Genomic DNA, 111,870 nt, shown 5'->3' on the forward strand with positions numbered 1-111,870 from the left:
CTTTCAGTGGTTAATAATGCTTGTCCACTGGTTATGTACAGAATGTGCTTCATGCATAAATGCAGACTCGTGGGACTTTCATCTTTCAGATCGTCTTTGATGGTCATACTGATGTGTCTTTCCATCGGGAAAACAAACCAAACGCAAATTTTTCATCACTATATTCTACATGTCCTATTTAAAGATGATTTTTAAATAAAAAGGTTGCTCTAACCAGGTTCAGTTTTTAAAAAAAAAACACTGAAGCTTCTGTGATCCTTCTTGCACCTGGGAGGCCATGATTGACTCAGCTGTGACCAACAGTCACTCGATACAAATTCAGAGCGCTTTACTTTGAGTTTTTTTCTGTACTTGTAGTCATGGTTGTGCTCCAAAGAGGAGAAGGACTATATGTTGCAAAGATAAACCCATGGGAGGAAAAATATTGAAAGAGCAAAAAAATAAGCCCACAAGCTGCTTGGAGTATTTTTCTATTCAGAACTGCACTAAATATGCACATACTTCACTTTTGTCACAGTTGGAGTTTTTCATAATGTTCACTACTGGAAAAAACAAAGCAGTGAGCGAAAAGATGCCATGATACTCTGTCGGGCTCAGGTTTGTCACTGTGGACGAAATCTTTCACATTAAACATTTGTTGTAGAAGGAAAGTGGGGGGGTGGGGGTGGGGGGTGGGGGTGGAGGATTTTGACAGTAAGAAAGACCACCAGACTCCTTTGAATAAAGTAAAATAAAATTGCACAAGCAGGACAGGTTGTGTTATGACAGCTATTATTGCACACACACAGCCAACAACGACATTGAAAACAGGGTGATGAACATTTTGACAATGCAACAGTGATTACATAAAAAAAGATCTTGTGCCACAGATACAGTGAACCCTATTAACCACATGGTGTAGGAAAAAAATAAAAATGCACTCTGGATGCATCGACATACCATATCTATATAAAAAAAGGGAAATGTAAGAAAAACAGAAAAAAGAACAAAGTAAAATGAATTTGAAAAAGTCTTGTGGATCATGTAGTTAGTGTCTCTATGTGCTTCTTTCACATTCCCTTAATCGTTGGATGACAGACTGATTTTAAGCACAATAAAAAGCATCAACAGCGCAACAAGCTAACTTTGCTAACGAAAAACTCTACATGACATAGAATGCGTAATGTCAGAGAAAGAAGCAACATGACAAGAGTCTGTAAACAGCAAGGAAGTCATCATTAACAGAATCATTCAGTTCCAATGACCTTTACTTAATATCACAGTCTATTCATAGTTTTAAAGTATACAATAAGTTAAATTCATATGGCTTCATATAGTATCTATATTATATCTCCTATGATTAATAGCCCCAGCACACACACCACACATTCGTAATAATCTACTGTACCATCTGTGTGCATTATGTCTTTGCTTTTAAAAGCCTTTTTTTTAAGCTAAAACATTTTGTACAAAAATCTACATGGGAAATCAACCAGCAAAACTAGGTTGTACTAATTTGAGTAGCACAAACCAAAACTGAAAATGTTCTATGATAATAATTTAAAGTGAGGAATTTTTCCTTTTTTTATTCTCCATCAATACCATTATCTGGGCTTGCTTGTGCAAAGAAAAACCACAAATATTTCAACTGCTGTTCACATGTGCCATATTACTGGAAATTAAAGGTACCCTGTGGAGTTTTAGACTACTGTTCAAGCTATGGAGCAATTTCATTGTACTGCTATTAGTTTCACGCCATTCACTAATTGGATGTTCTAGATGATGCACAAAGAAATGTAACTAGCAAACAGGAAACTCTAGGAGGAGCATTGCTACCATAGACTGTCTATAAATGATGGACATAGCCTCAGAGGTATGCTAAATCTGCATTGTTTCTGACAGCCAGCAGGAGACAATTCTTCTGGTTAGAAAAAGAAATCTATTTGTATAGATGAGAAAATGACCCTAGTTCTGATTTGTTACCTCCAAAAACATTTTCTGTGGCCTTAATTGCTAGTTTTAAGTCTTCTTCAATACAATAAGGTGTCAATGTGGTAAAGGATAGTCCCATTTAGAGGAAAAAAGATGATAAACCAGGGTATGTTAAAGGGTGGAGCAACTTTGACCATGTCAGTGACAGCAGTGTCCTCAAAAAGAAAAACTATTTGGCGATGACTAAATTCTAAATGTAAGGCTTCAAAATGGTAATCCACAAACTAACGGCTGACCATATAGTGGCTATATTCATCTGTTATATACAATTATGACCTGTCACGTGACAGATAAACGTGGTCACAGCTGTCAAAATCCTCCACAGGGCTGCTTTAAAATAACTTCACGTAAGGCACTGGGCTGACAGGCTTTATTTAGTGACAAAAAAGCTGATGAAGCTGAAGTGTCACTGACGATGTGCGGCATAAGTCTTAAAGTCATAAGTCTTTCCTTTTACGTTGCTGATATACTTGCTTTTAAATACATGTTCACACATGCATACCACACTGGGCGAGCTGGGTGAACAGGTCTTCATTAACAAATGTGTTTGTGAGATAGCACTCAACATATGACTGTCGGGACAGATCTAGATCACACCAACAATGATGGAACGTTTTGAAGATAAAGTCATAAAGCATTATCTATCTGAAGGCCAAATCTGTTTGTGTAAATGTCTGAAACTACTGAAGTTCCCAGGACTCAATACAGATTCTATCCAGACAAAACTCAAAATCTGAGGCAGCTTGGTCTCTCTGCACATTAGGGATGCCGACTGCACATCTACTGATAAACTAAACAGGAGTTGAGTCTGACTCAAGGCCAAATCTAAACGGAGTCAAATTTGAGCTGAGGTTGAGTCCAAAAGGATTAAAGTCTTGGTCAAGGCTATGTCATGACTGAGTCCAACAACATTTGAATCCTAGTCACGGCAAGTCTACAAGGAGTGAAGGCAAGTCCGAAAGGAGTCGAGGCTGACTCTAGGCCAAATCTGAAAGGTTTCAAGGCTAGGTAAAAGTAGACTCAAGACTATCTTGTAGTACCTTGAGCGCAAAAGGATTTAAATTAAAGTCAAGGCCAAGTTCAAAAGGAGTCAAGGTTACATCTGAAAGTATCTGAATCTGAATCAAGGCCAAATTTAAAGGAGTCAAGTTTGAGTTAAGGCAGAGTACAAAAGTAGGAAATACAAGTCATGCTCAAGCTCAAAAGGTATCAAAGCTGAGTCCAAAAGGACTTAAATGAGTCAAGGTGAAGTCCCAAACGAGTCGAGGTTGAGTCAAGGTCAAGTCCAAAAGGAGTCAAAGTCAAGTTCTAAAAGTGTTGAGACTGAGTCAAGGCTAAGTCTGAAGCAACCAAGTCAAAGATGAGGCAAACAAACACTGAATCAAAAAAAGAAAAAAGAAAGAAAGAAAACCAGGTTCCTTTCAGTCTGAGAAAAGCTAAAATTGTAGTACAAATAACATTTTCTTTCATAAGCTAACCATGACACATACAAGGTTTTGAAGGACACTAGTGATCTGAATTAGGCCTGACATCCTCAACTTAAATATATCAGTTAAGACCTGAAGTTTAAAAGTGCCGATGGGAGGCTGAGACCAAGTCAAAGCGTCCAAGTGTTTGTCATGTTTTTCAGTCTAGCACTACAATAAATATTAAAGGAGCTCTTCTTTTTACTGTCAAGCGATTACAAGAACATTGCGTTGTGGCACAACAAAACCAGATGGTAGTCTATGTACAAGTATCCACTGGAGGCAGTAAAAATATTGTGATCCGCACGATGATTTTTAAAAATATTGTCCAAATTCTTTGGATTGTTAGGCATGATTAAGTGCAAACCTGCCCCCGAGTGAATATACTTTTACACTCCAACACAAAGTATGCAAGTATGTGAACAATGATGACCGTTTAAGAATTTGAAATGGTAAAAAGCAAGTATATCAGTAACCTGAGCACCGTTACATAATGGAGAGACTTATATAATCAATGAGCTGACTTTACCAATGAAACTAAACTGTCACTAGCGTTATGGTTCAGATCCTGGAGTGTTTTTGGAAAATGTACTGATGAAGCGTCTCCCTCGTCCTTCTGAGAGAAATTGATAGACAGTTCAGTGCAACAACACTCCGTCTGTCTATCGATGCCTCTGGACTGACATGGCCAGCCTGCTGTGACTGGTCACCACCACACATCTGGTTTGCAAACCTACAAACCACATCAGTGTCTGATCTGATCCTGGGTGTGTGTTTGAGCCTGCAGTTGCCTCTTTTCCCTCAGCAGCTTCTGGACTCGACTTTGGAAAGGATCCCAGAGGTTTTGCAGGATGTTATAATCCTGCTGCTGCTCCTGGTTCTGATTGTGTTTCTCATGACTCTTGGAGTGATGGATGTGGTGGTTAAAGGGCCTCTGTTGTTGCTCATTCTGGTTGTTGCGGCGCTGGAGAGTAAATGACTTGTGGTAGGTTGCGGCTGCGAAGACAGATGGAAAAGAGAGTTTGAAGTAAAAACATTTTAAAACAATGTGCAGCCTTGTAATTGAGTCATTCCATTAACAATCAACCAGTGCCACCCTGTCCCCCTCAGAATCAGCTATTTTTTTAGTATTCTAACTGAAGCCATGCAAAATTTTACCTTCATACTGTGACTACTTTTAGAGTTACAGATCTATAAGTGCATAGGGGAGGGTCAAGATGTTTAATTTGCGTTACTTTTTCCAGCATTTCTGAGCCTCATAAGTTCACAAGTACAGGAGATAGACACATGACATTTGAGCTCTGTTCAAATCTACAACCAAATCAATCAGCCTATATATATGTATGTACACATTCAGTTACAGTAATCCTCATTATGAAGAGGCCTAGTTATGAAAGATAGGTTCATTGCTACCACAGAATGTTAATAGATACTATTTAATTTATATTAGTTCCAACTATATGTTATTAGTGTATTAATTATTCATAATTAGTATTGACCCAGAAAAAACACATCAGTTCATCAGTAGTTTTCACCCCACCAAAGAATGTGGTGGAGCTATGTGACAATCACCATTGGTTTGTCTGTCTGCCTGTCTGTTAGTAACATTACTGAAAAACGATTGATGGATTTACATGAAATTTTCAGGGAAGATCAGAAATGACACAAGGACCAACTGATTAGATTTTGGCAGTGATACGGCTTATAATCTGGATCCACGAATTTGTTAAGTATTTCTGTATCATTGTGAGATCTCTCCACAGCGTCACTGTAACTATGACAACAAGTGAACACTACGTCAGCTGCCTGCTGACGATCACATGATTGCAATCGTACTACAAAACTGTTTTCTGCTATAGCTGTATTTTAATCCTCATAATTGTAGCTTGTAGTTGGGAAATGAAGGAGCAAGATCAGTGTTCATATATTTTATATAAGAATTTGGACATATCTAACATTCAGTGCTTGTGTAAGAGTCTTGCAGATTCTACTCTGACAGTGATAGGCTCTTGTTCAGTTTGTTCTTTTAATGTTTTGTATTATTGTTACTGTACATTAGTTTTTCACCACTGAATGACCCAGAGCAGAGCTCCAGTGCCCTTATGTGGACACTCACGGCTGGTGCAGGTGACTTTGGGCATGTCCCATTGGCCATTGGATCGGCAGCGTATAGTCGGAGCATGTCTCTGGATGAAGCCCTGTTTACAGTGATAGCGGAGCAGCGAGTTGATCTCATAGCGAGGCTTCATGGGCCCAAACACTCGAGCATCCTTCACCACAGGGGGCTGGCCACATGACACTAGACAGTAAGAAACAGCATTTAAATATTTGATTTATGGTTCATTGTTTATCCAGTTGGTGGGTAGGGCAACAACATGTGAACACAACACACACATGTAAGCACCTGTGCAGCAACATGATCATTCACTTTGGTTAATGTTTGATGAATCTTAATCCAATCTTTGTTTTTCTTTTATCTCCATTTTTGGTCTCCACCACCTGATGAGGAAAATATCTCATTCTTAAATTGCTAAATGTTCCATTTTGTTCATCAGTTATTCTGCAGCTGTTGTTTGATATTGAGCAGGTGGTGTTTAAAAGCTTCACCAGAACTTTTTAGGTGAAAACCAAAGCTAAACTGAAATACGTGCATGTTACAGGTTGGTATAATGGTATCGTTCATTCCATTCGGTTTATTTACTTTAGAAAACAATCAAGATACAGACATAGATGTGTTGCATTAATGTAAAAACTGGCAGTGAAAGCAGTTATCTGATGAAGGACACCATGAAATCGCATTGTTTCTAAAACAGTCTCTTTAATATTAAGAGCAGATACACAACATAAACGATATGACATGAACCTTGTGTTTTAATATATGAAAATAAATCTCACCAACAACATGCTTACTATTTAAATGTCTGTAAATTGACTGGTGCCAAGTACTAAAATTAAGTGGAAACATAAAAGTTGCCAGAAATACAAGAACCTAACATGCACTTTGGTAAAAAATTGGCAGTGATATACCATACATGTGATTTATAGTTTACATTCTGAAAAAGAGTCATAATCATTGGTGACCCCTTAAAAGAGAACTCCAACTTTTACTTAAAATGCATGGTTACTGTCTTAAACTGAAGAAGATTCTTATAATTCTGATAAGCTGCACGTGTTTGACACAGACACTAGTTTTGGTCAATGAGCAGCTTATTCCGTGTGAAAAAGTGTAGACGTCGGCTACCACACACTAGAAAAAGGGGGTTAATTAATCATTTTATTAACCAGGATAAGACTTTTTTCTCTCTGTGTTCTCTAATGTAAAGAATTTTGTTGGTGGCGATAGTTTTGAAATACCTGGCTTTTATTGCTCACACAATCGCTCATGTAATTAAATTGTGTACATACCTGTTCCCTTCTTGCAGGTGAAGGTCAGGTGATAGTTGCAGGGCACATCGTTCCACTGTCCTCCCTCATGCCAAATCATCACCACACAGTCCTCTCCTGACTCGAAGAAGCTGTCGGGCTGGTTTGGCCTCCAGTGGTCGTATTGCTGTCAAAACACATAGTTTCATTTCTGACTTTGAAACATTCAGCCACCACTGAACGAACATGGAGTTATTACTTCATATCTACTAAGGACAGTACAGAAATCGGACTGCAACCCAACTGACCCAACTCTTCTCCCCACATTTCCTGTCTCTCACTCCACTGTCCTACATAACAAAGGCCAAGAAAGAAGAGGTGATATAGTCGAGTGAGAGAGGAAAACTTTATTAGACTGAGGTGTTTTTTTATACAGTAAACAGAAACAATTCATGGCTTTTTCTTCATTCTCACACAGTACTGTACATGTGTGAATAAGGACTATGAGTGATAAGGACACCAGTTTTCCTTTCAAGGAAACACTTCTTACTCATCACATGTGGCTGGATGTAATTCACAGAGAAACCAGACAGTGGAGCTGCTGAGACAACCAGCGCCACAGGCCTGAACAACAGCTTTCTGCAGCTTGTATGCAAGAAGAAATGCACAAATAAGATCCTTTAGTTTACTTTAAAATCACAAAACCTGCACTGATCATGCTGTGCGTACATACTGAGGCTGTGCACAGATTAGTCAGGGTGTGTCTGTATTCTCAGTAATAACACTTTACAACTAGAAAAGCACTCAGAGTGCAGACCTCCGCCAAGGATAGAGAGGAAAACAGGAAACCCATGCAGTAAAGGATCATGAGCTGGAATCAAACCTGCGTCTCTGACAGAGTTCTGTTTACGAATCACCTTCTTAGCCAGTTGAGCTATCTGGACACCTTGCTCCAATTTGTTGGACGACATACTAACCTATGATGTTTTAGTCATATTTTGGACAACATACTAAAACATACTAAAAAATTCAAAGTGATCCAGAATCCAGGATCCTTTCCAGATTGCCACCAAAATTAAATCAGCTCTTCCTCTTACCATAGTCTACATCCCCTCAAAATTTCATGTGAATCTGCCCAGGCGTTTTTGAGTTATCTTGCTAACAGACAAACAGACAGACAGACAGACAGACACACAAACGCCGGGTGTCACATAACCTCCTTGGCGGAGGTAACAATAGCAGCGTACTCCCTCCAGTATCACATTTCAGGATTTCTCTCTGCTGTCATCAGGCCGAGTTAATTCAGCTCACATGCTGCAACAGCAGACGCACAATGTGTGACGGGGTGTCATCACAACTGAGAGGCACAAACGAGCTGCGTCACTGCATTCAGCTGGAGGCATGTCATGAAACATTCGAAAGTTCACGTTTTTGGCACTGGTGTGACACAGTGATGCACAGTGACGTGTTTTATGTATTTTGTGTTTTAGTTGAGTTTCTGCTCTGCTTGTAGGAGTCACAGAACAGACTCTTTCAGTTTTATTTTTAGCGCTGTAACATGCAGAAAATCCACTGATTCAATTACAATTTACAATTTTCTTACAATTTCATTTTGCAGATGTTTTTATCCAAAGCGACTACATTTGAAAGTAGATACAACACAACTAAATTCAGTAAGATTAGTTGTAGTCATTTTGTGTCTTTTTGAGGTTATTCTGTGGTCGTTTTCTGTCTTTTGTGCTTATTTTGTCTTTATGTGAGGATTTTGGGATTGGGTTAGTTTTGCATTTTAAGAGAGCTTTATAACTTTTAAATAAGAAACAATAACGGTCACTTCATGCATATAATGTTTTTGTTGCATAGTCATTCAATGAAACAATTATTTCCCCAAATTTACAAGTCTTGATTATTCATGGAAAGTCAAAACATTATAATAAATCAGAACACACATCTTCAGATGTCTTCGTCAGTTCAACCAACAGCTGACAAGATTTTAAACACAGTCAGTTTCTGATATTTCTATTACAATGTGCTTTTGTGTGTAAAAGATAGCTTCCACTTTGTGTGCCTATTGAATAAATTAAATGATTGATGATTTCTTTGTGACATTCAGTCTTTGGGTCATTAGCTCTTTGTTTCAGACTTGCTGTGATGGGAATAAGTCCAGGACATTGTTACTCCGCCAAAGAACTCGGCAGCGTGATGTGACGATCAGCGTTGGTTTGTCTGTCTGTTGACAACATTACTCAAAAATGGACAAACAGATTTGGATTAAATTTTCAGGGAAGGTCAGAAATGACACAAGGACCAATTATTTAGATTTTGGCAGTGACGTGTTTTATCCATGGATTTGTTAAAGATTTCTCTATCATTGTGAGATAGCGGCACGGCGTCACTGTAACTATGACAACAAGTGAACACTATGTCAGCTGCCTGCTGATAATCAAGTGATTGAGATCCTACTACAAATCCACCACTGCAGACTTATCGAGACTTGTACGTCACAAATGAGACAAGGAACAATTGATTAAATTGTGGGAGTGTTTCCGAGTACTCATCATTTCCTGCCGCCCACTACAGATTTACGTCACACAGTTCACAATTATGTACACACGTTAAACACACGCTTGTGCTCAACGCAAGGTCATTTTGTTTGTGGGTCATATAGAGGAATGAACAGCCTAAGCGGAGTACTGTGCTCTCCGAGTCCTTTTTTACTTGTGTTATGTGTCAGTGAGTGCTGGTCTTACCATAGGTCTGCCATCGGTCCACCTGAAGTCCCTCTCAAACATCTTGTCACTGAGGCCGATCCACTGGTAGTCACTGCCCAGACCTGCAGAAGAAAAAAAACATGCAGAGTCTGAGTTCACTCATGGATGAAGGGAGGCAGCTGATGAGGATTATCACACTGCAGAGGGTTTAGGAGAGGAGTGAGGAAAGACTGAATTCAGGTCTGTTTCATCCGTCAGCAGCTTCACCAATAAACTCAGAGACATTTCGCACAAACGCTCAGTTTGATGTTCTGTGGAAACACCCTTTCTATCTTCCTGACTATCTTCATTGGACTCAGAGTGCACAGATCCACACATCATGCGTTCATCCTGCTTTATTAATAAACAGAAAGTCGTTTGTTGATGTTATCACTGCTGAGGGGAACAAACATGTCTCCATATTTAAAAGAAAACAATCACTTTTCCAGCTGTGAGTTAACCAAAAGGTCTGTTAGAGTCAGCTGACCTGTACACTTGCGTGTTCGAAGCACTGTAGGTGGTGTATTTAGTCAAAGTAAAGGAATATATCAGTTACATGACATGTAACAGATGTTTCCGACTGTCTGGGTACTTAATTTTACTGTAATTTAACCATATCAACATATCTATTTCTCAAACACTGCAATTGATAATGATAACAGATACGTTTCCACTGCAGGCACAAGGTCATCTCACATGTTTTTCTGGTCTTTTGTTGTGTCTTTTGGTCATTTTCAAGCTACTTTGTGGTCACTTTGAATAACTTTCTGGTCCCTGTTAATCATGTTGTGGTCTTTTTGTTTGCCTTTGGGGTCATTTTGAGTCACTCTGTGGCCATTTAGTCTTTTCATGGTTGTTTTGTAGCTTTTGAGATCATTTTGTGTCACTGTTGTCATATTTTGTGTTTATTTACGGTCATTTTGAATGTACTTTTTGATTGTTTTGTGTCTCTTTGTGGTCATTCTGCTGCTTTGTAGCCATCTTGGTTTCTTGAAGCCAGATGTAGTGAGTAAAGGGAAGCTGATGTCTCAATCCTAGGTTAGCCACACCCAATTTCATCTGTTTTCCTCTGTGTGGGATCATAATTTATAAAACAAACACCATGTACTTTGTAAGGAGACTTACATGAAAAAAGCACATGAAAAAGTAACAAATCAAGTGAGGTGTACTCTAACTTTCTTAGCTATATGTTCAAATTTCTTTTTGCAACCAGAAGAGTCGCCCCCTGCTGGCTACATCCAATATTTTTATATATTCTGTGGCTGACACCCAAACAGCATTGGAGTATTGGACCCACATCTCCCAGCAGAGCTCTGGAACAATATTCGGCATGACTTTTGGTTACATAGTGAAGACAACTTACGATTGACAAAGAGCTGTTCCTCATGTGACAGGATGCTGGCCAGGTGAGCTCCATGCAGCCGACACTCCCTCTCTGCAGCATCCCAGGTGCGACGGTGTGTGAAGTACTTGTAGCAGTGTGACTGAAACTTCTGCCAACCAAATCCACACACCTCTGTATCTGCACAGAGGGAAAAACATCAGATATTAAAGAACCATAAATACGCTGAGTACACTTTGTCTTCACTATTTGTATCAGGGTGAGAATTGTTTTGAACAAATTTTTGAACAGAATTACACATTCAAATATAGTGAACATTCACTGAGCACTTTCTGTGGAACACCTGCTTATTTATGCAATCATCCAATCAACCAGCTGTGTGGCAGCAGAGGTCAGGAGTTTTAGTTGATATTTACATCCAACATGAGGATGAGGGAAAATGTGATCTCGGTGACTATGGCATGATTGTTGGCAGCAGATTGTTGGTTTGAGATTCACAACACCAAAGTTGAGGAGGATGGGCTCCAACAGCAGTTTCAGCAGAGGTAAATCTTATTTCACTCAAAGCCAAATTCTGGTCTCACAGCTGTCTAATGAGCTGAAGTGGTGAGTCTCTGTGAACAGCCTCTACTGATGCATGTGAGGCATTTATGGAACATGAGCAAATGAACAGCAGACCAGCAGTCAGGATGTGTGGCATTTAGAGAATAACTGAGATCTGTAGCATCTACTGATACACATGAGACATTGAGGGGAACATCTGTAAATTGCATTTCTCAATGTGTGAGAGGCATTTAGGAGTACTAGTGATTTGTAGCGTGTCTCTACAGTCTGCAAATAATTGCCACTAGGGCAAATCAGTAAATTTTAGCGTTTTATAATGTGTGTGGCATTAAGGAAACGTTAGTGAATTATAGCATTTGCCAAAGCACATGAAGTGTTTAGGGAACATCAATAAATTGTAGTGTCTACTGATGTAAGCAAGGTATTTAGGGGACCATGTTAAATTGTAGCATCTAACGATGAACGGGAACATCTGCAAAATGCTAAGTCTTTCAGTGTGTGAGGCGTTTAGAGAACATTGGTAAATTGTCCACTAAAGGTCTGCATTTTTAGGGAGAATCGGTAAAAGTTAGCATCTACCCATGCATGTGTGGTGTTAAGGGAACATCGGTAAACAGTAGTGTCCACCAGTGCATGTGAGGCATTAATAGAACACCAATTTTCTTAACTGATGGTCGGCCATGTTATCAATCAATATTCAATTAATTCTTATGACCAGTGAAGTACAGTAGACATTTTTTCCATAAGCTGACAAATTTTTACATCTTCAACCACAAACACATAACATTTGCTGTAAAATCAGACAAGGAACGCTGTCTTGGGGAACCAACTCTTATATAAATTGGGACATCTATCAGTGTCTACCAATCTTTGTGTGATGCATTTAGGGGACATCTCTAAATTTTAGCTTTAGAATACAGTGTGTTTTACACCCTTTGCATTTACACTGCCTGAGTCTCTGCATTCACATCTGTCACGTTGTGCCACCCAACACCATAAGTCAATTCTCAGCCAATGGAAAACACTAAGATATGATCAAACAGCCAACGTGACGCATTTTTTCCTTAGAGTGAGGTCCAAGCATGGCTTTAGCTGTCGGAGCATCAAATTTAAAAAGCACAAGCACCTAAAATGTATTATTTGGTGCCAAAAGACAGGGTCAAACGACACTGAATGAAAACGTTAACGTGAAGTTTAGACCTTTCTAGTTGCTAACTCGTTTTGATGCACTCTAACTTTTCAGGTGTAACAGCTGACTAATCAAATCACAGTTTCTTTTCTCAGATCAGTCATGCTGCTCCACAATCAAAGTCCAGCTTTGCAATCTCTGATTTACTTTCAGGAAGAAGGTTTTTAACTTGATTATATGCATGAAGTTGCCCACAGCCAGTCGATTTGGACTCGTGCTGCTGCAACAATGAAGCAGCTCTGGTTTGTTTATTTCTCATCAGACTCTGTTGTTCTGCAGAGAGAGAGACTCAGAGGTCCAGCTGGGGAGTAAATCCCCCCGCTGAGTGAGTTCAGTAACACACAGTTGGGCTTCATTAACCCTCACAAATATCCAGTTGTCTGCAGGTCAAACACAGACACACACAAACACACACATTTAGCTTGATATACAACAACTTAATCAGCCCTCTGCTTTGTCGGCCTCAGTGAACAATGGCTGTTTTGTGTCAGTGGCTTGAGAATCATTTCGGTGCCAATAAAGTCGCGATGGAAAGTTGCTGTCGAGGCTTCAGGGCATAAGCCTTATATCCTAATAACTGCACTGAGCGACCACCTGCAGGGTCAGGTGAGGACTGTAATGAAGGCAGAGCTGCTGGATGGTCAGCTGGGTGAATGCAGCCTCATGCAGTACATGAAGGGCAGCCTGCTTCAGTTCGGGGCAGGACTTATTCAATGCCACACAGCTGCAAAAGCTTTCTGGCAAAATAGTGGAGCAATTATCTGTTTTTCTCCTTCTTTCCACTGGCAGAGAGCTGCGAGAGGACAGCTGTGTCTCTGAGTCGCTGTCTACTAAATTCTGCATGCATCAGGCAGGACAACTACAATGGATAGTCCAGAATTTACATCTAAGTTTGCATTCATCCTTCACATGGATACGCCCTGCAAAAGGGGAATTTTCCACTTTCTATTCCCCCACTTTCTCTGGACAAAGAACTGACAATGTGAAAAGAAGCAGTGCTTTTCTTTGCCATGTTTCAAATTTATTTTCTTCAAGGTCAAGTCATTACGCTTAAGTTGTCCTTCTACACTGAATATACATCATTGTGCTTTGGTGTGCTCTCAAGAGTCACTTCACGCACTTCAAATAATGGCAGCTAAAGCAGTGCAGATCATGTTGGAACTGGAGCTGATGAATGCTGGACAAAAGTTACTTTTACCAAAACGACTGCAGCACATAAAAGACAGAAAAGCCGAATCAGATACAGTTACAGCCTGTTGTATAGTATATTTTGTTTCAAAGAAGTATTATCTTTGCGCAAATTGATATACAAAGCAAATCAATTGCAGTTGTGCACAAGGATGCTGAAAAGATTTAATGCAAAACTATAAATCAGACTTTAGCCAGCAAATTAATGTTGTGCAGAGTCCTTGATTTAATATGATAAAATATATACATTTCACACTGCTTGTAACATACTGTTGGTATGTGTTGGTGTCAGTGTAGTTTGAACGTATTCTGCTGATGATGTATCATATGTGGTAGTTCCTCTAAATTACCATTAACTTTATTAGTCATATTAACTTTATTAGTATTTTGACAGTGGTGCGGCTTATAGTCTGGATCCACGGATTTGTTAAAGATTTCTGTGTCTCACGAGACAGCGTCATGGCATCACTGTAACAATGACTACAAGTGAACACTACATCAGCTGCCTGTTGACGATCGCATGATTGTGATCTAGCTACACAGAAGAAAAGAGAAACTGAGAGGAAAATAAAACATACTGGACATACAGATAAACAAATGCAGCATGAACAGAGAAGCAGGTTGTTGGATGGCATGTTAAAACGTCTTTCTACAGACAAAATACATCCAGAAAGTGATTGGAGGTCAGACAGTTAAATCTCATTTAATAACTGATGCCCTTGTTTAATGTTATGACTATACTATACATATACAACATAATTTTTATTTTGAAGCCCGAAACTGGATTTTCTTCATATGAATCATTTGTTTAGCATATTGACATACAGAAACAAAAATCTAAAGTTTCAAGAATGATTTCAGAATAAAGAATTTCACAAAAGAAAACAGCACCTGCCAAACACAAAGTCACAACAGTCAATACCGAGTATGGCCTCCATTTGCTTCCATGCAGGCAGCAATCCGTCGGCGCATGCTTTGGACCAGGCTTCTGATTGTGGGTTGGGAACAGCCCATACGCCTGGCTACATCACTGTAGCTCAAACCGGCCTCCACCATACCCAGTGCCCGGAGACATTGTTCATGTGATAGACGCAGCATGATGCTGTTCACTGGACTAACAATGGTGGCCTTTTTTGGGCCTTTATATAGGCCTTCAAAACCCATTCTCAAATTGTGCAGATACTCACTGAGTATTGCTTGGTGTGTATTTGGTTCACTTTTGCAAAGTGACCAACCCATGTGCAATGAATCATGACAAAATGACAATTCATCATTATCTCAACTACCAGGGCACTAGATCATCAGTAAATCCACAATGAATAATTACAACCCCCCTACAAGTAGAATTCTGCGTACATTTCTACCTCAAACTTTCTATTGACTGTCAGTATATATAAAAGAATGTGGTCTTGAAACTTGCTTCTGCTTCCACAACAACAGAACAACCATCTTAAACTTTCATCAGTGAACTCTGGTGCATGGTCATGGAAAACATTAATCCCTGGAGAGCTTTTGAGAGCCTGAATCTCGACTCGCTGCTGAGTAATGACAGAAATATTGGGCGAGAGGCTGGAACTAATCTGCTGAAGAGCCGACGCCCAGAGCTGGAGGACAGCTAAGGACCAAACGCTCGGTTTGTACACTTTATTTACCTGTTTGAATGTAGGTCAGTCTGTGTAGATCGCATATATATGAATGATAATCCCACGTTGTTGTGGCTTAAGGCTTGTTTTTGTAACATGGGGCATCATTTCCTTTAATAAAACGGATTATAGGACCATTCCGTGAAAAATCCATCAGTGCCTCCCACCTGACCCCCTCAGAATCAGCTGATTTTTGTGTACGGTAACTTAAGTAGCAGAGTTACTTGCCTTGAGTACACACAAGCAAAACAAAATTTCACTCCTGTGTTTTCCAGCCACTTTCATGTGTCTATCTCCTGTACTTATGAAGGACTCAGAAATGAGGGAGAAAATAATACAAACTAGAAAAGCACTCAGAGAGCGCAGACCTCCGCCAGGCCATCTGTCTGTCTGTCTGTCTGTCTGTCTGTTAACAGCATAACTCAAAAAGCCATGGACGGATTTTCACCAAATTTTTACAGAATGCCCGGAAGAGCAAAAGTAACAATCGATTAGATTTTGGAGGTGATCCGGATCACCGTCTGGCCGCCATCTCTCAATTGTACAGAGTCCTTCAAAAAAATCCTGGATCCAGACGGTGATCCGGATCACCTCCAAAATCTAATCGATTGTTACTTTTGCTCTTCCGGACATTCTGTAAAAATTTGGTGAAAATCCGTCCATGACTTTTTAAGTTATGCTGTTAACAGACAAACAGACAGACAGACAGACAAACAAACAAACTCTGATGATTACATAACCTCCTGGCAGAGGTAATGAAAAAGCGCAAAATTTCGACCCAACTCTGTGTACTTGAAGTGCTTTTAACTGAAACTATTCATTATGTGAAGGTAAAGTTTTAAAGAGCTTCATTAAATATATTGAAGGTATTATAGATTTTTAAAAAGTCAGCTTATTCTGGGGGTTCGAGTTGAACTTTCCTCAGATTTGGTTGATTATTACACTGCAAAGGAACGTGGTGAAGCAATGTGACACATATGTTTGTCCGTCTGTTTGTCTGTTAGCAACATCACTTAAAAATGGAATAACGGATTTGGATGAAATTTTCAGGGAACGTCAGCAATGACACAAAGACCAAGTGATAAGATTTTGGCAGTGATGCATCTTATTGTCTGGATATGTGGATTTGTTAAAGATTTCTTTATCATTGCAAGTCAATCAAACATAAAGATGAGGTGCAGTGAAGTTACTGATATTCACCACAGATTGCAGACCTAATTCATTTGTTTCATGTCTAGATAAAGGCTGTAATCACTGATTCTAACCTTGTTCACAGAGCTCTCCGGCGTAGCTGGGCAGGCAGAGGCAGGTGTAGGAGTTGACCCCATCCAGACAGGTGGCTCCATTCAGACACGGGTTGGACTGGCACTCATCGACATCTGCAACACAAGCCATCATTATTCCACGTCCTCGGTCTGTCAGTGCGGGGTCAGCGTGGTCGGCTGTGTGTGCTGCTGTACCTGTTTCACACCGCTGCCCAATGTATCCAGGTGCACAGACGCAGATGTTCTGGACTCCTCTTTTGTAGCAGGAGCCTCCATTCAGACACACACTGGTGGAACATGGCAGGAGATCTGCACAGTGAATACAACACTGTTAAAACGACATCCGCATCAAGAGCAGCATTGTCTCATGTGATCAATCTGTGCCTCTGCTCTGAATTTGTGATTCTTTGTTGGCATTTTGCAGCTTTGCGGTCATTTCGTGTTGGTTTGTGGTCACTTGTTTCACATAAAATGCCCTCTGTTTTAGTAACCTAAAAGACAATTTCAGTTGCTTATTGCTAAAGTTCTGAGGATTACCAAAACCTGAATGACTAAAAATCTACACAAAAGTCATGATATTAAAATTAGATGTGTTTTCTTTCCCTGACAGAAGAAATCTGACATTTCTGACAGTTAATGGTAGAATATAGGTGTCTTTATGCTTTGAAATCTGCTGGATGGTATTGGGTTCAGAGGTTTGATTTTATCTCACTTTGCTTCCAGATGTTTTAGCGATATATCTCACTGAACCAGGAGTGACATACCATCTCTTAGACCACTGAGTCAATTGCTCTGAGAAGCTCAGAATATTTTGTCTTAGAATTTTGGCCAATTTTTAAATAGGTGTGTAGGATAAAGGGATTTTCATGAAATATCACAATTTTAAGCTCAGATTTATTAGTGATTTTTCCACAATGGAACTGCATGTCACAGATGAGTAACTTGAGGCTATCGAAAAGCTGAAGTCTGAAGATTCTTTTTGTTTTAATGTGGAAATTTTGGCAATTTCAGCACATTTATGTCCATTGCTGTCTATATGGATGTTCAATAATGTGCACCGCCCCTATCGAATAAAGAAATAAAATAAAAATGTACCTCTGACGTTTACAGTGCTGGCCTCCACAGAATAAGCCAAGTCGGTGCCGGTCTCTGGTTCCTCTGTTGCCTCGGTCTCCTCAGGTCTCTGTGGGAGGGCCTCCACCTGGCCAGGGGCGATCTCTTTGTCGTAGTCCACAAACTCCTCATCTGGCAGAGCGGTGGCGTCCGGGTCGGGGATCAGAGCCCAGTCAGGAACTGAGCGGGTGATTTGGTCAAAGGTATACAGGGGAGATGTAGTGGAGAGCGTGGTCGGCCTGACGTCCTGTGTGGAGGTTGTAGTGGACGGATCGGTGTGTTCCCTGTAAAGTACAGTGCGGTCATCTGACGTTGTGTTTGGAGGCTCTGTGGTGACTGCTGGATGTTTCTTAGCATCTGTAGCAGCAAGGGAGGGACGTGTGGAGGGTGCTAGTGTGGTACTTTCTACAGTTGTGTGCTTTACGTCTGTGGTTTGGTCTCCCGAAGTCACAGCTGCCACTGTTGGTGAAACCGTGACCTCCTCTGACATCTCCCCATCCCCAGACAGCTGATCCACACCTGAGCCAGTTTCTGTTAGAGCATCTTCTGTGATTTCACTGTCAGCTGCAGGTGGGAGCTGCGTGGTGTGGAGGGCGGAGTGAATCGGTGGCAGTGTGCTGGTGACTGTGGGTGTTTCTGGTGGGTAAATGTCCTGCCCTGAGGCCTCGTCTTCTCCTGAGGCAGAGCCCTCTAAGTCCTCTGTCTGCACTGGTGTGGTGGTTTCCTCTGACTTTGTGTCGGGCATAAAAGTTGGAGACTCTGTCCCTCCAATTTCTGTCTCGTCTGTCATCACACCCGGCTGGCCGCCTGCAGCCGGCGTGGTCGAAGCACCGGAACTCTGAAGTGTAGCGCCAGGTACATCATCGGTGGGGTGGCTTGCAGAGCCTTCCATGTCATCATAGGTGGAGACTCCTGAGCCTGATGGTGTGGTGGACATCGGTAGTGAAACAGGTGGAGTAAATATGGTGGTCGTCGCTGTTTTATTTTGAGTTCTGAGTCCAAAGTTGGTGAACACATCAGGAAATGTGTCAGCTTCCACACTAGAGACTGAACCTCCATCTAGGTATGCATCTGTAGGATGAGAGACCTGGTCACTGCTTTCCTCAGTAGGTGTCTCCTCGGTGTGTATTTCTATGACACCATAGTCGAAGGGAGTCACTCTGGAGTCCTCCTCCCTCTCCTCCACCTCCACCTCCTCCACACGAATAGGGGTGGCCGTCTCAAACTGATCACCTCGGGCTTCCTCTGGCTGTTCTGGTGCCAGCGTCACCTGGATGCATCAGGACAGCGCATAAATTAAAAACAAAGGTTTGTAAAGCATCATGTTGTCATTTAATTCTAACTTGGGTCTCTGCTTTGGTGGGTTTGGCCATCTTACCTTTCAGCGTTAATTTCATTAGCAACAAAAGAAGGGTTTTAGCAGCTTGGAGATTAAAACGAAATTTTGCATTTGAGTCATTCCAACCAAATATAGAAAACGTTTCCACCTCACCTCCTCAGCATCAGCTGATTTTTTTTATCTACAATAACTTAAGTATATTTAATGATGCCATGCAAGATTTCACCTTCATACTATGAGTTACAGGACCTTCAGGTACAGAGGAGTGATTTTAATGCGATGTCATAATTCTAAGCACAGATTTGGTCACTTTTACTGACAGAATCTCATTTGTGTTAAAAATCTGAAGATTCTTTATGTTTTTACAGTTTCTTGTTGATGAAGCATGTCTTTTTGGCTGTTGTTTAAAAACAGCACATGGCTTTCAAAGCTGCTGTTGAGTTTTGGGGTTTAGAGGCTTAACAGTAGAAATCTGAGCCAAAACTACAAAAATCTAACTCGTGCTGGAAATCATCTGTCAGTTAAACACTCCAGTGAATAGATGGTACCTCATGTTTTCCGTTGACAAAGCTGACCATTGGCGGTAGGTTGATGGGAGATGGATCAAGGGAGTCGGCGTCCCCACTGCCTTGGATGGCTTGACTGGTCAGCTGAGTGAGGTCGGTGATCTGGGGGAAAATGGAGGCCTTCCCAGGCTGGTTTAGGATGTCCAGGACGCGGTCAACTGTAGACACATGAGAAAACCACGTTCACAAATCAGGTGAGAAAAAAAGAGACAGCAAAGCAACAGTGCCTGAATTTAATGTTTTCAAATATGAAATTGTTAAAATGTTAAAACAGATATGTGCTATGGAAAGACACCACATGCTAATTTAAAGAGTTTACTGCCACAAACAGAAGACACAAAAGCGGTTGGTGAATAATATTAAATCAGAAATCTCGAGGAAAGGAAATATTTGAGTGAAATACACAATGTCTCAGAGTCTTACTGCATTACACCTGGTTTTCCTTCACATAAATAATGCTTCCACCATAAATCACAAAAATTGCTGCATAAAATGCTGGAATTTATGGGTTTGACACCCAGACCCACCTATGTTCATGTTCTGCACCCAAGCTGTTCCTTAATATTTCGTTGGTGGTCAGGAACCATGTTGTAAGGCTCTAAGAGTGCACGTGTTTGAGACAAGCTGACCTCCATTAGGTCAGAATTCCTGTATCTCAGCATATATTATGTGCCCATTGACTAAACAACAGTATAAGCGCAGAACAAATGTCCACTGCACTTAAATTATGTTGTTAATTAATACCTTATTGATTCCTGAAGTCATTAATTATTGATTTAGATAATTAATCAGTATTTGCATCCCTAGCATCCTGCCACAACCAGGAAAACCACAAAAAAATATTGAAGTCCTCTTTCAGTCCGCTATCAATATAGCCTAGCCGCGCTAGACAACCCACGGCAATGAATTTAATTCTCTGCCAGGGTGGGTCTAGTTACCCTCGGTAAGCCTCGAGGTTGGATGCTCCTAAAACTGGCCAACGAATCACCATGAAGTGTAGAGTCAGAAGGCGGGCGTAACTAAGTGACGACAGAGGCGTGGCGATTCTGACAGAAACAACCGGAAACAACTAGCCTAGCTGCGCTAGACAACCCACGGCAACAAATTTAATTCTCTGCCAGGGTCGACAACAAAAACGACAACAGTCGTTGAGCTCCATTAGCACAGACTCTGAATAATCTTTCTGTTAAAATGTCTTTAATATACTTGAGCTTCACCCATTGACTGTATAAATAAGGCTTCACCGAACTACCGCATCCTCTGATTTCCGGCGCTCTAGGAACTACGTCAGCCTATTTGTTGTACTGATTGGTTGTATACCTATCCAATTGCTGCAGAGTGATTTGAAAGACAACCTTTTAGCCCGCCTCCCTCCCTGTCGAGAGTTCCTAGACCCTTGTGTCTTCAGACCTGGGTCTAGCGCGGCTAGGCTACCTTCAATAAGCAAATTATCCAAACTCCCTCTTTTACTCACTTAAAATCGGTATCAGCCCCAAAAAGTGTCAGTCAGGCTCTTTCTGTTTTGTGTACAGACTACAATTGGGTTCCATGCAAATGTATTGTTTTTATTTTTTCATTTTAGAGGAGGTAAGGTATTTCTTACTGTGCTGAAATTATGTAGCAACTGTAATTTCTTCACAGTTTACATTGAAAAATGTAATGAGCTTGTTTTAAAAGTTTAAAGCAGTGGTCTTCAACTTATCTGACTTGTAAAAGAAAGCCTATAAGTTGTTTGCAGTTGTACCAAACAGACATTTCGCCTCTAAACTCCTCACATGGTTTCATTTAAAGTACTGTGCAAAACCCAAAAAGGAAGAAAAATCCAAGGAAAACTAATCCAGATTTGTGAATCAGAACCTTTAATCATCTCAGCTGCAACCTCCGGGGCGGGAAATTTTATTTTTCCAAAAAATTGCAGTCCATTGTATGTCCACTTGAGGCTCCCAAAGAGCATGAATCATCATGTTAGAAGTTCCAAATTTACAGCAGAAATAAACATGTTTACAGTCTGGGATAGAAACATGTCTTGTCTCTATAGCCAGGAGTCTAATGCTACTTGTACCAGAGCACTTCTTTTATGCACTGTGACTCGTTTCTACGGTTATGTTGCTGCTAATCTTATGGTGATAAGTTTATACACATCAGACAACTCTAACTGAGCACATGATAAAATGTTAGACTGACTTCATAAATAGTTCATAACGTCACCATGTTGGAGCTCTACTACGCTGGTTAGCTTCCAGTTCAGCACTTAAAATAAACTTAACTTCCAGTGCTGAGCAACTAATTCCCAAATTTGTTCCATGTTTTCATGACGTAAAACCATTTTGACCATTTTAGGCAAACTCTTTATGCATTTGAGATAGAGAGATAGAGTTAGGGTTAGTCCAGTCTAGTCCAATCTGGTCTAGATTGTCCTTCATAGGCTCCTCGAGGATGATGAACCTGTCAATCCTCACTCAGAGCCTTGACTTTGATACATTTACTGGCATTTGACCATTTTGAGTCATTTTGAGCAATTGTTGAGCCATTTTGGACAAGTTTTTGGTAATTTAGAACAATTTCCTATTGATTTTATAGACGTTTCAAGTCTCCACTTTTAACTATGGTTGTGGTGTTTCTATAGAAGTGCAGGACTTTATACTGCAGTGAAAAATGAGCCCACAGTGGGAGAAAAAATTGTCACAGGATCATGAGAGAGTTAACCGATAACATTGCTCTACATTCTCTGCAGGTCTTTAGTGTTAACATAGTACTTCTTCAGTTGCTGCTTCAGTAAAGGATCAGACTAATGGTTGGAGATCTTACAGCAGCTCATTTCTGATATTGATTAAAATGAGCCAAACAGCCTATCTGGATGGGTAACAGTCGGGGGTCTGTGTTGCTTATGATTAAGGTCAGTTGGTGCCAGCGGCTGCTCTCAAACGATGCACGCTTGTGTGACTTCATTAGGACTTTATGGTGCACATGGAAGCTGCATCGTGGGAGTGAAATTACAACAAAAAGCTAAGTTTGGTAAATTTATGTGAGGATGAACAAAGAAACACATCACGGCTTGGCTAATCCAACTCTGTCAACGTCTAAAAAAGCCTCTGTGTGACTCAGGAAAACCTTTCATCGTGACACTTGATGCTTCAATTTTCCTGATTTCAGTGGAAACAGTGAGTCGGTGCCACTCGTGCAAACCAGCAGCTGCTTTCTGTGATGATATATTACAGATCCAACAGGACATAATGTTTCCATAATAAACACACTCCTGGAAGATGGCACCACTCTGCTGAGAGGAACAAACTCTGTAATTTGGGTGAGTGTGCAGAGGTGTGTGTGTGATTCAGGGGCCACAGGCAAATCCAGAAATGGACCCTTTATCTTTTGCAGATTACTATTAACCCTTTCCACATGTAAGATTTATGCTCCTTCATGACAAACACTGAAAAAACTGCAAGTCTCTGGAAACAATCTATCATGTAAGAAGCTGTGGACTTACTTGCTTCATTCTAAGGACTTGGTGCAGTACCTGTCAGGATAGCTTGTACTGAGACCGCATATCTGTATTCCTGGTTTTGTTCTTTGAATTATAATTACTTCCATTATTGTATTATGTTGTAACAGGACTGAGATGTTATCTGTTATTAAAACATTTTCTGTCCTTCTCTGTCCAGCTCTTTGTCTTTTTGATGAGTCAGCAGCTGGACAGGAAGTGATTACAAACACACGTGAAAGAATCATGGCTGTAAAGCAATGCAAAACTATGGCAGATACAGAACTACAAAGAGACACAAGATAACAAATGTCTGTAAAGAGACAGAAAATGATCCCAAGAAGATGCAAAACAACTGCAAAGAAATAGAAAACAGCTTGAAAGGGATGCAAAACAAATATGAAGACATGCAAAATGAGCAAAGTTATTTAGCAGATCTGTGGCTCCTTGGAAGAGGTGTAGGACCTTTAACAGGTCTCCTCATTGTCTCATAATCAAACATTAATCAGAAGATAGAGAATAACTGAAAGAAAAAAAATCATGACATCTCCACTTCTGAGCAAGTATTTGGACTTTTCCAAGAAATGTTAGTAACAAACCAGAGGCTCTGGCTGGGGGCCCTCTGAGCACTCGGGCCCCTGGGCCTGTTCTTAGTAAGTCTGTTCAGTGTAATCCATCCTTGGTAACACAACCACCACAGATGAATGTAAGTAAAGACACTGAGAAGTTGTTAGTTTCAGGCTGCTCCCTGGAGAAAAGTTAATTAAGGTCAGCTATTTGTGGTTTGTTGCCGACTCTTTCGACAGATATTCAGACGTCTGTAGACATGCCTGCTGAAGACAACAGAGACTAATCAGTCGTTCAGACCACCACTGTGTGTTTGTGTGTGAGAAACAGAAAGAAAGGCAAAGGAAAGGACTATTCATGAGGCTCTGCTGTTTTCCCAAACGAGACGCTGTGATGTGTTTACGGTATGTTTAGCTGCAAAACTGGACGCACAGAGATCACTGACTTCATCATTTCCACATCTGGCTCTGTAAATACTGAGTGTGTTTGTGTGTGAGAATCTGTCAGCATACAACACAAAGGTAACAAACCAATAGCCGTTTCCCACTGAGACAACAAACAATAGTAAATCACCTGCAACAGATTATTGTACAGTCCCTGACAGTATACCGCAACACACACGAGGTCACTCTGGAACATAAATGTTCTCACTGAAAGACCTAAACTTTGTGTCCCAAAATACTAAAAGCTTGCAAAAGACGCAGGGGGAGTTACAACTTACAGTATACAGGACAAGGGAGTACATTCCTGTGTAATATCAGTTAAATGTCCAATGATTCAAAACAGTATCACATCACACTGCATTACTTCTAAGAATCTTCTCTGATGATCTAACGGTTTGATTCACTATGCTAAACTAGAGGCTCCAAAGTAGGAACTCCATGCAAGAAAAGTCATACATTACTGAAATCCACATCTATTTTATTTTAATACCTCATTTGTCCGCTTTTATTTTTGATCACAGACTCAATTCTCCTCAGCATGGAGGAAACCAAATTTCTGGAGTCAATTGAAGCAACACACTTGTCCAGGTCATAGTTTTCACTTTGCTCTTCAAAACCCTTGTGTAATTTTGCTGATTAAATCGCTATCACGCTGGAAGATTTCTCTTGTGCCAAGTTTCTACAGACAGGGAGTCATCTTGTCTGCAAGTGTATTGGGATATCCACAGGAACTCATTGATAAATGTTATCCCCCAAACACCTTATGAACTCATTTAGCTCCATATCATCACATTTCCACCCTGTGTTTCAATGTCAGGACCATGCATTCATTAATGCATTGCATCATGGTGTCCATTGCTATATAGTTTGCCAACATGATCTGCCCTTATTCCAAGTGACTGCCTCCTTGGGTGGCTATAGCAGAAAACAATAGGAGGCTCCACCACAACCAGGTACAGCAGCTGATCTAAAATGCATTTTCTGACATGCATATAGAGAGTACAAGTTTTCACCGTATTTTGGAGCTGGTGGAGCAAAGGTACACCGTACTCTCTAACACTACATTTCAGACAAGGCCCTACCAGAGCTTTACAACAAGGTTTGTTACCTCATCCATACCATAAAAGAATACTTTGGATGCAGAAGTTCAGATGTTTCTCTAAATTAATTTCAGTTGACTTCAAGTGTGCATTATCTAGATGTTAAATTAGGACTCAGCACGAGCAGATACTAAACAATAAATGACTCAGATGGGATCAAGGGGAAAAATAGACTTGATTGAGATATCCCTAATTGTGTGTTTTTATCAGTCATAAAATCAGGAAGGTGGGGCAGAGTAAGGAGGAGTCTGAGTGTCCTCCTGGAAATTTCACTTAATTTAATGTATTCTGGTGAATTTTATGCACTAGTTTGTTCCTTTTCTGCATCAGTATATGGTTGAAATGTCATAATGTGTGTCAAGGAAAACACAAATTGATTAAAAAATATCATGAAACATAATACCGTTAATCATAATTAATTTGATGCACAACCTGGGTCAAAGGTGATCCAAATTTTGCGGAAAATGGGTATCTCCTGACCCACACTGCGCATCAAAGGGTTAACAGTGTGGCGTCTTTTAAATGGCGTATAACACTCTAGCAGTAAAATTCTAAATGATAAATGACTATGATCAGATGGGGACAAATAAACTTGATTAGGACAAACCTAGTCAACATCAACTCTGCTCCAGCTTCAACTCACCTGACTGATTTTGGCTGTGCACGTTGACGAGGATGACGTGGAACGGAGATTTGCCTGATGACTCTCCACCTGAAGACATGCCCAGAGACTCAAGGTCAAACGCTGGTGGAGCCCCGGGGGTGACGTCCTCTTTGAAAACCACGGCAGGTTGTTGCCCATCCTCTGTGGCCCCAGCTGGCTCTGGTGTGACAGTCAGTGGAATAACTGCAGTGATCTCCGTAGGGCTTAGGGTGACTTCCAGTGATGAGGTTTCCAGGCCTGCGGTGACCTCTGGAAGCCAGCTTGGTCTCAACGTGGGTCCTGGGGTCACTGCTCCCGAGCTGTCATCGCTGCTGCCTCCCTCCCCACTGCCACTGCTCTCACCCTGGCCTGATCCTGCCTGGCCTCCCTCCTGCCCCATGTGGGAGATGTCGAGGTGTTCGGGCTGCGAGCGGGAGGTGGGTAATGGAGGGAGCTGCATGGGGATCAAAGTGTCTCCTCTGATGGGGACCGACTCTACCTTGTGTAAGTTACTGAAATCTTGAACGTCAAAGTCATTGAAGGTGGTAGAGGGGATCGCTGAGGTTGAGGTGTGTGGGGAGGTGATGTCTGCCAGCGGGCTCTCTGTTGGTGAATATGCGACAGGCTCCGGTCCTGCTGTTTGGATTTCAGCTTTTTCAGGGTGTGAGGGTGCTGGAGTGTGAGGAGCAGCTGTGGGGTTGGACGCAGCTGTACTCGCCTGGGAACTCGCAGTGGTCGGTTCTGGTAGCTTAGCTGTGAGAGAGGGGAAGAGGAGAGAAGATTTAGAAAACAGACAACAATGGAACTACTAACACTGATGACCATACCATATGCTTATAGCAGGGGTGTCAAACACGTGGCCCACGGCTCAAAACTGGGTCCAATCTGGCCCGTGGGACGATTTTGTAAAGTGCAAAAATTACAGAGAACACATTTAATTGCAAATTTTTAATTTGTAAAACTATAAATTTAAAACTGTTTTTTGTCTTTTTTCTTGTTTCTGTTGTTTTGTGTTTCCATTTTGTCTCGCTTGTATTTTTTGTCTTATTTTTGTCATTGTTTGTTTTGCCTTATTCATTGTTTGTCTATTTCTTTGCTGTTTTGTTTCTCACTTTTGTCATTTTTTTGTCTCGTCTGTGTCATTTGTGAAATTTTTTTGTCTTGTTTTTGTCATTTGTCCATTTTTTTGTTGCATTATAACTTTTTTGTCTAATTTTTCGTTTCTTTTTTGTTATATTTCGTGTCATTTATCTAATTTTTTGTCATTTTGTGTCTCATTTTTGTAATCTTTTGTCTTGTTTTTGTTATTTTTTTGTCAGATTTTTGTCATTTTGGTCATAAAGTAAAATTCTATATTGTTCAGTACTGTTTTGTGCCTTTGTAGATACATTGTGATCTGTAAGTTGTAACATGCAAATGATAAACTCAGGCATAATATTGTTGAAAGTGAATTTATTTTTCTTAAGAAATTTCGGGTTGTTCATGATGTTTAGTAAAAAGATAATTACTTAAATGTAAACATTTTCAGACTGTAGTTTTTTTCCCTAAAACAAAGGAAACATTTGAAGTTGTGGTTATTTGTGTTTTTATGCAGTGGGATGAAATTGGGCTGAATTTGGCCCCTGAACTAAAATGAGTGTGACACCTCTGGCTTAAAGTATCATTCAATCAGCAGCTCTCATTAAGAAACAGGGACAGTGTTTGTCGCATCTTTCCTCACAGGTTGAGAAGACTGGTCAGCTTTGAAAAAATGTTCCGCAGCCTTATAAATTCAGCAAAATTTGTCATCAGCGGGCGAAAACGTGCAGAACGATGAGGCTGGTCATCCAGTGGTCAAGAGAATGACAGTTACATCCAAGAAAAACAGTTTACAGAATGAAATCAGTGCTGCCATGAGTCATTAAAAAGAAAACGTTGCTATCTGGAAAATGCTAATCATGCAACCGCCATGCTGCTGTTAGCCTGAAGAAGGCTATAAAAGGAAATGTAGCAGCTTTTACTTTTAAAACATAAAGTCACCTGTCAGGAATGAGCCTGACAGCCTGGAGACTGCTGTCAGAGAACAACAGTCACTACTGAAGGCCTCACTGGTGCCACAAAACACATTCAGAATCTTAAGACTTTTTAAAAATAAAATTAGTTGCACAAAACACCCTCAAGTCTTTTACTGAAAAGTTCAATGTGCAAAGCTCAGCACTACTCGATATCAAAAGAACAGCAGCTTCTCAGATCAAAACAGAAACAGAAAGAAAACTCTGAAAAGAGCATTTTGGCTAAACTCTTTAAGCTCATATCACCATGTATGGTAGATGGTTGGTCAAAACAAGCTCTAGCAGATGAAAGGGCTCATTTGTACCTACATTTTAATACCAGGTTCATCTTCTAGCCATGATTCCTTCTGTGCCAAAACAATACACACATAAATTTGCAATATAACCAAAATGGATTTGCCTTTTATATTGTGAAATCTGGAGTGGATGTAAAAAGAATTTGTTTTTTCAACAATAAAAATGTATCTATCTCCTGTACTTATGAAGTTGTGAGGCAAAGAAATCCTGAAAAGAGCGATGCAAATTAAAAAGTGTGAAATTTCAACCCACCTCTATGTACCTCAAGGGCCTGTAACTCTGAATATTTTCCTAGTGTAAAGGTAAGAATATGTATGGCTTCATTAAATATACTGAAGTTACTGTGCATAAAAAAAATCAGCTGATTCTGAAGCAGTCAGGTGGGAACTTTTCCAGATGTGGCTGATTATACGGAATGACCCGGCTGAAAAGGGGGACACTATTTAATGCTGACTTTTGCCCCAATGTTGACCCTTAAGGGTTTATGTGCAGCACCTTTAGGTCAGTCCCTAAAGTGTCTAAAGTGTCAAAAACTTAAGAAGAGAACTTGAGGTGTTTTTGGGATGCATTACCTCATCGTTTTGGGAAATTATTGCAAATCTGAGCATAGCGGTTTCTGTGAGCTAACTCTGTTCTTTTATTTGAGTTGCCTTTGCAGTGAACTGGTTTCTCTTTTTTCCTCTAAGCACACTGTGTACAACTCTGAAAACACCATGAGGCTTTTGTTGTAAAGACCTCTTCAAAACAGGCTGTGATGCTTGCTAAGATTTATATCTCATTATGATGGAACACATACCATATGAGAAAAGAGGGGAAATATGACTCCTAAACATGCATACAATGCTCTCCTTTGTGTACGGCCTATTGCTGAGTTCATATAGTTAGTGTCCTGGGAGTACGCTGCAAGCTTTGAACGTCACTGACATAATGCTTTAATAAACGGGATGTAATTGACTCTCCTCCATCCCTCCCTGCTGGCTGTCAGGGTAACGTATGGATGGATGGGAGGGGTGGCTGTTTCTCCCGTTTACTTTTCCACTCTTCCTCCCAGACCCTCCTCTTCACACTCCCCTCAAGCTCATACTCAGTGCTAACTAGAAGTACACTGCTCAAAAAAATTAAGGGAACACTTTTTAATCCAAGTATTGCATCAAATTAGTGAAACGTGTGGGATACTGATCTGGTCAAGTAAGTAACTGAGGGGCTTTTTAGTCAGTTTCAGCTGCTTTGGTGTTCATGAAATTAACAACAGATGCACTAGAGGGGTAACAATGAGACAACCCCCAAAACAAGAATGAGTTTACAGGTGAACGCCACTGACATTTATTTCCTTCCTAATATTGTCTGATTGTTTTTCACTAGTTTTGCATTTGGCTAGGGTAAGTGTCACTTCTGGTAGCATGAGGCGACATTGGACCATTTTTTTGGCGATACCTGGACCCTACAGAGGTTCCACAGACAGTCCAACTCCTCCAGGATGGCACATCAATGCGTGCCATTGCCAGAAGGTTTGCTGTGTCTCCCAGCACATGCTCAAGCGCATGGAGGAGATTCCAGGAGACAGGCAGTTAGTCTGGGAGAGCTTGACAGGGCTGTCGAAGGTCCTCAACCCATCAGCAGGACAGCTATCTGCTCCTTTGTTCAAGGAGGAACAGGATGAGCATTGCAATAGCTCTACAAAATGACCTCCAGCAGACCACTGGTGTGAATGTCTCTGATCAAACAATCAGAAAGAGAATCACCAGCTAACCTCAGCATGTTTTTGGACTGTGGGAGGAAGCCAGAGTACCCAGAGAAAACCCACACATACACAAGGAGAACATGCAAACTCCATGCAGAAAGATCCCAGGCCCAGGCCGGGATGTGAACCGGGGATTTTCTAGCAGCAAGGTGGACATGCTAACCACCAACCCACTGTGCAGCCCCAGCTTGCACATGTTTAAATACATTTTTCTGCTTAAACTTCCCTTTTAAATGAGGACTACAGCATTTCAGACGGTTTTATTGATACTCCAGCTGAAGGTGTTTACTGCCTGCAGACTGGAGGCTTTACGCTGCGGTCAGCTCTGGTGCTTCGCGCCATGAAGGAGACCCTGACTGTGTGTTCGGCCCCGCCCAGATATGATGTCATATGTTTGGCGAGTTGCAGCTGTCTGGCGGGGCCGGGGGCCAGGAGCCGGGGCCCGTCCTCATGCTGTCACTTTACTGCATGTTAACTCTCCTGCAGTTCTGCCACCTCTCTGAAGGCTTGGCAGGACACCCAGCAGAAAGTCCCGCTGCGCTGCCAGACATGTGAGCGATCACAGCTATATCAGTGTAAATCAGGGTGATGCTGCTGCTGCTGCACAGGCCCAGCTGACCTCTCCGTTTTTAAATGATGATGTTACTGAAGAGAGAGCTCCCCTTCTTTTCCACCTCCTACTCCCTCAGTCTGTCTGTCTGTCTGTCGGGGTGAGTTTGGCAGCTCCAGCTGTGAAGCATTAGGGACCTGTCCTGTTTCTGCTCTATCTGTGTTAGAGTGCATATGTTGGGTTTTCCCCTTGTAAAAAGCGTGCCCCACCATAAATGGGGCAGTGGGAGTTTATTCTTCTCCTGTTTGGGTTGGTTCTTTCTGCTTCGTCTCTGTTGCCACATCTTGACGCTTTGCTGCTTTTAAGCGGCTGCAGATTGCGGCTCGTTTGCGCTGCGACACACCTCAGAGTTTATGTAGTGAGCTACAACTTTCTGCTGATTTGGATGTTTAGGAGAAGCTCAGCAAAAAGGTGCAGTCCTGACCTCATCAGAGTTTTTTGGATAGTTTTCTGCCCTCCACTTCTCTATGAATAAACATTATTATTATAAATTTGCTGATGCTGACAGATCCCCAGCTGCATCTTAACAAACCGCTATCCTTGATAGCATTCCTCATTAAATTATTGCGATATAAGATGCAATAACTGCCTCTGTAGAACCTCTTTCAGGGTTGTTGTCAGGGCAGGAAAAAAAATTCTCCTCCTGAGTAGAAACTTCTGAGAGGAGCTGGAGATCTTCTGTTTGGTTCAATTTAGAAAGGACAACTTGAGCAATTTTTCTGCCCTCTCAATGTCATTGTCATCAATTAAGAACGTAAGACACTGTGCTGTGTTTCCTTACATCTTCTATTTCTATGTTTTGTTTATTTATTTTTATATTTTACTACAAAGGATCTCTTTGACCACCTATTATCCTGAGGTAGGTGTCTAGCAGAGGGACGAGTATTCCAAAAAGAGTCAAACAGACTCTCACGCACTGTTCTTGCAAAAATATATTTATTAGCAATGCAAGTGTATTACATTTTAAAAATATGTTTTAAATATTTATCTGATGCTTATTTGTATTTCTCAAGTATTTTATTTTTAAACCATTTATTTATTTTCTCATGTATTTGAATGTTTGTTTTAAAAACATTATCATTTATATTTTTTTAGATATTCAATTTATGAAATGATTATTATTTATTTGTCTAATGTTTGAATCTATATTTTTCTGACACTTTTATTTCTTCACCTTTGAATGTTTATGAAACTGTTAATAACATAGAAAAACCTAAATAAAACGTATGAAAACAAATTCTGAAAATTGAAAATACAACTGTTTGAAAAAATTTTATTTTTGAAAAAAATAAATTAAATAAACAGCCACAAAGTATGAATTAAATGTCAGAAAAATAATGATATGAGTCCTACAAAATGATATATCTAATAAATAAATAAATAAACAAAATATCAGGAAAATATTAATACTTGAATTTTTTCTGAATATAATATGAATAAAAACTCTGAACATTATTAACAAAATATCAGAAAATTGTCTTAAAATGTCACTTAAAATATGAATAAAATCCAGAGAGATTGTGGTGTCCTGGATGGAGATCTGGACAACTCCCAGGTGAAGTGGATGACAAACGTTCAGAGGAGTGTTCAGTGTGTATAGGTGTGTTGTGTTCCCATCTTACCCTTATAGCAGAACGCTCCATAGCGCTCACTGCGATCTGGGTATCCAGTTTGGTTTTCGTACTTGTAGAATGTGCGGACGCCCAGCAGGCCTCCTCCACACTGCGGCAGGGGGACGGTGATGGGGTAACGGGCGCTGCCGTCAGACAGCCAGCTGTAGTCGCAACGGTTCAGTCCTGCCCTCCAGGCTGCAAACAGCTGGCCGGGCGACGCCAACACAGCATCGTGCTTCTCACACTCCTCATTTGCCTGCTGCCAGGTGACCTTGTCTTTGAGGGATGGGGGGTAGAAGACATCACCTACGCACGGAGGACAAACATGTTCAAAGTCAACAAAAGGTAGCAGAGCCGTGGTCCTTTTATGTGATGTCTTAGTTGTATTTACCGTTCAGTTTGTCTACGTAGCAGTACACGTCATACGTCTCTGCAGGGTCGCGGAGACCGTACGTTCTCACACCTGGTCGACTCAGCAGATTACCCGCACAGCCTGGACGGGGCACTGTGATTGGATACCTGAAAACAATAATAAAGAACTCCTAATTTCATCAATAGCATACTTTTCAAAGTGTTTCACAGAGGGAAAACACAGAAACCCTGAAATCAATTAATCAATCTGAGATCATTAGGTCCACCCGCCCTGTCTTTGTGCGTCACAGAAAAGGTGAACAGATGGTCTCTACATTCACAGTTCCCACTGTGAAGCATGGAAGAGGCGGTATGATGGTGTGGGGGTGCTTTGCTACATGTGTAGAAAGGATATTTTAACCTCTTTCCAATGGAAATCTATTTTATTGAAGTAGTCCCTAGAAAAAAACTGTCACCATCATTAATAAAGCAGGCTAAATGAAGTGATTTTAGAAAATATCGGTGTACTTATTCTTACTGCATTGACAGCTTTTTATCACTTATTTTAAGAAACTTCCACTGCAAGAAGTTGAAGGCAAATAAAAATGGTGATTTTGTCGTAAACATAGCAGAAACATTGTGTGAATTTACCTGACTGACTGGTCGGCAAGCCAGCCGGCATCACATTGGTCGAAGCCGTCCTCGAAGGCAGCCTCCAGCTGTTCGGGGGTGGCGATGGAGGCGTCGATGGAGCGACACGCCTCCACAGCTGCAGGGAAATCTAAAGTGTAGCGGCTGGAATTTGCTCTGTAGTGGAAGACAACACCTGCAGAGAGAAAACCAGCAGTCAGTTAAACAGCAGCAACTTTTGGTAGGATTTTATTGAACCAGAATCTATTCAGAGCACAGCTTTCATCAGCTAAAGTTAGAAATAACTGCAGGTCAGAGATCCAGTTCAGGTTTGTAATCGGCCGTTTGTTGGCAAGAAGGCACAAATATCACACTCCTGTTATTGCAGATAATGAATCACATTACCAATAATGACACCTACTGAATGCTGATAAATTACGACTTTAACCTGAACATGAGCCAAACAATAGAAATGTCTAAAAATGTCAATAAAATGTCTGAAAAATATAAATAAAATGAAGGGTAAATATAATTAAAATGCCTGCAAGTATTTTATGTGTTTGACAAAAAATAAATACAATATCTACAAAAATAAATAAAATGTCTGCAAAAAATCACGTATATGAATAAAAATATAAATATAAATGTCTGGGGAAAGAAAATTAAGAAAATGTAACAAAATGTAGAAAAAATACTCAAAATCTTTAAAACAAATGTCTCAAAATATTTTTAAAAACATCTCAAAACATTATCAAAATGTGTGGAAAAAAATAACAAATATAGATAGAAAATAAAAAAAGCATAAAAAGAAAAATGTCAGAAATTTGTCAAGAAAACAAAACATTCAGAAACTATTTTTTCTTGTTTTTTTTTTGTCTGCATATCCGCTCACAAATGACACCAACCACCCATGGTGTCATTGCTTAAGCTTCATGCAATTTTTTTCTTATTTGTGACTGTGACCATCACCTGCCCTCATGGCAAAATTTACTTTTCATGTTTTTTTAAACTGTTTCCTACATTATGCCATTGAGGGCTGTGCACACCCAAGTGAAACATAAAGTAAACTCTGCTGGCGAAAACCCTGTCCTCCCGATACAACTGATGCAATATGTATCAATTTTGATCATCGTACGTATCTGCCTCCCTACTTGATCTGCTGACCTGTAACTCCACAACTGAGTAGGGGACCTTAGACTGATCTTCAGTGCCAAGTTTGATTATCCTGACTTCAGCGGTTGCAGAGATATCGGACCGGACATAGCCACATACATACATACATACATACATACATACATACATACTTACCCAGCCACTATCTATTATATAGCCTAGTCATAAAGTATTATACCATGAAAAAATATATTAATAAGCAAAATTGTATCATTTTTTATGTACCAATATAAACTCATCCTATCCCATCTGAAAAAGGAAAAATATTAGAAAAATAAAATTTCGGAAAAATATGGACGATCCCATATTGAAAATGTCACAATCCTACTAATAAAATATCAAAAAATCTAACTAAAATGTGCAAAAAGTCTAACTAACATGTGAGAAATTTGTTAATAAAACATTCAAAAATACAGACATCTTGAGTTAATTTTCAAAAAACAGAGGTCCTGATTCACCGCTCTGAGCTCTTACACTTCTTCCAGCATTACAATTGATACTACAAAGGAAAACCGTACATTTCATCAACCTGTTGACGTTACAGTTCAGTGAGATTACAATATCAGATTACAGTGCAGATCCTCTGCTGACAGAAACTGGATCGCTGCACAGATAAACGATAGCATAGAGAAACAGAAACCGGTGAATAATTACAGCTGTCATCCTCAGACTATACGTTGCTGTTGTTTTGTGTCATTAGCTCAGTTTTTTGGAGCTGGATCATCGCTCATCTGCGAGGATATCCTGGCAGAGCTACAGGACGACGTGAAAGGAGGTCTGAGCTGTTAAATGGAGAGTTGTGTGTCACTCATAGGGAGAGTCTTTGTGTGGAGCTGCTCAACAAAGAGTGCTGTTCAGGATTAATGTGGAATCTGTGGAAATGTCTGGGAAAGAGGCGAGGCGAGGTGATCGACGGATCCCAAAAGTCCTCAAGTTTTCTACAGACTTTCATATAGGAGAAAACGAGGCTGCTGCTGTGTAGCTTTATCTTATCCGGCAACATTGAACTGGAGCAAAGGCAGTTTCTAGATTCTCTGATTAGACAAACAACGAAAAATTGATCTGATAATTGTTGATATTTTTTGGCCAAAAGTCGAATGTTCTTCAGCTCCAGCTGCTCAGTGGTGAGTATTTGCTTGTTAATCTGTGAAGGAACGCAGCAGTTATGTGACAGTCTGCAATGGTTTGTCTGTCTGTCTGTCTGTCTGTTAGCAACATTACTCAAAAACGGACAGATTTGGATGAAATTTTCAGGGAAGGTCAGAAATGACAACAGGATCAACTGATTAGATTTTAGCAGTGAAGTGGGTAATAGTCTGGATCCATGGATTTGTTAAACATTTCTGTATCATTGCGAGATAGTGGCATGGCGTCACTGTAACTATGACAACAAGTGAGCACGACATCAGCTGCCTGCTGACAATCACATGATTGAGATTCTACTACAAATCGACTGCTGCAGACATATCAAGACTTATCCTATAGAAATCATACAATGAACAACTGATTAAGTTGTAATGGTGCTTCATCAATTTCCGCCGCCCGCTACATATTTTGGTCACGTGTTTTGGTATGCGTACATAGCGTAAACATGCATAACACACAAATGTGCTCAGTGCAAGGTCATTTTGTTTGTGGGTACATCTATATTAAATGGCCATATTCTATGTTACCGTGATTTCTGATCATCGATAACTAATAAACAAATGCTGTATTTCTAAAAACAAAACACAAAGCTGCATTTCTGACAGTGCCATATGGGGGAATGCACAGCCTTGATATAGTATTTTGCTCTCTGAGTGCTTTTCTGTTTCTGAATGCTTCTATGAAAGTAAACTGAACAAAGTTGTTTGGTGCTTTTCTGTGTTTCTAATTTAAAAATATTTTCATTCAACATAACTCAGCACAGAAACACAGGACCCTCCTGGACAATGTAACACTGTTCCTTTATATTATCAGCACCAGGTTCAATTATTTATTATCAAGCTAATATTCTCTTCATGAATTGTGTCATAGCTGTTTTTAATGTGACTGGTTAGTAGCAGTTCAATTAGTCTTAACCTATTAAGAATATTTGAACCATCAAAGTAGAAAATGACGGACACACAGTATCTGGTTCATCCACCAGGTGGAGCCTCTTAGTGTTTAATAATAGAGTTACTGGTGTGTTTGCTGACCAGCTGGATCCACAAAACAAGCGCACCTCCTTGCTGTCTAACTGCTAACTGTAGCAGTCCTGTTGGTTATGTCTGCAGCATCAAGTTGTCAAAAGGGGTCTGGTGGCTGTTTGCTTTTTACTAGCTGCCTAAGGTTCATGCTAAAGATGCTAAGCTACGAAGCAGAGAAGCTAACGTGGGACTGGAGCTGAGTCTAGCAGAGATGCTGCTAAACTATAAGAGCAGCACAACTCTGAATAAAAACTTTCAGCAACATTCAGACAAAATAGATGAAGTGTATCTGTGACACTCTGAGTATAAATACATTTTCAAGGTGATAGTAAATACTGATAACCTTGCCAGCAAGTTGATTTCTCGCGATATTTGTGAGTTCACAAATCTCTCAAGAAATGATCTTGCTCCGCTCCCGCCTTCACTTTTCGTACAGCACCAAGTTGGTTCGGGCCAATCACGCAGCAGTATTTGTGTCTGGGGCGGGATAATGGGCGGGATATCCAGGTGTGACGACAACACCAAGCGCCAGTAGATCAAAACAAACATGGCAACAGAGGACAACGATCATGTAGATGCTGCTATTAAGTCAGTTTTAGCTGAATCTCCTATCACTTCTTTGAAGGAAGAACAACGAGAGGCGCTTTGCGCTTTTCTGGATGGTAAAGATGTTTGTGCTTTTTTACCTACGGGTTTTGGTAAGAGTTTAATCTACCAATTGGCTCCGCTCGTTGTGAAGATTACGCGATTGGCTAAAAACAAACTTGTCAGAGGTGGGACATACTGTTGCATTGTCCAATCCGTGCCTCTTTCCTCCGAACGGATTTACATGGAGCGGTCCCAGATTGATATTGTGGAGTACTATCAAGTACTACACAATTATTAATCTGGCTATTGCCAGGTTAAAATACTGACAGATTTCCTGGCCTGATAAAGCTGCTGTGACAGTTTTTGTGGACATGTGTTCCAGTTGAGCTGCTGGACTAACTACCGTGAACAAGTCATTCTATTATATGGATCAGCTCTGTTTACTGGGGATTTTGTTGAGCCAGTTGTTAAACAGATATTTTAAATGAAGTCATTGGCTGTATTCAGAACCACCTACTAAGTATTACTGACAAATGTACTACGTACTGCATATTACGTTCCATAATAATATGTAGTATGAAACTGTCAAATCATCTTGTATTGCAGTATGCTACGGCAGGCTTAGAAAATTTCTGAATCTGAAAAGTGAAAGCAAACAACAGCACAGTGTATTGTTTTGAAACTTTTATTGCTTTGAAACTCTTTTTATGATATTTCTAAAGATGGATGTCACAAACTATGAACTACAACTGGAAAGAATCAGGTTTTTGGGCATTTTGTTGTGCTTTTATTCGTACCATAGCCTAAGTCAGTGTGGTAAGAAGAGCATTCCAGTTAAAATGTAATTGAGTTCATTTCACAAAAAAATAAGTATAGTCTGACCGGTCTGATTCCTACTGGGCATTTTTTGCACATCATCAAATCATCTTGACGACTAATTATTTTGAACACACTGCGGATTTAAACTACTTTTTTTGTACAAACAAACAAAAAATGACCCACTATATTACATTCATTGCAACAACTAATCAACTACAAATTGTTAACGTGACCATGGAGCTACAGTCTTTAAAGAAGGACAGTGAACGGCTGTTGTAATCCATTTTCCATTCATGTAGAGTCAGGAAAACATAGTTAGAGCACCATCGATATGTTGAACGCTGCATCACGCATTGTTTCTTTATTTCACAGACATAAGCTACATTTGTGAATGTTAAAATATGACTATACTAGAAGAAAATTTTGAGACAGAAGAAATCATGGCTAGAAGATGATCCTGGTATCAAAATGTGACCATCAGATTTGTCTTTAGATTGTGATAGAGTGGATGTAAGATCGATTCAGTTTGTTTTTAGCAGAGTTCAAGTGTTTCTCATCATCTGAAAATGCCATACATTTGTCTCCTGTACTTATGAGGGCTCAGATCCTGGAAACAGGAATGCACAATAAAACACACTGAGGGCAGGTAGGAACTATTTTCAGATTTGGTTGATTGCTGCTTAGAAATCCTTTACCTCATAAAAACTTGAATGTAAGGGAATGCAAATGTATTTCATGTCAACAGCTGAACTACAGGATAGAAGATGTTTGTGCATCTTTCAGGTTTCCTCTTCACCCTCATGAAAACTGCTCTTGGACTGCAACTGAGATTTTAGAGGAGCTCAGAGAAACTTCCAGAAGAAGAATTAAAAAACAGACAGTAACAACGACCACAACAGACTTCTGAGAGGAAATGACTTTAGAGAAAACAGCTTGACTTAATACTTTTGGCGGCACCTTCAGCTTTGAAGTGTCTGCCAGGTGAAGACATCTGGATGCAGTCACTGATGGAGTTTGTAGACTCCTGATACACACTGTTAATGTGACTGTAAAGTGCTGGGACCTGCCCACTTCTCTCTCTGCTGATAATGATGCAAAACTACCACATAACCATCCAAGACAACCACAAAGCTATCCAAAACTAATACACAAAGATCCAAAATGACTATAAAGCAATACAAGATTACAACATAAAGATACAAATTGACTGTAAAGAGATACAAAACTACCACATAAAAATGCACAACAATCACAAAAGATATGAAACAATCACAAAGAGATGTGAAACTACCACAAAAGATGCTACTACATTAAGATAAAAATAACTCAAAATGTGCTTAATTACTACATAAACATATGAAACCACCACAAAAGATGCAAGACTACTACAAAAACATGGACAACAAGAAAATCACTCAGAGAGTGCAGTACTCCACCAAAGCTGCTCAGTCACTGTATGATTTCTAGTGGATGAAATCTTTCAAAAATATTTGTGGTCCGCAGCAGTCGGTTTGTAGTAGGATCACAATCGTGTGATCGTCAGCAGGCAGCTGACGTAGTGTTCACTTGTTGTCATGGTAACGGTGACAACGCGATGCTATCTCACAGAGATACAGAAATCTCTAACAAATCTGTGGATACAGACTATAAGCCGCATCACTGCCAAAATCTAATCACTTGGTCATTGTGTCATTTCTGACCTTCCCTGAAAATTTCATCCAAATCTGTTCTATTTTTGAGCAATGTTGAAAACAGACAGACGAACAGACGGACAGAGAGACAAACCAAAGCAAATCATCACATAACTTCGCTGTGTTCCTTGGCAGAGTAATAAAGTTGCAAAACTACCATAAAAAGATGAATAATATCTGCAAAAAGACACTAAATCACCTCCAAAAGATGAAAAACTACCATATAAGGATTTAAAACTACTGTATAAAGTTGGAAAATTGCTACATGACACAAAATGTTCACAGAATTTTTAAAAAAATGTCCATAAAAACAAATAAACCTTCCACAAAAATATGCAGAACAGCCACTTAAAGATGCAAAACTGCCACAAAAACATGCAAAACTACTACACAGACACAAAAAAGAAAATTACCCCATTGAAATGCAAAAGCAACTAAAAAGAAATGCAAAATAACTACCAAAGACATAACGCTACTCCATAGTCATATAATCACAAAAGCACAAAAAAAGATCCAAAACTACCACAAAAGATGCAAAACTACTACGAAAACATGGAGAATAAAGCTGCAAAATTACCACAAGCCAATGGAAAATCACCATAAAAAGATGAAAAATAACTCTGGAAAGACACAAAATGACCTCCAAAAGATGCAAAACTACCACATAAGGAAATAAAACTACTGCATGAAACTGAAAAATTGTCACAGCGTCACAAAATGTTGACAAAATGATTAAAAAATGACTACAAAAAAAATTATGTAATATGTACAGCAGCCACAAAAACAGGCAAACTACCACATGGGGACACAAAAAATAACAAAAAAAGGTGCAAAAACACCACAAAAACATGCAAAATGATCATCAAAATATGCAGCATTACCACACAAAGATGCAAAATAGGCACAAAAAGATGCACAAAAACTCCACAAAGATGTAAGTGGGTGTGTTCTGCTCACCAGTGACACTGAGGCTGACGGTGTCCTGAGTGTCCTCCATCCCGTGCATCACCTCACAGCGGTATAGCCCGGCGTCGCTGGCCCTGAGCTTCACCATCATCAGCGAGGCATCCCCGACCGACAGCGGGCGGCTCGGCACCGACACCCTGCTGAGGAACCCCTGCCCCACCTTCACCACCCCTCCCTGAGCCACCAGCACCACCTTCTCGTCCGGCCCGTCCAGCTTCACCCATTTGATCCGGAGCTGCTCGTCAGGACTCGGGCTGGGAGGTGGTGCAGATGTGGGGGCATGTGTGGTCGTGGTGGGAGAAGCTGGAATTATGGAGAAGTGACAAGGAAGCACCACCTCGCCGGCCAGAGATCCAGCTGCAGGAGAGTTCTTCTCCATCGTCATCATCGTGCGTGGAGATGCTGGAAAGAGCAAATACTCGACTGAAATTTGATCATTTAAAGGTAGATATATACCCATATTGTGCCCAACTTTGTCTATGATTTAATGTTATTCGTGGCCATCAAAGATAAATGATCTGTCCAACATCAAACTGACTTTTCTTGATTTGTCTTGGTAGTTGTGTTCCCACGGAAACCTTTGAAATATCACATCATTTTTAAAAAAAAGCATCAAAACAAAATGTGATTTAGGCTTGCCTTCAAAGCAAATAACCTCGACTGCCGAGTGTTGTCAGAAGGTGGCGCTGTGAGCTACATGGCTGTCGTAAACAGAGTAGAAGAAAACAGAACCAGCTGTCTGACAGCTACTAGAAAACACCAAGAGGAAGAAGGCAAAAACTCTGCATCTCCAAGAGAAAAATGGAGAAAAGTCTTCAGGAACAGTTTACAATTGGAAAGGTTGTAATTATTCTTTGATGCCAGCTGCTAACAGACATGTTTCAAGCTGTGCAGAGACGAAACAGATCATCAGTCATGTGTGTTAAATTTTCTGTTGTTAGCAGGTTTCCAACAGTTTCAACAAACTGTTAGCAGAAAACAAGTTTCCGCATCATCTGTACAGCAGCTCCTCTTCTCAAGAGCTTTTGGTGACATCATTTCAAGAGAGAAAGCTCAATGTGATGTGCCTTTCTCTAGTCTTAATTCATCCTCCTTATCCGTCCATCATCCAAACACTCATAATGAAAAGTGCAGAAGTATTATACATAGTCTTTCTTTTTACATTACATCAGAACCAAATCTGGTACTGGTTCTGTCATTTGAGAAATGTAATGTGATATTGTATTCTAGAGCCCACAGCACTGAAGAACAAACCCTCAGCAGGATCATCCAGTTGTATTTCCCTAATAATGGGGAATACTGCTCCGCTACAAGTCCCCTGAGTTTCTGTGGGAGCTTCTAGCTGTTGCAAAAGTTGGAAGAAACTGCACATGTGAGCATCTAACTGGAGTAAAAGGCACTTTCCACTCTGTCAGACTTGGACCTGCAAGTCTGGCACTCTTGTTATTACATCAGAGTTTGGATTTAAGCTGCAATCACATCATTCCTGCTGGACTCGACTCACCTGGTTGAGCCGAACACAGACACACAAACCAGAGCAGGTGTGTGAGGATGTGTCCAATCATCTCGGCAATCTGAAAACACAAAGAGACTGAAAATCAGAGATGAACTTCACAAAAAAAAGATGACAAACGACAAGCTTTATTCTGTATTCTATGTATGCTGTAATGTGCCGTTAGCTTCAAACAGCAGTGTAAACTGCCTTGTGAAGGCAGAGGGCAGCAAACAGAGCAGCTGACAGACAATCTAAACTGTAATACACAGAAAAAGGCTGTAAAATTTTAATGTCATGTATTTTAGGCTGAATATTTTACCCCATTAAACCGGCGTCATAGAAACCTCGCAACAGTTAAAAACTGCAGACAGTGCACTCCGCCTTTAGATAATCCTCTGCTGCATCAACCAACAAAATGTAGCTTTCTCATCCATATTGTTTTAGAAAATTCACTTTAGTTTGATTATTGGCCACCCATAGCTTATAGGAATCATGACAAATCTACACATTACATTAAGCAATAGTTTAATATTGCTTAATGTAATGTGGTTAATGCATTTTAACCACCAAATCATCTAAAATTCTCTGGAGTCAAACAATGTGATGGCAGCTACTGAGATCTACTAAGCTAGCTACCGTTAGCAGGAGTTTATCTGTTTGTTCTCTTTACAACAAACTAAGTTAATCAGTGTCTCATGTAGATAAACAAATTTAGCATCCACCCGATTTATGAACTTTAAGTTTATGCTAACTTTAGCCACAGACAGCGCCGCACATAGTTTTAGGCAAGGCAAGGCAAGGCAAATTTATTTATATAGCACATTTCAACAACGAGGCGATTCAAAGTGCTTTACAAAGACATTAAGAACAGAGGATGATGATTATTAAAAGACAAACAAAAGAAAACATTTATGAAATCATTTTTTAAAAAATTGTTCAAATATTCCTACATACTAGCAGCTGCACAGCTTGATTATCATCAAAAACCATTACAAATCGTAGCAGCAAATTATTAGCTTAGACAGCTAGAGCCATTCAGTTTTAGTTTTATTTTTCATTTGCATACAACACCCAGGAGGAAAAAAATTAAATAACAACTAAAGTTAGCTTTAGCTTGTGCTAATGCCAAACACAGCTATTTCAGCAGCTAGCCTTCAGCTGAAATCAAAAAAATTTTAAATTATCAGTGATATCAAACTAAAGCAGAAAATCTTCACACTTTAAAAGTTGGACACATTTTCCTATTTACATATAAAAATTACATAAAACTAATTTTAAAAGTAAAATTAGCTTCAGTTTTAGCTTAAGCTACTAGCCACTAGCTTTCTTTTGATATCTTTAATTACATTTGCATTTTTTACTTTAGTACAAACACATGAAAGTGAGTAAATCTACTTAGTTAAAGATTTTGCAGTATTACTTGAATAACAGAAGAAGAATCATTCTGGAGGAAGTTGACAAACATTTTCCTGTTGATTGGCAAGAGACTCACTGTAAATCACAGCTTCCACCAGTGCATTCAGGCTTATTTACCCACTGTGTCTGCATGGAAATCAACTTATTATCTATACAACCGTACTGCTTCCATCTTTCTTTGCACTCATGGACTGTCTGTAACTTTAACTGTGATAATCCAGTGACAAAATCCCTACCTGACATTAGAAATAGGCATTTTGTCTTATTTTAACAATGAGTAAAACCAGTTTTGTTCATTAGTAGTTGAAGCAAAGGATATTTTTGGAATTATTACTACCTAGACTATGTATAAAGTTAACATGAGCATCTATCATTGTGGTATTTCAAAGTAATCTGGCAGCAAAGCCACATTCTGTAATTCACAAAAGCCTTTTTTTCTCTTATTGAGCAAATATGAATAACTTTTACTGTGGTAGTTTACAGCAGCAAGGTTGTATTCTCCTGAGATTAAAATACGCCTTTTATCTCATTTTGTTTTTAATTAATAAAAATCATCCTCCAAAGGAAAGTTAAGTCGCTCACTTTTTGGCAGCACTACTACCAACTATGTGCACAATCAAGATGACCAAGTTTTAATGAAGCATTTTAAGGTTTAAAGCCACCTCCATATTATTTTCTGCAACTGTCATGACAAATAAAGGTAATATTTAGACACTGCCTGCTAATTGCTGTGATTTTGCTGCAGTTTCTTTAAATTGTGGGATGTTTTAGCACTGAAAATACTGTTTTAATGCTGTTCATTTTCCATCCTCCATCGGTGCCAGTGAGCGCGAGCGCACGGCAGAGCAGATGTGCGCTAACAGCTGTGTGATAAGGCTTATCCAGTGATCAGTGCATGGAAACGGACCTAACTGGTCCCGAGAGTCACTTTTATCAATGAGTCTCTAATCACTGTGATTTATCAGTGTGGGAACATTCCTGGCCACCCATAAAGCTGCAGCTTCTCCGCTGCAGAGCGCAACATTGTGCGGAGAATTACGCTCGAACTGAACATTATCGTACCACATTTAACCGAGTCTGTCCAACACTTACAGCCGGGAAATAATATGTCATACCTTGCAAATGCGTAAAAAGTCCAAAAATCCACTTGTTTTGTGTCACTTAAAAGTTTCCAAACTGAAGTCCCGCAAGTCCCAAACCGACGTCGGCGTCTGGATGCGCGTATCTGTGCGGTTCCTTTACAACAGATGTCCTCCTCCAGCTCTCAGCTCTGGCTGCAAGTTCAAATCCACTTTACACCCGCTATTATCCGCATATTAGGAAGAGGAGGAGCGCTCAGGACCGATCATACACCGCCCAGTGCCCAGAGAGGGAGGAAGGGGAGGCGAAGAGATGGTTAGAGTGAAGGAGGTGGAGGGTGGGGAAGCCTGAATGGGAGAGAGAGGGGAGACATTTAGGGGACGCTGGTTTATATCGCTGTTGTTAAGTTAAAGAGGTCTGGTGAGGGAGGGAGGGATGTGTAAAAGGGGGATGGAACTCTGAGCAGCAGAAACTGAAATGTGATGATGAAGAATCAAAGTTTTAACAGTGTTTTTTGTTTCGTTTTTGTTGAATTGCAAAAAAATAACGAGTATTAACATTTTAACCGTTTGATGCATATCACTTTATATTCAAGCTGCTCCTCAAAAAACAAGTTTTTGACATCATTCAATGTACATTTTTAAGTTACAGTTCACACTTTTAGAGAAATTGTAATATTAGTAATACTACGGCAACCTCTGTATCACTGGTAATATCATACAAGAGGTGATGCAGTGCTCAACTAGGAGGGACAGAGAGCAGAAAATGTCTACAAAATGAATGTTGACATGCTTCTATTGCTTTTCTGTGTAACATTTTTCTTTTTTTAATTATCAAAATGTTCAAAATGTGTCAGAAAGAAAAATAAAACGTTTCAAACATGAAATCCTGCTCAAGTGCTAAAAAAGTGATTGCAATGAATTGGGACAAAAAACACAGACCAACTATTGCAAATTTGATGGAACAAATGACAAAAAATATACAGTAAAAAAAGGTGAAAGTCTGCTGTTCACTTCCATTTTAATGGCTCTATTTCAAATCCAGTTTTGGTGTATCAACAAATCTGCAAAAACTTTGTCGCTGTCTAAATGCTTACGGACTTTGCTGTATACGATAAGGAGAAGCAGCAAATCCTCACAGTTAAAGAGAAACTGAAGATAAAGATTTGGCAGCTTTTATCTAAAAAAAAAAAAAAAAAACAGATCGTAGTATCTAAATGTTTCAAATTTATATTTGACAGATTATGAATTACAGCTATCATTCTAGCCTCCTTACTTACTGCACTCACTCCTCTTCCTCACCTCATAGCTGCTCCAAGCGAGGAGGAAGAAGACAAACTTGCCAAATGAGAAAACCTTCGTTCTATCTTTGTTCATAGGACACACCTGTGTTTTCCCACTCTCTTCAGCTCTTCTAGAAGCCTCTCATCTGGAGATGCAGGGCTCAGGTCGGTCTGGGTGGCCATTAATCCATCTAGATTTGAAAAGGTGTCATTTATATATCACGTTGCATCATGTGGATTTGGCACCATGCGTCAGATTGTTCACTATCACTTTGAAGCTGGTGGACTGTGTGATTTTGCAATGCTATGATGTGAATAGAAAAATGTCTACGAGAGCAGAAAAATTTCCGTTTTTTCAAAGCTGCTACCATCTGAAAGATACACACAAGACATCTGAGCATATATTCAACATACAGAAATAGGCGTTTTTTTTTAGTTTTAACGAGTATCAGGAGGAGGTTGCAGGAGTGGTGGGCAGTGTAAAGCCTTGATTATACTCCCTGGCAGATGTGCACATGAACAGCTGTTGCTATACTGTACAGTCACAGGAACCCACATGGAGGACTTTATTCCATACAAGTGCAGTAAGTTATTTCTACAAATTCTGCACTATTTTCCTTGTAGCATACTTGCCACAAATTTAGGGCTCTACCCGGACATCAGAGGGATCCACACAGACTCTTGCAGCCTCGGGGAGATAAGGTTTACGTCACACTAGTCTGACTTAGTGGATGGAGGCTGCAGGGCTGCTGCTGGTTGCTCATTTAATGCTGCTTTCTCTTCTCTTTCCACTCTCTGCATGTTGCTGTTTTCAGTGTCCTCTTCACTGCAGGACACAACAAACTCCAAGCAGCAACCTGCCTACAGAGCAGCTTGGTTCTTTCTGAGAATTATCTATTTTAATGACTGTGCTCCCCTCGCTGCATTGCAGAAGTTACACCAAAACAATTCCTCCGTCACTATTTTGCAGGGACACATTCGGTGCGTCCTGGTTGCACCACAAAATACACGATTAGTTAAAAGCAATACAAACAAGTCACAGCATTTTTCACCGTACGTAAATGATGAGAAGATGATGTGAAGGATGACAAAGACTACATAACAGTTAAAAATCCTCTATCAGTCAGGACCACTGTGGTGAACGATCTGAAGGTGAGGCCAATATTTGGGACCATTCTGGGGGACGGGCACAAAGCTGGCGCCTGAGATAGAACCCTTCAGGAGGATGGCCAGGTGGTGGAGGATGAACCCCTCTGAAGGTGGTCATTCCTCTTGGAGGTTGATAAGCCAGATAGTCAGACCGATGTTTGTCAGGCTTGACATGTGTTGGTGGACTGACCAAAAAAAGATTACTCAGGAGCAGGGCAGACTTCAGCTGACTCAGGAATAGACTTAGAAACTGGTAAAACTCCAGCTGAGATTGACTCTGGAACAGCCTTGGTCTCAGCTGTGCATAGCAGGGACTTGGGCTTCAGGTTGACTTTGGTGAACACGCCACAACAGGAGAGATAGTAGTCCACTCATATGCAGGAAGTGAAGAGACAGTGAGTAGTGGGCGTTGGCTGGCGCAGGGGAAACATCGATCAGTATAGAACACACTTGGTGCTGGCCAACCTGAGGTGAGACGTAGACCAGGTCTCAGTCCTGGCCCTGGAGGACTGAGACTTCCAAGGTGCCTGGATGCAGGGCTCACTAACCTCAGGCTGCTGGGGAGCAGGGAATGGTGAGGAATGCCGGGAAGCAGGCAAAGAGCTCCACAACCAAAGCTCTGTGTGCCCAGTGCAAAGAGGCCTTCCCAAAACCCTAACGAGGGGCTCTGCTCCACGTCCCATACAGGCAAATAAGAATGTTGGTTATTAAAAAGGTAATCATTCATCAGGGTGTCTGCTGATGAAAAGTACAGAAAATGGCCAGCATCTTTCTTTTCTTTTTTCTAACAAGTAGAAAATAGTCACTCCATGATCAGACAGTTTGTCGGATCATGGATTGGAAAATGAAGACAACTTGTTTAAAACTCACACAAATGAACAGGTTCAGGGGTAAACAAAGGGTAGCTGTGATCCAGGTCAAAAACTAACTATTTTAATGACTATGAGAAAAGCGTGAATGACGGAATATCTCCTTACAGTCTCTCCTCATAACAAGGACATAAAAAATCGTCTCCTTTACTGAGAACCCACTTTAAATGCGAGATGTGAGCAAAATTTAACACATTTATGTAATTTAAACAAATTTACACTTGATAAGATAAAAACTAGCTAATAGTATGGCACTCATCTCTCACTGACGATGGAATTGAAGTCATTCATTAAACAATCATGGAAATATGGAGGAGAAGAAGATGGTGGGTAAGACGTCTAACTCTGTGAAAGTGGAAAATATTTTACAGACGAGGGTATTTTTGTCCTTAAGGATCTCTGTGTAACATTTTTACATTGATGTTTGAGGGTTAACTCAGAACCAAGAGGACCTGTGAAGACCTCTGGCTTTCCTTTAGTAATTCTCTCTCGACTGACATCATTGTGCTTTGAGGTGTTGCAGTTTATTGGCACAAATATTAAAATGACAAAATTATAAATATATAGAAATCTGTCCGTGAAGCATGGTACAAAAGCAAAACCTTTCCAGTGTTTAAAATACACACAGATTTTTGTTTACTAATTTTTACAGGTAAAAAAAACATTGGCCAGTCATTTATTAACTATTATTATCAATTTTAAACTTCTACCAAATATCAGACAACCCCAGTTTCACACACTTGACGCCCATTTATTGTCCTTTACTGTAATGTCACCCTGTGTTTGCACTGTTCCATATAAACAGACCCTGAATCCGTTCATTCCATCCAAAAATATGATTCCTGCCTATATAAATCCATGCTGTAGTCGTGTTCATGTGCAGCGGTCTGCAGTTAGAAGTCCTCAAACAGGTCCTCGACTGCTGAACTTGCTGCCGCAGCATCTGCAGAGCGCTGGGGAGTCAGCAGCTTACTGGATCCTGCAGAGTCGCTGCTGTGCAACACACACACACACACACACACACACACACAGAAAAAGAGGGAGAGCAGGTCAGCGGGCTAATGAGGCCAGTTTACAGCACAGTTTTCCTGTAGAGACGGGAAGTGTATCATGTGGCCCATAAGGAGCAAGACAAGAAACACATGGGCAGCTTTTATACCTGTAGGTGTGTGTGTGTGTTTGTGTGTGCATATAATTGTGTTGAAGCAGCTCCCCCACCTTAAGTGGTCCACATCAAATACAAGTGCTGACTACCTGTGTGTGTGTGTCTGTGTGTGTGTTGGTGTTACCACGTTCAAGGCTCATGTTCTCCTGCAGGCTCAGCTCTGTTGAAGCTCAAAGACAATCTAAAAACGTCTCTCTGTGGTCATTTCGTGTGTCTTTGTGGTTGCTCTGTCTCTCTTCGATGTAATTTTGGGTTTCTTTGTAGTTGTGTTGCGTCTCCGTGGTAGTTTTACCTGTCATGATCATTTTGTGTCTGTAGGTGTGCATCGTTTTTGTAGCTGCTCTCTGTTTAGTTTTCTTTCACCTCTTTCTATTTTTTTTGTGTCAGTTCAATTTTGCCTTGTATCTCTTTGTGTTTTGTTTTGTTTTTTTAAATTCTGTGGTCATTTCTGTCTTTTTGTGGTCATTTTGAGTATTTATGGTCACTTTGTGCATCTTTGGGGTTGTGTGTTGATTTTATTTTGTGAATGTTTTGTGCATTTTGTAGGTGTTTTGCATATCTTTGTAGTCATTTGGTATTACTTTGTGGTCATATGTACGTGCAGCTATTCTGTGTCTCTGTGTAGTTGTTTTACCTCTTCACATTTGCTTTTCAGTCATGTTGTGTCTTCTGCTTTGTATTGCCATGTAGTCATTTTGTGTGTCTATGGTCATATTGACTGACTTTGTGTCTACCTGTTTGTAGTTTTGCATCTTTGTAGCTGCTCTACATCTTCATGTCTTGTGTCTCTGTAGATTTTTGCAATTCTTAGTCGTTTCTTATCTCTTAGTGGTAATTTGTGCATCTTTGGGGTTGTTGTGTATCTCCTCATAGTTGTTTATCAATCATGCTGCATCTTGTCTGTTGTTTTGCATTGCTTCATTGTCAGTGTGCGTCTCTTTATGGTTATTTAGTGTCTTTTTGTGGCCATTTTACGTTGCTTTTTGGAATACTGGGATTAGTTGTGCCTGTCTTAACAGAGCTCTATGACTTTTTTTAAAAAAGAAACCTAACACCTGGCTCCTCAGGCCACTGATCACAGGTCTGGGTCCTGCTATTGATCAATTATGTCAACCAGGAATGTTAATTACTACATATAGCTGCAAAGTTCTCAAAACAATGAGATATTAATGTCAGCACAATCCTGTCATTATTAACCATTTTCAGTCTTTACTGTTTAAATCTTATCATGAAGAATGACAAAACAAACACAACTGTATGTGATACTACAGTCTTAAAAATACATTTTTTAAACCCTCCAGAAACCCTGCTGACACCATGAGTGGAGATAGAACGGATGAAGGGAGGATCAATGATGCACAGTGGGTAGCAAAAAAAGGAGGGCAAGAGGGGATCAAGGGAGAGAAACTGAGAAGGAAAACACAAATGTAGGCCAACTGGTGACCAGTGCTTTATCCTCAGAGGCTCAAGTCTTCCTCATCTTGTAAACTTCTCTGCAAAATCTCTGTTTTTATTAAAAGAGATCTCAAATTAAAGAATAGTTTGGCTGGATGGGAAATACAACTTCCTGCCAAAAGTTAGATGAGAAGGCTGATACCCCCCTGAAGTCTATGAGCCATTAGCTTAGCACAAAGACTGGAAACAGAGTGAAAGACCTGGCTTGACTCTGCCTTCAACACTTTTGTGGACTTTAGGCCATGGAAAGATGAAAAATTTGCCTTTTACAAGTGCCCATGTGCTGGGCAGTCAATTACAGCAAACAGGAATGAATACACCCCTGTACAATAAATATTTAAATGTCATAGACCTCAAAATTATATCATTCATCTCGTGGTTGTTTTGTCTCTTTGTGGTCAATTTGCATCTCCCTGTGGCAATTTTCTGTTCATGGTTGTGTTGTGTTTCTTTGTGGTAATGTTGTGTACATCTGTGATTTCCAACTAGGCTAACTGCATGAGCGTACAGAGCCCTCCATAATTATTGGCACCCCTGGTTAAGATGTGTTGAAAACCTTAAAATAAATTCAATTTTTATTGCAGAAGCACACTCTCACACTGAAAATTGTTGAAAAATGTATTATAAGAGAAGCATAGGTGCTCTTTGTTGGCAAAAGGAGGTGGTACAAAGTATTAACATCAGGGGTGCTAATAATTGTGGCACACATGATTTGATGTAAAAGAATTATTTCTTAATGTGTGATTTTTTTTCCCCCACTGAATAAATGCAGTTTAATTAAAGGTTGGATTTTCCTCTGTTTTTCCATTGTGGTCCTATATCACTTAGAAAATAACTGAATTTATTAGAAGCTAAAGAACATATCTTGACCAGGGGTGCCAATAATTATGGAGGGTGCTGTATATATTATAAAATGAGCTGGGAAAACCTGTGTCTATCTGCATGTCTACATCATGCCTCCAATTGCCCGAGGAACTGAAACATCGGATTGTGAAATTTGAAAAAAGATGGAAGAGGATACAGAAGGACTTGTTACCGACTAACGTAAAAATCAAACACAGTTGCAGCAGTAATCACGGGGTAATCAGAGCCAAAGTGGTCGTCCTCCTAAAATGACGCCACAAGCAGTGCACTACTTTCACAAAAGACACACAGGCAGCTGCTTCAGGCTTGACACAGGGATTATCAATAGAAATCAGAGTTTCTGCGACAGATCAGACGGTTCTTGATATCAACTTCTATGGACAGCATCAAGAACAAAACTGTTACTTGCTGTTTGCATAGAATTTTCAAACCTTCTAAAAAAAAAAAAACATACACATGAAAAGAACCCTGATGAATGTTGGGAGTGCAGTCTTTGGTTAGATGAGGTCAAGATAAATTTGCTCGACTTGGATGGGGTCCAGCATGTTTAGTATGAATCTGACCAGGGCTACTACAACAAATACATCGTCCTGACAGCGAAGCATGGAGGTGCGAGTGTGATGATATAAGGACAGGTCATCAATGCCTGTGGATATTCCAAAATAGTGGCGGACAAGATGACATCCAATCTACAGAAGCTTGGCAGAAAAGGAACATTCCAGCATGATAATGATTTAAAGCACAAAAAGTTTATAAAGAACAAACTGGAAACGATGACCTGGTCAAATATGTCACCTGACTTTGGGGTATTTCAGAGAAAAGTAGAAGTAGTAGAAGTAGAAGACATATAAATACTGGCGACAGACAGGTGTGAGAGTGCACGGGGGTGTACTCACTTCATATTGATGTCATTATAATCATAATGTATTATTATAATAAATCTGATTCCAAGGTGATCAGAGGACCACCCACAACCATCACAAGCATCTTGTGCTTTAAGTCTTGAACTGCTTTCTGGAGAAAAACGAGAACACAAGATTGCAAATAGTCGTCCTCCCTCCAATCCAGCCCGGCTGTGACGACGATTAGCCGAACAGGAATGAGAAGAAAAGGCCGGTGTGAGAACGGAGAGGAGAAGGGAGGCCCCGAGCTTGTTTAAATCATTACCAACTGGATGACAAACACTGCTGCACTGCTGGAACCAGTTAAGAGGAAACAGGAGACGTGTTTCAGTGAAGAGGGGAGCTGTTCTATGCCGCCACGAAGGACCACCGCAGACTCATTGGAGGGGGACGTGACGAGAGCGAGTTCAACCCTGAGAGGTGAGGTTAAGCTCAGGTGGTGGCGGGCACGCATGAGGCCCCACACAGAGCTGGTGTGGTGACGTACCAGAGCTGCAGCACGAACGCCAATTATGAGCAAGTTGTAGCTTCAAAACTGAGCTGAGCAGGAAGAAACATCCACCACAGGTCAGCAGAACTGATGTCCTTTGTGGTGCCCACGGTAAAGAAAAAATGACACTGACAACATCCATACTGCAACATCTCCAAAATCTGCATCCATGTTAAAGGTTTGAAATCATTAAAATAAAATAGAATTGTCAGATTTTCATGTTTCAGATTGCCACTGAATGTACCATGTGCGATAGTAAAATTAAAGTGTTTGCCCCAGATCCTGTAAAAAACTAAAAGTTCCTCAGCACAACTACGAAGCCGTTACTCTTGGAATTAACTCCAAATTTACTTTAAATCTATGATGAAATAAACACAGTGAGACAGAAAATAAACATGCACAAAGCTACAAAACAGCATCCCTCAGATTTTTCCAAAGTCAAAAAGAGAAAAGAACCATTTGAACCCCATCTTAACCATTTGCTTGCAAGAAACTGCAAAAAAACAAACAGATAGAAACAGTCATTGAATGCATTTTATGATACAGTTTCAGCAGAATAATTATCCAAATGTAAAATTGGCGGGATTTAATTAAAATCTTACATTTGAATTTTAATTCAAAGTGTTTGTGTAGCATTCTGTAAAAACTAAAAAATAATCTGCACTCCTCACCACAAACAATTCTCTATAAATGACTGAGCTGTAGTCAACGGTTAAAAATTCTGAATTTTCAGTTGAACTGCAGGTTGTGTTCATACAGAGCAGAGATAAGACTACACGATAGAGACTGAGAGGAAAATAAAACATACTGGGATGCAAATTTTGTTTAAAAAATGTCTCAAAACAGTATACAAAGGAGTAAGTTATTAGACGATACATTCAGCATTGTTAACATTATTTATAGTTTCAGTTCACTCAATCATAATAAAAAAAGTTTGAAAAAAATTTTAAAGTATAATTTTTGAGAGCTCTGAAAAAGTTTAAGTCTATAAATAATTACAACTCAAAATCATCATATTTGTGAAGCAACCATCATGGAACTGTCAGTGGGTTTAAGGTAGAGGTGTCAAACTCATTTTAGTTCAGGGGCCGCAAACAGCCCAATTTGATCTCGTGGGCCAGACCAGTAAAATCCTAACTAAATAACTCATAAATAACCACAATTCCCAATTTTTCCCTTTTTAGTGCAAAAAAGTACATTCTGAAAATGTTCACATTAAATGAATTATTTTTCTACCAAACATTACTAACCTGAAATTTCTTAAGAAAATAGGCTGAATTTTAGCAATACTATGACTCAGTTTGTCATTTACACATTACAGCTTACAATCTAGTATTTCACTTTATATTGAAAATGACTTCAGGTCTACAAATTATGTACCATTTACAGTTTCACAAATTTACAATTTGCAGTTAATGTCTTCTCTGTAATTGTTACACTTTGCAAAATCACCCTGCAGGCCGGACTGGACCCTCTGGCAGGCCGATTTTGGCCCACAGGCCATATGTGTGACCAAGGTAACCTCTGCTGTTTACTAAATTTATATTCATGTGATATAGTTCAGAGCCAAGTTAGATCATGAAAACCCTGTGCTGATCCACTGTAAAGCAGAATGCAAACACACTGGCAGTGCCATGTCTTGTAGTGATTATCTGCGATGGCTGGGAGCAATGTTTGATAGTTTACAGAACCAGTCCATGCGTAAAGAGGAGGGAGTGTTTCACTGTAACTTTCTTTGAGTTTCCTTTCATGGGAAAACTGTCCTCTGAGTACACAAACGCTTAACATGTTAAAAGAAAGTAAAATGAGTGAAAAAAAAGAGAATTTCAAGATCAGATGTTCACAGAACTTCTGAGGAAGTGTTAAACACACAATTCCATCAATGGAAAAAAGTTCCAAGATTGTGGCCATACTTAAAACTACAACTCTAAAAAGCCTTTATTAACATCCATCCATCCATTCTCTATACACCGCTTTGTCCTCACTAGGGTCGCAGGGGGGTGCTGGAGCCTATCCCAGCTGACTCGGGCGAAGGCAGGGGACACCCTGGACAGATCGCCAGTCTGTCTCAGGGCTACATATACAGACAAACAATCACACTCACATTCACACCTACGGGCAATTTAGAGTAACCAATTAACCTCAGCATATTTTTGGACTGTGGGAGGAAGCCGGAGTGCCCGGAGAAAAGCCATGCATGCACAGGGAGAACATGCAAACTCCATGCAGAACGATCCCAGAAAGATCCAAAAGGGGATCTTCTTGCGGCAAGGCAAAAGTGCTAACCACTACACCACTCTGCAGCCCTCCTTTATTAACATGTTGTATGTAATTTGTTATATCCATCAAGTCTTTCTGGGTAAACACCCTAAAACCACAAGCTGCTGTTTGCACACTTCTATTTTTGTACATATTAACTATCTGAACTTCAGCAATTTCTGGGTGTTTTCTGCTCCCCTTTTTCATCACTATAGGCGTATTTTTAACGGCTATATAAAGTCCTGCACCTCTATGGAAACAGCATAACAACAACTGAAAGGAGAGAATCCAGAGAGCTCTTCTGTGCGGTATGACAGTCACAATGGCACAAATCAGAACAAAAGAAAAACTAGCCGAAGTCCAATATCTTTATTTACAACAAACGAAAAGACCTGCAATCATGATACCCAACAGTTTTGTGCCTACTGGCTCCAAAAAAGAGAAAAAAGCAGAGGCTCTACATACTATAGTTATTTAATTCTTTCCATTTTTATATCCACTACAAATGTTTTCACACTACTCAACCCTACAAAGATGTTTCACTATGCTGAATGTTTTATTTTCCATCTCTCTCATGATCTCCTTTCTGTTCTATGTAAACACAGCCTGCAGTTCAACTGAAAACTCTGATTTTTTTCTTATATGAATGTTGGTGACAGTTTAGTCAGCCTTGGAGAATTAGCTGCTCTGAGGAGCTCACAATGTTTTTTGGTTGCTTTACAGGATCAGGTGCAAACATGTTATTTTTGGTTGCAAAATGTAGAACAATGTGATTTGGAAAAAATATCACAAGATTAAATGTAGGTTTTGCTTCTTTTCCTGATGCAACTTCAAAGAATTGAAAATCAGATGATTCAGAGTTTATTCTTTGTGTCTGGCAAATTAATGGTGCCATTTTAGCAAGATGTTTAAAATAAGAGACAACATTCCTTCAAACCCATTAGAGGATTTTGGAGTTCAGAGGGTTAAACAAAGTGTGAATTAATGAGCTTCTTGGCTCCTGGAATTTTAACTTTTACATCTAACTCTTGTATCTACAACCTGTAACTGTTCACCTTTTGATTATATTTTGGATTAACTGAGAGTTAGCCAGGATGAAGATGGTCAGAGCTGCCACTCTGAGCTTCAAAAACCAATGTTCAGGACACCTAAGGGTGACGTCACGGAGGGTTCAAACATCTCTATATAAAGTCTGTGGTTTGAACACAGCATTAGTTGGCTAATTTGTGGTCAAAATGCAGCAATAAAGATGCAAAATTTCATCAGCCCCCCAAATCTAAATGGGAACATGTTTAAACTGCAGATGCTTGTTTAGCTTTCACTTACAGCTATTTATCTTCTCCCCTCGTGTTTTTGTGTTCACAATCTTGTTTTGTAACTTTTACATTTTCTACACGGTTTTCTATGAAGCTGTGCTCATGATGAAATCAAAGGAGTTTCATGTGCATCCCAGCCAAACTGCTTTAACTTTGAGGCATGTATTAGGAAAAATGAATTTGTTTTACTTACAGAAGCACAAACAATCTTTTCATTTTTCTCAAAAAAAGAATAAGCACATAAGCTACGTCCCAGAATGTTGAGCAATGCCTCCTCTTTCCTTCTGCTTCTGTTCATGTGGCCTTCATTTATTTCTACTCTGGCTCCGTTAGCTTTCTGCTCCTCTGTCCTTGTAAAAAGACATTAAGGCTTGATGGAAATGGGGAAAACAATAGCTGGTGTGGGACTGCCAGCAGCCTTGAACCCCCCACGTTAACACCGGCCTCCTGCAGCCAGCTCAGAGGGGGGGCAGCGATCAAACACCCAGCCACAGCTGCTCATCAGCTCACTGCTGATTCTTGTTGCAGCAGTCGGGGCCAGTGATAAGCCCCGGTAATGGGCACCACCACAGACAGCAGCTGGGGATGGATGGCAACACTTGGGGCCATCTGCATGTGGCACAGCTCGCAGTGGCTGGCACTGGGAGAGCCCTGGACGCCGTGTATTCACCCTCTGTCGGAGAATCGCTACAGAAACAGAGTGGGATTGAGACATGTCTTTGGAGTATTTTCTAAACGGCCACATCCAAAAAGAAGCTGGCGCATGGGAGATACGGGCACAAGAGCAGTGGTATTGTGAAGTTTTGGATGCTTTGGAGCTGTGCGCTGGTCTGACTGTGAGTGTGGACACACAGAAACAACAGACGGCAAAATAGAAGAGAGTTGCATAATTGTTTCTTTGAGGCCAGTGATTGACTTTGGCTCCACAGATCATGTCCTAGACCTCCTTTAGAAATCCCCTCCTGAACTGTGTTCCCCCAGAGAATGACGGCATTCACTGATGTCCAACAAATTACAGTTATGAAAAAACACATTTTCAACTCATCTGCATCCATCTGTGAGGTCTCTTTTACGTGGATGCACACGTCTAAATCAACACGTTTAATTTGTATCAGGAGCTGATTCTACTAAATCTGCAACGGCCTGAACATCAGGCAACCCTGATTACAAAACTAACAGTTTTAACTTGTTGAACCCTCTGACCCAAACAGTTTCTGGGCATTTTCTTTTTGCTTACTGTGGACTCACAGCAATGTGAAGTAACATCTCTATGGAAACAGAACAATCATGACTAGAAGCATAGACATGTCTTATGGCAGTTATAATTCCACAAACCATACAAAGTTTCATTTCTTTGATTATCTATATTGTAAAAAAAAAATAATAATAAAAAAACTTTTCAAAATGTTGACAAGTGATAAGAATAACCATAGTGGTAGAATTTTTTTTCAGATATCATCTTAAAATTAGCCTTGAAATTGACTGGTTCCAAAAAAATATGAATTTTTAGTATTGAGTCATTTTGGTAGAATTCAGTTTTGTTAGTTTTTCTTGGAAACAATAAACAAAAGAAATATTCTTTGTATTTGTTTGTGTCTAATGCAGACACACCTTTGAAATACAAAAAAGGATTTTTCCACAAATATGTCTCATAATATTTGAGATTTAAAATACATAAAATTTTAAGGGTGTCTGAAAACTTTTTTCCACCACTGTAACAGATATTTAACCATTTACATTTTTACCACCTCTACAAACCTTTTCATACGACTCTGGTCATCAGCTGTAGAAACATGTTTCACTTTGCTGAACGTATCTTTCAAAACTTGCTCCTGTGTATTGATTTTGAGCTATGCTGCATTAAAATTGAAAATCTGATTGTTCAGTCTATCTTTGTTTTACAGTTTTGGGCTGATAAATAGTGTCATTTTGTCGAGTAAATGCGCCTTTGAAACCTGAAAACTGATTTTGGGGTTCAGAAAGTGAACTTTTCAGAGAAACATTTTCTGATAGAAAACACTTCTCTGCAATACTATTAGTCCATCACTATTTCTTTATCACTAAAGTCTTTCCATTTGTTTAACTGATACACTAAATATACTAATATGTACAACCCAGATCTGAATATCTTGCAATCAATCATAAGATGTGCTCCCATCCACCTGATTGGAAGCAAGAAAAGTTCCCCAAAACTCCTGATACACTGCAAACGTTTTCGGTTTTCGGAAAAAACGACAGTTGCCACCAAGGGAAGGTCACAACCACACCTGAAATCTCTTCTGCCACTCTGATACCCTCCTGCCTTCTTGCAGGTCAAGATGGTGTAAATGCTATGCATGCAAGACAAAGTCTCGCTCTTTGCCCTACAATTTCATAACACAAAGTGAAATATAAGATACTGGGTTTGTAAAAATGCAGCTTGTAACAGGTCAGAGCAAGAAAAGCACTCAGAGAGCACATTGCTCTGCCAAGGCTGCTCAGTCGTTGTATGATTTCTGACGGATGAAATCTTTAAAAAATTTGTGGTTGACAGCAGTCGATTTGTAGTAGGATCACAATCATGTGATCATCAGCAGGCAGCTCACATAGTGTTCACTTGTAGTCATGGATACAGTGGCGCTGTGCTGCTATCTCGCAATGGTACATAAATCTTTAATAAATCCAGGGATCCAGACTAGAAGACGCATCACTGCCAAAATGTCCTTGTGTCATTTCTGACCGTCCTTGACAATTTCATCCAAATCTGTTATTTCATGTTTGAGTAATGCTGCTAACAGACAGACAAACCAACGCTGATCGTTACATAACTCCACCTCATCCCTTAGCGGAGTAATAATGAGACTCACTAATAATGAAAGTAATCATGTTTTGACTAACAGGAGCTAAAGTTTAGTTTGTTGCTTACAGTTATTTGTAGTCGTTTTTTCTCTAACTCTATTAAATTCCTGCAACATCAAACAGCAGCAGGATCCAGCTGTTGAGACATTTAGATTTAACTGTAAAAGCCTGATTCAGGCTGAGGGATGTTTGCAACAGCGACATTACTGTGGCAAAGAGTGCTTCCCATTAAAATAACTATGGCAACAAGTAGCTGAGCCAATAAACTGTACAATAAGTAACCAATGTAAATCAGTAAACAATTACTAAAATGTCCTTGGAGCCAACATGAAGAATGTGACTTCAAATCTGCAGAAGCTTCATACTACTGAGGAGATGAATGAAAACAGCAGATCTTCACGGAATGACGCATAGATTTCACCATTACAGGTTCGCCTATGTATTCTTCTCAGCGGAAGCACTACCTGCTGTTCTATTGGTTTTAATCAACACTGTATTTTGCAGATTTTCTGGAAATCTGGTAAACGCGCAATACATTTAGGTGGAAAGCAGCTGCACTCTGTCCTGTCTTTTGAAGCTCAAAATCACTTTCGCTTTTCATTTAGCATTTTTGAGCTCAATATCTGTAACAGCTGTAATTTTTCTTGGCTCTTTGGCAGGTCCCCCCCCGCCCCGATTCGTTTTTGCAGTAAAAATGTCAGGAAACTCTTTCTCAGTCTTCATGAATTTCTTTCTTTCCGTGGCTGCAGAACATGTCACAGGAACCTCCAGAAACTCCTGTATCTTGAATTGGACTGACTGTTTCGAAAAGATTCACTATAAACACACTGAAAACATTCCTTAGCTGAGACACTTTGAGCTAAATACAAACACAGAGGTAAACTGGTACTATGTCCATTCAGGAATTCAATTCCCAGAATATATATATTGTCTTTTCAGGCAGTGGACAACAATCATTTGTGGGTACAGAACAGCAGCAGACACTGAAGGTTAGACGGACAAACACTAATGTTTTCCACTGCCTCATTAGTGGAGCTGTGTGTTCACATAAAGCCCAGAGAGGGAAAGGTCTTTTATCCTGAGGCGAACTCCACTAGTGATCAGCAGCTGATCTGCCCGAAGCCACAGTGTGCTTAAAGAGATAAAACACACACTTGCATAGAAAACACAGAATCCTGAAGCCCAGCAGCGGGAATCATAAACCTGCAGGACAGCACGGGTCTTTTATCACCTATAAACCCAAGGAGAGCTGAATTCGATATTCCTTCCCAGAGGGAGGCTGTAAATATGATAATGCCCTTAAGGTGTTCAGCTGGCCTTTCTCCCTGGATGAGAACTGCTGCTGCAGGAGCTCAAAACTGGAAAAAGGTCAAAGTGCTTCGTTTTCTGTGCTCCTGGATTTGCATATAGGAAGACGTTTTTGAGAGCGTGCGAGTTAAAATTATACGTGGTCCCATTTATGCAAGCGCTTGGTCATCAACAGGCTGTTTTGGGGTCCCTTCAGTTGGCATGGGAAGCTGCTATGTTAGCCATAGAGGTGGAAAGTGGCCCTCCTTTGCAGATTCAGTCTGTCACTACCTGACACAAGAACAGTCCATTTAGCTTATGCATTCTCTAAAGACGAAGCAATCTGTGGGTGATTATTTGAAAAAACAATGAGGGGAGAGAGAAAGAGGCTGGTGGAGATGGAGAAGTACTGACTCAGATACTCTTGAAGATGAGGGTACAGTTTGCAGTGATGTACTGACTGAGCCAGTGAAGAGGAAAATGTACGACATTCAATTACAACAGCTAAGACAGTACACAGCTGCAAAATTAAACAAATGTCAATCACGATCCTTATTTTGGTTTCGACTGCAGTATTGACATTTAAAATGCTTTCCTCTCATAGAAAACTTTGCCCAAGATAATGGTCCATGCAGATAAAATCACTTAGTTACAATTTAAGTAAATCTAACATATTGTTTTCAGTATTTTCCAACTTTTGGAATCACACCTGTCTGAGTGAACTGCACCTGTCTAGCTGCATCATAGTGTAGTTCCTCCTATCCATCTTCTACTCACCAATCATTTCTCTTGGAAAACAGCATCATTGTTCCTGGAAGATCCCAGGAAGCTCAACGTACATGTAGTCAGTGGAAAGGGTTTCAGAGCTGCAAGCAATTTAAAAGCTATTTCACTGTTCTAAGTGTCGTTGTCTGGTGTTATAATCCCAAATCTTTCTCAGAACAACTTCTCCACAAAGGGACAGTGATATTGCATGATAGGCGTATTATTTACACATTCACTCAGACTTTCACTTCCTGACTTTGGCTGCAGCAGTTGTTCTGTTTTTAGCCTATATTAGATTTTAAACTCCTCATATTAATTTAGGATTATAGTTAGTTGGACATATTTATTTGTAGCCTTCTTTACGATAGAGTTAGCCTACTTAAGGCTTTGAATAATGAGTTGAATATTAATTTTTTACTTGCTCCCAAAACTGTTTAACATTGCCAAAGGGTCAGCTGAAAGATTAAGGCTATAACTGTTTCAGAATACATCTAGGCAAAAAAATCATCATTTAATAGAATACACAATATTGTAATATTTATAAGCCTGTTAACCCACATAAAACCAGAGAGGATTTTTTTTAACAGTTTTCTCTGCGGTTTTGGCTGCCATAGCTGCATAACTTTTAGTCTGTATTGTGTGCTTAAAATCTTCATATTTCTGTAATATTATAATTTACTTGTGGTTTGTAAAATTTCTCACTCTGGTGCCAGTAGACCTGTCCATGTTTGTGGCTGGTCATCTGTTGCCATCTCTTTATGTGAAAGCGCCCACAGCCAAGTTCAGGAATCCCTGAGTTGAAAACTAGCTTCATGTGACCACTTAGCAAAACACTGGTTGTAGAGTTTAGTGAGGCCAGGCAACCAAAAGACACGCTGGGTATGTTGAATTTGCCCTCTAGTGCTGGCCTCTGGTGAGCTGAACCACAAACAAACAAAACTCTGCTTTGTATTCATAATATAAACCTTCAAGGTCTGCAACAGCAGCAAATAAACCAGCAAAGAATCATAGCTAATTCAGTTAATTTCATCATAATCAGTTGTCTTGTTTGCAGAAGTTGATTCATATAATGCAATTTAATTTTTAAACACGGAATAAAAATATAACAATATCTAACTGCTAAATGAAACAAGAGAAACATTTTTTAAAGGAGAAAAAAAAATTTCGGTTACCTTTTTAACCTTTCACACATTAAATGATCCAAATAATTGCAGTTTTAATTATTAGAGCTAAAGTTATGGCCTGCACTGTTATGACTCTCGGCCTGACTGCTTGGGTTCCTGGACTCTTTCCAGGTTTTGTGTTGTCCTCCAGACCAAGCCTTGTTTTTTGTGCCATGTTGTGCCTGTCTGTGTTGTGCTCTGGCCCAACTCTCTCTCCCATAATTAGGTCAGAGTGGTTTCAGCATCAGCTGAGGCCACTCCTCTCATCAAGGGTGCAGGGCGGGCTGAGCAGCTGTTTCAGATTCACCATCACACCTCTCTGACAATAAAAGGCCGGTTCAGACATTCATTCGACGCCGGATTGTTATACGACTACCATGTTAGTGACTCTCCAGCCAAAGCTCATGCCATACGAATCCTTGTCTAGATATTCTGAAATCGGAATTGAAAACAACGAACAGTAAATCTCTTGTCCTCTGTCTGCCTTCACAGTTCCAGTTGCTCAGCCTGAACGAATCCCGGACCCAGCACAGGCAGTCAGCCCAGAGAAATCCACAGCCACGATCACGAACCGAACCACGATTCAGGCCGAGCCTAGAACCACAGCCAAGGGAAATCTACAGCCACGACCACGACCCGAACCACGACCCAGGCCGAGCCTAGAACCACAGCCAAGAGAAATCCACAGCCACGATCACGAACCGAACCACGATTCAGGCCGAGCCTAGAACCACAGCCAAGAGACATCCACAGCCACGACCACGAACCGAACCACGCCCGAGACGGACCCCGGAACCACAGCCCAGACCAAGCCCTGAACCACAGCCAAAACCCAGCCGAGATCCCCAGCCCTGCGAACCCCCACAGCCAACCCTTCCTCCACTAAACACTCCCCTCCTTTAGCAATAAAGAACCATTAACACACCTGATCCGAGTTCTTGCACCGCTTCCTACCCCTGAGCGTGACAGAACAATCCGGCCACAATGGAAGCGGAGAACTCAGGTCCCGAAGAACCAAACCCCGCCCAGGTCCTCCAGGCTGTTGCCATCCATGGTCAACTTCTAGGACAGCACAGTAAGACCTTGAAGGATCTGGTGGAAGCGGGGAACCAGGTTTCGGCCCAACTCCAGACCCTGTCCGACCACATGACGCAGATATCCTCAGCTCCCACGGTGCTGGAACAGCACAGTCAAGCGCTTCAGGAGCTTGGAGCAACTTGTCAGCTTCTGAACAACCGATCGGGGGACATGAGTACCCAGCTGCACCAGATCACCGCCGCTCTCGCTCGACTCTCAAACCCGCAGCCCCCTCCAGCTTCCCCAGCTCCTCCGCCGAACCCCCCATCTCTCAGCAATGACCAAGCTATGTTAACCCCGAACTGGGCTCCGGAACCCAAGATACCAGACCCGGAGCGATACGCTGGGGATCAGGGAGCCTGTGGAGACTTCCTGATGCAGGTATCATTAGTTTTTAGCACTCAGCCACAGAAATTTCGCACCGACGAACAGAAAATATCTTACACTCTGAGCCTGTTGAAGGGTTCAGCGCTTCGATGGGGCTCGGCGGTCTGGCAGAATAAACGTCCCGCGTGCGCCTCATACGCGACCTTCATAGAAGAGATGAAGCGGGCATTCGATCACCCAGTACGAGGAGCGGAAGCCATGAAAAGACTGGGTAACCTGCTTCAGGGGGATCAAAGTGTGGCCACCTACGCGGTAGAGTTCCGGACGTTAGCAGCTGAGGTGGACTGGACCGACTCGACCCTCCGGTACCAGTTTCTTCGTGGTCTCTCGGAGGAATTAAAGGATGAACTGGCCCGCCGAGATGAAGCAGCGGATCTGAACACGCTTATAGATCAAGCCATCAGCTTGGATAATAGACTACGAGAGAGAAGGCGAGAAAAGAGAGTTACCCACCTGCAGGCGACGCGCTCTACCCTCGCTGCGCAACCACGACCCGGAGATTACATTCCGACGATTCCATCTACCCCACCTCCACGAAGGGTTCCGCCAGCCAGATCCGCTACAACCATGAGCGAGGAGCCCATGCAGCTCGGAAGGGCCCGCCTCTCTCCGGAGGAACGAGCGGAGCGCATCAGGAGAGGGGCATGTTTTTATTGTGGCGAGAGGGGCCACCTAGTGGCCGTTTGCCCATCCCGGCCGGGAAAAGACCCGGCTCACCTAGGTCTGGGGAGATCCGGGTGAGCCAGGCATCAGTCTCCCCTGTGCTAACACACCTTTTGGTTTCTTCCTCTCTTCACTGGGAGGGATCCCAAACACCGGTGGAAGCTCTCATTGACTCCGGAGCGGAGGGTAACTTTATTGATGTGACCTTAGTTAGACGTTTATCTTTGCCTACAGAATGCATTAAGATGCCTCTATGTGCTGTAGCTTTCAACGGTCGCCGCCTAGCCCAGGTCAGTGACAGGACCCTTCCAGTTACATTCCGGACATCAGGTAACCATGTTGAAACCTTGTCTTTTTATGTTTTATCGGGTTTGAACTCGCCCGTGGTTTTGGGGTATCCTTGGTTAAGTAAGCACAACCCTCAGATAGATTGGAAACTGGGAAAGATTTTAACATGGAGTACAGACTGCTATGCATCATGTCTGGGTTCGGCAGAGACCCCCGGTTGCCCAGAGCCTAGAACTCTGTCTTTTAACCCTGATCTATCTGGCGTACCACCGGAATACCATGATTTAGCTAATGTTTTCGATAAAGACCGAGCTAAGACCTTGCCCCCACACCGACCTTATGACTGTGCTATAGACTTGTTGGAGGGTGCACCTTTGCCGAATGGCAGGCTATATAATCTTTCGAAACCGGAAAGATCAGCCATGGAGAACTATATTAGGGAATCGTTGGCCGCAGGTTTAATACGTCCGTCTACTTCCCCAGTCGGGGCGGGGACCTTCTTTGTGGGGAAAAAAGACGGCGGACTCCGACCGTGCGTTGATTATAAAAAATTAAACGACATCACGGTTCGCAACAAGTATTCCTTACCGCTTATCGACTCCGCTTTTACTCCATTGCATGGCGCCACCGTCTTTTCCAAGCTAGACTTACGAAATGCCTATCACTTGGTGCGGGTGCGGGAGGGGGATGAATGGAAGACAGCGTTTAACACTCCATTTGGTCACTTTGAATACTGCGTTATGCCTTTCGGGTTAACGAATGCTCCGGCTGTCTTCCAGCATCTGGTGAACGACGTCCTGAGGGACTTCTTGAACCGGTGCGTCTTCGTGTATCTTGATGACATCCTGATCTTCTCCCGCGGCTTGGGGGAGCACCGGCGACACGTGAGAGAGGTTCTCGAGCGGCTGTTAGAGAACCGGCTTTTTGTCAAGGCCGAAAAATGTGTGTTTCACGTGTCGTCGGTGACCTTCTTGGGTTACATCATTGCCGCGGGGGAGGTCAGGATGGATCCTGCCAAGGTGGCGGCGGTGGCGGATTGGCCGGAGCCCGGGGACCGCAAACAGCTCCAGCGGTTCCTGGGCTTCGCCAATTTCTATCGCCGCTTCATACAGAACTACAGCCAGATTGCGTCTCCCCTCACAACACTCACGTCCAGTTCACGTCCGTTTGTTTGGTCTCCGGCAGCGAATCATGCCTTTAACACGTTGAAATCTAAGTTTGTTTCCTCTCCTGTTCTTGTTCAGCCAGATCCCACGCAACAGTTCATTGTGGAGGTCGACGCCTCGGACACCGGAGTAGGAGCGGTGCTGTCTCAGCGTGCAGGTGGAGATGGGAAGCTACACCCCTGTGCGTTCTTCTCCCGAAAACTCTCACCAGCGGAGAGAAACTATGATGTCGGTAACCGAGAGTTGTTGGCTGTAAAGATGGCACTGGAGGAGTGGCGGCACTGGCTGGAGGGTGCAGAGGTGCCGTTTCTGGTCTGGACAGACCATAAGAACCTCCAGTACTTACGGACCGCCAAGAGACTAAACCCGAGGCAAGCCAGGTGGTCTTTATTTTTTGATAGGTTTCAGTTTACTCTGGCATATCGTCCCGGTTCTAGTAATGGTAAACCCGATGCGCTGTCCCGCATCGCCTCAAAGGAGGCATTTCCTAAGAATCCAGAACCCATTCTTTCTCCTTGTCACCTGGCTTGCCTCACGTGGAATATCGAGTCAGTGGTCAAGAAAGCTCAGCAAGATCAGGTGTTCCCCGAGGCCGGTCCTCCTGGAACCTTGTTCGTTCCTGAAGCAGCCCGATCAGAAGTCCTGCAGTGGGCTCACTCCAGCCAGTTTGCCTGCCACCCAGGGGAGTTTAGAACCTTATCGAACCTTAAAAGGCGGTTTTGGTGGCCTTCCATGGCTGGAGACTGTCGCCAGTTCGTTGCCGCCTGCTCCGTCTGTGCACAAAATAAGACTTCCACCGCGTCTGCTCCAGGTCTTCTTCGGCCTTTGGTCATTCCTCGACGACCCTGGTTGCACATCGCCTTGGACTTCGTCACGGGTTTGCCTCCATCTCACGGTCAGTCGGTTATCTTGTCTATAATTGATCGATTCTCAAAGTTTGCTCATTTGATTCCTCTGCCGAAACTTCCCTCGGCCAGAGAAACCGCAGATTTATTGGTTCACCATGTTTTTCGTGCCCATGGTCTCCCGAGAGACATTGTATCTGACCGTGGGCCGCAATTTACTTCAGCGGTTTGGAAGTCTTTTTGTTCGGCCCTTGGAGCCACGGTCAGTTTATCTTCTGGTTTTCACCCCCAGAGCAATGGCCAGACGGAGCGGCTGAATCAGTCGATGGAAGCGGCCCTTAGATGCGTGTCATCAAAGGATCCGGGTTCCTGGAGCAAACAACTCCCCTGGGTGGAGTACGCCCATAATACCCTCCCCAGTGCCGCTACGGGTCTCTCTCCGTTCCAGTGTGTGTATGGATACCAACCTCCCATGTTTCCGGAACAAGAGCAGGATATTGAGGTACCCTCGGTCAGGTCCCATCTCCGCCGGTGCGCTCGCACCTGGCGTCGGGCACGTGCCGCCCTGCTCCGGTCGTCCCGCCGTACTCAGGATCTGGCGAATCGTCATCGGTCCGAGGCGCCGATCTACACCCCGGGTCAGAAGGTCTGGTTAAAAACTCAATATCTGCCTTTACGTGCCTGTCCTAGGAAGTTGTCTCTCCGGTTCATTGGTCCCTTTACCGTTTCCAAAATCGTTAATCCTGTCGCTGTTCGTTTAGATTTACCTCCGTCACTGAAAGTTCATCCCACGTTTCATGTGTCTCAAATCAAACCGGTTCGGGAAGCCCCTCTGGCCCCTCCCGTGCCCGTCCCCCCGCCTCCTCGCATGCTGGATGGCGATCCGGTGTATACGGTTTCGCGGCTGCTGGATGTCCGCCGTCGGGGTCGGGGTCTGCAGTATTTGGTGGACTGGGAGGGTTATGGACCAGAGGAGCGTTTGTGGGTACCCAAGGCCCGCATCCTGGACCCCTCCCTCATTCGGGACTTCCACCGCGCCCACCCTGACAAGCCCTGTAGGGCGCCGAGGGGCGCCCATTGAGGGGGGGGTACTGTTATGACTCTCGGCCTGACTGCTTGGGTTCCTGGACTCTTTCCAGGTTTTGTGTTGTCCTCCAGACCAAGCCTTGTTTTTTGTGCCATGTTGTGCCTGTCTGTGTTGTGCTCTGGCCCAACTCTCTCTCCCATAATTAGGTCAGAGTGGTTTCAGCATCAGCTGAGGCCACTCCTCTCATCAAGGGTGCAGGGCGGGCTGAGCAGCTGTTTCAGATTCACCATCACACCTCTCTGACAATAAAAGGCCGGTTCAGACATTCATTCGACGCCGGATTGTTATACGACTACCATGTTAGTGACTCTCCAGCCAAAGCTCATGCCATACGAATCCTTGTCTAGATATTCTGAAATCGGAATTGAAAACAACGAACAGTAAATCTCTTGTCCTCTGTCTGCCTTCACAGTTCCAGTTGCTCAGCCTGAACGAATCCCGGACCCAGCACAGGCAGTCAGCCCAGAGAAATCCACAGCCACGATCACGAACCGAACCACGATTCAGGCCGAGCCTAGAACCACAGCCAAGGGAAATCTACAGCCACGACCACGACCCGAACCACGACCCAGGCCGAGCCTAGAACCACAGCCAAGAGAAATCCACAGCCACGATCACGAACCGAACCACGATTCAGGCCGAGCCTAGAACCACAGCCAAGAGACATCCACAGCCACGACCACGAACCGAACCACGCCCGAGACGGACCCCGGAACCACAGCCCAGACCAAGCCCTGAACCACAGCCAAAACCCAGCCGAGATCCCCAGCCCTGCGAACCCCCACAGCCAACCCTTCCTCCACTAAACACTCCCCTCCTTTAGCAATAAAGAACCATTAACACACCTGATCCGAGTTCTTGCACCGCTTCCTACCCCTGAGCGTGACATGCACACTACTAGCAGTGTTTGTTTGGCTACGCAGCCCACACATTCCTTCACACACCGACATCACTGATTGCATTGTGGTTAATCTGCAGTTTACAGCCGCTATACGAAGGCTTTGTGTGTTCTTCATGTACATCTCAGGGGCAGTTTGGAGGTTTTTGTAGTTGCGAGCACTGGAGGGTCGACCTCCAGTCACGTTCAGGTCTGCGGGTCAGATTGCAGAGCGGCTCTACACACTGGGTGTAATTACCCAACATAAAGAAGATTCCCTGACAGGGAATTTTTATGATGTTTGATTTTCCCATTCAGGCGAACAGTGAGGGGTTGGAGAGAGGGGAATGAAATTTTAACAAACAAGAGGCAGTAGATTTCTATAATTTCTGTTCCACAGTAAAGTTGGGAGGTGGATTTAACGCCTGACAATAAAGAGCATTTAAACAGGCTGAGTGTCATTTTAGAGGAGATGTCGCGCCCTGCCTGCATCATCACACTGAGGCGGTTTACGAGCTGCAAACTGCAAAACAGAAACACTGTGAATGAAGATCTGCTGCTGCTCATACTGTCACACCACAGTAAGAGTGACAAACATGAACATTATAGACATACCTGGTCCTCTGAGATGTCTCTGGGTCCAGTCTCTTAACTGTGGGTCCTAAAGCCCCAAGATGACGGAAGCGACGCTTTCGAGATGGAGCCACATCTGTGATGTCACGCAGGCTGTCATCCAATGGGCTCGGAGTAGAGGACGCTGACGAGAGTAAGAGTAAGAACATGAGACACAGAGTGAAATTATACTTTAATTATAGTAATATACATGTCTTACAGGCATTTTCTATGAACCTTGTACACTCAGTATCTACTGCCTGTCACTGATGGGAGAATGGAGAGGAAGAAGAAAAAGACAGAAAAGAAGAACAAGAAAAGATGATTGAAAGACTGACAAACAAAAAAGAATCACAATGAAGGAAAGAAAGATGAGAAAGAATCAAAGAATGACAAAAACAGAAAGAAAAGCAACAGAAAGAGAAAGAAAAACAAAAATAAATTCAAAAAGTCAAATATCAGAAAAAGCATGATGAAAAGAAAAGAAAAACAACTAAATGAAAGAATGAGAAGAAAACAAAAAGAAAGAATGACAGAAAAAGACTGTACAAAAAAGACAGACAGAACAACAAAAAGAAAGATGGAAAAGAAACAGAATAAACTAAGAAAAACTATGACTTAGGAAAGAACAAAGGAACAAAAAGACTTAATAAAAGACAGTCACTGAGAGTTTTGTCATTTAAAGTCAGCAGAGTTCTTCCTGCAGGGATCATGAATGTGTAGAGGAAATCTTATGTCAGAAGTGACTCGATAACACACAGTTCAGGATTCATCTTCTGGAAACCAAGAACATCTGAACTAAACATCACCACAAGCCATCCAACAACTTTCCCCATATTTAAAGAACACACTGAACAGTGTCAGTCTTGTTAGGGTCAAACTCCAACATATTGGATATTACACTTCCCACAGTACAGCTCCCTACCTGGTAAATGTCTTTGAATTTCCACCCATCCAGCGTCTCTACAGCATCATTAGTGTTACATAAAAAGCTCCCCTCAGAGCCAAAAACAGTTTCTTGGTGGAACGTCCCTTTAACGTCGGTGGTTTTAAACTTCCAGGTGTGCAGCTTTTAAAACACACCGATACAAGACGTCCATTTTCACCTCGACCACTGATGGATTTGGTTTTTTTGTACATGCTGTTCCTCAGATGAGGCAGCTGAGGTCTCACCAACATCTGCTGGTGAATCGTCTCCTCAGCCGTCATCACCTCAAACGTTCAGGATGAGTGTAAAGAACAGAGCGTCTCTGAAATCAGCCACAAATCAGCATGATGGAGGGGTCAAAGAGTGGAGGAACAAGATGTGAATGATGGTGGAAAATGTGGGAGTTACAGGCCCTTGACGGACTTAAGGTGGGTTTAAAATTTCACGTTTAAATTTGTGTTGTTTTTTCCAGCACTTTGAGCCTCATAACTTCATTAGTAGAGGTGATAGGCACATGAAATTTTCAGGTCTGGAAAACATATTTAGCTGCAACAAAATCAATATTACATGCACCCCAGATGTCGCAATCTAAAGACAAAAAATCTGTTTTTTGTTTAGGACTACTTGTTCCATAACATACTTTTAGCATCAGTCTCATGGGATATAGCTGTCCAGATAATTTTGAGCCTTTTATATTGTGGCGTTTCGTGACCTGAAACTTTTTTTTTTTTAAATCACCGACCCAAATATATAATGTCTTCCTTCACAATTCTTGTTGTGTTTTTTGTTGCTGCAGCTCCACATGTTGTTGTTACATATATATAGAACCCCTACGCTGCCTTCATTGCCAGCGGAACCACAGAAACATGAGGAGAAACACCATTTCAGGAGTTTTGCATCAAGTTCATATCAATCTCATGACATCCCAAACAGGTTTCCAAGTACGTTTGAGAACTTTCCACAGTTCTTGTATCTCTTTGTGTGACTCCATGACGCTCAGATTAGGCCTTGATCTTCTCTATGACTCTGACTGGATGTCTGAAATCACTGTTCTGCTGCAGGATGAATTTGGTACGGAACTGTATCTGGTTTCCACATCATTGTCACGGTCTGCTACCAACACACTGACTCTGAAGCCTGAAGTCTGCAAAAGCTGCCTGCTAGACTCTGCGCTGAAAAATCAAACCATAACAAAGCAGACAGGTGTCAGCAACACAAGAAAGTAGCTGCCATATAAAAAGTTTGTTTTCAGTGCTTTTAGAATTCATGAGTTTATTTTCTTAGTCAGACTGTTGTTGATGTCCAAAAAGAACTCGTCACTGCTGCTAAAGCAAAGTTTTCAGTGTTTCTCTGCTTCAACTTTCTAACCTGCTAAAACAACAGGTAGTGTCTTTCACAAAGTTTTAACATTTTAATTTTATGTTAGTTAATCACTTTGGCCTTGGTCCAAGGCCTGTATGTGGTTGAGTTTTCACAGGATATATTTTAAATGTGTTTGAAAGCAGCTCTAATCTAGTAGGGCATGAACTCCACAACTCTTGTGGGCTCCCACAAGAACTCCTCACCAGTTTCTACCAGTGCATTACAGAAAGTGTCCTGAGCCACAGATGCACGGTATGGTTCTCCAGCTGCACCTCAGAACAGAGGACAAACCAGCAACGGATTACCTGGACCGCACCAAAGATCATCGGTGCCCCTCTCCCATCCCTGAAGAAATATATTCTGCCTGGCTGAGGAACAGAGCTGAAAAGATCAGGTCAGACAACACGCACCTCGGACAATGCCTTTTTGACACCCTCCCCTCTGGCAGGCTCAGGGTCATGAGGGCACAGACAGAAAGACTTAAAAACAGCTTTTTCCCCAGGGCTATAAAAGCCACATTATAAGCCTAAGATGAACTTGCACTTTACACCCTGCATTGTTTTACATTATTGTATATCCTGCTGTGACAAAGACAACTATCAAACTAAATTTCGTTGGACAAGAATATGCACTGACAATAAACAATCAATCTATCTATCAATTTTTTTCTTCCTATCTGTTGCAGTCAGCACCATCATGCTGCCACAAATGAAACCGAAAGAAATGTAGAACAGTTAGTCCCCCGTTGTTTTTCACTGGGTGGAACCTTTAAAAAGTTCTGTACATGATTGCTATGTAATGCCTTTTCACCAGTGGCAGCAGACTCACGTACACACATAACAAAAGTACAATTTCCCCAAAACTCCCTTCACCTCGTCCCCTCCCTTCCCTCCATCTGCTGGCTGTCTGAGTCATTGTCGTGGCAACAGAAACAACACCAGTCCTGCGAGCTTCTCCTCATCAGGCGGAGGGGGAAGCCCAGCAGGGAACACCAACGTCACCTACACAGCATCAAATAAGCTCAACCTAGCTGTTAGAAAGTGGAAAAATGACAGACACAAACAGATGAGAGGAGGCTAGAAACTCCCCTAAAAACCTTCACGTTCTGCATTTCTGCCCTATACATCTACCCTCCCGCTGACGGTACATTAATCACATCCAGGCCGTCTGGGAGCAAAAAGTCTAGAGGTTGATGAAGTGTAACATCAACATTAGAAGCTGCTTGTATTTAAAGGTGTTTTGGGATGTCAAGCTCATAGGGGCCCACCGCTCTGCATTACATAACCCCACAGTGATGTCACAGTCAGTTTCTGGGCATGAAAAACACAAGCGTTGGTGCAACAGCTCCCAAAAATATCACAACCACACTCATAATGTACTAAGTCTGAGGGATTTTAATGTTAATGCAGTCACTGCCTGCTTGTCTTTAGCACTAAATATGAATTGTCCCAGTGAGAAATGTTACTGCTCTGTGACGTCTCAGCAGGTGTTTTCCATCAGTACACTAACACCTGCAGCAGCGCTACTCTGTCTTGTTCAGAGAGTTAATGTTGTGCCTAAAACAAAATAACTCACTGTCTGTAGGTGAAGCATTAAAGCTCATGTCTGAAGACTCATTATTTATCTTTCAGCATGCTCATTCATCACAATGAAAAATAACAGAAACAACATGAATGAATAATGAGACAATGAGACACCAGATGTGGAAAAGACACCACAGAAGCAAGATTCCCTTTAAAGGAGACGTAAGACGTCACTTTGTGGACATTTTGTGTCTCTTTGTGCTTATTATGTGTTGTGTTGTGGTCACTTTGTGTTTTTGTGGCATCAACGTGTCTCTTTGTAGTTGTTTTATGCCCATTTTTGGTGGTTTTGCATCTTTTTGTGGTCGTTATGTGTATTTATGTAGTTACTTTGTGTCCATTTGCGGTCGTTTTATATCTGTGTGGTCATTTTGAGTTGCTTTGTGTTTTTTTGTGCGTCCATCTCTGGTCATTTTGTTTGTCTTTGTGAACACTGCATCTCTTACGGACATTTTGTGTTTCTTTGTGGTCATTTTGTATCGCTCTCCATAGTTGGTTTGCATCTCTTTATGGTCATTTGAGGTCCTCTAAGGTCATTTTGTTTCTCTTTGTTATCACTTTAATGTCTCTGCTTTCATTTTGTGTTTTGTGGACACGTCATCTCTGTGAACATTTTGTGTTTCTTTGTGGTCATGCTGGGGTCCTCTTGTCTTAATCTGAGGACATTTTGTGTCTCTTTATACTTACTATATGTTGCTTTGTGGCAATTTTGTGTTTCTGTGGCTTTAATGCATGCCTTTGTGGTCATTTTATGCCCATTTTTGGTCATTTTGCATCTCTTTGTGGTTGTTCTACAGTCCCTGACAAAAGTCTCGTCGCTTCTCGTAAGTTGTAGGAACAACAAATAACAACTGGACTTGTAGTTGATCAATTGGAATCAGAAATGGCTCATATGAATGACAAAGCCCTCTAGATTATATTTATTATGCCAAAATAAAGTTTTGTATCATTCATTGAGTTTTATCATTTAATTAGGACAGAAAGGTTCGATTTTGCTTGGACAAAAGTCTTGTTGCATACAAAAATAATGTTGAAATTATACATATACTTTATTCTGAATACACAAATATGCTACAAAAACATCAGAACATTAAGTCATGGTGTCTTGCAAAAAAGAATTAATATTGTATATGACTTCCAGAGCTTGGAGGACCGCATCCATACGTCTCATCAATGACTCAAATAACTTATTGATAAAGTCATCTTAAATGGCAAAGAAAACAGTCTTTCAGGGCTCCCAGAGTGCATCAAGATTCTTCGGTTTCATCTTCCAAGCCTTCTCCTTCATTTTACCCCAGACATGCTCAATAATGTTCATGTCTGGTGACTGGGCTGGCCAATCCTGGAGCTCCTGGACCTTCTTTGCTTTCAGGAACTTTGATGTGGAGGCTGAAGTGTGAGAAGGAACGCCATTCTGCTGCAGAATTTGCCCTCTCTTATAGTTTGGGATGTAATGGGCAGCAAGAATTTCTTGATATTTCAGGCTGTTGATGTTTCCATCCGCTCTGCAGAGCTCTCGTACAGCCCATACCGGATGTAACCCCAAACCATGATTTTTCTTTCACCAAACTTGACTGTTTTGTTGGTGAATCTTGGGTCAGTGCGGCTTCTGCAGGATTTGCGTTGATTGGGATGCAGTTCAATGGATGATTCATCAGAAAAATCAACCTTCTGCCACTTTTCATTGTCCATCCTTCCTGCAAGCTGTGGACCTTGACAAATGCGACACGATTTTTTGTTGACTTCTGTTTAATGCTAGTTTCTACGCACTAATTTGACTATGGAGAACACCGTGTGACAGAATTTGGCAAACTGTTCTTGTAGATACAGGGATTTCTGGCGACCAGTTCATGTGCAACTCTGTTGCAGTTGCAGGGCTTGTCATAAATGTCACCAGTTTCTTCAGATCTTTTTTTATCCTCTCTACTTGACATTTGGATACATTAAAGCTGTCTCAGCAGCAGACTTGGTCTTCAGGGTCTTGCTGATCAGCACTTTGGTCTGTGGTTGGATCTTTGGCATGCTGTCGGGGTCAGGTTGGGCTTCATATGAAGGTCTTGTGTCTTGGGTTTCTTTTTATACACACCTGGGAATGTGTCAGTTACAGTATTTGTCACAGGTGAACTTCTATTCTGTGATTGGTTGAATCATTTAAAGACATGACAAGACTTTTATCCTCGCAAAAACAGATGTCATGAGCTTTACCAAGACGTGAACATCAGGACACTTTATGACGGGTTCAATTTGCACCCAGTTATTAATGTGAAAGCCCTTGACATTAAAATGAATCATTTTTTGTGAGAACTGATTGATTAGATATAAAGTTATATGCCATTTAAGGTTACTATCCTTATGCGACAAGACTTTTGTCAGGGACTGTATGTATTTATGTGGTTATTTTGTTTCCATTTGCGGTTGTTTTGTGTCTCTGTGTGGTCATTCTGTGTCCATTTGTAGTTGATTTGTGTCTCTGTGTGGTCATTTTGAGTTGCTTTGAGTCTATCTCTAGTCATTTTGTTTGTCTTTATGGTCACTCTGTGTCTCTTTGTGTCTCCTTTGTCTTAATCTAAGGACATTTTGTGTGTCTTTGTGCTTGTTATGTGTTAATTTATTACATTTTTTGTTTCTGTGGCTTTAATGCATGTCTTTGTGGCTATTTATGCCCATTTATGGTCATTTTGCATCACTCTGTGGTGATTTTGCATCTCTTTGTGATTATTATTATGTGGTCATTTTGTGTCCATTTGCAGTGGATTTATGTCTGTGTTGTCATTTTGAGTCCCTTTGTGGTTGTTTTGTGTCTATTTGTGATTGTTTTATGTCTCTGTGTGGTCATTTTGTGTCACTTTGTGATTGTTCTGCATCTCTTCATAATCATTTTGGGTCTCTCTGCGGTTGTTTTGTCTCTTTGTGATTGTTTTGTGTCTCCTTGTAATCCTTCTATAAGAAAGAAAATCACTACAAGTGTTCCTGGAAAAGTTTCAATTTTAGTGAATGTCAGCACAGCCCTGTAAATCACGTGGCAGTCAGAGATTCATATAGAATAGAATTTATATGTTTCTGCAATAAAAGGGCTCTGACTCACTGCATGGGACGTTGTGTAGAGTAACATTTGCTGCCTGTGATAATCTTTTGCCCACCTTTTAGCAGATATATGTGCAGTTTTACAATAAACTACACAGCAGTAAGCTGCAAGAGTTGGGTGAAAATCAGAGAATATCTTATGAAACCTGGAAAATATTTAGAAATTTGGGAATGCCTGTTATCTGAGAAAACATCATCCACCGCCAGATATCAAGATTAATTTATCAGATATCAGACTAATTTAGTGTTAACTAGCTACAACTTGCGTACTGTGTGCTTCATTGACAGACATCCTACCCCGGGATTGTAAATCGGAGGCTGGAGCCGGCTGCACCTCCTCTGGCTCCTCATCTGTGCTGCCTCCATATTCATCGTCCTGACCTGCTGTTTGGTCTGACTGCTCTGGATCCCTCTTCTTCTGCTTGTCCGAAGTCCTACAGAGAACACACAGGGGGTATGATTCACTCACAATATGAAGCAACAGTTTCAAAATCAGAACTAAACTTTCCTAATAAAGACAACAGAAATTCAACACCTCATGACCCTATATGACTCAGAGGATTGCTGTAATGAAGGAAATCCTTATTGAGCAACTCCAGCTGAAAATCTGCAGTCTGAAGCAGCTTCAGTGTACAGTGTCGTAACATGTGCAGTCTGTGTAAGAACAGACGTAGAACTCAGCGGGGGACACAGGGGACACGTGAGACACAACATGACCATAAATCATAAATCATTATACTCTGAATTGTGGTGCACAGATTTTGTGCTTTTCTTTGCATAAAATTCCCCAGAATGCAGGAGATGAAGTGTTTGATGCTCCAGGTTGTCCAGACGAAACCAATGTGTGGACTGATTGTGAAACTGTAAAATCAAGCGCACCTTGTGTCCTGCAGCGTGGTGACGGTTTCCTGCAGACTGCGGATCTTGGCTTTCTTCTCGTTTAGGACCAGGACAAAGCGAGAGTACAGCTCTGCCTCCAGGGCCTCTTTACCATGAGCATAACGCTTCAGCCTGAAACACACACACACAAGTCAGATACACACAGGCAGAGGCAACACAACACCACTGCCGCTGATCAGTGATGGATAGTGAAGTCAGAAGGCTGATTACAGAGCCATGAATCATAGGAGGAGAGTAGCACCGAGAATCTACTTCAAAGCAGGTTTCCCCTTTAATAATTAAACATCTAAATGTTATGATCATGCTGACGGAGATCATCTATATCTTCCTTTTTGTCATCAAACACCAGGTTATATATTTTATTACCCAGAGGAATGTTTGTGTTCAAAGTACGGAAAAAAACAGACCGACCGATTTTAAATGGGTTTTTTGTTTTTCTGTTCTTTTGTCCTCCAATTTGAGATACTGAATTTCATAAAGGGACACAAAATTACAACAGAAGACACAAATTAGAGCGACCAACAGACACAAAATTACCAAAGACACACAAAAGAAAAACATCGAGACACTAATGACCACAAAGAGAGACATTATAGTAACAAAGAGACACAAAATGACAACAAAAGTTACACACTGGTGCAACAAATAGAGACAAAACGGCCACCAAGACACAAGACACGACCACAAAGAGATATAGTAAAGAAACAAAGACACAAATGAATACAAATAAATAAATAATTGCCACATAAAGACAGAAAATGGCCACAAAGAGATGCAATACAGCAACAAAATAGACAGAAATTGACAAAATGGACAAAGCAACTACTTTTCTTCAGCACTGGGTCTTTAGTATGAGCTCAAACTGGAAAAAACAACCAAAACAAAACCATTGTGTCCTTGTGTTTGATAACTGATTGCTTTGAAATTGAAGCCACATATCTGTGCAGTAATCTGTTCAGGTTTACATTTGCACCTTTTAGGGTCTCTTTTCAGTAGGTTTGATGGTGTTTCTTTACATTTCAATGCATGATGAATCAACAGTATGTGGAGCAGTGTGAATCACAGGGGGCCCTCTGATTTTGATGGATTTAACAAACTCGCATTAAAACCGAAGTGAAATCAGCTTATTGCTCAAAGTGACGTACGACTGCAGGAAGAAGACCCCTCCCCACACTGTGACTCAGACAGAACCTGTGATGGATTTCTGGGGAACTAAACCCTGTGATTTTAACCTTTCAGTGCTGCGGATTCCCACCACAGACACAGACGTCTCCACCATTAGTATACAATTGAATATTTCTCACTGCAACTATTTCTGTTGTAGTCGGGCACCTTTTACAAGTTTGGTTAATTGTGTTTTAACATTTTGTCTTTTACTTTCTTGCAGCTTGATACAATAAGAAAACTTGCCAAGTTCTCTTTTTCCATGACTGATCAACAACAGAAGAATATCTGATAGAAAATTATTTACTCTGATTCAAGAGTTCTTCGATACACTGATTTTTTTTTTTTAACTTGATTTAAAATGGCACAGATTTTGTTGACATGCAGGCTCCACATGTGCGCAGCCAAATGAGTGACGGACTGGAAAGAAACAGTAGACAGGAAGATTGGTTTGGAAAAAGAAATCAGTTGCATGGAAATATTTCAGCCACAGAAAGGATGACAGGTGCTCTGTCAGCGGTGTATGCAGTTGTAGCCACTACAAGAGGAAACGATTAGTTTTACCGTTTACATAAGCACCACAGAGCTATTTATGACAAATGTGAAGTCAAAACTGAATGATGTTCAAAGTAAAAAACTATTTCAGATGTCTTTGCCAATGGTTCATGAGAAAGGTTAGAAAAGACTTTTTGAAATTCTCTACAAAATCACCTTATCACTTAACTTAATTGTTATTTTTTTCTGTTCATTTGTATGCTCATTGTAATATCATTTGTTTCCATTTTTGTGTAGCCTTAGTCTCTCTTTATTGAAGCTGTTGTAACCAATAAATAAATGATTAATTTTCAATGCATCAGGCATAGATAGGTAAATGAAATGAAATGCATTAATAAATAGTTTTAACGTGTTTGACAACGAGTTACTGGATTAACTGAACCATTGCAGGTCATCATCTCTCTAGGCATCATGAGTTAAGGCACATGTGGTGTTCTCCTTTTCATGCAGCTCCCAGGATTTGTGCAAACAAACATTTTATGATGAAAGATCACATTTCAACCAGCTAACTGTTGTTGCCCCAAAAGGATTTGTAGCACACACTAAATCATATTTTGGAACCACAATCCTGAGCTTTGTAACCAAAAACCCTGTCAGATGAATGCAGTGAAGTTAAAAGTATGGTTTCCTTTTTGAAATGTTGTGTATTTTAAGCCTCTGGACTCCAAGTCTCCCAAGTTTCTGGGCTTTTTATTGCCCCTGTCACTTTTCTATTCACCGTGGACTCATTTTTCACTGCAATATATAGTCTTACACCTCTATGGAAACAATGGCTAGAAATGTTGTCTGAAAACTGACTTGACATTCTACAGATATTTCACTATTCACATTTTAATTCTTTTTCCATACATACTTCCTTGTCTAAACAAAGCCTGCAGTTCAGCAGAAAACTCTGAATTCTGAGGCCTGATAAATGATTTTGGTAAAACATCAGACAGTTTCTGGCTCCATTTAGGCCCAATTTTCTCAATTTTTTTTGAAGACAACATGCCTTTTAAACACATCAGCAATTTTTAAATTAGATTTTAAACTACAGTTGGAGCTGCAGTGGCCATCTGAGGTCAAACACCAGCTGTAAACCACCATTTAATGTCATAAATAAGCTTAAAAACTACTTTATAATTCTGTGAATAAACCTAATAGCTCCCAATCCTTCAGAGAGAATAGATTTTTTCTGGAAATCATCATGCAGCCCTGCCTATTGTTGGCTCCCAGCTGCAGGAATCTTTTGGTTGTTGCTGTGCGTTTTGAGTGTTTTGTGTGTGTTTACTCTGCAGCGATGCGTTGCTGTTCTCGTCTCAGTCTCTGGTTCTCCTCCTGCAGTTTCTGGTTGTGGTGCTGCAGAGTGTTTCCTTTGTGCAGACTGTGAGTCAGTAACTCCCTCACTGCCTCCGCTGGCTCTGCAACGGCCTCCAGCATCACGCAGCCCAACCTGAACTGAGAGCACAGACACATCGACTGTTAATCATGGGTTATTCTTAAAGACTTTTGCAGTCACACATGAACAATTATATATTTTAGAGCTGCAATAATACATATTTATATTTTTTTGATTAATATGCTTGACATTTAATAATAAATTAGTTAATTGGTTGCTATTTACATTTTCAATCAATATTTTGCTGTTGGGGGCTGCACATTGGACTGGTGTTTAGCACTCCTGCCTTGCAGCGAGAAGATCCCCAGTTCGCTTCCCGGCTTGGGCCTAGGATCTTTCTGCATGGAGTTTGCATGCTCTCCCAGTGCATGTGTGGGTTTTCTACGGGTATTCTGGCTTCCTCCCACAGTCTAAAAAGATGCTGAGCTTAACTGGTGATTCGAAATTGTCCTTACGTGTGAATGTGACTACCACTATATGTAGCTCTGTGATAGACTGGTAACCTGTCCAGGGTGTCCTCTGCTTTCACCCTAAGTCAGATGGGATAGATCCCAGCCACCCACATGATGAGGATTAAGTTATAGATAATAGATAGATGGATGGATGAATGGATATTGCGGTTGTACGTCGCTGCCAACCACTCAACATTCTGTTTACATCCATCGCCCTTCTGGTCTGTTTCAGTGTTGAATAACAGCTAGAAAAGTATCGCTGGAGAAAATTATGATGCTGTCATGTAAAGCTGATCTTTGAACTTAAAATTCATCTTTACCTCCGCGAAGGAGGTTATGTGACACCCGGCGTTTGTGTCTGTCTGTCTGTCTGTCTGTCTGTTGGCAAGATAACTCAAAAACGCCTGGGCAGATTCACATGAAATTTTGAGGGGATGTAGACTATGGTAAGAGGAAGAGCTGATTTAATTTTGGTGGCAATCTGGAAAGGATCCTGGATTCTGGATCACTTTGAATTTTGTATTTAGTATGTTTCATTTACTATGTGGTCCAAAATATGACAAAAACATCATAGGTTAGTATGTCGTCCAACAAATTGGAGCAAGTTGTGCAGATAGCTCAACTGGTTAAGAAGGTGATTCATAAACAGAACTGTGTCAGAGACGCAGGTTTGATTCCAGCTCATGATCCTTTACTGCATGGGTTTCCTGTTTTCCTCTCTATCCTTGGCGGAGGTCTGCACTCTCTGAGTGCTTTTCTAGTTTGTGTGTAATTTAGTCAAAATCGTCATATGAACTCTTGATCAAGTCATCACTGGTTATTTATTGCATTTGAAACAACAGAATTTGACCATAAGTGACTGACAACCACCAAAATCTGTTGAGTTCGAACTTGAATCTTTGATGCCAAGATTGCTGAAAATCCCTTGAGTCGATCCGGAGACATCGCATTCATGACAGTGACACAGACGACCTAAAAGCACAACACTTTTGGTCACGAGTCTGACTGGCAGAGGCGTAAAACTAAGGCTGCAACTGGTGATCATCTTCATTGCTGACTTTCTTGATTATTCCATTAGTTGTCTGGTCTCTGACATTAGCGAGTTTAAAGTTAAATAATTAGTGAAAAGAAGCGAATAATTTCAGCTTTCAGAGTTCAGAGAAATGTTCTGTTTGATCAGAAAAGCAAAACATTGTCTGACATTAACCAGAATTCTGCCATAGTGATGGATATTTTCCACTGTTTTCCACTGCTGTACAGACAAAAAAAATTTAACTGCTGAATGCGACTTAATTTTCTTTCAATAAACAAAGACAAAATGGTAATGATTGCAATTTTCAACAAGAAAGAATATTACTGGTCAGCTATAAGGACGCAAACACCCATTAGGAAACTCTGTGTCTTAACTGATCCAGTTGTGAGCTTCAAGGCAGTAACTAAATCTGCACTTTTTCATGTTCAAACAAGATTGAAAGAATCTCGTTCGTGCCTCCATCTCCAGTCATTTTTTTCCCAAAAGACTATAGACTGACCCCAGTTTGTTGACAGTGCTGTTGCCGGATATCAAACCAAAGTTCAGAATCAGTTTTAAAACTGCTGGTTTAAAAGCTATGTATTCAATCTTTCTGATCTACTTGTATCTTTACTCCAATAGTGAAAACATCCAGTTAGATTCAAACAGGGTAAAGCTGCTTTTATCTGCAGCGTCACACAACCTCCAACATATTCATGCAAAATTATCGGCAGAAACATTGTATAGAAAACATTACAAACTGCAGCAGGCCAATGAAATATTTAGGCCTTAATAGGCCATTTTTGAAACAAATGCTTTAAACTGCAGATGTCCTGTGTGATGATCACAGGTTTAAAGCAAAAAAAAGTTTGTGCTTCGTTATTGGGTTCATGTTACATGATCTATATCTGACCTGAGAAGGAGCAGCGTTCCCTGGGAAAGTAAGTCCTCCTTCAAACATGTTTACACACAGATAAGAAGCCCAACTGTCATTATCAGCACTGACCTCTGCGGCCTGCAGCTCCCTAAATAACTGAGCTTTACGGGGGAGGCACAGCTGTGTACCTACACATGGGATAATGCACACAACAAAAGAGAATCTTTGAAAAGTCAAACTGTGTGAAACACAAAAATATTCAGTTTATTATCTGGAAGAACAAAAATACAAATCAACTCCTTAATCTGAGAGGAGACAACCACAAAATATGTGGACATTTTGCTTTAAAAAAAACATAATTAAATCTTACAAAATGTCAAATTTGAGTTTCTCTCTCCTGAAGGAATTAAAACCACGATAATTTCTGCTCGATAATCTTTCACATAGAAGAGACAAATTTTGGAAACCAAGATGAAACATCAACGTTCACAATCTGAGGACAGAAACAGGCCGACAGAATAAACTGACAGAACAAGAACTGAACTCTTTCAGATCAGAATCTGAAAGACTGTCATTTAAGAACTCAATGATCCAAACCAGTTCAATCCATGTGATTTGTCTACTATATAATAAAGTTTCTCAATTTAACAGTCGGAAGCTACAATTACAGTATTAAAATATGACTGCGATAGAAAATGATACTGACACAGAAAGAATCATGGCAGAACATGAACCTGAGCTCAAATGTGTTTTTCAGCCCTGAACACTTCATGTGTCTGTCTGCTGTACTGAAGTTTACATGATCCATATCTGATGAAGAGTGACATTTCCACTCCCACCTATGTAATTCCAGAGCATGTATCTCCTACAATATTCATAGTATGAAGGTAAAACTTTACATGGCGTCTTTAAATGTGATAAGGTTACTGTACAGTTAAAAAAAAAAAAAATCAGCTAATTCTGTGATCGTCAGGTGGGTTGCTCTGATTGATTTTTTTCATAAAATGACTCTACTGGCACATCAATATTCACAGTACTATCAAGTGTGCATATTCTCATTTTTTTACACTACCGTTAAACGTTAGGGGTTACCCAGACACAATTTCATGTTTTACATGAAAAGTCACACTTTGGTTCATGCACAACCATAATTACGGGTTCTCTGATCAGCAATTAGCCTTTCAACACCATTAGCTAACACAATGTAGCATTAGAACACAGGAGTGATGGCTGCTGGAAATGGACCTCTGTAGCCATATGTAGACAATCCTAAACCTATCATTTGCCACGTTAACAATGTCTACACTGTATTTCTGATGAATTTAATGTTATCTTGGAAAAAAATGCTTTTCTTTCACAAATAAGGACATTTCTAAGTGACCCCAAACTTTTGAATGGTTGAACTTCTGAATTCACCGCTACTGTAAATATTGTCGATAGTGGTACATCACAACAACCTCAATTTAAGACACAGATTTGTCTGCTGTCATGTCAATTTCTCTGCAAGTTCCTCTGAACATATTAACTGTTTTCTCAGCTTAGATGATCATATGAAAAAGAAAAGAAAGAATGACAGATGGATTTAAGGCTGCTAAGTTGTGTGTAATTCTTTACCAGTTTCATTTCCACTGAAGTCATTACCAGAGAAAGCAGCAGTTTATCCTCTCATGTCTTCCCCACTCTCTGTTCCTTCTCAGTGTCTAATATTTGCCAGCTATTACTTCACCACCTCTTAGAAATGTTAAGTAAACAGCATCCGACTGAAATACTGCTCGACATGGAAATACATCTCTTGAGCTGCTCTGGCAAACACTTCCAGTTGTTGCCTCACTGTATTCACTCAGACGGCATTAAGCTCTTAGTGGTTTCGCTGTCACCTGAGCGCTCGTGGTCGGGATCGTGAAAGTTTCTGCTCAGACTGGATGTTGTTGATGGAGGCAGCAGCAGGATGGCTGGACGGGTCGTGTTGATGTGGGCAAAGGGTCTCGTATGTCGTCATGGAGACGCTGCTGTTTCTAAAGCTGTTTCTGACTCAATGATTCACGCTAATTAACTGCTGGACACTTTTATTTGGAGAGAAACCTCTGCAAGCAGCTCCACCTTCTCTAAATTTACTGCAAAACTGGGTTTTAATTTATTTTGTTCAGTTTTTTTTTGTTAAGTAAAAAGAACCTCAGCACACCCTTACCGGACAAAAATTCAAGTCACGTTCCTCTAAATAATTCATATGAAGCACTTTTCCAAGAGCGCTGAACAATGGACAGTTTCTGAACACTCTCAGCAACTGGATTATTTGTTTCCATAAAACCAAACAGTGCAAAGCTAATTTTATAAATTTAGCAGGGGTTTTCCATACAATTATACACATTTTACATGCTAATGGCTCATTAATTTGGGGACCATTAGTCTACCACTGTTCTTAAAAACATTTTGATATTATTAGTACGAGTTATGAGCTTTGAAATATCATCGAAAAGAAATATATTTTCTTTCTGAGGACAAGTAAAATAAAAAATGAAGAAAGAAATTTCTAGAATTGGAAAAAACACAATCATTAGATTTTAAACTTTCCAACAGTTTATGAGTTAACAATGTTTGACATTTAGTTCGGTTGGTAAAGCTAACTGACCATGACAGCCTCCACTTTCCTCCAGTGTTGGTAACACCTGTGGACACTTAGAAAAAAGTTGGACATGTTGATTGCAGGTATTTTTTTAGATGTTTTTTAATTATTTATGGCATTCTGTCTTATTTCAAGGAAGACATTTGTCAGTTCTCTCTACTTATAGCCATGGTTATGCTTTGTCCAGAGTGATGCAGGACTTTTGAACAAGTTTGGACACATTTTGAATAATGCTGGACATGTTTTCCCTTTGGAGATAAATAAAGTTATTGTATTGTATCAAGTCCTCTTTCTCTCAGTATTGTTTATCTGGGGACACTTGGAAAAAATTGACAGGTAGAATCTTTTTTTTCAATTTCTGTACATCAGTAAAGAAATTCAACTTTCTTTTTCTTTTTCTGAGGATTTATGTCATTATCAAACTGCTCAGAACACATTTTTGAGTTCGGTCTACTTCTAGTTTTACCAGTCTGTCACATCTAGTGTTATTTTTTATGCTCTAGTTTGTTAGGGAGGGAGGAGAGCTGGTTCAGTGTTGGGCACAGAGCTGGACTCTTTGGTTTCAGGAGCAGAAAGAAGGGACCAGGAGAAGATTCTCTCCATCCTGGACAACACCCAGCATCCTCTGCACAGGACTGTGGTCAGGCAGAAGAGTGTGTTGAGGTCCAGGCTGCTGTCTTGCATGTTTTGGGTTTCAGGGGGTTAATAAACTTAGTGGATTCAATAATAGAAATCATTGGTGACACCATGAATATCAAAGGTTTCCAGTCAGTCACCTCTGAAGGACACGTCTAAGCTGGAAGTCAGCAGCTTACACAGAACATGGTGATGAATTCATAACCACAAACACACACGTTTGGTATGTTAACCAGCTCATGGAACACCTGCATGAGAACGTGAGTCTCCCTGCTGCTGCTGTTTTGCAGCACTGGACAGGAGCTCAGATTAGAGGGCATTACTCTGAGGCCTTTCATTATGACTCATAATGTTATGACAGATGAATGACTGTTTTTTTATTTTTACGTGCTGAGGAAGAGAAACCTCGGACACCTCCGATGACACATCGCTGCACACTTCTGTAAATTGGCCATTTCTGACTCTCGTTTTCATAAACCGCAGCATCAATTCATTTCCCTTAAAATGAAATTCAAATTTCCATTCTGTCATAACTACCATGACGACGTAGGTGTTGTGTGTAAATCATGAATGGGTGTGTTTACACAGTTCACTTCAGAACAGTGAACTATTGCTAAACTTACATTAACATCATTGCTGATCAACTTCTAAGAATTCAGAAAAAAACACAGCATTTGTATTATTATTTCAACAGCTTTTATGCTTTTCGTCTGTAAAATGTTGGAAAATTGTGCAAAACATCTTGTTTAGTTCCAACAATAGAAATATTCAGTTTACTGTCATAGAAGAGAAAACATTTACATTTGAAAAAGCTAAAATATTCTTTCCCATAAAATGACAATGAAGAGACACAAAAACACCACAAAAAGCTACAAAACACAAATCTTTATGTCTTTCTTAGTCTGGTAAAATAGTGGCTGGAATAAGCAATTTAATGTGCAAGTAATTAATGTGTTAATTTTTTGCTAAAACTAACATGTGTTGATGATTCAATGAGAACAGAACTCTGTTGGAACTGTGAAGCAAAACTAAATCTGGAAAGACAACATCTTAAGACAATGATGCTTCATTATATGATTGGTTTGCAGCAGGGGTTAAACTGATTAGATTCCAGAAAGTGTCTGTGATTATTTAGATAGTTTTACTGTGCCTCTCTACTGAGGTAATGGTCAAGTAAAGCCACGACTCTGGTTTCTACAATAACATTAAGAGCTGAAGATAAGAGCATAAGCATTTCACACTTCATTCATCACTTCAGCAAACCAAAACAAGCTAAGAGCACTTTTATCTGGAGCTTTTAAACATCCTAAGTAGATTCAGGGAAACGAGAGGTGACGACCATGATGTTATCTGCAGTGTGAGAACTCTGAAGGTGGCTGTATTATCAACAAACAGCTCTGGATTTGACTGATACTGCTGCACAGTGATGCCACATGACTGTTTAAGAAATTAAGTCCTGTCTTTACCAGTTCATTTTCAGGAAATCTCTTTTCCTAATTTGGGCTTAAAAGGTATTTCAAAGACAGGCCAACACTGTTTTGTGTTTAAAAAAGGCAGTTGCTACAGTTCTAAACAAGAAGAGCATAGTACCCCGCCAGGGCTGCTCATCGTATGCTTGTTGTATGATGTAAGACAGATGAAATCTTTAAACAATTCATGGTCCAATATGGTGGATTGCAGTCATGTGATCTTTAGCAGGCAACTGACGTAGCGTTTACTTGTTGTCATAGTTACAGTGACACCGTGCTGCTATCTCGCAATGACACAAATCTTGAACAAGTCCATGGTTACAGACTACAAGCTGCATCACTGTCAAAGTCTAATCACTTTGTCCTTGTGTCATTTCTGACCTTCCCTGAAAAATTCATCCAAATCCGTTAGTCCATTTTTGAGTAATGTTGCGCACAGACACACAGACGGACAAACCAACACCGATCGTCTCATAACTCCGTCACATTCCTTGGCGGAGTGATAATCTAAGTAGAATCCAATTTTTAACTCGAAACATCATCTAAACACCATCTAACCAGAATTTAAACATCATCTACCATCCAACGATGATCAAATTATAACATCACAGTAAATTAGCCACTAACAATAAACTAACACTAATCTAACCATGATCTAAACATGAGGTAATAATGTAACTCTTATCTAACTATGATCCAACCATAATCTGATTAAAATGGAACTAAAGACGAACCTCAATCCAATTATAATTTAACCATAACCTAGCTCTAATTTATATACTATAGTCTAATCTGACTACATTCTCAATTAACATGTTGCCACAGTTATAGAGTATCTTGTTGTTTTCTTTGAGTTTTTGAATTTTATTTTAGTTCTTTAACAAAACAATGTCATTTGTAGGGGTACATGTTGAGGAGGGCAGTAAATCTTGATGGTCTGAAATTGCCCCAGTTCTTCTACTAATTGATTGATTGTTGGACTATTATTTGGACTGAACCGATAAGAACAGACAAATGACTCTGATTGGTCACTTACTGAGAGGTCCTTCTGCATCTTCTCGTACGACAGCGTTACCGCGGAGCTGTGGGTTGGTGGACTTGGTGTCAGGCTAAAGCTGTAGGAGGTGGAGCTTTCTGCCGTCGTCAGCGCCCGTTGGAGGTCCTGGATGTAGCGCTCCATCTGCATCTCCAGCTCCTCGGCTTCACTGCACACCGCCGCCTCGCTAACTGCACAGAGACCAAGATACAGCAAAGATTAGAGACCAGACATTTAAATTCAGGGTTACTGCTGGGAAAAAAAGTGGTGGAAATATCACAATGCATCTGTGGAGCACAAATTTGTTAATGAGTGAGACAAGAGAACAACTCCCTCCAAGTCATATTGGATTTTTGCTTTGTTCAGTTCTTTATCTAGTGGTATAGCTTCACCTTTATTGCGCTTTTTAAATTACGATTAATTGTATTTTTATTGTTGTTTATTAGATATTATCTTATTGGAAGCATTACATTTATTTTTTATGGATTTTGTAAACGCATGACCTTTATATTAATGGTAAAATTGGATTAATATTCTGTTCTCTTGAAAGCTTTAGCCTTGCAAGCTATGATTTGAAATCCATCCATCCATCCTCTATACACCGCTTTATCCTCATTAGGGTCGCGGGGGGTGCTGGATCTCAGCTGACTCGGGCGAAGGCAGGGGACACCCAGGACAGGTCGCCAGTCTGTCACAGGGCTACATATACAGACGAACAATCACACTCGCATCCACACCTATGGGCAATTTAGAGTAACCAATTAACCTCAGCATATTTTTGGACTGTGGGAGGAAGCCGGAGTACCCGGAGAAAACCCACGCATGCTCAGGGAGAACAAGCAAACTCCATGCAGAAAGATCCCAGGCCCACCTCGGGATTCGAACCAGGGATCTTCTTGCTGCAAGGCGAAAGTGCTAACCACTATGCCACTGAGCAGCCCACATGATTTGAAATGTGATGCAGAAATAAAGTTCATTCTTGTCCACTTGCTTTTTTTGTCTTCTATCTTGTTCATATCCTTCAAGTTCTTCTTCCTTCTCGTTTTTCATCTTAATCCTGCACTTCATTTTCTTCTGCTTCTGTCACTTTGCTCCTGACCTTCGCATTCCCATTCTTGCCCTCCATCATTTTTCTTGCTTTTGACCTTCTTTTTGTCCTTCTCAACCATCACCTCCTCCCTCACCATGTTCTTCTTTTCCCTCCTCTACATGGTCTTCCTGTCACCCCTCCATGTGCTCCTTTTTGTCCTTCTTCCTCCACCTACTCCTGTCTACCTTCTTCTTCTTGTCCTCCATTTCCATCTTGTTCTTTTCATTATCGCCCTTTCCTTGTCTTGTCCACCTTCGTACTTCTTCTCTTCATCTTCTTCTCTTTTTTCGTCGTTTCCTGTGGTAATATTTGTTGAAGACCTATTTTTAATCAAGTCGAAAGCTGGAGCCTCATAGCTGTGCAAGGTATAAAAACATCTTCCCTTTCTGTGACCAAAATTTGGCAAAAATTAAATCCCTGAAACTAAATCAACATCAGGTTTTCAAAGAACATTGGTTTTTAGTATTGTATTCGTCCATTTTATGTATTTGTTTAAGAAAATTTTAATTTGGTTCAGATGTGTTTTTAGATGCAATATTCTTCTCTTCATATCTGATCTCATTTACAACAAATTTGCTTTGCACATTTTGTTTGTATGCTTTATTAGATCTCACCAATAATGAACTTTAACATGACCTGGTCAGAGGAATGTTTGCAACACCAACAGGCAGCTGAAAAACCTGCGGGATGTGTGTGATGTCATCGCGAAAGCATCATCCACACACACACCTGCAGGAAGGTTTCCAGCACCTTGTTGAATCCTGAGCCAAGAGGAGACCCTCATAAATCTCCAGCTGAGCGTCTCTGTCCGAGCACCTGAGGAGGTCAACGACATCGTACTCTGAAGGCTTCACAGGTGAAGTAAGGAAGGTGTGTGCGGTCAAACAGGTGAGGCCGTCCAGCATAAATCTGTCATATAAAATGGTGAAGAGGTGATGCTGGGTGACATTTTTACCTGCTCCTCTCCATGCAGCCTGTCCATCAGTCAGCGTGCACTGGAAGCCTGAAGCTAAGTCCCGCCCCTCCCAGTCCAAGCGCAAGAAGTAGGAGGAGTCAGGCTCTGAAGAGACGAGGATTTCACGCACCGATGTGTGCATCCCTGCAGAAACGCAAAACACACAATCACATTAGTCTAATGTGGTGGTAAACCAGCTCGATCTGGGCTCAATCAATGTTTGTTTGTTTTTTTTGTTTTTTTTAGTGTTGAAGCTTATACTGATTATTAATAAAGGACAATGATAGCTGATAAACTTCATTCTTGTTCAGCACAATTTATTCTGTACTCACTTCTAGTCACAATTCTTAAACGCTATAATAATAATTTTCGAACATATAGCAGACGACACATCCAGATTATCAAGCTTGTTTCCATTATTCTATGTCACAAACAAACTGGTGTAGTATTGCTATTGTAACTATGATATATTTCATGATATTGATGCCCAAAGTTAGTGACAGAGATAAATGTGCTGAACAAAACAAATCTTGGTTTATGACACCAGGAATGGACGTAAAATAGATTTGGTTGCAGTTTTTGACCCAATCCCATATGTTTCCAGAGCTTACGACTCTGAAAATGCTCATGACATGAACTGAAAGCCTCGCATGACTTCATTAATTACAGTAAAGTCATTGTTTAAAAAAAAATCTGTTAATTCTGGAGGAGTCAGATGGGAACAGATTTAGTTGATTTTATGTGGAACAACCCTTGTGTTGATGTGTGTGGCCATGTGAAGCAGAAAGTTTGGTTGCATAATGAGCATGCACTTGAAACAACAACAATAATAATGGTGGATATACAGTACATTCAGCCTTCTTCATGTCTGGTTATTACTAGCAGTCACAAGTTTACAACACAACTTTGCTGAACCACTGCATCGGCATACTAAAGCCTCCGAGTCCGTCTTTCATCATATCACTTAATCCACAGCATCTAAAAGATTAAAGTCTACAGATACTGCACATACAAGCCTGTGGTCTTGTAAAAGAGATTCGTAATCTAAATGAGCCGTTTCCTGGTGGGAAAAAAAGAAACAAAAAACAAAAGTACAATAAAAAAACAAGGCCTTGGCAAAGACACACAACAGAGCCACTGTGAGGAGCTAAGAGTTTACGCTGCAACGGATTTTCCACAAATATTATAGATGACTTTTCTCCACTCTGTGCACTGTGTCTCCCACCCTGTTCTTTCTATATTGATATGAACCTGCTCCAGTCAAAACTGAACTTGGCATTTTTTTTCAGCATCTGTTATTTCCTGTCAAATTAAAAGTGATGAATCACTAAGTTTGAGGAACATTTAAGTAGACCTAGATTATTCACATTAATCTCTTTATATATATATATATATATATATATATATATATATATATATAACTCTAAATGTTAAAATGCTGCTGGTCCGGATCACTGCAGGTGTGTTGGACCTGATGGAGGCCTGTCATAACTTACACAGCTGTTCTTACATCATTTTCTGGCATCTGTCACAACCCGATGTTTAGCTCACGTGCCAGCCAACGCTGTACCTCCACGACCAGCAGAACAGAGGCCTGAATGTGCACGGGGTTTGCTACTCTCACATGCTGTGAAACCATCTGCAGCAGCATCTGCAGGAGGCAAAGCTGTTGCTGTACAAAAGACTGGATCTGCAAATCATCAGAGACTCCACAAGGCTTGGACAAAACTAAAAGCCACCACAAGAGGAAACACACAAAAATGAATGTCAGCTTAGAGCACTGAAAAATGGAGAAAGCTCTAAATTGTTATACTACTTCCAAAACAGCCATTTTGACCATATATTGATAAGCATATAAAGGTCCCTGACAATCCCAGTTGTTAGTATTCATTCAATCATAGATAAGCTAAATTGTCAAATTTCCTGGCATCTCTGAGGTAGGCCCAATTTGGGATTTGGTCTCTCAGTTCTGTGTATTTTGATGACATTTGATTCAGGTCTTTTTTTTCTTAGTTTGGTTAACTTTAGGAAAACAGATCACGGTTTGCGTTAAAATACACATTTCCCGTCATTAATCACAAGTTACAAGGTGAACTTCTCATGAGGACACGACTGAGAACACCTGGCTACGGATTCATGGCATCTGTTTCTGACATTCACAGATTTTTATAGGTCTATTGAGCCACCCTGTGCGTTGAAAAATGGCACCCAAAGGTTTCCCAATATGTTCAACAGTGACGCCGCATGTAGCGAGTTTGGAGTGAGACCAGGTTCATTCATCGGCTCAACTAGCCTTATGAACCTGGCAGGTTTGAAAGCATTTTTTTTCCCTAAATGACATATACTACATGCCTGTATTCACTTGTTGTCATAGTTACAGTGATGCTGTGCCACTATCTCACAATGATGCAGAAATCTTTAATAAATCCGTGGATCCAGACTATACGCCACACTACTGCCAAAATCTAATCACTTGGTCCTTGTGTCATTTCTGATCTTCCCTGAAGAATTTATCCAACCCTGTTGGTCCATTTTTGAGTAATGTTGCTAACAGACAGACAAACGTAAGCGTACACCGATTGTCACATAACTCTGTTGGGTTCCTTGGAGGAGTGATAACATAATTGTATATCAGTTCAAAAATAATCAGTTATTAGTCTTTCTTGATGACCAATATTCCACCCTGAAAAACCCTTCATGGTCAACCTCTAGATTAACAATAGAAATACCCACAAGCGTTTCCTGGATGGGATCTGTAATCAATGTCTGTGCTGACTTAATGAAGCCATTTGATCCTGGTTGACTTTTCTGTGACTTCTTCACAACAGCAACAACTTTTCTGACTCATCTTTATGGAAACACCACAGCAGAAGCTCCAATACTTAGAATGCAACAAATGATACTGTGCAGCATCTCATTTTCAGCTGAGCAGTTTCTCGCCTGTGTGTCTCTTTAGCTGTGAAGCAGGTGTTTGAAGGATGTAGTTAAAGCTCTGGCTGCTGCTGGAACATGTGTCCGGCTGCGTGCTGCCGTGGCCGGTCATTAGTGTCCAGCTAACTGAGGGGCAAATTTCTCCGCTGCACTCTGCTCAGCCTGTCCTTACGCCTAATGAGAGGCTGTGGATTAGAGCATTACAGTGCTTACAGCGCTGTGATGACATGGTTGCATGAAGCCGGACTAATCATTTACAACAGTCCTGCTCTATTTGGTCATTACACGGCCAAACGGCACTAAGGAAAACCAGTGTTTAACAATTACATAACCTTCATTCTTCATGAGGGCTGTGAATATTTCAGTGAATACCTAACAAATGCCTCAGCTGTGACATATTTTAGCACACACTGATCTTTAAAACACAAAGAAAGTACTCACAAATGCATGATGAAATATTCAAATTCATATATTTGGATTTTTGTTTATGGACACAAAAAAATGACACGGTTGAGAAGCTATAAGATGATAAGGTTAATAATTTTGATATCAAATAAATTTTGAAAATGGTTGTAGGTCCTAGTTGGCTTTAAAGTTGGCCAGATAAAATCAAACCCAACAATTAATTACATCAATAGTAGTTGGAAAATGTATTAACGGTTTCACTTAAATGCATCAGATAAAAACTGTCATGATAATGTATATCAAACTGACATGGTTACTTTATTCTTTTACATCTTACTTCAGGTGTGCAAATGTAATCATTTTTGGGTACTTCATAGATTCAAGCAATTCAAGTTGTTTTCAAAAATAGCTTTTAAAAAAAAATAGTTTTCAGAGAAGACTGAAATGTAACATTTTATTGTGATACATTTTGCAGCCATATTTGACAGCTCCGATCATATCTGTATGTACTGACTCTGCAAGAACAATATGCACACTAAACGTCAGCTTTTCTGAGAGCGACAATGTTGAAAAACTAAAGCTGATCTCTAGTAGCCTCTTTGTGGTCATTTTCTAGTCATACTGTATCTCATTGTGGTCATTTTCTAGTGCTGTGTCTCTCCTGTAACACTGTGTCTTGTCATCATTTTACATCTCTCTGTGGCATTATTTCATCTTGTTGTGGTCATTCTAGGTCTCTTTGTAGTCATGTTTCAAACTTTTGTGATCGTTTTGGGAATGTGTGTGATTATTTTATGTCTCTGTAGTCATTTTCTGTGCATTTCTGGTCATCTTGTGTCTTGATTTACTGTTCAATCTATACAACAAATATGGGACTGTGTTCCTCTCTGTCACTGTAGTGTGTATGTCTGCCATAAAAAACACTAAAATTAACATATGTCTAAATGACACTTTAACAGAAGCAGCAACATTGCACGTCTGTGTCTGAAAAAGGGCTTCATAGTATATTTAGTATAAGAAAGAAAATGCAACACCAGAATGCTGTTTGATGTCTATTCAGGTATTTTCAAGTTGTCTATTGAGTAAAATTAGACTCCACCAACTCAATTGACTTTCGAATAAACTTAGGTAGATTATTAATGGTTCTGATGATGCCCACAAAACTTTAAGCCAAACATTTGTTTATGGACACTATCTGGCTAAATCAATTCTCTCGTCTCCACAGGGTTTGCTGTGACTTTCTTCACACTAGAGCTAAACCTAACAAAAGACAACAAAACAAGAGAATACCTGCCCCTAAGTCAAACAGTTTTAACCTCTCATGGCTGTAAGAGCACCCACTCATCGAGCTAACCAACAAGTTTTCTGACAGCTATTTAACCAGTGACGTTTGAAGGTCGTTTAAAATCACAAAGAGTTGTTGTGAGTGGGTTTTTGACTCCTCAAATTCTCCTCAAACCCTCCAGGCAAAAAATATTATGTACTGGACGACAGAAACAACTTTAAACTCGTTTTCAAAGTTGTGTCTATGTTTTTTAAAAAAAATCAAAATAAACGCTTGACGCGACAGAAAATGGTCGCAATGAATGAAACAGGTTAAAATGCGGGGGTTTCAAACACTGTAGTTGCGTTACTATTAACACAAACCGATAAATAGCTCATAAACATGTATGTATGTTGATAAACGAGCAGCACAGACCGCGGCTAAGCTAACTAATCTCACTGAGTTGTCTTGTAAACACTGACTGAAGTTATCACGACTAACAAAAAAAGAATAAGTTGAGGCTCGTTCACAACTGCGACAGCTTCATGTTAGAGTCTGTCTCACCTGAAGCTGCACCACCACGGTCCTCTGGTTTGTTTTCAATAAGAAATGTGATGTTTGATGTTTGGAAAAGCCGCTAGCAAAACAACACTGCACCGGGCAGCTGGGGAATACGTCATCATTCAGCGACACAGCTGAGCAGCAAATCAGAGCTAATTAAACACCTGCAGTACCATTTATTTTTGTTTGTATGTTTAAAACTACAATAATAAACACGTAATAGAACAAATGCAAACACTGAAAATAATGCAATTATTAAATATAATAGTATATTAACTATAAGTTGCATCAGATGGGGAAAAATACTACAACATATCCTTTACTTTTGTAAAAGCACCATAACCTCAAAGAGACAAATAACTGCAATGGTAATCACACATAAGTTAACTCACACAATCCCCTCTCTTTGCTGTGTCTCCAAACTGTGGTCAGGTGAATGGGTGCTGGTGCAGAGCCAAAGGGTGGCCTGGGGTGACCACAGCCTGAAGTGTGGCTCCACACAACCAATATACAGCTGGAGTTACTTCCACTAAGTACTACTTTTCTGGGAGAAGATTTTCACAGAACATTTGTTCCCATACATGTGTATTTCAACATCCTTCAACTACATGTACTAGATAACCAATATAAGACTGAACAATACAAGACTGATGTGGAACCTGCAGTCAAAAGAAACAAACTAGAGGCTGGTTGGACACAGTTTAGAGCCATACATATTTGGATACTGACACAATTTTCAGCATTTCAGCTCTGTACATCACCACAATGCATTTGAAATTATCAAGATGTGCTTTAGGTATTTATCAATATTATTATTTCAAGCTAACCCATAAAAATAAGGTGTGCAAATTAGAAGTTTCAAACAAAATAGAATATTATCCTGCAATGTGCATATAATTAGGTGGTGGGAATAGGTCCCTGATTTCAGGAAGAGCAGTATCGGTTTGTCATCAGAAGGGCACATGTGGGAATTTGTGTGTCTCATTCAAAACAGCTGACAGAGTAGCAGCGCTGCAGCTTTCTGTCAAACTCCAGCCTTGCTCATATGTTTTATTAGGCATCACCTCCATTTGAGATCTCCAGAAAAACATACAAACAGTTTAATGACTGGTAATCACTCAACACAGCTTTCATGGCAGGAAACCACAGACAATGTGCAGGAGAAAGTCATCAGATGTTGAGTAACCAAGTTCCACACAGCCAATATAAAGAGCACTTCCCGGAACAACAGAGTGCGACCACAAATCCAGCGACTGACAAAATGAAGCAACACAAAGCCTGAGAAAAGAGCGCTGTTTTACATTAATGTTATACTACACTTTGAAGCATAGTCAAATTAATACCTGGATCTCTGCTCATACAGCTGCAGCAATCACTGAAAATTCCCAATACAGTAGTAACATGATCAATTTAGCAATTTAATTAAAACATTAGAGAAAAAAAGTTAAGATTTGCTTATATAGCCATCTGGAAGCTGGCCAGGTTCACTGGTGGAGGTGGTGTCCACATCTGACTCCACCACTACCTGTAATTCAGCACAGACTCTGCAGAGCTCTGAATAGTTTTGATTTGTTTCAAAGAATACAGAGAAGAAAGAGGAAATACATGAAAATCTGATGTGTAGATCAACATTTGTGGAAAAATTCAGCCCACACTTTTTCACCACTTGAAGGCAGCACCGAGAGTACACAGCACATTTGAATTTCATATGTCAAACATTTGCTTATTTCTAGGGCTGCAATTATGAGTTAACCTATAGATATTCAATGGATCGTATCAGAAAATAGTGATTCATCACAGCTTATTTCTAGGGCTGCAATTATGAGTTAACCTATAGATATTCAATGGATCGTATCAGAAAATAGTGATTCATCACAGCTTTTCAGAGCCTGAGGGGGTGTCCTCAGATGTCATATTTATGCTGATTCAAAACAAAGACAAACAAATCCTCATTTTATTTTTTGCTAGTTTTAAGTGAAAATCACTTGCACAATAAATTTGTTGGAATACCAACTGATTTTTTTCACACTTGACTACAAATCAACGACCCTCATCACATCATTCCATCATTTTTGAAGCCTTATAACTTCATAAGTACATGAGACATGACATTTTTGCAGTAGGAAGGAAAACTTTGCATGGCTTCATTAAATATACTAAAGTTTTTGTAATTTTTAAAAAAAAAATCAGCTGAAGCTGAGGAGGTCACGTGAGGGGGCCCGATAGATTTTTCATGAAGTGCTCCAACATTGTCAGTGTTATTAATTTAAAGTTTTGTTCCAGCTTATTAGAAGTATTTGGGGAAAAGTGACTTGAACACTACATGTGCCATTCATCATTTTGTGCAACTGACAACAATGAATGACAGTTTTAAGGTAAAAATTGAACTTGTTGTATGTCAACTAGTACTAGAACATTGTAATTAAATAATGTTTTTTTTCTTTTGCTATTATTATTAAATCAGTGCTTGATGAGAAATGCAAATAGATAAACAGGAAGGAGTCACTGTTGGGGTCTTCCAGTCATCCCAGCAGTCTCCAAGTCTGCAGGGTAGGAAACACTGAGTCTAGCATGAGGGAGCAGCAGGATCAGAGGATGCAGGTCAGACTGTCTTTGTTTCTGTCCTGAAGACAAAAATACACCCAGAGATACACAACGCAGACATGTAACAAAGTCTGGGTGGCTCTTTACAGCATCAGTATGTAGATTATAACCAAGCAAGGGAAAGTAGTCATCAACGACAAAAGCTGATTCTCATTTTGAAATGGAATGTTTGTGGGTGTTTCACTGTTGTGTCAGTTCATGTTCTATACATGAATACAATATTGTGAATTGAGACAGCCAGTGCAAGTCACTATATGAATGAGCAAGAGATTTTAAAGCTTTTTAGTTCTTGCTGATTGATTTGTATCACATTTGACCATATTTTGGTCATTTTTAACCTGTTTTGTGGCAAGTTTGTGTCACATTTTTGTCATTTTTACCATTGTCCTTATTTTGCATTACATTTTGATCATTCTACATCTTTTTGTAGATGTTTTACATCACATTTTTGTAGTAGGGCTGCACAGTGGCTCGGCACTTTCACCTTGCAGCGAGAAGATCCCTGGCTCACATCCCTGCTTTCCCAGAATCATTCTGCATGGAGTTTGTAGGTTCTCCCTGTGCATGTGTGGGTTTTCTCTTGGTACTTCCTCCCACAGTCCTCCACTGAGGTTAAATGGTGATTTTAAATTGTCCGTCAGTGTGAATGTGAGTGTGATTGTTTGTCTCTATATGTAGCTCTGTGATAGACTGGTGACCTGTCCAGGGTGTCTCCTGCCTTCACCCCAAGCCAGCTGGGATAGACTCCAGCACCCCCGCAACCCTAATGAGCATTGAGTGGTGTATAGATAATGGATGAATTTTTGTTGTTTTATGGTGCTGAAATTCCTAGAAGTACATTAGTGAACTGAATCCATGATTGACTGGATAACATATCAGAGTTTTTTTTTTTTTAGTTCGCGAGTTTACAAGATGTTGCTAACTTGGTCCAGGGAGCTGGTAGTTCTTCAAAAAGCTGACTACAAGTGCGACAAGTTGCTGAAAAAGAGTGACTACTAAGAGTTTTATTCAACTAGTATGACAGAATACCAAAACAGTGCAACAAGGTAACCAACTAGTGCTGATGAAGACCTTATTAGTCAAGAAAACTGACTAAATGCTCAAATAGCTTTCCGCAGGTGTCACAAGACACAAAGGCTGAAGCTTTAGTAAATGTACTTTGTAACTTTTGACCACTGTTGTTTCCAGAAAAAATCTGAAAGGTGACCAGCAGCTTGGTTTTGCAGCAATGACTGTCTTCTTCTACAAACAAGCCACAAATTACTGCTCTGAAACTAAATATTTCCCACAGTCCCACACACATGAATTCACCTGGAAGAGCTGTGCAGGTTCCTCCAACGTGAACTCCAGTCATGCATGCTGTGCTTGAACCACGACACATGCAGTAAATCCCTGGAGAGGATCAGCTGATGAGGGCCTCAGAGTGTGTTTGGACCCAGGAGAAAGCTCTTTAATGTCCAAATGGCCTCTTAGAGCAGTTATTCTTGGAATGAGTGTCTGTTTGCAGAGGTGAAATCACAGTCCTGCAGTAATCCCTTCATTTCCCTCTGGACAACATGTGGCACTCATGTTGTTGCCTTTGCCCCTCTGACAAGGAAACCCAAACAACAGCGAAGAACGCAGAGAGGGAAGCTTATTATTACTTTCTCATCTGATGAACTGCTGTCTGTCTGGTGTTGTTCTGAATATGCAGAAGAATAGTCCCAAGAGAGACCCAAAAGCCAGTTTAGCAGGGGTTAGTGAGAAAATTATACTTTGAAAAAGAAGAGGGTGTACTGTTCATATTTCATATACACAGATCAGACATAAAATTATGACCACCTGCCTAATATTGTGTTGGTCCCAATTATGCTGCTAAAACTCCTCTAACCCAGTGGTTCATGGACACAGGACCACTGGGGATGTCCTGTGGCACTGGGATGGTGGCAGTGAATTCTGTGGGTCCTGTAGGTTACAGGGTGAGACCTACCTAGATCAGGATTATCCTGACACATCCCACAGATGCTCAGTAGGATTTGGATCTGGGGAGTGTGGAACCCGGGTGAACACATAGCTCTGTCGTGTTCTCTGGAGCGCTCTTGAGCAGTTTTTGCGGTGTGTCGGGGTGCATTGTCCTGCTAAGTGTGGCAACTGCCATCAAGGACTGATGTTGTTATGGGGGTAAAGAGGTTGCTTGATCTGCAGTGTTTAGGTGGGTGGTACATGTCAAACATCCACAGGAATGTCAGGATTCAAGGTTTCCCAGCAGAATGTTGCATTATAACAAGATGATTGATGTTATTCACTTCACCTGTCAGTGGTCATAATGTTGTGGCTGATCGGTCTACATCATCACAGTAGAATATATTTTACTTGATTTATAAATAAAAATATCAGCTCAATCTAAGAAAGATGTTTAAAGAATCTCTCAGTATCGATTGTATTATTTTTGCTTTAATGCCAACACCACTGGAGCTGAGTGAACAAAAACAGTTTGTTCAGACCTGATGAGCCATGTTACCCCCGCAAGTTCCAAAGAGCCTTTCGTCATGTCAGGAAAATGTGCCTTTCTCAGTATTTAACATGGACAGAATGATGAAGGAACCACCAGCCAGAGATTCACTGGCGAAAGAAGCCAGGGACTCCTGATATTAGCCTACAATTACACTTCATACTCCAGAAAGACATGCAAAGCAACCAAAATGAGACGCAAATGACTTGTACTTAAAGAGATGTAAATGAAGAGGGGTAAAATGGCCACCAAGTGGCAAAACAATCACAAACAAGAAAAGCACTCAGGGAGTGCAGTGCTCCACCAAGGCTGCTCAGTCTTTGTATGATTTCCGATGAATCAAATCTTGAATAAAAAATGGCCTTGCGCTTAGCACAGGTGTGTTATGCATGTGTACGTTATGTACGGATATCGAATATCGGATATCGTGTGACCTAAATATGTAGCGGACGTATTTTGGTCGGAAATTGATGGGACTCGGAAACACCTCCGCGGTGTCATCAATTGTTTCTTGTATCATTTTCAAAGGATAAGTCCTGATCGATTTGTAGTAGGATCGCAATCATGTGATTGTCAGCAAGCAGCTGATATAGTGTTCACTTGTTGTCATAGTTACAGTGATGTTGTACCGCTGTGCCACAATGAGAAATCCTTAACAAATCTGTGAATCCAGACTTTAAGCCGCATCATTGCCAAAATCTAATGAGGTGGTCCTTGTGCCATTTCTGATCTTCCCTGAAAATTTTATCCAATTATTCAATTTTTCAGTAATGTTGGCCACAGACAGATGAATTCACAGATTCACAGAAGGACAAACGTGCGCTGATCGTCACATAACTCTGTCGTGTTTCTTGACGATGTAAAAATGGGGTCAAATGTGAGCCAGCAGATATGTCACAGCAACAACAAAAAAATGGTAAAACAAGAGAAATACGATGCAAAATGACCACAAGAAAACATTATGAACAAATGCAACACGAGCATGAGACACAAAATATGACACAAAAGTGGTACAAGACAACTAAAATATGATACATAACTCTCATAAAAATATATAAAACAAACAAAATGTGACTCAAACAAATCAAAAACAACTAAAATGTAATGCACATCTAGATACATGGGGTGACAAAAAAGACATAACATGGTGACCAATATAGAGTTACAATAGGATCCCCCCAAAAAACCTAAAATGGCTACAACGATATGCAAAATGACCAAAAAGTGACACAAAATGACAATGAAAAGATGTTAATTGAGCAAAATGTGGTCAGATGTGACACAGCAACCACAAAAAATGGCAAAACAACTGAAATATAATGCAAAATGACCATAAAAAGACCAAAAAAAAAAATGGCAACAAGGACAATCTAAATGAGACATAACATTATCAAAATGGGACAAAAATGCTAAATTATCACATAGAGACACTATGAGACATGAAATGATGGAAATGGGACAAGCATGACCACAAATATAAGTGAAATGACCAAACAATTACCATAAAGAGATACAAAATTACACAAAATTTTGCGCAGATGCACAGTGTCTCAAAAGACAGATAAGATCTGAGCTTTAAAGCATCAAGACTTATTGGATAGTGAATGTTTGCTATTCTTCAGATGAACTTGGTTAGTATTTAGACCTGCAGCTGTCAATCAGTCTGCAGGTTCAACTGGTTCTCCTAATCTTCCACAGATTATCAGTCCGTCTGTGCAAACATACAATCATCTGTTAAGGACAAAGAGTTTGTTCACTCAGCTCCAGCTTCTGGTTGATCCTGACAGACATCCAAGGCTCTGGAGATAAAGATGGTCAACACAGCATCACTCTCCAGTGCTGGGGTCATTTATTTAGACTGGCACTCTGAGGAAGAGATTCTGGTCTCTGCAGTGGCAGCTGGTTAATGGAAACAGGCATCTGAATAATAGTTACATACAGTGTTTGGAAGGTGGGCAGGATTTTACACTGGAGGACACTTTAGGTTTAGTGAAACTTTTTATTTGAAGATACAACCAGTAACTAAGGTTGCATTTGTTCTGCCCTCTACAAATGCATACATATAAACTGCAACAGCAAATGCAATCTGAAGGAGATGTAATTCAGACCAGACTATGTTTTCTATTAACATAATGAGGAAACGTGCAAGTGTGTTGACGTAAATACGTTGTTTGGTAGCCACACATCAGTCCAATATTCATTTGTTGCAACTTCAGCATTATTAGCATGTTTTATGGTTCTGTTTATACTCTACGACTCTTCTCTAATTGATTTATTCTGTCCTTGAGATTAAACGGTTCAGAGTCTGTTACTGATGGAATGCGACAATAGAGTGCTTTGTGACTCTAAGAATTATGGCCATTTGGACACTGTTTTTGTTATTTTAGTCAACACTTGGACAAAAAACATGATTTAATTTAGTACAGAAAGAGTCCCCAATTACTTTAGAAACAATGCGTGCATTTATATTTAACCAAAACCACCATATTTCCCAGTTAAAATTAATTCAAAGCACTTTGATTGCCTAAGTTACAGATTTTTTGAGTTCTTGTACACCACCATCAACCCTGACCTAACTCGGTGATTCAAGTGCAGCTGATAATTGCATTAGAGGTGCAACTGTAGACAAAATGCGCAATGGTCTACATACACACGTGGACAAAATTGTTGGTACCCCTCAGTTAAAGAAGGAAAAACTCACAATTCTCACTGAAATCACTTGAAACTCACAAAAGTAACAATAAATAAAAATTTATTGAAAATTAAATAATCAAAAACAGCCATTACTTTTGAATTGTTGATTAACATACTTATTTAAAAAAACAAACTAATGAAACAGGCCTGGACAAAAATGATGGTACCTCTATAAAAGATTGAAAACTATTTGACCAGAGTGACATGATTAACTCAGGTGTGTCATTTAATTGACATCACAGGTGTTTCCAAACTCATAATCAGTCAGTCTGCCTATTTAAAGGGAGACAAGTAGTCACCCTGCTGTTTGGTGAAAAGGTGTGTACCACACTGAACATGGACAACAGAAAGCGAAGGAGAGAATTGTCCCAGGACATCCGAAAAAAAATTATAGACAAACATCTTAAAGGTAAAGGCTATAAGACCATCTCTAAACAGCTTGAAGTTCCTGTGACAACAGTGGCTCATATTATTCAGAAGTTCAAGACCCACGGGACAGTAGCCAACCTCCCTGGACGTGGCCGCAAGAGGAAAATTGATGACAAATTGAAGAGACGGATCGTTGGAATTGTATCCAAAGAGCCCAGAGCAACCTCCAAAGAAATTAAAGGTGAACTCCAAGGCCAAGGTACATCAGTGTCAGATCGCACCATTCGTCGTTGTTTGAGCCAAAGTGGACTTCATGGGAGACGACCAAGGAGGACACCACTGCTGAAAAAAACTCATAAAAAAGCGAGACTGGAATTTGCAAAAATGCATGTTGACAAGCCACAAAGCTTCTGGGAGAATGTCCTTTGGACAGATGAGACCAAACTGGAGCTTTTTGGTAAGGCACATCAACTCTATGTTCATAGACTCAAAAACCAAGCATACGAAGAAAAGAACACTGTCCCTACGGTGAAACATGGAGGAAGCTCAGTAATGTTTTGGGGCTGCGTTGCTGCATCTGGCGCAGGGTGTCTTGAAAGTGTGCAAGGTACGATGAAATCTGAAGACTATCAAGGCATTCTGGAGAGAAATGTGCTGCCTAGTGTCAGAAAGCTTGGTCTCAGTCGCAGGTCATGGGTCTTCCAACAGGACAACGATCCAAAACACACAGCCAAAAACACCCAAGAATGGCTGAGAGAAAAGCGTTGGACTATTCTAAAGTGGCCTTCTATGAGCCCAGATCTGAATCCCATTGAACATATGTGGAAGGAGTTGAAACATGCCATTTGGAGAAGACACCCATCAAACCTGAGACAACTGGAGCTGTTTGCTCATGAGGAGTGGGCCAAAATACCTGTTGACAGCTGCAGAACGCTCATTGACAAATACAGAAATCGTTTAATTGCAGTGATTGCCTCAAAAGGTTGTGCAACAAAATATTAAGTTATGGGTACCATCATTTTTGTCCAGCCCTATTTCATTAGTTTGTTTTTTTTAAATAATTATGTTAATCAACAATTCAAAAGTGATGGCTGATTTTGATTATTTAATTTTCAATAAATTTTTATTTATTGTTACTTTTGTGAGTTTCAAGTGATTTCAGTGAGAATTGTGGGTTTTTCCTTCTTTAACTGAGGGGCACCAACAATTTTGTCCACGTGTGTAGTAAAGATTAATCTGTTCAGTCATCCATCCATCCATTACCTGTACACTGCTTTATCCTCATTAGGGTTTAGGGGGGCTGGAGTCTATCCCAGCTGACTTAATGTGAAGACAGGGTGCACCAGGACAGGTCACCAGTCTATCACAGAGCTACATATACAGACAAACAATGACACTCACATTCACACTTAGACAATTTAGAGTTACCAATTAACCTCAGCATGTTTGGGAGGAAGCCAGAGAACTTGGAGAAAACCTCTGCGTGCACAGGGAACACACGCAAACTCCATGCAGAAAGATCCAGGGAAGGCAGGGACACGAACCGAGGATCTTCTTGCTGCAAGCTTACAGTGCTAACCACCAAGATACTGCACAGCTGCCGTTCAATCGTCAAATATTACAAGTGAAAGAATGTGAATACAGGCTCGTTTTTGAATTATAGAAAATCAAATGTAACAAAGTGGAAAATACAGCTAGTTTTTTTTTGCTTTAGCACAATGTTTTCAAATTTTATGTCTTAAACCGAACATGAGAAAGCAATAAAACAGGCTTGTTTATCAAGTGTTGTGATGTACATAAATACTGAAAATCTAGTGGAAAAAAGTGGGAAAACTGCCTGATCATTTCCTTTAGTGTAATGTCAATTTATTAACTTTCCTTGGTGTTTCTCGGCCTCACAAAAGTCTTATTACAGTTCAAAAAAGAAGTCAAAAACCTTGTAGCCAGAAGATCAATAGTTTGGCTTAAACCTCATAGTGCTGAGTTTGAAGTATAAAGTACATAAGCATGAAATATGTATGTGTGTGTGTGTGTGTGTGTGTGTGTGTGTGTGTGTGTGTGTGTGTGTGTGTGTGTGTGTGTGTGTGTGTGTGTGTTCTCCTGGAAGTTACCCCCCATGCTGGTTTTGTGTTGCATTCCCATGAGATGGAAGTTTGAGTCATTGTGACCCATGCTTCCTAAGATGGCATTTTCTTTTAAATAAATGTTCTATAGGGTAAATTGGCAACAGCAGCTGCTAACAGTAGATTCATTTATTATTTTTTAAAAAAATCACTTCAAGGACAAATGGGGGGTTCACCTGTTGGCGATTTAAGCAATTACAGCTTCACTGCTACAAAACCTTTCACATTAGTTGCTGCAATATGAGTCTGTGATTGGAGTCATATGTTAATTTAATCTGAACAGACAAAAAATACAATCACTTTAACAGTCAGTATGACTTACACTGCCCAAGATACCATTATCTTTTAAATAAAAGTCCACAAATCATAGAAATCATTGAAAAAAACATGTTCCTGATTGGTTATGTGGGGAGCTAGAGAACCCAGGCGCAGACACAGAGAGACTGGCAAACTTGTGAAATCAGGAGAGGATTTTATTTAACCAGAAAACTCAAACAATACATAAAGGGAGAACTGAACTCAGGGAAATCAAACTAAACCAGGCAACTACTAACAAACACCATGATAACACTATGAACTCAAAACGGAAGATCACAAAACTAAACTGAATTAACAGAACTAAGCTGAAGAAGAGAACTCACAAACCAGGGGAAAACTAGACGGAAGAGACAGGGAAGCAAGCTCAGGGAATCCAGGTGGAGAGGAGTAGAGTCCAAATCAGGGAAATGCAGGAGGCAGGGGGAAACAAAGTCCAAAAGTAAACAGAGTCTCTGAAGGGATGTAAATTGATGATCCAATGAGGTGTAACTGAACGCAGAGAGCTTAAATAGCTGGAGGTGAGGTGGAGAACAGGTGAGTTGAGTTCAGCAAATTACAGGAGCTGACACTCCCTGCAGTAATCAGCAGGTAAAGTGCAGGCAGGTGAAGCAGGGAGAGCAGGAGGGCGAGTGACAGGGAGAGAGAGAGACATGAGGGAGGGAAGACAGACCGAGGAAGCCAAAAAGAGATTGTAGTATCTGATCTGACATGTATTACTTAATAAGTTAGTAGAATGGAATCTGTTTTGTCTATTGTAGTATCTGACCGTTGACTTGTGGGAAAACATACATTTTCTCTTTCCCGATGTAAGTAGTAGTCTCTGATCTGAGATGTGTGTTTCTGGTTTGGTTTGGGAATGTTTATGTTAAAGTGGCTTCTGTGCCTGGGAGATCGTAAAGTGAAGTGGGGCCTGCCATTGAAGGGAAGCCATATGTTAGGTTTCCATAAATGAACCGATATCAGTGAGTGCCTTCTGTTATCCTGGAAGAGAAATTCTGTGTTCTGTTGATTTAGGGGTGCATCCTGTTTCTCACCACAGTTGTCAGATGTTGAGATCATATCCTTCACCAGAAGGGTATAAAATGACCACTAGCCCATCATTCTGGGAGATGTTCGTATTGGCTGTGTACCTCCACAGGCAAACCATGTGGCCTCTTCAGATGCTGTCTTTTTATAATAAAATCATATTAAAAGCAACAGTGTCACCGGATGTGTTATTCAGCATCGGCATATCTAAGAGAAACCACGACAAGATTAAAAAAGAAAGAGATCAGGAATCAAGGGAGAAAGGAGGACAACAAAAGGGATAGAGAAGGGCAGGAGCTGGAGCAGGATCCTACCATGGTTACTGCAGACCACTAAGAAATGACCACATTTTTAAGTTTTCATCAGTGTCAGACTAATTCAGTGATAGTTAGACACAAATTCATAGTTAATTAATGAACCAGAGCTGTAACGAAATAATTAAGTTTGCTTAATTTTACAAAATTAAACAAAAAACTGCTGTTTTCAAACTGTATGTCACTAAATCGATCAATAAATCCATGACAGCATTATCGTGAATTTTCTTGTTTTCATGTACATCTGTTAATGAAAGTAAAGACATTGAACTTTCGATTTAAAATAACTCAAAAAACCTTGTAAGAAAATGTAATTGGGGATACTTTGTGATGAAATCTGAGTGGATTCTCGGCTACTTTTTGACAGAGATGATGACTGAAACACTGGAAACAAAAAAATACCCACAAATAATGTGTGTTTTACTTTCCTCTCTTCTGTTGGAATAGATTTGTGTATGATGACAAAGAAAATGTAAAACAAACAGAAAACGCATGTGGATCAGTTTCCTTGTGGCATCCCCAGAGGCCCGAGCAGACAGCACAGCTGCATTAGCTCCAACAGCCTCCTCACAGATCCCTCACAGGGCCTTCAGTTTCTCATCTCCTCTCCAGCATCATTAACCGTACCTTACTTTCATGTCTCCTCCTCTGCTCGACTCAGGGATCCTTCCTTCCGCCTGTTTGTAGCATCGCCTGCACCTAATAGCCCTGAGCAGACAGATGTGCCTGAATGTGTGCATGAGTCCAGCTCTTCAGGCTAGATCCTGCAGTAATGACTTCCAGCTCAGTCTTTAGGTAACAGGCGTTTCCTGGTGGTTGTGTTTGCCTTAGGACAACAACTGCTGACCAACTTACTGATGATCAGTCCAGTGCTGGTTGACAATCAATGAGTGCAATATTTATAAAGCACTTAAATGAGCTTTTATTTATCATTATTCCTGTAAATAAGAATACAATCATTAACAAAGCCGATGAAAAGTAGCAGTTGATTCCCGCTCAGAGCACCACAGAGTGTTAGTGATTTTGTTCTGGTTAGCTTTACGGCATCAAAAAATTGCTTCAAATGTAAATCTCCGATTGCAGTTTGCCAAAAATGCTGCAGTGCTGCAGGAACTACACGGTAATTTCCTTTTATGCACAGATAAGACCTATATTTAAATCCAGCCAGAAGATCTCAGTCAATTCCTCATGCATCACAATAACTGAATTCGTGTAAGCTTATGGTTGTCTGAGAACATTTTACACTTTAACAAAGACAGAACTGAAAATTAATTTGTCAAATATAAAAAAAAATACACCCAGTAATAACATTAAACACATACACCTGTCTGGATGAGTGAAGCACTCTTTCAAAACTAAAAATCTGAGCATCACTTTCAACTTTTATTTGAAGAAGACTTCAGTAAGGTGAGATTACAAGTTGCTCTTTATGACCTACAAAACTTTTCCTTCTCCGCTTTCAGGGTTCAGGATGCTGGCTATGTAACCATCACAAAGACTAACAACAGCATCTTCACACTGACCTCCACTCTGAATGAAGTGATAAATACTGCTGGTGACACTGTTTTTAATCAGGATAAATCAGTTATATACTGTTTAATTTACTGTGCATTTGATGTTACACTTTTAAGTGTACATCCTCACTGCAATGCTACTAGTCAGCAGAGATAAATAAAATTTCCATTACGGTGCTGTGCAGTAGGTCCAGACAGGGTTGTTCAGGTCAACACAATTAACCTGTGATGTTGCTGTGAAGTTTTGCTACATTCGCAAAAGAAGTCGTTACTCTCCTGCTTCTCTCTGCTCGCAACATCACAGCGGAGGGCGTTTAAGCACAGTCCATAAATGCACTTCATTAGGGCTGGCCTAGTTTTGGAGGCAGAGGCACAAGAGAGGGGCAGAAGAGTCTGAATTTGGGTCTGTAAACATGGAAGGGATTATGGATATTTACTGTTACAGGGGCCTCTATGAGCCGCTGTCAGTGGGCCCAGAACTCTAACAGCAGACCTACATGAAGGGCTTAGTATGGGGGTGAATCTGCATCCAGGCCTGCTGAAGCAACAACATCAGGTTCACACCAGAAAATTAAAGTCAGCAAATGGAGCTACAAATATTTTCACTGTTATCGAGGAAAATTTTACACACAGATGTAGATTTACACCAATCAAGCATAACATTATGACCACCTGCCTGTTGGTCCCCGTTATGCTCTGATCTGGTGGGGCATGGACACAGGACCTCTGGGGATGTCCTGTGGCACCAAGATGGTGGCAGTGAATTCTGTGGGTCCTGTGGGTTGCAGGGTGGGACCTTCCTAGATCAGGCTTATCCTGGCACATCCTACAAATGCTCAATAAGATCTGGATCTGGGGAGTGTGGAACCCAGGTGAACACTTTAGCTCTGTCGTGTTCCCTGGGCGAGTTTTGTTTTGTGTCGGGGTGCATTGTCCTGCTGAGAGTGCTGCTGTTGTCATGAGGGGTGAGGGGTTGCTTGGCCGGCAACGTTGAGGCGGGTGGTGCATGTCTAACATCCACATGAATGTCAGGACTCAAGGTTTCCCGACAGAACGTTGTATTATAACAAGATGATTGATGTTATTCACTTCACCTGTCACTGGTCATAATGTTGTGGCTGATCTGTGTATAGTAATGTAATCATCATTTCATCCACTTTTTTCATGCAAATGTCACCTCCTACTTTATTTCTCAGGTATTTTATATAAGATGTACTCAGTTTCCGGAGTTGGATATTTTTATGCAGTAATTAATGTCAATGCTGATGTTATAGCTGAGAGTAACATGAGTGTCACAAACAAAATTCATAGAAATGCATAATTCTTGAAATATTTAATTCTGGACCAAAGTAGTTGATTAGCTATATGAAGGAGTCCACGGATGATCACTGAACAGGCAAACTGAGGACTCGCCGAGCAGACTCCTAAAAGAGACTTTGTACAAAACAATTCTGACAACACCAGACAGATGCAAACATGACCACTAAGGGCCACAAACCAGCCATAAACTGACTCAAAACTGCCACAGAGCAATACAGGGAAACAGAATGACCACAAACATATATAAAACAACCACAGACACAGAGTGAAAACTGTGGATGAAAAGAGAAACAAAACAGCCACAAACAGACACAGATTGCAAAACTCCTGCAACAAATCACAAAGTGAGTCAAAAAGATATGTAAGAGCTATAAACAGTAAAAGTTGTATACAAAGAGACACAGAAACCGCACATAAACACAGAAATATTACAAAATAACTGACTGATTGGAAACACAAAACAACCACTAATAGTTTCAAACTGTCAGGGACACATCAGCTGCAACAACAACAAAAAAAAGACTACAGAAACACAAAATTACTATGAGGAAAAATATAGCAACAACAAAGAAACACAAAGTGAGAACAGACAGACACAATGTGACTACAAAGAAGCACAAAGTGACAACAAAGAACCACAAAGTGACTACAAAGAAACACAAAGTGACTACAAAGAACCACAAATTGACTACGAAGAAATACAAGTGACTACAAAGAACCATAAAGTGACTACAAAGAAACACAAAGTGACTACAAAGAACCACAAATTGACTACGAAGAAATACAAAGTGACTACAAAGAACCACAAAGTGACTACAAAGAAACACAAAGTGACTACAAAGAAACACAAAGTGAAAACTAGCAAACACAAAGTGACTACAAAGAAACACAAAGTGAGAAATAGCAAACACAAAGTGATCACAGAGAAACACAAAGCAACTACAAAGAGACAGAAACAACTACAAAGAGATCAAAAATGACTGTAAAGTGACAAAATGCATCCACAAATAGGCATGATGCGACTGAAGGGACAGAAAGTGACCACAAAGGGACATAAAATGACTACAAATACACCTGTAACAGCCACAAGGGGTACAAAATGTCTACAAAGAAGCACAAAACCGCAACAAATAGGCGTGAAATGTCTATGACGTAACGCAAAACTGTCGTCCTGGGGTCTTGCTCCTACAGGATGAGTGAGGGCCCTCTTGTATCTCAATGCTACATGTTGTTAATCTGTCATAGAAGGTTTTCAGGGATTATTTTTCATGCCAGCCTTCGATGATGGTGGAAGAAGTAGAGATAGAACACTTCTCAACATGTCTGTACAGTAAAAACTGGATG

General features: G+C 40.6%; 2 protein-coding genes and 1 long non-coding RNA gene across 4 annotated transcripts; all 3 read right to left on the reverse strand.

The window, feature by feature from the left end:
• Positions 1-754: 754 nt before the first annotated feature.
• LOC110957034 (versican core protein-like) lies at positions 755-45,043 on the reverse strand. The gene is made up of 16 exons (XM_051938753.1): positions 44,718-45,043; positions 42,196-42,265; positions 40,683-41,093; positions 33,308-33,482; positions 32,697-32,824; positions 32,315-32,611; positions 25,994-26,746; positions 19,742-19,917; positions 17,837-19,124; positions 16,937-17,050; positions 16,742-16,855; positions 10,914-11,072; positions 9,551-9,633; positions 6,843-6,987; positions 5,554-5,736; positions 755-4,433 (listed from the first exon to the last, which is right to left on the reverse strand). Exons 2-16 carry the CDS (start codon positions 42,254-42,256, stop codon positions 4,183-4,185), a joined length of 4,338 nt encoding a protein of 1,445 aa, XP_051794713.1. The 5' UTR covers positions 42,257-42,265; positions 44,718-45,043; the 3' UTR covers positions 755-4,182.
• Positions 45,044-48,030: 2,987 nt separating this feature from the next.
• LOC110957050 (DNA repair protein XRCC4-like) lies at positions 48,031-95,871 on the reverse strand. 2 transcript variants are annotated; one of them, XM_022202875.2, is made up of 8 exons: positions 95,757-95,871; positions 90,593-90,736; positions 88,548-88,738; positions 80,335-80,501; positions 77,325-77,456; positions 76,743-76,879; positions 69,492-69,633; positions 48,031-48,972 (listed from the first exon to the last, which is right to left on the reverse strand). In XM_022202875.2, exons 2-8 carry the CDS (start codon positions 90,732-90,734, stop codon positions 48,876-48,878), a joined length of 1,008 nt encoding a protein of 335 aa, XP_022058567.2. In that variant the 5' UTR covers positions 90,735-90,736; positions 95,757-95,871; the 3' UTR covers positions 48,031-48,875. The 2 variants fall into 2 exon arrangements, with proteins under 2 accessions (XP_022058567.2, XP_022058565.2); XM_022202873.2 differs by having other exon boundaries at positions 48,031-48,975.
• On the reverse strand, positions 50,030-69,482 carry LOC127530910 (uncharacterized). The gene is made up of 2 exons (XR_007937678.1): positions 68,887-69,482; positions 50,030-62,565 (listed from the first exon to the last, which is right to left on the reverse strand). It is a non-coding gene; the product is annotated as an uncharacterized LOC127530910 (long non-coding RNA).
• Positions 95,872-111,870: the final 15,999 nt, after the last annotated feature.

This window comes from Acanthochromis polyacanthus, chromosome 18 (assembly GCF_021347895.1).
Source record: "Acanthochromis polyacanthus isolate Apoly-LR-REF ecotype Palm Island chromosome 18, KAUST_Apoly_ChrSc, whole genome shotgun sequence".
Taxonomy (NCBI): domain Eukaryota; kingdom Metazoa; phylum Chordata; class Actinopteri; family Pomacentridae; genus Acanthochromis; species Acanthochromis polyacanthus.

Coding starts and splice junctions, on each gene's coding strand:
- LOC110957034 (XM_051938753.1), bottom strand. CDS start 42,256: ATGATTGGACACATCCTCACACACCTGCTCTGGTTTGTGTGTCTGTGT. Junction 26,747..32,314: donor TGGAGCGTTCTGCTATAAGG/GTAAGATGGGAA, acceptor CCTCTCTCACAG/CTAAGCTACCAGAACCGACC. Junction 17,051..17,836: donor CAGCACTGTAAACGTCAGAG/GTACATTTTTAT, acceptor TTCACTGTGCAG/ATCTCCTGCCATGTTCCACC.
- LOC110957050 (XM_022202873.2), bottom strand. CDS start 90,734: ATGCACACATCGGTGCGTGAAATCCTCGTCTCTTCAGAGCCTGACTCC. Junction 80,502..88,547: donor AGATGCAGAAGGACCTCTCA/GTAAGTGACCAA, acceptor CTGTGCTCTCAG/TTCAGGTTGGGCTGCGTGAT. Junction 76,880..77,324: donor ACCACGCTGCAGGACACAAG/GTGCGCTTGATT, acceptor TGTTCTCTGTAG/GACTTCGGACAAGCAGAAGA.